This window comes from Patella vulgata, chromosome 8, assembly GCF_932274485.2.
Source record: "Patella vulgata chromosome 8, xgPatVulg1.2, whole genome shotgun sequence".
NCBI classification, from domain to species: Eukaryota; Metazoa; Mollusca; class Gastropoda; family Patellidae; genus Patella; species Patella vulgata.
This window is the reverse complement of record NC_065886.2, coordinates 39,116,093-39,260,271: the sequence shown is the minus strand read 5'-3', so window position 1 is coordinate 39,260,271 and position 144,179 is coordinate 39,116,093. Positions and strand designations below refer to the sequence as shown.

The following is a 144,179-nucleotide window of genomic DNA, read 5'->3' as shown; positions in this document are numbered from 1 at the left end:
TTAAGCTTATAAATAAAAAAAAGCAGAACTGAAATGCCCGAAAAAATTCCCGTTTACAGACGGTAAAACCTGTGGTCAGAGAGCGCTGAAATTTTATATCTTACCGTGTAGTCGCGTCACCAAGAAAGTTTGGAAAATTTGAAGGCCGCCGAAAACGCGTTTTCCTGTTATTCCAGCCCGTGAATGACCGCAATTTCGGTGTGGCCCAATATAGCCTAACTTAGGTGGCTAACTTGAATTTCAAACAACCAATTAATCGTTTAGTACACAGAGCGCCGGTCGTCAGCGAGCGCCGAAATCTCAGAGCTTACCAAGTAGGGGCCCCCCAAGAAAGTTTCGAAATTTGAAGGCCGCAAGCACGTTTTCTTGTTATTCCAGCCCGTGGATACAGCAACTTCAGTGTGGCCCAATATAGCCTATAACTTGGGTGGCTGACCTGAATTGTAAACAACCAATCAATCGTTTAGTCAATGGAGCGCCGGTCGACAGCGAGCGCCGAAATCTCAGAGCTTACCGTGTAGGAGCCTCCCCAAGAAAGTTTGGAAAATTTGAAGGCCGCAAGCGCGTTTTCCTGTTATTCCAGCCGATACAGCATCTTCAGTGTTGCCCAATATAGCCTAACTTGGGTGGCTGACCTGAATTGTAAACAACCAATCAGTCGTTTAGTCCACGGAGCGCCGGTGGTCGTGGGGTATGGGGAGCTCGGCCTTCTAGAGTAAAGTTTGGAAATTTAACCACCGCATATGCGTTTTAGTAGTTTTACTGCTATTCGAGTCCGTGAGCCAAGTAGCTTCAAAGTTATCCAATGGTTTTGCAACCGAAATCCGACTCTATGGCGACCTGAATCCAATCATCCAATCAGACATTGGGGCTGCATTCATAAATAATAATCAATGCCCGCACAAAGCCGTGTGGATCCAGAAAAAATGTTTTAATCCATAGTAAATTTAATACAAATTCGCGGTATTCACTTAAAAGAAGAGTAAAATTAGTGTTTTATTAGAGTGGTTCCAGACAAACTCTTTTAATCCATATAGTCAATTCAGTACAGATTCGCGATATTCAATAAACTTAAAAGTAAAATTAGTGTTTTATTAAACTTCAGGCATTTTATCCTGCCAGCTAGATCATATCATAAATTTTTCCCCAAACGTTAGGGGGCAGCTGCCCATCCCCCCCACCCCCGGGTTCGTACGCCTATGTGGCACAAAACACCACATCATTTACTTTTTACCGTAATCAAAGAGGGCTAGTCATATTAAGTTGGAATGGTGGGCCACAACCAATGCTATAGACTATCCATATCATGTTGTAGTATACACATACACTTTTTTTTTCTTTTACAAATTGCGTGGTTTCTATTACCCACTTGTACATAAGAAGGGTCGCATCGCTTGTCCAACCTTGTGGGTATTCTCCGGGTCCTCCGGTTTCTTCCCACAGCTAAAGGCCCCTACGCAAAAACGAATTATTGAAATACAATGGAACCATGTTAGTCCAGAAATAACCTAGTTTATGTCGAGTGGACGTTAAACCCCATTTCTCTCTCGTCCTATTTTTCTGCACGGACTGGGATAATGAAGACGGGAAAAAACATTACACATTAAAATATATAAATCCAAAATAAAACTTTTATCATTAAAAGTATAGATGCTTTTAACAGTTTGGACAATGTACAATATATATTTTGAATGTATTTCGTAATATTAATACATCTATTCAAAGATGCACATAATAACTGATATGTGACAATAGTTGTGTAAACCTCTTTATATTCTTTCTTTGCTCTCTAAAGAAAGGAGCTATCATACTTAAGATAGAATCGCCCCTCCAATCCCATCTTAACAGAATACAGCAGCAAGTGTAGGTCCTTTATCATGCCCTTTTGTTACCGCGCAGATGATCCCGACTCCGCTAAAGTGGTCTTTCTTTCATTTCGTTTCGCTTCAACGACTTTCTATTCTTTCTATTTCGTCAGTGATGGGGAATCCGCGTCCAGATATGAATCTCTTTCGTCTGATAAAAGGGGGTTTCCTATGAAGACATATTTAAGAAATTGAGTTATTGTAGTTTGTTTGTTGTTGGAGATTTAGTGACGCTTTTGTTGCTATATGTGATTTACTGTTGTGTAAATAATCCAAGGGAATGGCTATAGAACCCTTCAGTAACATATAATTCAATGACTGTTAATATAATGAATATGATACAATCAAATCAATCTCTTAATAAACTACTTCCCTAGGGGATATTTATACCTTTGACTACCTCGTAACAAAAATTATGTTTTATTCGCAATATTCATAGTATTTGTCTTTATCTTTGTTAACACAATAAGAATATTTCAGAGATCTTATTTGTTGTAAATATTCTTAAGTTTTTTTATGCGGTTGTTTTCTAAAGACGTTTTTTCTAAACTACGAGACGTGGCAATTAAATTCAGTATGCTAAATGTAATGAAACCGACATGTGTTAATTTTTATATTGTTTTAAATTTGTGTAAAGACTGCGACACAGTCAAGAAGCTATAAATACATGTATTGCAACAAGAACAACACGCAGCTGTATTCTTGATAAATAAACTCCGCGAATGAAAGAATAAATTTTAAAATAATATTCAATGAAGAAAATGGCGAAATTAATATAATACATTGAAGAACAAACAATCTTTCACTATAACGCGAACTTTTAATATACAGTTTGGACAAAAGTTCGGGAATAATGGAGAAAATAATACAATACATTGACAAACTAAGACACTTTTACAAAACACGAAATTTTAATGTACAATTTGAACAGATTATTGAAGTCCTGGACTAATGGTGTGGTACTATAGACGACTATATTACACTACTACTATAACAATCCCAGGTATTATAAGGTAAAGTTATCAATTAGTATGACAAACGCAACCTGGATTTATACAAACTAACAACTGATAAAAACAACAATTGAACAAACAAAAGTCCACATGCTGTACATCAGCATGTTATTCCTCGTTTTATCTAACCATTATGTTGATCATTGACGTGAACAGACACGGCAACAAAAGCTCCCCTTGTAGAACTCCTGTTTTATTGCAACTATTAAAATCACGGTTTTTACATCGGCCTTTTTAGATGAGCTATTCTAATCCCGAACAATTATCACACTTACTCGACAATTCAGTTCTATCTGAAAAGGGAAGAATTATATTTAATAGTTATTTTTTAATAAAAAGGGAATATATAGCAATTACTAAGCTTCTGGTGAAAATTAAAATTTTAATTGGAGCTAATATGAGCTTACTGGTTAGGGTTCACAACCTTATAAATGCTAGCACAACACTATTTGAAGATTTCACAATTATACTTTACAGGGAGTGTATGTAATCCATACTTTGAAAAACCGAAGGGTGGATTAACAAGGCTTTTTGTAATAACTACTACAGCTGATAGAGGGCTATTAAATTTGTCAGTATTTACACGTACTTTCATTTATACACACGCCCCCCTATTACAAAAGTAGCATACACATCAATATATTATCCTGTTACTCTTTGTTAACGTTGAACATCAATGAATCGTTTATGTACGTGTAAGGTGACTGAGATGCGTCTCAGTTTAATAATATAACAAATCGTTGTATAGATTGAAATCATTAAACACATATAATCTGAGATATGAAATGATTTTACTACACGGTGAAATAAAAGATCTTTATATTTGAATGGTTGCAAATATCAGAGACCTGCTATCCAGATTACTCCGACGTGATGTTTAATAAATGGGCGAGTTTAAGGTAAAATGAAATGGGGTTTAACGTCCCACTTTTCTGCATTATGGAACTACTTCTTACCTTCTACCGCCTCTCTTTCCAATTCAGCGAGGCGGGAGCAACGAATTACATATTTTCTGAAACGTTGGTTTTTCGTTGTTCGGACATTCGTTTAAGGTAGCTTGGTTTAACGTCCAATCCTTCTGCACCGAAATAATGCAATACGAAATTGAAGCTACGTTTTACCCTTTACTACCTTCCTTCCTTATACAACGAAGTGGAAACAACGAATATTATATTTCCTGGTTGTTCGCTTCGTTTCAGTTCGTTCTTGGAGCATTCGTCAATCCGTAAGGAAAGTGATGTCCTGTTCTTTCAGAAACAGTATTTAGCAGGGTGTTTGGTCAGAACAGTGATTTCCCATTTCAGTTTTAAATTCATTTGTGACTAAGCTTTTAATGTTGTATGTGGCATGAGCACATATAATTATAACATGAGCTTAAAGGAGAATTGGGGCTTTGGAAGTGGTCGGTAAAACAAAGTTTTGATTTGAAGTGTTTCAAATATACATTTTTATCCATAGCTGGGATATACAAATGTTTTACTGGTTTTTAAGAAGTTTAAAGAACGCTCGAAAAAAAATGCCTTATTCTAAATAAACATGTAGTTAGGTTTTAGATAATTAAGTGAGTTAGGTTTTAGATAATTAAGTGCTTCTTAGTTAGAATGATACTTCTTTTTTACCCTTGTAACCAAATTATAAACGGATATTAATATTTTGCTGTAGATGTTTTGTATTCTTATTATAATCATATTGTAATCATGGGAATTAAATATTTTAACACACACATATATAGATTCTGTGTATAATAATAATCATAATAATCACGATATATATTATAATTGTAATCGTAAAAATATTATTATGTAAAACAAATATTAATGGTGATAAGGAAGGTGAGTTATCTCATTATCATGCAAAGAATAATAACACCCAATATGCAAGTCTCCTTATTGCATTACAGGTGATAGTTATCGCCCGTTAACACGTTACATTTTCACCTCCTTCTCGTCTTTTTAGATAAGAAATAAAAGGCAGCAACGACGTCTTTTGTTATACCTCCATAACAATATAAGTCGTTATCATTATAACATATTCTTATAACGGGGTCCTCTCTCATTTTTTTTTATCTCCAAATCAGTCTTAACAGTTCACTTGGTTAGTGAGGTTTAGGAGAAAAGAAAACCTTTTTTTGAAAATAGCATTTAATGTAAAAAATGCAGTAATAACTGGGAACATTGTCAGCTTTTTTCACTGTGACAACATTGTTATGGATATTATGGAATAAAATTTGTAAAGATTGATTTAACTAATTCGATGAATTAATAGATTTCCGGGAAAAAATGCCCCCCACCCTCCACAAATTGAAATTTTATTGATATGTTTATTTGGGGGACAAAAAACATAGTGCCACATTTTCGTGTACTATCTTCAATCTTGGGTTGTTAGGTTCATTTAGGCAAGGTGTTAGGGCGACAATTTTATTTCTTTTATAAAAATGAGAGTGTAATTAATTTTAGAAAAGCTTTTTGTTAATTGTCAAACACCCGCCATAGATAGTCAGTGGACCCGAAAATATTATAGTAAAATAAAATGCCCCAAGAACATTTTTATGTCGTTTTTTTTTTTGTTTTTTTTTTTGTTTTTTTTTTCTTGTTTGTTTTTTTTTAAAATTGATTTTACTTAAACAAGCGTAAATAAGCATATTTATAAATATCAGTATGATCTCACTTTATTCAATAATTGCTATTTGGCATAAAGTTTAATTTTTTACATATAAATTTTATATCATTTAGTAATTATTAAATTTTCAAATTAATTTTAAATGTGCGATTATATTCTTATGGAATTTGTCAATTTATACTGAACGTGGCTAATAAGAAACTTAGGAAAGCACCAACATTCAAATGCGAACTGATCAAGATTCATGGCACAAAACAATAATAAAATCTGTTTTAAAAAGAGTCTAGTATAAATTCGGTGGAATTAATTTCTGAGAGGATTATTTGTACCACCCATAAATAAATCTAGAAATAATACATTTTTTAAAAAATTAGTTAAGTTAAATCCTCATAAATTCACCAAATTCGTTATTTATAGTTTTCGATATAGTTTTTCATATGTAAATTTACAAAATCATAGAAAAATAAACAGAAACAAGTGTTTAAATCACATCGGTAACTTGCGATGAAAATTTAAATCCGCTGTTTTTCACCCACCATGTGATGTGGATAGCCTACCGTAACATTCTCACTGTTACATAAAGCACGTTATGAGGTTGATTCACCCACGCGCTGTATAATAATATTAAGAGTACCGTTATGTAGGCAACCGTTGGATAACAAGCTAGAATATTTCAAAGCTTTTCGTTACGTTTAGTGAAATTTTAGTGCAATAGAAAGGGTTTTTTTATAACTTCTTTGAACACCCTATTTAAGAATTTTCTCAAATTTATGAGAGATCACACGCCAAACTGTGTTATTTTGACCCGAAAGAAATATATCTCGTGACTTTTACCGCGTTTTTAGCGTTGCACGTGAATGTACCTCGCTGCATATCGAATAATACCTCGTGAATTAAACAGGACAATCGTCGCTTAATGTCTTTCTTCCTTTTCAATTTCAATCGAAATTCGATCTCATTTTTAAAAGAAATATTTTTTATATATTTTACCAGCTGTGGGACTAGTCTGTTATGCATTTATTTTAAATCTCAAATTAATGAATAAATTTCACATTAGTTAACTGTAGCAAATTCTATTCCACAAGTTCGTCAGAAGTATATTTTAAAACTCTGACTTTTCCTTTGTTTACCTAAATTTTCTCTTAAAAACAACCACTTCAGATAAAAAATACATTAAATACTTAGAAAGAAATATAAAATCTACAAGGTTTTTTTAAAAAACGAATAGTTATTAATCAGAATTGAACGCTTAACGCGTTTTTATTAATTGACAAACATTGGTGCATTCGCTTTTGTTGCAAATTTAAACAATGAACACAAAGAAATAGTGTTGAAATTTCACATAAATCTTATATTTTGTTATTAAAATAAATATTTTTGATGCTAATAAGAAACAGGGAAACGAACGTGGTCAGATTGAATGTACATTGAAACAGGGGGGTCGAAAAAGGACGAATATCCCAACGCTCAAGCTTGCTGCATTCACCAAAGTGAAGCTGCCGGCAATACAATGGGTATTTTTATGTTAATTAAGGCTGTGAGCGGATGTTACGCAGTCAACACGCGCATTGTTCCTCGGGAAGGAAAAGTTTTAAAACTTTTCGCGGCAAATTAGACAAGGACCCCGTACGGTCTAATAAAGTTATATAACTTATTTATTAAGGTAATCAAGTCGGGTTTTTTGGTGTAAAACACTGTCTGCATGGTTAACGGTCGATATTAAGCAGGTTTTATCACATTTTTCCCAACTGCTCCATTTTTATGCCTTTCTAACGGGGACAGCTGGCTGGCGTAAAATTAAAATTTTGTAATTTTCACTCTTGTATCGTTGATAAAACAATGAATGACTATCATTAACAGATGAATTAAGATAAAAATTGATTTGTTATTCATCTATGTGACCTTTTTGAGATTTTCATAAAGAATGGATCATTTATTGTGTTGTCAAAAACGACGGGGCTGCTCAACACGGGTTATCTGTTTTTCTATTATGGTGTAATAATAATTACGTGTGTTTTCATCGCGAATCATCAACCTCTGACATCCAGGTCCACGTTTTAATACGTATAATATGGCTAATTATCCCGTAGGCAGGAACCAATGTTCCAGGTCTTCATGATAACGATAGGGTGCGGGACAAATCACTAGTCGCCTAACAGGGGTCGAGACCTCTTCGACATCTGTTTTTTCTTGGCCAAAAGAAGTTCCCTCTCTTCCAATATTGCCTTGTGAAATGAACCTACTTATTATGAGTTTCAATGTTTGCTAAGATTGGGATGATGGCGGAATAGAGTTATTGTTCCTGAAAAGATTATGAATTATTCATCATGTTATCTGAGTAATCTGCAGCTAGTTTGTAAAATAGTTAAGTGGGGAGAAGACAGCCGTACCTTCATGGCTGCTGCAACATGTCGATTCACAGACGGCACTATATTGTTTTAAAAGCTCCATTCAACCTCCTAGGGGGCAGTCAACTAGTGGAAATCATAGGGCCTTGTCTATTCTTCCTTCTTCACAACTTTTAATCTGCGATCAGAATGAATATTACATCTGTTGGGGCATGAGGTAGCAGCTAAGCAGGTGATTCCAATCAGTTTCTTTCTTTTTTTCTCAAGAAACATTTAGGCACTTGCGTGTATTAAATGCGCGTGCATGAATGGCATGAGACTATGTATACGTCTGCATCCAAGGAGTTATTACGTACAAATTAAGAAAAAGTAGGAGGGGCTAAATTCTAGAGACAAAGATACCATGCCCCTGTCAAATTCGATTCTACACGCTCGTTTAAGATAGTAGAACCGGTGCACGCGCTCCTTAAAACTAACGGGACTTAATAATCACGTGGCCGCTCGCAGACTTGACATTTTCCCCGCCAAAAAAGAGTAGAAATATAAAGCATTGAAATCACACTTCTTCCAGAAACTATACACTTGAATTTCACCCTTTGTCTGCTTTTACAATTAGTTATTCATGTCGATGGTCGATATAGAAAAAAACTTTTTAAAAAACTCTTTAGTGATTAGCTAAATACGGCAGTGGTATTGTCTTGCAACCGATATGAATTTTCACCTTTTTTATCGCGACTTTGAAATATGCCTGATAACTCCCGCCATCTGCCTAGAAAGAGAAAAACAAGGTTTTTAATTGTTTATTATCAAGTACAAGGCTGTGTTAAATTTGCACAAAGTACAAAGAACTTTTTCCAGCAAATTAATGTGGACGATGTAAGGAGCCAGTTAACTAATTACAACTCTTGTTCAAGTTAATACCGAACATTAGAGTCGTGAAAGGCCAAAGTTTAATCTGAAAACTTGACAGAGAATCGGGGGACAATGGGCAAATTATAAAATGCAACCAATCACCTTTTGCTGGGTAAATATGTGTTTTGTGTTCTGTTTAAAGCAGGGTTCTCTATTCCATGTTTTTACATGTGAAATTACAGCTAAAATCTGCTCACAACAAAGGCACCGTCAAGTTTTTCCAGCCTGCACAACTTCCACGATTCTTCAGAAGCATAATTGCTTTGTACATCATTCTCCCTCTCAATAATAGTCAATAATACACAAATACAAACATATTAAATATTTGATCGCCATGATATTGTGTTAACACGTCACCCTAATGGCCCAATTTGTCATTTAACTGTTAACAAAATGCTTGGAAAACAAAACCAGGAGTTGCTTTTTATGACGATTGATTTGCTGGGCTTGAGTAAGAGGCGAGCAGATGATTACTTTCAGAACAAATCGTTGATAGCCTCGTCTCTTTTCTTCACGAGTTCACAAGTTGTCATAAAGTGTCGCAAAGGATGGCCCCTTGTATCTAGAAACAACATGGTCCCCAACCATCTTTGACAACCATGTTTGATCTGTAAGGGTTTGACTGGGTGCTAAAAAGCACGAATCATTGTGACCATCCTTAAAGTCAACATACGTTTCTTGCTAATGACTGGCAATAGATTGTAGATGTTGATAACGATTAGTTGTTATGCTTGGAATAATGTGTGAATTGTGAACTCGAGGTAGTCTTTTTGGTAGACGATAATCAATACCCATCCAAATAGTATAACCCCAACTGCAAGCGGGTGATAATTTTGTCAATAACCTCATATACCCCCATTCGGTAACTTATAGTCAGAATATATTATGTAGTGTGAACATTTTGTGAATACAATACAAAGTTTGTCGTGTCAGCTTAATTTTGCAGTATCATTGCAAATTTCGGTTGTTCAAGCCTGCTCTGGTCAAATTCTCTAAATTCGTTAAACTTAAGATTATCGTAGTTTTAGCTAGAACTAACCTCGTAAAGCTCAGCACTTATAACTAAGCAAGCTGTCCAAAGGCCTTGTCGTTAAAGCCGTCAAAGGTCTGGCTTGCAACATCGTTTAACGTATGTTCCCCCTTATTCAAAGAGTTGCTATCTCCCGATTCTATGATAGTAGCCGGTGGTCAAAACAAATCGGTGAAAACTGATAATCTGATCTTGAGATAATAACTTTATATTACCTCGTAACACTAACCTGAGTTAGCCTTGTGTAGACAATCCCCGTTAAATCTGTCGACACCCTGGGCATCATATTACCTTCTTGAAAACCAGATTACCAGTCCATTGTTAACGGTTAACGAACGGAGTAAGATCACACAATATAGTGATATTTTGACCTGAGCTTCTTTAAACACAGAGCTTTCATTAATGTCAAGACCGTCACCTTTTTAACACTACTGTTTACTCTATAAGAATACTGGAGATACTTAAGGCCTTTGCAGGTGGACGATGGGGGCTATTCTCTAGTCCTCCCCCGGATGTGTAATACTGTATGGATAGTATCTTCTGTTGTACTCCCCCGGCTATAGTACTATATAGATAGTATCGGACCCAAGCTACTAACATGTCATTAACTTACCTAAATACAACACTATCTTTTTAAATTAGATGACATCACTAACAAATTGCAAGACTTGTATCTCGTTTCTTTTAATTAAGACACGTGTTTGACTATTCCTGAATCTGGTGGCTAACTAAAGACGACTGACAATTATAAGTCTTCGGTTTTCAAAGGAACTGATCTTGGAGATGCTATTTAGACATCTGTGTATGTGATGATATTAGTTTATACGTAACGGTTAAATCTCTTTGATTGAAAATAGCGAATTAAAGGGTTAACCTATCAGTTAAGGGATCTGACCAATTTGTAATATGAATTGGGTTTGTAAAACTAGTTCCACCAGCAGCCGGGGATTAAGTGGCCAATTTTCCTGTCTAAAAGATCCTGACATTAAAAAACGGCTTAAACGCCGTTTAAACAGGAAGTCGTATCAAGTGTTCTAGAGTGGGGTTCAGAAAGTGAACCATTTCGTCATCAACCTGTTTCGGTTCAACTTTTCGCGGTTGAGAACTAAATATATCTTATTAATTCAAGTTGCAGAACGTAGATTCCGATTGGTTACGTTGGACAATGTTGAACGTCTCTAAATCTCCAAGAATCCACCACTGAAAGTGTAATTCGAATCATCTGTATCGATGATAACATTCTCCAATACCAAAGCACACTAAACGTAAGGCTGACGGACTATATACACATGTAGCTGTAGATATCCCAGTTGGAAATAACATGTGTACGGTTACTTTGTGATGTACTTTTCATATCAATGTGGTTCTCTAAAAGGTTTGACAGACACTTAAGTCTAGTAAGTTTATGAAATGAGGTTCTGCAACACACCGGTTAATGAAGACGAGCATATGTCATGCAGTGCTACTCTTCGCCGAATTCCAACTGCCAAGGGTTCTTTTACGTACACACCGACGTGTACACCGGACCTCGGGTTTTGTCCATAGGCGTACGGGGAAATTTTTGACTGGGGGGGGGGGGGCGGTGGTGGTTGGTGCCCAAAAAATGTAGTTAGGTTCTTAGTATGTTACATAATAATAATAAATTCGCTGTTAAATTGGACACATTCAAGAACACAATATCTTTTTTTATACAACTTTTACAAAATACAATTGTGTGCCCAAATTCCCCCCCCCCCCCCCATCTCGTACGCCTATGGTTTTGTCCAATCCGAACGACTAGACGCTGTTCCTTGCCAGCCCCCCCACCCCTTCCTAGACCTGCACCACTGATAAGGTAAACCACCCTGGAAAATCCCAAGGAACTGTCTCGGCCAAACTCTGAGCGACCATGGCTCCAGTAAATATTCTATAATGACATACTAACAATTGCTACTTCCCCTAAACATTATCAAGATGATGTTCTGTAAAACAAATTACGACTGGCTCCTGGGTCCATTCACTGTAGTTTGTCGTGTCCACAGGTTTGTCTTATCGGTTTGTTTTGCGTGTAGTGCGGTCATCCTGCACTTACTACTAGGAATTGACCAGCAACATCTACGGGCGTTGTCGGTAGAGTATGCCTATTCTTCCATAGACACATTATACTACTGCACTATTGGGCATCTGTTTTGATAGTTTCTCATTTGGGATGTCTACTTACTATTTAATAAATTTGCCTTATGACAATTTAGTTTATTTCATAATAATCATTATTAATTAAGCACAGTGTGAGACGGTGGTTGCGAGTGTGAAGAGTAGAACTTACTATTTCCAGTATACCTGGTTTCACTTGCCACAACTATGATAATTTTCACCTTTCTGATGAATTCATCCATTGACCCTTTTCTGTTTTTCTCTCTAAAACGTGGGGTTGGATGGCCGAATGGTTAGCGCGTGTGCATTGTATCATAGGGTCTGTCATTGAGTCAACTGGCATGGTTTCGATTCCCCGGTTATATGTGACAAGGAATAGGGTCGCCTGGTCAACCTCGTGGGTTTTCTCCGGGTCCTCCGGTTACCCCCCACTTATAAAGACACCTACGCGCAAGTGAATTATTTAAATAAAATTGAACCGTATGTTAGTCCAGAGGTGACCTAGTCCCCCCCCCCCTCTCTCAAGAGCAATTGCGTATCAGTATAACGCGTGAAAGGAATATTATGTCGAAAAAGTAGTTATTGACTGTCGCACGTGTAAACCATGTGGTTTGTACTAAGCATGGCATTGTCCTCAGATGTAAGGTTATTCAAGTGTCGTTAGGTCATGCGTCCACCTTATTATCTCTTTTCATCTATAAAGAAAACCTCTGTGTTGAGTGTCATTAAGTTTACGAATCTGTATTACACACTTGGTTGAAGATTCATGGTCTGAAGTAATCGGTCATATGTTTCAGACAAGACTTGTTTAACTAGACATGTAGCTTTAAGTACTTGAGATTGACGTTCTTGTTATTAGATCAACTTGTAACAATTGTATTCAAATGTTTACATCTTTTGTAAAAGCATGTGCTGATGTATTGATCTGGATTGAGGTCCAGAACTAAGGCGTGATAAATTAATATGATTAGTGAGACTATTTCAAAATTTATTTTATAATGTGGTATATCATACATACCATTAGGAACCTTCTTGCACAGTTATGCGTGATATGAGGTTTCAGGGTGCAAAAGCTACCGCTTGTAACAGGGGTGTGATCACCTCCGATTCTGTATGTACAACAAGATACAACAGCCCAGTATTTATATTTCTCTCTGCCCCCTGCTCCGAGAAATATCGGCTATGTAGGACATGCTTGAGTCGATTTGTACAATATGTGGCAATGGTTGAGCAATATGATCATTATGAGATAATGAAGATCTGAATTTCCAGATGGGGCGCAAAATCTCTAGAGGGGGTGCGTCATTGCGTCACCTGCATTAGTCCAATTTGGTAAGATATGTGAATTTTATAAATCTTTTATAGTGTATTTTTGTATATATTATATTGATATTTAATTTTAGTCATAGCAACTGACCAATGTCCAAATTGATATCTCACTAATCTTTCAAGTCTTTTAACTGTATGGGGGGGGGGGGGGCTGAATGGTTAGCGTGCGCGCGCTATATCATAAAGTCTGTCATTGAGTCGACTGGCGTGGTTTCGAATCCCCGCTGGTACGTGACAAGGAGTAGGGTCGCCTGTCCAACCTCGTTGGTTTTCTCCGGGTCCTCCGGTTTCCTCCCACTGCTAAAGACCCCTAGGCGCAAGCAAATTATTGAAATAAAATTAAACCATATGTTAGTCCCCAAATGACCTAGTTTGTGTCGAGTGGACGTTAAACCCATTTTTCTCTCTCTCTCTCTCTCTCTCTCTCTCTCTCTTAACTGTGTGGGTTTAAACTTAATGTAACGATGTATATATATATATTACGTAATTATAGTTAACACACCTTCTTGTTTTGTCCATAGCATCTTCTGTATTCTAAGATCTGCTTCTTATATGTAATTTAACATCTTATCAAATATTATTATGTAATTATATTAATCCTAAACTTGTATGTTTCTTATTCTACTGTAATTTTAGTCTGGTGGCCGACTCGCTCTAGCAATACCCATCTCGTTATTTTGACCGTTAACCAGTTTTGGACACTCGTTATGAAAAATACAATTTACATCAGCCTCGAAGTTATCGACTCGTGTATATTTGGTTTTAAGGGCAAGGTAAGGTGAAATGAAATGAAAAAAAATGGGGTTTAACGTCCTACTGTTCTGCTCCGAACTGAGCTAATGAAGACGGCAAGGTAAAGTGACACCATCTTGTTGCAAACTAGTCTCGACACCAACAAGGCTGAACATATTATTTTGTAACATAGTATAGTGGCCCTTGGTTACAAAAGACCAAAATAAACTATATAGCTCACAATACACTATTTCACTGACAATACCCCTTTAAATCCTACACCCGCATGTTATCATGTAAACGAACATTTCAATTTCATCACTTTCTTGTCCAATCGCGGTTACACCTACAGATAAAACAATAAAAGTTGAGGACAGCTATTATCTCTCTATTAATAATTGGATTTTTGAGCTGATTTCCGGTTTCCATGTAGTGTGAGATGTCCGCTTCCTTGCTACCACGCGGTTAGGATTCGCCATTTTTTTTCATGTCTTTAAACGAGCGATACGAGTACTCATTAAACTGACAACGCTTAGTGGTACATTATATCAATATGTAAAGGTTCCGTATACACCACCATGCACACAATTATGCCGTATTCCGTTTAGTAAAAAACGTAAACGTAAACGATTTCTACTTTCGCGTCTGAATGTCTAACGTTCTTGGCCCTCTGCTAATATTTTGAGTATAAATAAGGTGTCTTTTACGTGATTTGGTAATAGTAAAAAATAAATTATTCACGAACTTATTGTCGTAATCAGCACTTCCGTTGAGAGGCAATTCGAGACAGAAAGGTAAATAACGATGCAGTAAATACTTTTTGACTTTTTACAATCACAATTATCGATAAATCAGGTGTTAAATCATAATATTATAGACAATTGGCCACCATTTGCAAGAACTGTCACGTCTTTCAATATCAACATTATGCATATGGAGCGTTCTATAAATTAATGAAAACAGAACTGTCAAAATCTAAGCTATCATGGCTGCCGTTGTCAAGTGTTTCTAATTTTTGGATAGATTATTATTCATTTATGTTAGAATAATAAACATTTTGAGGGTTTGGTATAGAATTTGTTACCTAAATATATTTTTTGTATGGCAAATTCGTTTCTATGGAGTACCATTTGCAACACATCATACCAGTCAAACATTCAGCTGAACATTTCCACATACAGTTGTAAACTATTAGTGTACAATTTAACAAAGATTAAACACTGTGATGAATGTGAATAAATATTGAATAAATGTATTACAAAATGTTTTAATATAAAGCTTAGTAAATACATATGTCCAATGTTTAATTGTCAGTGTACCTTTATGCTGTCAGGCAATAAGTTTATAAGGGTGAATTAAAAAGTCATAAAAATGTTTGCAATGTGTATTCATTAGGCCTATAAAAATAGCTGAAAACAAAAGGAGTTTGAAGGAAACTTTGATGCAGTATTTAGTATTTGCCATCTAGAACCGAAATATTTCATCCAGATAAATGTTTATGATGGTACTCCATACAAAAATTCTGAAAGTAGTCCCTTGAAAAAAATGGAGGATATTGGGAGAAAAAAGTTTGATTATATGGAATTGTTGTGCTAAAACAGAGATAGTTTTCAAATTTGATGTCTTGATGGTTTTAGTGTATATATTCAGGTATCTGTATGAGACTTTGTGATTCCCATCTTGTGTTGTTTATCCTGTAGCTGCGCAGTGCTGAATGGTATATTTGCTTCATATTTTCCAAAGTCATCATTTTTGATTTTAAACCATTTTTTATTGTTCAGTATCATCTTAAGCACATTTAGATACCAAAATACAGGCATTAAGACTGTTGTGAATGATACCACATTTCAGGTGTTGTGACAATTTTTGTCACTTTACCTTGCCCTTAAAGGTTGCCAAATTTATTCTGGGTGTTTGGGGAGAGTGTCTTTTAATGGATTAAAGGTTTCACATATTAACCAACACCCTAAAGAAAATATCTTTCGTCTTCGGGGGTCACGGTGGCTAAGTGGGTAAGACGCTGCCTCGCTAGCCTGAAGGTCGGGCGTTCGAGAAAGTTCATTCAGATTTTCCGGCGTGGTTCCCCCTTGTCAGTGATGCAGAACGGAGGGCCTGATAAGGACAGCTCTCTAGTCATTCGAATGAGACGAAAAACCAAGGCCCCATGTACACATTGGCATGCACTTAAAATATCTCTTGACAGTTGGAATTCGATATAAGAGTAGGCCTTAGTGCCGCAGTCCGGGCAAAATTTCCCTCATAGCACACTGTATGGCGTACGCCAGTCTTCATTAGCCCAGTTCGGAGCAACAGTAGGACGTTAAACCCCATTCATTTCTTTCGTCTCTGATCTGCCTCCTATTCTAGATAATCTAATACCCCTTTCAAATTTGTAAATTGAGCTTGTGATGAATTAGGGGGTCGCAATGACCAATTTCAGTCAAGTTTTTCTCACCCGAGTTCACATAGAATCTTCACTATATGCACGAGCAGTGAATTTAAATGTGAGTTATCTTTCTACATGCATACTGTATTTCACGTGTGATTAAACCGTCTTTTGAATTTGAAGAAATCCCACGGAAATTTGCGAATTCTTAGGGAGATGGGTTTTCCATAGGCTAAGCCTGTTCAAAACAAAGAGTGGGTGTTCAATCTGAAAGGAATACCGACCCGGATTCAGTGCCAAAAAAGCACGCGTTAATTTATATTATGATACGTCCATTAAGTTGGTATTCTTTTTGGTAAAATTGATGCACGGCGTATAAACCCTAAGCTGTCCATTGTCTATAGACATATGTCTTATGTGTCTTTATCCTCTGACCTGGACTGACCCCTGTAAAACATCTTTTACTTTCTTTGTTAACTTGAGTGACGTCTACAAAGTTAATCCGGGCATTCTTTAACTCCCGTGTTTTAACATGACGTCAAGTTACCAACTAGCCGTTGACATCCGGAAGGACATATTCGGGTATTAAAAATTGCGTGTAGGATTTCAGTCGAACCGCCCATTATAACATCCCCAGCATGACCAGTTCACGTCTCATTAGCTTGATTTTACCAAGACACGTGTATGGAAATAAGTTAAAATAAATATGTTTTATGTTAATTCCAAAGCGAAGACACTTGCGCCCATTTGTAAATGAATAATGGGCAAAGAAAAAAAAACAAGGATCAATGAAATGGAGAAAGAGCCACCATTCGCAATATGTTTACAATCAGACGAGTAAATGGGTGAAAGTGTGTGTGTGTGTGTGTGTGTGTGTGGGAGGGGGGGGGGGGGGTGACACCTCAGGATAAAAATAATCGGTCTCAAAATAAGTGCAGTAACTGCAGTCGGTCTCAAAATTATGCATCGGCGACTAGATGTATTAATGAGGTAAACAAACAATTCCAAAATAGAAATACCACCAAGGCAACACTTCTTTTAATATTTGGTTGAAATCCACAAAGACGTCTATGATGAAGCCGCAACATTCGAAAATGAATTTGTTCGTTTAATGTGGACCCGATTAACCTTTTTTGAATAAATCTGAACACGCACCACCCATGCAGCATACCTTGTTAAAATCCAACCAAGTTTTACCGTTTGAAGGGTGTCTACTCTGCTAAAATTGAGAACATTTCGGAAAGAGCCCCTGATCTGCCAAACTTTGATCAGGTGAAGACATCCAAAATGTACAAAATTAACAGAGAACAGACAATGGACAGGGGTTGAGACGCGTGAGGTGGGGCTTTGGCGCACTCAGGCTGTATGAATTCTATCTTTTATATTACTTTGGTGGAAGTGACCGTAAAATACAATCTGATTGGTGGCTAACGTCTGCTTTCACGGGAATGGTATCGCAGTCATCTCTATAACAGACATTTGCTTTAACTTGTATTTTCATTGACCAGAAGTCCCCACTTGGACTTCAGAAGACAAGACTTTGCAGTAGATGATATTCTCGGAGCAAACACCTACAACATATCGCCATGCCTCGGCAGTGTATGTCGAGTTTTACTAGTATTCGTTGCTTAAATACAAAAGCAGAACATATTGAATTTCCACACCATAAAATATCCGAACAGCCACCAATCTTATATCTCTATCTGCATAGGTAAATTACCGGAAATGAAATGGGGATTAACGTCCTACTTTTCTGCTCCATCTGGGCTAATGATGACGAGCATACGTCATGCAGTGTACTATGAGGGAAACAATACAGCCTACACTTATATCGAATTGTGTGCCCACCATCGTGTTCACGGGACCTTGTTTTTTGTCCAATCCGAACGACTAGATGTTTTTCTTGCCATGCCCTCCGTTTTGCAACTCTGAGAAGGGCAAAACAACCCGGAAAATGCCGAGGACTTCCAAGTTAGCAAGCAAGCGTCTTACTTAATGAGTCACCGCGTTTAGCGTAAATTGCCGGAATAAGGATAAAGCTTTGCCAAATAAATCCATTTGCTTTCCAACAATATCTTTTTTATTTCAAGTATACATCAAGCTTAAAGTATACCACGATCTCCACGAATGATGCCGATAAAGCTACGAAAAGTTTACGATATTAGGCACTATTCGTGGCATATTATTGTGTCCCTAAACGGGATTCAGGCCGGTATACATAGTTAATTCCTGGCAGATTTGGGAAATTCATGCCTGTTAGGTACGGTTTCGGCGTCGTTCCACGAATTTCATGGATTACGAATGTCAAAGAATCGAATAAGAAACTGTTGCGGACGATAAGAAAGAACTGTATATATAGCCTACGACAGGTTCACGATACAAAATAAAAACCTTTCGTGGCCGAGCTACAAACTGTTACGAATAATTCGAATGTGTAAGAACCAAATGTGAGTTATTTATGAACTTCAAGAACCGTCAACGATTTTTCTACGAATCGGAAAAAGTTTGGATTCGGCTATTCGGGGCAATACGTGGCATTCAGCGTGAAAACCAAGGGAGATAACTCTCAAGACCATCAATTGGGATCAGACCAGTCCACTTTAACTATTGATCTCAGACTAAAATCCCTCACAAGCGAAGACTCAATAATCTTTATTCTGAAGTTCCCCTTGACAGAGTCACGATTATTTGATAGTATAAACTGTACTTTTTGTCGGTAGTGGTGGCGGAGGTAAAACAGAAATTTTGAAGTCGACTGTCAGATTTCTGCTTGTTTTCAGTACTGGATTCCAGTTTGGTGTCCATAAAATTGTTCTTTGATTAACTTAAGTATTACTCATCACATCTTAAGTCCTGTCGTACGTGGGGAATATACCAGATATCATGCATACCCTGCTTCATGCACTACAGAAGTCACTACTTACATTGGATTTCAAAAGTATGTACTACTGAAAAGACAAAACGTCTATACTGCTGAAAAGACAAAGTCATCAAATAGATTTCATGAGAATAAAAAAATTATCATGTACGGATTTTAGACTTGTCCAAAAAGTTTTCAAATCTGTATTTAAGCGATTTGACTTTGTAAAGTAATTTTATCAGCTTAAATGGCAAGTTCTGGTCTTGACATTTTGAAAAAAGCAAAATAATTAAAATGTCATTTTCAACAATTTATAACGATGACACTTCTATGAGATTACACAGGCGCCATCAAAGATCAAAATGGACGTTTCTTTATTTTAGTCCGAACACATGATTTAATGAAACACGGACCATTCTCCATCAAAAACAATCAGTTCGACTAACATACTATTATTGACTTATTACCACCGCAGCGCACACGTAATAAACAATCCCGCGCGTGCGATACTATCGCAAAGATATCCCGGATGTCTTTTCTGAAGTAATTGTTCTGCGATTTTTGTGTCTTCAGTCGGCCATTGATGTCAATGTCCACAATGACGTTATTAAAAAAACTGCCATATGGTACCTTATAAGGGTAAATGATACACGACCACACGTGCATTAATACACAAACAGCACGTGTAAATCAAGTTAACATTACATCAAGTATTAAACGATGGTATTTGTATGATGGTTATAACATATTTTAACAAATCGTTTAGTTTATAAATTAGGAACCACGGGGGCTCAGTGAGTAAGACGTTAGCGCGCTAACTTGGAGGTCCCTTTGTTCGATTCCGGTGTTAGACGATAAAGTTCATCGGCATGTTTCCCTCTTGTCAGTGGTGCAGGGCTAGGGGCATGGCAAGGAACAATGTATAGTTGTTTGGATGGAACGAAAAACCAAGGTCCCGTGTACACATTGGAGTGCACATAAAAGATCCCGTAGCGCCGCTTTGCGAGCAAAATTTCCCTCATAGCACACTGCGTGGCGTATGCCCGTCTTCATTAGCCCCCTCGGAGCAGAACAGTAGGACCTTAAACCCCGCCTCATTTCATTTCATGCATAAACTTAACATAAACCATAAGATTATTGCACACCCTGATTCTAAACATTGGTTGGAAGGTCACATATTGGGAATTTGTATTGACACATCCGTAGTTTCACAAATCGCAGGACTAATATGACCTTCCCACAAACTATACATCGACGTTTAGCACGAATGATTGTCAGAATAGGGTCAAAAAATAAAACATAAAATAAACCACAATTTATCTTTATGTAATTACAATCGTAAATAAAGGTGCATTTCGCATAAACTATTTAATCTACTTCCATCATTGATGTTAAATATGTCGAAAAAACAGTACCGGATCTAGGGTGTGGGGTTATGGTGGGGGTGGGGGGTAAAGTGGGTTGAGTACATGATCAAAAGTTAAATTGGATGACCGAGAGATTCTAATTTAGATTTGACAATATGAAGGTTTTGACCCCCATTCGGTTCACAATCGGGGTCCCATTTTAGCTCATGGTTGTTGCCTTCGTATTTTGACTTTGGGTCGACCTCTGCTGGTAGACATTTATATGTTCATAGTGCCACCAGTTTGTAAGATCATTCAAACATTAATACGGAAACAATAGGTTTTGGGCTTGCTCAGAAATTCACCCCCCACCCCCCTTCGCCTTCACCTCACCTAATTGACATTTTCTGGTTCCCTCATAACGTTAATCCGGCCCTGCGAAAAGATAATAATAGACTGTCGATTTGTTACATGCAGGTCGGTAGTGAGTAAAAAATAACCTCGGAACCACAACAAAGTTAATAAGTCTATCTTACTGCTGTTTTTTTTGTAGCGGGAGATGGGGGGAGGCAGAGACAGGGGCACCAACAGGTGGTGTGTGTGTGTGGGGGGGGGGTTGATAAAATGTTTTTAAATTTGAAAATATCGCTGTTGTACAAGCTTCCCTATTGTTTTTGAGAAAACAGTTTATTTGTTTATATATATTTATATACGTGAGTCTATGGGCGCAGACGAAACCTCTGCACGCCATTGACTAAAAGCGTTTATCTCGGTGTTAAACGAGCTTCATACCATTTTACCGATCGTGAAAGCGAGAGTGTCTCTTTAATCAACCCGGCGCTACTATCAAACCGAACGGTACGATAACTAGCAGATTGTTCTCTGGTAACTAATAACCTGTCTTCAACACCTAACATACGTTAGGGTTAGGGCAAGAGCTTAGCAAGGGGCCCATCAAGCGAGTAAAATAATTCTAATATTTTTTGTCGTCCCATCTGTTCGAGTTGTCACCGGGGTTGACGTTAGCTCCCTTGTTCTGTTTGTCTTCGCAGCTCGTGTTTTGTTCCTTGACGACGAGTTTCTAAACAATCTTAATTATCAGCTACAAGTGGGGTCCTTCAAAGTCAAGATAATTAACAACATTAAATGTTTCATATCCACTGCCATAAAACGTGTGATTTATTCACGGATTAATGTCGATTTATGTTAAGAATATCACCTCTCTGAAGCTCCCATACTCTTCGAGGGTTAGCGTATGTCTCCCACTTGACAAATATCTGCTTTTCTTCATTTTTGCATAAAAAGATCTGTTACGTGTGCCTCATAAATCTTAGAAACAGTATCCTCGCACTCAACAAAATATTATGACGATTTAAAATAATCATTTATCATTATTTTTTAAAGTGAATTAATGTCACGGTCTTTCAAATGCGATTCAAAATTTGGAATAAATCAAAATAATTTTGAAGGTTGGAATTAACCTTAAATGAATAACTTAATTTCCATGTTTTATACGGTCGTGGTTTTACAAAAAAGAATTCTGGTTTTTTTTTTAAATCTAATTTGATGGTTTTACAAAAAGATTTTGTTTTATTTAAATTTAATTTTAGACGTACAAACTACCCGAAACTAATTTATATCTTAGCATACAGTATACGGAAATATAACAAACATTTGTATGTCTGTATGTCTGTTTAAGGGGTATAAAATGATGGTTTGGAATCGATAGAAAAATGAAGAAATAAGATATGAAAATTGAATATTTTTACTCGCCTAAGTTCATTGATCCTCGCGATTTTGACTCTATTTTAAACTGTAACTTTAAAGATAAAAGTGAGAAAAATAACAACATTCTTGTAAGTGCTGTTGATTGTCAATTGTGAAGACAGTTAATGAAGGTAAAGATGAGAATTAATTGACCTTGATTAATTTGATTGAGAAAATGAAAACCTCAAACTGTTAGCTCTTTAGTATCAAACTGAGCGACAGAACGACAATATGGTCTTTAATAAAATACATATTTTAATAAAATACATATTTTAATAAAATACATATTTTAGTTAAAGAAAATACGTATTTTAGTAAAAATACATATTTTAGTAAAAATACATATTTTAGTAAAAATACATATTTTTTAGTAAAAAAAATACATATTTTAGTAACAAAAATACATATTTTAGTAACAAAATACATATTTTAGTACAAAATACATATTTTAGTAAAAAATACATATTTTAGTAAAAAATACATATTTTAGTTTAAAAAAAATACATTTTAGTAAAAAAATACATATTTTAGTAAAAAAAATACATATTTTAGTAAAAAATACATATTTTAGTAAAAAAATACATATACATATTTTAAAAAGATACATGTTTTAAAAAGATGCATATTTTAAAAAGATACATATTTTAAAAAGATACATATTTTAAAAAGATACATATTTTAAAAAGATACATATTTTAGCCTGGTATTGGTCCTTCTACGTGGTTGTTTTAGTAAGATACATATTTTAATAAGATACATAGTTTAGTAAGAAAGATATTTTAGCCTGGTATTGATCCTTCTACGTGGTTGTATTAGTAAGATACATATTTTAATAAGATACATAGTTTAGTATGATACATATTTTAGCCTGGAATTGGTCCCTCTACGTGGTTGTTTTAGTAAGATATATATTTTAATAAGATACATAGTTTAGTACGATACATAGTTTAGCCTAGTACATAGTTTTAGCAATGACACGAAATAATAATAAAAAAAAAACCGTTTTCTAACGTGTGCAAAGACAGTGTTGTAGAAAGACTAATATCAGGCTAAAATATGTAAAACAATAGAAAAGTAGAACGTTAAACCCCATTTCATTTTATAGTGAACACCTGATGCAATTTCTGGTACATGAGAAGTTTACAGATTCTGTCATTCTTTCATAAAGAATGAGTGAGGTTACCGAGATTCGAGCGAGAAGAGCAGTGAGCATTTCAGAACACCTACACCACACGCACATACACAGTTTTCTAAAATGTTCTAAAAAGAGGAAAATTTAAAAGATACATTTTCCAGCGAACTTGACTAATGGTCAACTTCATATATTTCTTACCAGTGCGGGGAGGCCTGGGTCTGTGGGTCCCGAATGGAGATATTTGCTATGAATTTCTTCTTCTGGCAGTTGTACTTAGTTTGAGCAGTTCCTTTTATAATGCTATGAAGTGACATTTCACTAAAACGATAGATAAATGTTTTGCTTTTCTGGATATTGCTTTCCGGTAAGGAGGGGGGGGGGCGAATGGATAGGACGTGCGCGCTGTATCATAAGGTCTGTCAGTGAGTCAACTGGTGTGGTTTCGATTCCCCGGTTATTGAAATAAAATTGAACCATATGTTAGTCCCGAAATGACCTAGTTTGTGTCGAGTGGACATGAGGGAAATTTTACCCATACATAAGCACTATTTCGAATTCCATCTGTCAATGGTTCTCTTACGTGCACGCCAATGCTACATGGGAATCGATCCTATCCGAACAACTAGTCAGAAATTTGTTTGAGATTTAGGGATCGATTTCTGTAGATTAGGAACATAATTTGAGTAGTTAATCTCACATAATTTTACTAACCATAAATCACGACCATCTCTAAAAGAGATTTTTCACGAAGCAAATTAATAGTCTTTTCATTCTGACTACCATACTACTGTCCACGTCAATGTTACTAACTATAAATCAATACCATCTCCTAAAGAGATTTTTCACGAAGCAAATTAATACTATCTTGTCACCCTGACCGCCATACTAATGTCCACGTCAATGCAATTCCCAAAAAAACTAGGTTATTTCGGAAATGATATCATTTGAAATTAATCACATTTATTTTCTCGCTAAGACTGATAACTTGAAAACGTGACCTGCAAGTGTTACGAAACGTCGTTATTAAATAACAGAGAAGTAGTTATATCCATATATACCTTGTGTTTTGTTTTTTGTTAAAATGATTGATAACCCCCCTGCTAAAATGCTTTATCACACAATAATACATACTACAGCAAAGAATTATATTTATCTATTTGTGCATGTAAGAAAGGATTTGGTGATAAATAAAATCTCCTACTCGTCTTTTTTGATATCAAAACATATCAACACTCGTTGATAAGTAAAAAAATAAACTTACTTTATCAACTTGTGTGAGCCTCGTTTTTTGTTACTTTATCAACTTGTGTTGATATTTTTTGATATCAAAAAAGACTGGTAGGAGATTCTCTATATAAACACAGAATATTATACCCACTTTAACTGTGGTTTCTTTATCCATTTTCCCAACGCCTTTAATACACGACTCTTCACGATATAAAATATAACTCGGAAGTGATGCATCTCAATTATGTATTATAAATGGATATTGAGACTTTTAAAAATTAATAATCCATGTATTCATATAGAGCTTTTAAAAATTACAGAATTAATCCTATTCAAACTCGATAAGAACCCACAACTATGGTATCAAGTTCTCGTCAACTTATCAGCTCATAAACCAATTTGTCAATTTCTTTTGAAAATAGCTGTTGAGCTGTGTATATTATCTGTTTCAAATGCTACATGGAAAATCATCCCTGGAGGTAATAAAAGAAAAATAAAACCCTAATTTAGCCATTATTCACTTCAGTGTTCGACCCTTATAATGCTTTTGTGTTTTTTTATAAGAAAAATATATAGTAGAAAGGGTTTAGCAATGCATGCTTTGTAATATTAAAAGATGGTAATACCGTAATATACCCCCATGGTACATAATCATTGTATGCTTGTATTGTCACCCAAGACTCGCTCATATACCATATCTTCTTTCAAACAAAACATTAGGTCTCCGTCTTTCAAATCATGTCGTGTCTGTTTTCTTTTAAATGTTACTAATACCCATGACAAATGCTTTTAAAATTACCCTGTTTTTTCTGATTTTATATGACATGCAGTCATGGATACAAAATCACGAATGACATTACACCTTATATTTAGTGAGATTAAAAATAACCTAGCCTCCCCTTCCATACCGCAGTCACCTATTGTCCCCCAGCTAGACGTGGTCATAAATATACCAATTACCTTTCACGTGGAAGCTCGGTTTTTGATGACGTTTTCAACACAAATTAGGGGGTAGATCTGATGTATGTTGACCTTAATCCACGTGCCCCGTAATTACACGTGCCTGTGTCAATATGACGTCTCACACGTGCACGCTATTCCAACCAATAAACGAAAAGAATGTAGTTTTAAGTTTATTTCATATTGGCTTATTTGTGATTTGTTTTCATCATTGATGAGAACTACACCGTTTGGTCATCTCATTAGGTCGGTGGATTGTATTTTTTAGCGAGAACAAATTATAGGCTTCGTTTGTTTATTTATTTCAGGGAGATTTTTAGAATGTAAACAACGTTCAACTGATAGTCTTACAGGCCTCGGGCTTTGAGACATTACAAAATTTGAATGATTTACTTTTTGTATTAATCTTTTAATTTTCACTCCACCATAACCTTATAATTTATTCATGTGAATTTGTTTATTATCCGAGTAATTGGTCTATTCATCCAATCACCCTTATAATAAATCTCCTATGCTACACATACAATTACTTTAAATTACAGAGTAAGGTTTATACCCTTGCCCAAGCAATCTATTCTTCACAAAATTATGACCCAGTGAGTATCACACCGGTTAACTAATCAGGAATGACTTTCCAGCGTTGTTTCCCCTAGCGAGGAAAATGCTTCAAGTCATTCTTATGGGACAAAGTTCACAGTATCATCCGTGTACTCGTTGGCGTGCACGCAAAGTAACCCTTGGTGGTTGGAATTTGGTAGAGGGTAGACGGGAACGCCACTGCCTTGACAAATCTTCCCCACAACTGACTGTATGCTGTAAGTTCATTACTTCAGCTCAGCCTTGTTGATGCAGAAAAGCAGGACGGTAAAACCCACTTCCATTTATATAAACTTGGAGAAATCCGTTGTTTTTGTTTGCCTTTTAGTTGTAAGCATTCGTCGTGTTTGTTTTTTATTTTTTTGAGATATGTAAAAGTAGACTACACTATTACTGTATTCACTTCGAATCGAACGATAATCCGAGGTTTGCCCGTGTACTATAGTTGGTGTACACGCCAACTTACCCTTAACAGTTGAAATTCGATGAAGAGTAGGCCGAAACGCCGCTGTCTCGGCAACATTTCCCCGATAGCTCACTGCATGCTCGTTTTCATTTTTGTCCTTATCCAGGTTGATGCTGCGCAGGAGAGCGTTAAACCCCAAGGCGAATCTGGTCAGCAACATGTCTACAATTCTCCATTTTCAGTTCACGCTCCATTGTGTGGGTCATGAATAGAGTGACCCTTAACGCGATCCTTACAAATGTGCTCTTAGTCTGCCCCTATTAACCAGCACGTTCATAAAATCTCGACCCTTTATATCAGAAAATACGAAGAGTTTGTTCAAAATAACGGTAAACCTTTAGCTACAATGGGCATAATAATGTTTCTTTCATTTAAATTCCTTGGTTAAATGATGATTTTATTTTTGTTTTATTTGAATTATTTGTGCGAGTTGTTGGTGATCTTGTAATGTATTTGTAATATTAGATGTTTCCTTTGTTTCATTTCTTTATGCGTCTCCGGGGTTATTTGGGGTTTTCTGGTTTTATTGACTGTATTTTTTTAAGTGTTAAGGGTTGCTTTTTTAATGTTTGTTGTATAAAATCTGTTTATTTTTCGCTTTGTGCTATCACAGTATTTGTGAACTTTTCTTAGCTTCATGGTTTCTGTTTATAATTAAATCATTGTGACTGATGTTCTGTGTTCAGATTAAGTTGTTAATCTTAACAATGTCTGAAATTTCACAACAATTACATTTTTGAATTTTCATTTTTTGTTCACTTGTGTAATTTTGTTAACCACCAACGATGATCAGCGGTTGCAAAATATTGACACTTCCGTTCGTTTTTAATAAAACCATTTATTTTTGCTGGTGGGTGACTTTAACAAAGTATTGACAAATCATTAAGATGTTTAATTCGGTGTTTTGTGGTCAAATCTCTTTGATAATTAAAGTTATTTAACAAGATTTTCAATGAATGGGACTCTCATTGGTTTGTTTTAATGGTGTGTTGGGTCGGCATCTGTTGTAATAATTCATGACAGACTGGCCAACTCGATGATCCGTATCCTTGGAATTTTTTAAAGACTAGGCTTATGATCCTTTACATTCATATTTAATAAGAAAATATATAATTTTCCGACAATATTGGGACATTGCATCTCATTTTATTCTAAACTTTTATGTAATTGTTATAGCTTGAATTCTGAACCTGTCGTTTGTTTAAAAGGGATTTGAAACCCGAACCTTGTGATTTAGTTAATAGTCACCCAAGCCATGTGCCTAAAGTCACTTTACTATTACCTGCGGAAGCTCTGACCTAATGATGAAAAAAAAAATCATCCCCGACCCGACTTCTTTGTCAATTATGCCCCTTCTGCTAAGAAATTGAGACAGAATGCAATTTTTAAATTGAATGTCAAATGTATCCCGACCTCTGCATGGGCTTTATAAGACAATGCATAGGACAGGTGTAAATTTCGCTAATATTGTCTCCAATAGAGGACGTCATTAGTATTTTGTCTAGGGATATCAACTCCCAGTATAATATACAATTATATATTTGACATGTTTTAAAGAAAATCTCGGTTTTTAAAAGATATGTGATTTTGTTTTATAATGTGGTATGTTTTATTTAATATTAATCTGTATTTTAGATTGATATAGATATATCTCATAAACCTCTGTGGCCGGAAGATGTTCCTTTAAATTAAAGATACATTATGGGAGATTAGCTAAAGAGCTGACAGTTCTCACTATGATAGTTAAAAACTATATAATGTAAAGGGAATTTGCTGACAATTTCAGTCAAATTGGCCCACTCTGAACCGAGATTTTAGAGATTGAATTATCGGCCTAGCCTCGATCATCATTACTAAAGTCGGTACGATAAAAAACATAGTCTCGAATATCCATTTCTTGATTAAATTATAAATGGAAGTCGAACAGCAAATCGGAACCTAATCCAATAAACATCACAGGCTAGCGATGACATCGAGAGTGGATTATGGTCTGGATAAGTTAATTAATTTCAGGCCTAAAGAAAGACCTACTATAGGCAGATTTAGCTCTTGCATAATGTATGTTTAAGTTTTCAACTGAATAATGTTATTTAAATGTACATTGTGTGCTGCTACATGAACACTCCTTCTTCTTCTTGTTCTGTATTCATTACGCCATAACAACTAGCGAAACCCTTTGAAGAGGTACGAGACTTCTAATGTCTTCATTCTTATTTCACTAGGAACATTGCTTGTACGTGACAAGGAGTATGGTCGCCTGTCCAACCTCGTGGGCTTTCTCCGTGTTCTCCTGTTTCCTCCCACTGCTAAAGACCCCTACGCACAATCGAATTATTGAATTAAAATTGAATCATATGGTAGTCCCGAAATGACCTAGTTTGTGTCGAGTGGACGTTAGACCCCATTTCTCGCCTTTCTCTCTCATTAGGAACACGCATCCCGTTTCTCGTTATAATTTAACCATATCCATTGTCGAATTTTCATTTCATAATTTAGGGTTTCTTTTGCCGAAAAGATTATTTTGGAACAGAAAAATTCTTCCAACAATGAAATGAAATGGGATTCAACGTCTTACTTTCTGCACTGACCGGGGTAGTGAAAACGGATATATACACCATGCAGTGTGGTATGAGGGAAATTGTGCCCAGAAAGTGGAGATTCCGCCTAGCCTTCGTTGAATTCCAACTACCAGAGGTTCTTTTATGTGCACGGACAACAATTACAATTTATAGTAACATCCCAACGACTAGACACTGTTCCTGGTCATCCCCCCCCCCCCGCCTCAACCCGTCCTATACCAATAAAAATATTAGACCACGCTGAAACCCCCCGAGATTAATTCGACATTCAATGAACCGCTACCTCTACATGAAATGAAATGGGGTTTAACGTCCTACTGTTCTGTTCCGTCTTGGCTAATAAAGACGGGCACGCCATACAGTGTGCTATGAGGGAAAATTTTGCCCGGACAGGTGCACTGTGGCCTACTCTTATATCGAATACGAACTGCCAAGGGATCTTTTACGTGCACGCTTACCTCTACATAAAACAGTGGAAAAGATTTTTATCTCACGAAATAGTTCCCAATTTTGTTCACCATGTCGTACAATCCTGTACCGACGCTAGGACATGCTTTGTTTTAGGGATGTTTTTGACATTGTAAAAGAAACTTCCTTGAGACATCTTGATCTCAAAAGTAGAGGGTCGACAATATATAGGAACGGGGTGATGCACATTGATGCGGAACGAAATACAACAATATAAAGCAAATTATCTGAAGAGCTCTTGAAGAAACTACTGGTCAGTCAGAAGTGGACATGACCTTACAAGGTCAGGCAAGGTCATTCACAAAAGAGTTTCTTGTTATAATGAGGTATCTGAAGCAGTAAAAAGTTACGACTATTAAAAAAGAAACATTTCATCTTAAGGCTTTTTTCTGTACATTTATCATGGTGTCACCTAGATGTGACAATTATAGTTCTGCATGTCAGTAACGGAATACTTTAGAGTTTTATTTCAAGGAGCTGAGAAGAAAACTCGGATGACCTGTCTACTGGTTGGTATATATCTGATTTAAATAGTACCCTCTGCTGGAAGATGGTGTTAACGATTCGAAAATCGCCACTTTCTGAATAAACTGCCCAGTTGACTCACACGTAAAAATAGAAATTTTAGTCTATAAAAATGGCTGAGGCAAGTCGCTAACTCAGTGTCATCCACAGTCTTCTACATTGAAAACACGATTTATTGGTCAATTTAAATCAACATTGATGTTGTTATCTTACCGTGAAAAGGTGGGCTTCTGATATCCAATATTTAAGATAAAATGAACATTTTAATATTGGCACACGAATTGCGTGCCAGAATGCTTTAAACCGCCATTTGTAATGAGGCGACACGATGAACGAGGCTAAACATATCCCATGTAGGAGAATACTACCGGTGTAGACTGGAATAATCAGATGCTAAAGACTACCATTCAACTCTTCGCGTTGTTCGCCGAAGAAATTACATTAAAGACAGAAACGATTGATTGTAAATCAGTTTATATAAATTCATATTACATTATTATATGCCTTGCGATCCATTTGTGTCCATTTGTAAATGCCAAAGAATAGAGATTTAACTCCTTTAAGCACAATCCCCTTCAATTTGTTTAATTTTTCTTATGTAATTTAATATTGAACGCGTTTAATAACATTCAAGGTCGTAAAAAAGTTGACTAGAACTCGAATATTATTATGATGTCAATAAACTACTGTCTACTATTTTTTTTAAAACAAAGTCAAACATAAAGTTATCAGATTTAAATAGAGATTTATATCTGTCTTTGTTCCAATCTCTAACCCGATTCATGCGACGACATTCCCGTTGTCCTTTTGCATATAACACTCGAAACGATCGCGTTGTATAGACTGGATTTTAAACTATGTTTTTATCATATAGAGGAGTCACGGTTGATAAGTGAGTAAGACGCTGGCGCATTGGCCGAGGAAGTTAACTGGGATTTTCCGACGTGGTTTCCCTTGTCAATGGTGCAGGACTGCTGTCTATTCGTTCGGATGTTACGAAAAACCGAGGTCCCGTTTACACGTTGGCGGGCAAAATTTCCCTCATACTCAAAGCACACTGCATGACGTATGTCTGTCTTCATTAGCCCAGTTGAAACAGAACAGTAGGACGTTAAACCCCATTTCATTTATCATATAGAACAGTTCTATTTGTGATTTATCTCACAAATTTTGAGCGAGATATCTCTCTTGTTTGCGCGCCGGCAATCAAATTAAAGAGAACGATATGCGATTTTGATTGGAAGAACATTTTGACCGGTCAAGATTTCAAACAATATACAAATTTATTGCTTTATTAGAATCACATAGATTTTCTCTTAAGTGCACGGGGTAGGGAAATAAGACAAATAGAATTCCTGCTTGGTTGTACGCTTTAGATCTTGAGGTCGGTCATCAATTCAAGTACCTCGTGATTCGAGCCCAGGCAAGAACTTAGACTGTCTGCCTAATCTTCGTGGGTTTTCGCCGAGTTCTCCTTGTTGGCACATAATGAAAGGGGCCTTCGGCTATCATAATTAAATCAAATATTGAAAAAATGCCCTTATACTATATTTCAGACAGCGTTATTGCCTTTTATTTTCATTTTATCATTGGATTTTCTCGTAGAATAATGAACGGGCAACGGAGTGGTCTCCCCTTAAACTGCAAATTGATAATTTATGAAAAGCTTCCAGATATCGGCAAAATGAGGATGGCTCGACATCATACCTCAAATACAGAACTTTACATTTTAGTTGTATGGTTTCAAAATATACAACATTATTTTGACATATATCACGACCCGTAAAGCTGACTCTAACCTGAATAGAATACATCTTCATAATGTCGTTATCCAGACGAAATCAATAATTGTATTAACATTTTAAATACTACCGTCACTCCCACCCCAATCGAAGACAGCCAACTCTCCTCTGTTTTGAAGTTTTATTTTCTGTTTTCAGTTCTTAATATAAATCTTCAACCTAATGCCCATTAATGTACTGTCACCGTTACCGATTAAAATTACTCTTATATCAGGAAGCAATATTCATACGTTTTTTGCTCGTTGTGTCCTTCGGACTGTACCCCTGTATAATTGTTTATTATCTTTTTGTTTAAAGCGTATTTATAACAATCAAATTATAATTAACAAATTTTATTTAACAATTATATACATAATAAACAAAGGATATACAAAATAGTTAACTTCTGTATATAAATGTAAATATTAAGGCACTATATGCTTGAGATTCGTGAAAACATATTACATTAACAATGTGACAAAGATTTACATATATTCCTTACTTTAGTAATACTTTAATGTTTTAAATTACAAATTATTCTAATTCAAATAAAATAAACATAAAATAATTCTAATAACAAAATATAAGAATTCAAACCATAAATGAAACTAAAAAAATAATTTGAATTTCAAACTTTGTTAATGAATAAAATATTGCATCAAAATAATTACTTGTAAAAATTAACCAACATAAAAATATCGGTTTAAATAAAATTCTAGATAATTTTACAAAGAGACAGATTCGTATGAAAAATAAATATAGTTTATATATTTTATTAATCAAGAAGTCTAAACGGGAAAATTACTACATGTAATATATGAATTGAGTTACATGTAGCAATATATGAATATGGGCATATAAACTTTATTTTTTCTTGAAAAGCCTATTTTAAAGTAATATATATATTGAGCAATGAGAGAAGGACTAGAGATTGACTTCCCGTTATCGGGGAAAACTTTGACGTATCACTGTAATAACTGGACAAGCATAATATGAAGTGAAATCATGATTTTAATACTTAATTCGACTAGATGTGTTTCTCTCCTCCTTCCACCGATACAGGCACATTCTGGGAAACTTTCTTATGTCTGTCAATGACACGATCTTTGTTTTGGTCACTCACTGTCAGTAATTCATCTGTGTGCGGTTCAATCCCTCTGTGGCCTGTTGCACGCCGCTGCATAAAAGGTCAATTTAATTTGACCCCCGAATCAATTTGGAATTGTTTAGTCCAGTGAAAATAAAATATTTAAACAGGTTGCTCTGAATGGTCGATGTCCACGTGTATTGTACAGTCCTCGTGCTGCTCACGTGAACAGTCGTGTCCATCATCATCAGTGTCATCACTTACGTCATCGCCTCGATCCGAACAAGACTCGTGCTTCTTTTTGTCTGAGCGCGATCCGCACGTGCGTAAACAGCGACATTCTCGTGGTTCGGTTCCTCCGTCTTTTTTGTATTTGACACGACGATTCTGGAACCAAATTTTGACTTGTTTCTCTGACAGGTTAAGATACGTGGCTATTTCTATTCTTCTGAGGCGCGATAAATACATGCTCGAGTTGAATTCTCTTTCTAACTCTAGAAGCTGTGTACTTGTGAAAGCTGTACGAATTCGTTTACTGCTTGGCAGATCGTCCGAAGGTCCGTTTACATCTAAAATGATAAAATGAAGTCATGAAAAATTATGTGGAGGTGAAGTAGAAAGCGTCTGTAAATATGTGTGGATTTTCGAAATGTCCGAAAAGTTAAAATAAAGCATTCTAAAATTTTGCATTTCAGATTTGTTTCAGTTGTGCGTGTGTAAACCTACACTATTTATATGTTACCTTTACTTTCCAAGCACAATATTGAAAATATTAAAAATGTTGAACTAATATTTCTTTAGCTTCAAAAAATAATTAGCCTTATTAGGTTTTATACTCGTGATTATTGCCAAAGCTTGACGTGTACGTGTGTGTGTATGAAAACAAAAGTCTGAAACAAGCATCAGTCAAAGATAAAGGAACAACGCCATCGAAGATCTTAAAGAAAAATGTTTCATTAAATAAAAATTTGATAACTTACCACTATTAGCCGAGTGAGGTCGTTTGACGTTCACGTGTTCAAAAGATGCTACTGTGGTTGAGGGCTGTAATGCGTGATGCTGAGGATACGTAGACGCAACCAAATCAAAATGATGTGGAAACGGATGAGAGTACGGAGACGTAAGTCCGCCTAAGATCGTCTTCGGAACTGGTCCTAGGGATGAAGTAGTTTTCATAGATGAAACCGTGGATGTGGTAGGTATTACATGCTGATTTGGATGAATGCACAGTGGACAACACAATCCTAGCATCTCAGCTGGGTGGCGTGGATAACATGGAAGTCCGTGACTGCTTGGAAGGTGCTGAAGATGCCTTGATAACATGCTATCTGAAGACGTTGAAGTTGAAGTAGAAAGCGATCCAGAGTCACTTGATCTCGCAGGTTTCTGCACAATTAAAGAATCCACTAAAAATGATCGAGACATTCTTCTTCTGTAGTCACTCAGTAACATTAAAACTTTGTAAATAATAAATTCTCTTTTCAAAAATTTCACCACCAACTAATCTTAAAAAAGTTTCTCTTTTTAAAAAAAAACTGTGGCTTCACAATGATCAGCGCTTCATTCTGAGTTGTAGCGACAACAGTTACAATGTAATGATGTTTAGAGTAAAACTAAATGAATTTGTAGATCATTGGTTTTATACTGATGTCGGTATTGTTCCTTTCTTCACGTGGGTCCAATAATAATTAGGCAGCAATAATAAGGCCATTGATATTCATAGCCCTATTCGCTTCGTTCGTCGACTTTAGTCATGATTTTTCTATTGGTCATTAGCAAGTTCTCATCATCATTCAAATCATTTGTTATTGCCATTACTCTCTTCAAAACGCTCTCGTATTGGTTGATCATCACGTCAATTCGCCAGACGTGCCTTTGCGCAGGCTTAGCACGTGCCCGCACGAGCCAATGAATTCACGCGCGGGGTAGAATATGGAGGTGAAAGTGGCTGTAATGTTTTTTATTGACACTGCTAGCTCATCAGATTCCCATTCATTAAATCGTGTAGAAGTAACTAGTTTTTACTACAATAGAGATGATGAATTTATTAGTCGTAAAGAAAGGTAGCGATAGAATACGGCCTTTCAGTAACATTAAAACGACAGCCAACTTATTAACTGCTGTATTTCCCGCTTCCACTATAAATAAATTATTGATATACTATTTCCTGGATAAATGTATATTTAATTCACATTTAGATATTCAAATCAACAACAACTTCCATATAAAATAAACACTCTATTCTATTGGTAATCAGATATTTAGTTGGAGGTGCTAAATAATACAAAAAACGTATAATCGTATGTTCAATATTAAAACAGATTTGTTAGTTTTAGAATACAATATTAATTTATATGCTGTGAAGTTAGATGTAATAGATGGCGAAACTTTTTTAAAATTTCAAAATGTCGTCAGTAAACCCACGCTCTCCAGATGGATCTGTGTCAGGTGTAATTGTATATGTGTTGTTAGAATAATATTAAATTTCACGTCTGTATGCATGAGTCGATTACGTTGGTTTTTGTTCTTCGCCTTTATACATTATTTTATGATGTAATATTACACATTTTCCAACATTTCATTAACAGTAAGTATGCAATTTGTTAATAAACCGATTGTCGTCCTAATCGACCAAAAATAAAACTGAATTAATCTTCGACTTCAATAAACGACCATGGAATACACGAGCCGACGTTGGGTTTTGTTTTAAACAATACATGTATGTTATTGTGTAAAATTAAATATATTACAACATTTTATTAACTGTAAGTTATTAATTTGTTAATGAAACGATAATCGAACACAAAATAGAACTAAATATGACCTAAACCATGGACTATAATAGACGAGCACACGTTGAGTTTTCTTTTATACATTACCACCTTTATACAATATGTTATTGTGTAATATAAAATATATTACAACATTTTATTAATCTTAAACATGCATTATGCAAGAGCTAAATCTGACTATTGCAGGTCTTTCTTTAGGCCTGAAATGTTTTCTAAAGTATTAATTAGACATTAATTAACTGATCCAGGCCTTAATCAACTCTCGATGGCATCAGATTTCTCCAAAATTAAACAGATTAGAATGGTTCAGCGATACTTTGATTTAATCAAATATGGAGGGCTTCGATCAACCAGTACGGTGGTTGAAATTATTGCACACGTCTGTCAAACCTTCAAAGGCTAATATCTTCGCTTGCAAATAGAGTAATTTGAATGAAATTTTCAAATTATTCATTTTACATCATCTACTTTCGAACTATTATAGCAAGAATGGCTAGTTCTTTATCTAAATCTTACATAATGTACCTTTAAATTTATCATTAGTTAATAAAGCGATTTGTCGATTTGTCATAATCGAACACGAAATAAAACTGAATATGATCTTAGTCTTCAATAAACGATGGAATAAATGAGGCCACGGGAAAAGTTATTTACTCGATGGTATCAAGTGTTTCCTATTGTATCAATACAGACGACAGTTCGTCGTGTACTCAGGTGAACAATATCACAGCACGATACAAACCTACCCTAATAACTCACTTTATTCATGTACATAATAATGCACGTACATGGGAACTAGATACTTCAATATTTCTACCTTGTGAGCTTTTGTTAAATATACTTGACATTCTATTATTATTATACAAAGCATAATAAACACTCGGTATGCACCTCCTTAAACACATCCCGGCGACATGTTAAATACGTGCACAGACCCAGCGGGAACTTATTAAATTATATATTATTGGAGGAAAAAAACGAAGAATTAGACAAAACATTTGTTATAATGAAATAAATATATAAATAGGATGTCGGAAGTGGCTGAAGCTTTAATTGTGTTGGGAGGAATACTAGAGATTTTATTTTCTTTGTTTGTTTTGATCTGGGCAGATCTGCGTCATTAAAAGTTTCTTTATCGTATGGACGTGCGAGTCAAGTCAATCGAAAACTGATTTTTTTTTCTGAATAATTGAACAGATAATTATCTAGTTATAAACGAGAGAAAGGGGGTCGTTATAGTTTGAGCGGTCAGGTACTTTCGAATCCTGACGTGGACAGAGGCGAACGCTCGGGGTTTTTCAAGCCTGACCTTCACGTGTTGCAGCCACGGCGGCTGAGTGAGTAAGACGCTGGATCGCTAGCCTGGAGGTCGCGGGTTCGATCCTGTGTTGACCGATAAAGTTCATCGGGATTTTCCGGTGTGGTTTTCCCTTGTCAGTGGTGCAGGGCAGAGGGCTTGACAAGGGCAGTCGTTTAGTCGTTCGGGCGGAACGAAAAACCGAGGTCCCGTGTACACATTGGCGTGCATGTAAAAGATCCCTTGGCAGTTGGAATTCGATATAAGCACACGGTATGGCGTATGTCCGTCTTACGGAGCAGAACAGTTGGACATTAAGCTAAACCCCATTTCATTTCATTTTCTTCACTTGCCAGGGGAATAAAAACTGTCAAATTGACAGGGAAGATGTCTCTAGTTATCTGGATAGTATGGCAAAACTTAGTCTACACCCGCTTGTGTACATATTAGCATGCACGTAAAAAAACTTTACCGATAGAAATCGAAGAATAATAGATAAAAACGCCACTATCTGGGCACAATTCTGTCGCCTCGCATTACCTAACCATAGAAATAAAAATTTCGACATGTTAATCGCAAAATAGATGATAACTTGTGTTTAAGAGACATTGAAACCCCATTTCATTCAAAACATAGAATATAACTAAAGGCATGCTACAAGGTTATGTTCTTAGTCCACCTCTATTATATTAAGCTTCCTAATCGCTGTTAAATTTTCATCCTAAGCTAGACTGACCCCTCGTCTCCTAGGAAACACTTGTCTACGACATCACCCTAGCTGGAAGCGGGTGTAAATCTTGAAAAAAAAAGAAGAAATCATTGGATATGTTTATTTCATATTTCGACACACGGTTAATAAAGGAATAATTTAAAACAACTATGGTTAATTAATATGCTTTATCGACTTTATCGAAATTTGTGACCATTTCGTTATAATGGGGAAGATTCAGTATTTATTTAATGTTGGAACGTTTTCAAACGGTGCAGTAGTTATTTCCCCCATTTTCACTGAGGTTCTTTCGAAAATTACAATCAAAAGGTGATCATTAATATAACAACTCTAAGTTTAGCATTTAGAGGTCACATATTTTGCAAATTTAGCCATATTCTAATTAAAATACCCTAAACGTATCATACATGTAATTGAATCCAATTATGAAAATTGTCTTGAATTTTGTATATAATCTAAGATGAAATAAAATCATAAATTTTGCTGTTGCATCATGATTCAGTGATGAGATTTTTCCACATTTGGAACCACAGTATCGGAATAAAACAGAAAATCATACGATATTAGTTTCTGCGATATTTAAATTATTTTGATAGAGTGAGAAAGTAACTATTTACTATTAATAGAAAATAACATGTGTCAGTAATAAAACCGTTTTACATGTACATGTACTTGCAAAAGTTAATAGAAGTAACAGAAGTAGAAATATTCCTACATTTACGTATGTACTTGCAAAAGTTAATAGAAGTAACAGAAGTAGAAATATTCCTACATTTACGTATGTACTTGCAAAAGTTAATAGAAGTAACAGAAGTAGAAATATTCCTACATTTACGTATTAAACATTAAACAAAGATGATGCATAAAATAAAAGGTAAAATTAATTAAAGAATAAAACAGGAGGATTAAATAGAAAATACATAAACACAACTTCAAGCAAATGCATAGTTGATTTAAGAAATTGTAAGAATCTCCATGTTAGTTATTTCCATTACGGATTTTTATTCTGGTTTTAATTTTAAAATCGATAATAATCGTGAACCTTAAACGCCGGGTGTAATGTCTAAGATTGTATTGTTTTTGTAATACTAATAGCGATATTTTTAAATAACATATTCTTCTTTTCTTTCTACTTCTTTTGAACAAGGAAGAACACAATATTTGCGCGGAACAAAAAAAAACTATTATCGGCAAGAGAAAACATATTGATCTAGGAACAGTTCTTTAATCTAAACAAATAGTCCTTTATACGATGAATAACAAATTCGTTCAATTCGGAACACTTCAAGGGATCTTGATGTGTAATCAGCTATAAAATCCTGTTACAATTGACTAGCGAGTTCAAGTGTATACGACGCCTTTATATTCCTGTTATATTAGACTTTAAGTCAACATTAATCAATTTACCCATAGAAATTTTAAACGATGCGTGTGCTTTACATGTCATTTATTTGACCTTATTTGTACTTGCTTAATCGATCATTGATCAATCATAATGTTGTCCTTAGCCAATCATTAAATGGTCACTCATTTGTCGCTCTACTGTCATTTTGGTCACGTGCTAACGTCAGGTGTCGCTAAAACACACCAAAAGCTTCCGGTTTTAGCAACAAAACAAGATATAATTTATCGAAGAGCAGAAGTTAATGAGGGGTCAAAATCACCAACTTTCTTGACCCGGAACTGTTTCATCATGTGACCTGTGTCATGGCGACCATTAAGTCATTGATCAAATATTGATGGTTGTTCTTTGTGATTATCGTGGCATCAATTTTCTGCAGATTTGGGGGTTAATTATTTTCGATTTTCCATGCCAAAACTTGATAATTTATCGTTGAATTAATTCACAGTTTTCATTCACCGCTGATTAATTTTACAATCTGTTGTTCGGGGGATGTTTATTTCTTAGTGCGAGCTAGATGTTTCCAAACAATTTAACCTTTAAAGCGTTCGGATGAGTTAGTTAAAAAAAATACACAATTATTTGAATAATAACTATTACCGTATTTGTGACAAAGTAGAGAATATCGATGAATATCGTTTTACTGCAAAACCAAGGCATGGTTTAAAGGTTGCGGTCCACTCGATAAATTGATAAATGAAATGATGTTATATCTTTGTCCAAGAAATGCAGTTTTCTTTTGGAATAAAAAAACAACATTATAAGAATAAAATTATTTGAAGTAAACAGATCGCTTGAACAGATTATAGTCCTTGGGCTTTTTCTTTTAGTTCCTTAAAATTGGTTTTTAAAGATGGTTAATAAATATAATTTGAAAGGACTAGAAGGGTTTTATAAGGCGAGGGCAATCATTTTATTCATTACCTTAGTTTATTCCTCTTATAATCGAGTCTAATATGCAGGCATCTCTTGTTTTTTCTCGAAAAAAGGGGTTTTGAATTAGGGAATAATGTACTTGAGTACAATTTTAAAGAGCTACCGACATTATTTAAGACGGGGCCTGCGGTGATAGCACTGACCCGCATACATTTAGAGCCTTTCTTGACGACACGACATTACGCTTGTTGCTGTATCCTGGGCCGAGGTAGCGACCCGTATCTCGAAATTGACGTGCGACTATTTTAGCTCAATTTGTTTTTGGAGTGCCTTTAGGCATCGAGAATGAATGCACGTGTATAGTAAACCACGTGATAGCGTTTAGTCAAGAGAGTTGCGGGCCCTAGAATATTTGAATTCTTTTAATTATTTTGTACGTAAATTACCAGCACGTTGTTGTGTTAGGTTAAAGTACTTTATGTCAAGTTTAGCTTAACGACTAGGTCAAGTTGTAGGGTCTTTGTGGGCTTCTTTTTGTTTCATGATTCAATTCTTTTTCACACAAAAAAATGAAAATGATTGTGATTACGTTTTCATTTTCATTGTCATATTATTGAAGCCTACTGGGGTTTTATTTTCCTATACTACATAAAATGCTGACCTCTTGACATATTTGGCATAGAACCAGCAATATACAAACGTATATTCATTCATTTTCATTTACCTGTCTCTCTACAAAACAAAATTTCACCCCACCCAAAATTATTTTATCTGACCTGTTTAAATTTCTGGCTTTGATTTTAAAAGGATTCTGAGATTAATGACACGATAGAAGATTTATGAATGATGAAAATTAAGTCATCTAGTTTTTACCTGTATGTAGGCTATAATGTGACCCGTTACGTCATTGGTCAAGTATTTCATTATTCAAGATCACATTTATGATTTCAATTTTTGTATTTGGGCAGGTGCCTCACATAGTGGGAGGGTGGACTGAGGGGTCGGGTTGGGTCAGAGGGGGGGGGGGCATATGCCCCGGGGTGACACTTCTTTGGGGTGGAAAATTATCTAAGTGCATACCAGAAACCCGTTTTGAATAGCAAATGACCGGCCTCCACTTCCGCTAAACCTGTGTAAACCAGTTCATATTTCAGCAAAGAGACGGTAGAATTATGATTTTTCCAAGATATATTATACGGGTTTTCGATCAAAACATAAGTTGATGTACTAAATAGTTATTTAGATGAAGTGTTAAAAGTATAAAAAAAAGTTGTATTTTAAAATTTCTTTAATCATTAAAAGTCAACCCCTGGGGTTGGGGTATAATTTATACGGTAGACCGACGTTTCGACCGCAGATGTTAAACCGGTGGTGCTACTTGGAGCTAATTGATTAGGTTTAGGGTTTTAAAAGCCCTCCTCTTGGCGAACTGTTTCTGACCAAAACGTCGTTCTCCGTTTGCTTTTAGCAAATTATTTTATTAATTTATTCGTAAAAACCTAAAATTGAAAAAAAAAGATAACCATATAATCTCAATATCTCCACTGACCAATTTACTTTTTTCCCCTTTTTTTACGTTTTTTGTTTTCCCTGTGAGTGATCCTCTAGAACCCCAGGTATATCCGCTTTCAAATTAAAAATTATATTCTCACATTTATTCATCGGGTAATTTTTGTCGTTTTTTTTTTATCTTTTTTCTCGGGTCCCACCATCCTAAAAAAAAAGAATTAAACGGTGTCGTCAAAGTTTGAAGAGTTGAAGGGTGAGAGGTCAAGTTGACAATTATATCCGGTGTCAGCGTCTAGTGATGCTATACACCATACATCATTTCTTATATTACACGTCAACAGGCTAAAACATCAATTAACGAAATCAATCCCAGAACTAGTTATTGTAAATATAATCAGTTTTAAGTGGAAGGCGTTGGGAGAAATCATTATAAGGAATATTAATCATGTCACAGATTAGAGGACTTCATGGCAGCGTCTCGAGTTTTGAGTCCAGTCCTTGAACGTTCACTAAAGAAAGTTACGATCGGTATTAAATTTATGATTTATTAAATTCATTTTCGGATGGGAGTTCTGAAACTCGAATTTTAAAACCTCGATGCCCCAAAAGACCGAAAGACAATTATTCTTATTTACAGATGGAAAAAAAATCATTTCTTATTCTTATTTAAATTAAACCAAAATGAGGACATAACCGTGTATTATAGACAGTGATCTAGACGATTATCCCCCCCCCCCCCCCCGAAAAAAAAAGAAGACCAAAAAAGAAAAAAATCCCAACATACGTAATTTGCCCCTCGACATGACGTTTGGATAGAAAATATTTATCGTTCAAGCAGCAACGACGGTGGTATGAAATCGGTAGAAAGTAAGAATCGATCTATTTCAATGATTTGGCAATAACCATGTATTGTGTGGTGTCTGGAATTGTTACGCCTGCCTTTTAATATGGAATATCGTGGCTACCTTGCAATAATTTGTATAAGAGAAAATTAGCAAAACATGTTTTATACATCAAATATAACTGAAGATTTGTGTCATGTTTGTAAGACATTACATAAACTACAGGTTCAATATTTAAGTAACTATACATTATTGAAAAAAAAATGGATTTTATAATTTATTATTAACATTAACATTTGGTTAAAATTATCTACTTGTATAAATAAGATATGGGTATTAAGAAACGAGTTATCAAAAACCCAGTTCTATTGATTATCTCACTAGAAGGACCTCAATACACTGAAAACACCAAGTCTGCGCGTAATATTACCAATCCTATACCATACTGTCTTACCTGACTATTGTACTGTATTATGTTTTGGTTCTATGAGTCTCTGACCAAATCCTTAATAAACAATATCTGTATCAATGATTAGATACAAAAATGAATGGAGGAATTTGAAATTAAAAGCCGTGATAAGAAGTTCCGCTTTAAAATTATCATTAGAATAAGACAAAACATAGTAAATATATTAGAAATGTTCAGTGCATGAATAAAGATTATCTTATATCCTCATTTATTAATGATATATGATTACTCCAACCCTAGCTAATCTTTATTACCTTAACCCTAACCCTACTGTGGCCGTTTTGAAATATATTTGCTGATATCTTCAAGTATTCATTGTTGGAAGTTTGTTAATTGTCTGCCCAATTCGTCTACAAATATCATAACATGATGCATTTTATTCTAGTTTTCTATTAATTAGGATTTTAACAGTGGCATGGCTAATGGACTTTTCTTCTGCTTGTGTATCTTTTCTGTTTATTTTCATTTGCATGTTGGTTATATTTTTAAGTTCTGAGTGCTTTGAACCTTAAACCCCATTTCATTTCATTTGCTTTGGAGATTCGACAGTTGCCTCGCCGTACATGCTACCCAAAATGAATTATATTTCATGATAAAATTACAATTGAACATACTTTAGATATAAATATAGACTATACTAGTTAGTTCACTGTACGATCGGGTTACCCTATTTAACAGATGCTACAGCTTGTAAAAATAATGGATCTAGATTAGAATGTCATCATCAATTGTCAGTAGCCTACGTGTGAGTGTGATATGTGTATCATCACATACTAATTCGACCTATACTAGTAAGTGCATGAGTACCATATTACACATTTCGTCACTTGTTCATCGACCATGTTTGACTGTAGGCCTACGTCTTTTAATGTTGTATATAGGCCTACTGTAGTAGTTTCTACTTGTCCGAGAGTCTGTAACATGTTACATGTTTCGAACGAAAACGGTTATACTCTTGTCAGGTGGGTGGGGGGGTAGACTTGGTGAGACCCTAAATTATATAAATTTTGGAGGTCCCATGTCGGCGATATCACCGTGTTTAAAGCAAATGAATTGAAATGGGTTTAATGTCCTACTGTTCTGCTCCAAACTGGGCTAATGAAGACGGGCATACGCCATACAGTGTGCTATAAGGGATATTTTGCCCGGACAGTGGCACTGCGGCCTACTTATATATCGAATTCAAACTGTTAATGGATCTTTTACGTGCACGCCAATGTGTACTTGTCAGGCCCTCCGTCCACGCCGGAAAATCTAGATGAACTTTCTCGGCCAATGCAGGGATCGAACACCGGACCTCCAGGCTAGTGAGCCAACGTCTTACCTACTTAGCCTCCTTGACCACGAACAATGAATAAAGCTATGAATAACTCTTGCATGTGATACCCCACCCCCTCACCGAAGTCGGAGGCTGGCGTTAAGTCCCAGCTAGTAGTATAAAACGTGTGAATCACCCTAGGTTTGTGCATTCTTATCTGTTGCTAAAGTAAAATGATTTTTTTTCAGTTACTTTTTAAATTTATTTTGTGAACCAAGACACATAGAAAATTCGAGCTTAAACTTAAATACTACTTATATTAATTACATATGAATCCATTTTAAAACAACACAAACCATTTAAATATATGATATATACATATATATATATACATGTACTGGTTTTAGAATGTTACAAAATTGTGTCATTAAAATAAACATTTATACCATTCCAACTTTGTGGAATCTCGGCACCCTTTAAAAAATGGTTGATAGAAATTTATATGGGCTAAACCTACTTGATTTAGGTCCATGTAAAGTATTGAACTGGGATGATCTAATATACTATTTGGTTTATTAATTTGATCTATAATAATTAAATTTTCATTTCAAACCACTTTATGTTTTTACGGTTTTGACTAAAACTGTCGATTACTGAACACCAAATTAGTTATATCTCATAAATGGCTGGGTCTCTGAACCTATAATTCAAATTTTGTTGACATAAATACGCACTGGTCGCAAGCTAATCAAAACATCAAATTTGATTAAATGGGCATTATTATTTTATACCCAATCAAAGAGGGCTACTCATTTTAAAAATGTCATTTACAAAAACTTCGGTAAATCATACTTATTTTAAAATATTCCTTTATTAGCCTTGTGCTGAAAATATAAAATATCTCAGTTGTAAAACCATTAATGTATTTAATAAATAAAGGTGGACTAAGAACTTAACCCTGTGAAATGCCTCTAGATGAGTTAAGTTTTGAATTTAAAAGGGGGTTTAATGCCTATTTAGCACAATATTTCAATCATTTTCAGACAAACGAATTGTAATTTTCAATTCTATGAGGCTTTTCCTCATATTATAGTGACCCTTCCGCTTAATCATGTGTGAACTATTGGACCACCAGAACGGCTAGGCACACACAAATCCCCTAACAGTCCATAGCGGTCGTATCTGCCCATGCTGGGATTCGAGCCACGACATTCTAGTTTAGAATCTAACCTCTCCTCCCTCAATTAAACAAGGAAACTTAAGAAGACAACTTTAGAACCAGAGTTTGTGTATAATTATAATATTTTCATACTTGTTTTATGTTTTGTAGTATAACTAAATAATTATAATCGATACAAACAAAGTAGACCTGGTAAACAAAAATGGCTAAAATAACGAACTTTTTAGTGGGGTTTTCAAAATGAAAACATGCTATTTGAAATGGGGTGGAGATACCCTTAGCCATGCAATATCACATGCTAGCAAAATATATCTAAAGTATAAAAGTCAATAATAAAAGTATTCTTCGTCTTGCTCTCATATACACCGATGATAACCAGGCCATGTTATTTGTAAGAGAATGGACATGATATGACAGAAAGGATAAATTACTGAATGACACAAGTCTCTGTCTTTATCTAATCGAGTATTAAAGGAATCTGAAAGACAAAACCTAGGCTCACAAATCATATTGTAAAAGGTCTTGACACGACGAACAGTGGTCATTTTACTCTGACAGTTAAATCACACTAAGATGTTATCGAGAAGAGGAGATGAAGAAATTACTAGTTAGTTGAAAAGGGAGAAATTGGCGAACAATGGCGTCTTGATTTTATCTCTTCTGCCTCCTGGCCCCTAACTTAACCCCAGTAGGGGATCACTTAAGTTCGATGAGCGGCCCTTACTAGCTCCCTCAGCTAGCCTCTGGTTATCTTTCGGACTTTTAGAAGCGGTCAATCAGCTGTCCGAGAGTTTAAATGGTGGTCTGTTGGTGGTCAGTCTGATTAGACGATCCCGTCCTTATGTTAGAGTTAATATTACATGTCCAGCGTTGGAGTTTTTTGTAACGAGACAAAAATCTCTTCCGGGCATTCAAATAAATTGGTCGACTATTGTAAATATCGACATTAGTAATTGAACATGATAAAAGACAATTTCTATAATTTCTTTCATCAGAAAGTTGAATAATAAAAATAATGGTCATAATTATGATTGTTATTATGATTAGATGATTTCCGTTGCTAACCGCACGTGCTGGGGTCATCATTATATGATTGGTCCACCAACCATTATATTTACCTCATGATGACAGTTGTTCGATTTCATGCCATATCTTGGCACGTGTGTATCTATTTTTTTTAACAAAAACAAATTTTATCCGTTTTGGGGGCAAGATGTGATTGGCACGGACTCCCCTTCTAGAAATCATGTCATTATTATCAACTAGCCACGGGTCATGAAATCTTGAACATCTTGACCATGTGGGCACGTGACCTACTACGTGATATTCCAAATACACGTATATATACTTTATATTTATATGAGATCCATTTAGTTTTGTTTCATTACCTATCCAAACAAATCTAGTACAGCCGGCAGGGTGCTGGAGAAATGAAGTATTTAACGAGGGTCGTCAATTTCGTTACCGGTTTGATCAGGAACAACTGGTTCCCCCTAATAAGTTACAGGGGACACTACGGACTTCCTGGTTAGTGGGGGGGGGTAGATGGCCGAATGATGAGCACGTGCGTGCTGTATCAAAAGGCCTGTCATTGAGTCAACTGGCGTGGTTTCGAATCCCCGGTTGTACGTGACAAGGAGTAGGGACGCCTGTCTAGCCTCGTGGGTTTTCTCCGAGTCCTCCGGTTTCCTCCCACTGCTAAAGACCCCTACGCGCAAGCGAATTATTGAAATAAAATTAAACCATATGTTAGTCCCGAAATGACCTAGTTGTGTCGAGTGGACGTTAAACCCCATCTCTCTCTCTCTCTCTCTCTCTCTCTCTCTCTCTCTCCTGGTTAGTGAGGCAACGCCATGTTCTCCAAAGCACGGCGTCCCTTAAAGAAACTGCTGTATTCTGTTCAGATGGTATTGGAGGGGCGATTCAATCTTAAATATTATAGCTCCTTTCTTTAGAGAGCAAAGAAAGAATATAAAGAGGTTTACACAACTATTGTCACATATCAGTTATTATGTGTATCTTTGACAGATGTATTAATATTACGAAATACATTCAAAATATATATTGTACATTGTCCAAACTGTTAAACGCATTTATACTTTTAATGATAAAAGTTTTATTTTGGATTTATATATTTTAATGTGTAATTTTTTCTCCCTTCTTCATTATCCCAGTCCATGCAGAAAAATAGGACGAGAGAGAAATGGGGTTTAACGTCCACTCGACACAAACTAGATTATTTCTGGACTAACATGGTTCCATTTTATTTCAATAATTCAATGGTATGTAGCTGTGTGTGCAGGGACCCGGAGAAAACTCACGAAGTTGGACAGGTGACCCTACTCTTTGTCACGTACAAGTGGAGAATGTAAACCACGACACTTGGTCAATGACGCGTGTTTGTGAAATCACTACCCCCTGCCTAAACAACACAAACAGATATTTATATTAATAATAAACACTTGGATGACTGAAAAGCTCTCTAACAGAATTTAATTCAGTGAGTAAGACGTTTAGGAGAGAGGTCATATAGGCTATGCCTGTTCCTCCGTCCCTTTCAATTTCAATTCCTGCGTTGACCGAGACAGTTCGTCGGAAATTTCCGACGTGCCCCCCCCCCCTTTTCAGTAGTGCAGGACAGAGGGACTCGCAAGGGACAACGTATAATCCTTCGGACGGGACGAAAAACCAAGGTCCCCTATAAACATTGGCGGTTACGTAAAAGAACCCTTGGCATTTGATATTAGATATAAGAGTGGGCCATAGTGCCGATGTCCGGGCAAAATTTCCCTCATAGCCCACTGTATGGCGTATATCGAAGCAGAACAGTAGGACGTAAAACCCCATTTCATTTCATGTTTTTAAATCACCCGAGTCATATGCACAAGGAACGAGCCAAGCAGCGACACCGATGACTCTTAATAATTATTGGATTAATTAAAAAAAATATATAACATAAGCGAATGTCAATGGTTAATCTATTAAAGTCGCCGATGGAGAGCCGTATAGTTTCAACTACAATCGATAACAGACAGTTTGTTTAAATGATGACAATTATCCAGCTAGTGGTTAAAATATTGGATATTAAAGTAGAACTCGGTCTGATTAAATACATATAACCCAGTTCTTAAAATACAGCCCTATATATGGTCAGTGATCTGGATAATTGCGACTACTTCCAGGGTTAATTTAGCAGTGTTTGCAAAGTACCGTGGTTTCGAGTACCGACCGGCACTGGTACTGACTGACACTAACCGAGATAGAAGAAAAGGTCGAAGAAACGCTGACAACAACAACAACAAAAACGAATATAACAGTACATACTTGAGTGTTATATACTCCTCGCATTTTCGTTTAGGGTCTATAACATCGGCTGAACCTAAGGAATTCCCAGACCAGTACCGGTGCCAACCCTGGAAAAGGTTTTCCGAAGAGTTCCTGTGGTACAGTGGTTCTAATGATAGTCGTTATGTTATTCAATACAATAACTTGGCCTAATTACAGTAAGTATACAGAGAATATAAATAAACAGAAATTCATAACGTAAACAGAATTTCATAAATGTGAGGAGCCACGGTGGTTCAGTGGGTTAGATGTTGGCTCGCTAACATAGAGGTCCCGTAGGCCGCGAAATTTCACCTGGATTTTCCCACCTGGCTAAGGACAACATGAAGTCGTTGGGATGGGACAAAAAAACGAGGCCCCGTGTACACATTGGCGTACACGTAAAAGACCCCTTGGCTATTGGGAATTCGATAATAGATTTATCGTAGCACTGCTGTCCGGGCAAAATTTCTCCCGTAGCAAACTATATAGCGTATGCCCGTCTTCATTAGCCAAGACAGTAGGACGTTAAACCCCATTTCATTTCATAAATGTAGCCTACAATTAATTGTATTGTCCATGAATGAAATACCATCATCCAATCCCAATGTTTTTAAAACAGTTATTCAGATTTCAAAAATCAACAACACAATACCAAGAGAGTCATTAAGGTAAATATAAGTGGTTAAGGTAAAAACTCCAAGAATGTTGTTACATATCCATTTAAATGTTAGATTTCATTGATCAGACTCAAACGAAAGAAAGAAAATAATGGGAAATGAGGGTGACCTACCCAAAACTGAAAGTATAAACCGTATTTCATATCTATACATAACTTTGGAAAACAAACATCATTTATATTGTATCTTTTAGGTGATCTATGTAATGTATTCTTTGAATGGCATTTATCGAATACACGTTGTGCCATTTGGTTTGTTGTCTTATAAATTGAAACATCTCGGATGTACTTGTTGATTGCCATACTAAATGGTTTAGCAAAAATAATTAACGCATTTATTGAATAATATAGGACCAGACACTTCGCCTTGTTTAAAGCCTATATAAAATCTAATTAAATACTAAGAAAAATACTTCGTGATTATGAAAACCGAACCGGCATTAATTTCAAAGAAGAATAATATAGGACTCGGTCTGTTTAAAGCCTATGTGGAATACGTGTTATATCGTAAACAGGGATCAATATTTTGCTGGTTAGTTTTGAAATAGCTTTCACAAATGACGTCTACTCAAATACAAGGAGAATTACACGTGGGTGTGAATACCTGAACAGCGTTAATTTCCAAAGCATATTTAAATTATAAGAAAAAAAATATAAAACCTTCAATCCAGCTATCTTTCATGAAACTAAAAAAAATAACGATAAAAATGTACTCAAACTCCGTGCCTCGCTATATTGAATAAATTTTTTGTGTAAAAAATCTAAAGTATTCTTTAAGCGCAGGAGTCTCACACCTACCACCTAAACACTACAACGTGCCCCCTATTTCACCAACTGCAGTTTTAAAAATATTAAATTAATAGTGAAAAAAAAATATGGTAATATGAATAAGTAATGAGATGTTTGGTTACATATTACAATATCAACCAACATCTCGCTTAAATATTGAAATAATGAAATATAATAAATTCACAAATACAGCTAAATAATATATTTAGTGTTTATGTCACGTGGCGCGTGCTCTTGGCGTTTTGTGACGTTTATCCACCTGTCCATCACCTGTAATATGAAGAGATTTAATTCTAAATTCAAACTGTAAAATAAAAGTAAATAGTGTAAACTAGGTGTTATATTGAATCAACTGTAGATAAAGGTGTACTGCTGATATAAACAATATGTTGTCCTATTAATATTCAGGACCCTTTTTCTTTTATTAAGTTATATTTTTTATTTTTTCCGCCATTTTTCTTCAGATGTTCTCATACTGATCTTTTTGTATTTCTTTTTTTATTTAATTTGAACTTTTGGGTGTTTCTTTTATTACCTGGCCTGTCTCTTTTCAGTTGGTTTTATTTTTGTTTCTTCATATTATTATCGATAGGTTTTGTCAATTAATAAAGCAACATTTCCATATCAGGGATACAAGTGAGTAATAGCAAGTAATAGTCAAATGTACAAATATATTACATGTTTGTAAGTAAGTAATAAAGTAAAGCAAGTAATCATATGCCACCACTCTGGTTGAATCAGGAAATCGTCTATACAACTCGAGCAACGTTACGGTCAACCTCAGCCATCGAACCTAGGCAGTGAAACACATCAAGCAGGGCCGGCGGACACAGTTCTTGATTGGGGGGGGGGGGGGGCGTCCATCCTAGGTCCTTATAAGCGTGGGTCCAGGGGCCGCAATAACCTGGAGAAAAGAGTACTTGCAGCCCAATTATTGGGGGGGGGGGGGGGGTTAAAGTCCCCCCCCCCACTCCGCCGGGCCTGTCAAGTACCAATAAATGATATGAAATGAAAAAGGGGGTGGGGTAATGTCCTGCTGTTCTGCTCCGAGTGCGCTAATGAAGATTGTCATGTGTGCTATAAGGAACATTTTGCCAGAACAGCGACACTACGACCTATTCTCATTCGAATTCCGGGGGATCACGTGGCTAAGTGGGTAAGGCGCTGGCTCGCTAGCCTGGAGGTCGGGTGTTCGATTCCTGCATTGGCCGAGAAAGTTCATCTCGATTTTCCAGCGTGGTTTCCCTTTGTCAGTGATGCAGAACGGAGGGCCTGACAAGGACAGCTGCCTAGTCGTTCGGATGGGACGAAAAACCGAGGTCCCGTGTACACATTGGCGTGCACGTAAATGATCCCTTGGCAGTTGGAATTCGATATAGTAGGCCGTAGCGCCGCTGCCCGGGCAAAATTTCCCTCATAGCACGCCCGAAACTCCCGATGAACTTCTCGGCCAATACAGGTGACGAAAACGGGTCTATCAGCTTAGCGCGACTCCGAAGTACCAATAAATAATATACAGACAGGTGTGACGGGCTATGGTGTGGAGTAAGGGAGATAACTACAGTCATGTTAATCGTTGCCGAAAATTCCTCACTAATGTATAAACTAGATCATACAAAATCAATTAATAAAAACAATATCAAATAAAACCTGTATACTGTAATCTAACCATACAAAAACAATTATTGAACAAAACCCCTAATATGGATATAAATCTCAAATTTCTATTATGTTAATAAAAAGCAGTTTAAATTTCCCTTTTAACGTCTAATGAAATGTAACAAAAGTTATTAAAATTACCGTATGTGAAATAACTTTATTTAACGTCCGCTTCCACCTGAGTGATATCGCCGACAATTTTACCGTTGTATGGCATAGGGGAGGTAACTCCAAATTCAAATATGGATACAGCCCACCAAATATCATCGACTTGACTTTTTATTATCAGCGCCTTACGAAAATATGGTGTAACGATAATCATAATGAGTTTCTAGATATTGATAGATATTTTTGTTATTACACTAGATCAAATAAAAAAAGAAAATTTGGAAGAAATTATACTGGTATCAAAAGTACCAAATGGAACGTAATAGAGTCTAACATCTTACTTTTCTGAATCAACCGGGATTATGACCACAAGCTGTGAATTAATGGAGAATGTAACAATGCAAAGAAGGAAATATTGTGTGTATTCAACAGGAAAGCGAAATAACAACGAAACCCATTTCCTGATTTAATAACACAAATGATATTAATGATATTTTGTGTAAGATGGGTCTTGTGACTATTGACTAGCAGACAGTGGCGGACCTGTATAGTTTATGATGGTATAAAAAAAATCATTTATACATGTATATTCTGTTACTATGAAACATTTCATTTTTAGCTTTTTGTTTGTTTTGGCGATGTTGGTTATGAAATTGATTGTTATGTTTGGGTCCAGATATGAGCCATACATCACCGTAGACACCACGATTTATAAAAGTTTTCTTGGAGGATGAAGCGATAAACAGAGATCACGTGCATACCATTGGTAGCAATAAGAGTAGGTCGTAGCTCCGCGATCTGGACCAAATTACCTTATAGCACACGGCGTGGTGTTTGTCCGTCATTGTTAGTGAGAAATAAAAGGTGTTGTAAGGGAGACAACTCCAAATAATATATTTTCTACGCGGATGCAGACTACCACATATCCTTACACACGCACCTATACAGCGAGGTATGTATCAATGTTCATCAAGAATAAACACAATCCATTCTGATTAAGTAACCATTTTCGATGTATGCAATTATCGTTCTCTATTCAATTCAGGTATGTCTTCTATGCGTTAAACTGAAACATCCATTTATGTACTTTGTGCAGATTATCAATAAAACTAACATCGGAGACTAGTTGTGGCATTAATCACTCTTACTGGGGCATGTATTTGTCAATTTCAGTAAGCTAACAATATTTTGTTGTTGCCTATCCGCATTTGTTATTCGTAGGCTTATTTGTAATTTGAGGCCGCGGTAAGGGCACTGAACTCTTGATTTGGATTTTTCAGGTTGGAATCTTGGCGTGGACAGCGAATAACTTTTGTCATTGTGCAAGCCGGTCCCTACTTGACAGGAGCAGTGAAGCGCCTAGGGGTTTTCGGGGAAAATGAGCTTAGCTGTTCGGGTGTGAGAAGAATCCCTAACAGTTGAAATTTAATGAAGAGCTGGCGGAACCGACGCTTTCCGGGTAGAGATTGCAGAAAAAGAACAGTATTTCAGGCTCAAAATGACTGAAGTATTGTGTTGACGAGACACTAAACTCAATTCCTATTCTATTTATAATCTTTTAGTCATACTGTAGACAAAGCTAGTGCATTGACATATCGATCGCTGTCTCTTATCTTTGACGGGTCGAGTCGGAAACTAATCAAATAAACCACGTTACTAATACCAATATCATTTATTGACATTACCACTAGTTACGGTTATAAATTACCCACTCCTTTACTCCACTCTCCATGACGGAAAGATAGCAAAGTACTGGGTGGAAGGTTGCGACTAAAACTAAACATTTGTTGATTCCTGGTGAAGAGCTCTCAATGTCACGTTTCTTGTTTTATGGCCGCCATATTTTACAAATTTTGGTGACGTATCAACCATTCTAGAACGTTTAAAGGGTCATAAATATGATCAAGTCGTTTGTTGGCCCGACTTTCTGTTTGTCGAAGGCAGCCTGACATGATTATTTTCAACTTAGAGTCCTTTAGACAAGGCAGTGACTTAAGTGAAACAGATAAGATTCTAGCAGTCTATCTTGAGGAAATTTCCCTTAAAGTGACCGCTTCGGGCTTTCGTCTTTAATGATCGATAACACGTAAGGAACTAGTCAGTCATTGCTAGCCTACCAATATTTATTGCTGTCTGATAAGGAAGGTGGACCAATGCTCTAGCCCAAGCTTGTGTGACAGTCAACTTAGTAGGCTATCCCAACCTAAAGGACTTTAGGGTTATCAGTAGGCCCATATGCATCTAGAACAAGTAACATATCTCAACTTCATTACGATCAGCATGGAATGAGTTTCAGAGAGAACTGAAAGGGTCGGGCGGGTGGAACATTATAAGGTCCATGGTGAAACTCAGTTCCGTGGACCTACGTTGGAATTTATTACAAGTCTGCATGTTTGTACATGGTAATACATTTAGTATGACGACAAGGAATTCCCATTAATAGTGTCGAGGGCATAAAGGGCTATAAACACGTCATAAACATGTCATATCCTGTCATCGCTTCCTCATTTCCCGCCATATCTCTCACATGACCTTACGTAATCAGATAATGCTTAAAACGTCACTTCTCATGTACCACGTGACCAGAAATTCTACTGGTATCCATTACCCGACAGTATTACAAGTATACATAGCTAACACTCCTTTACTTTGAAAGATTTTTGTAAAAAAAATAAAAACAAATATTTTACGTAAAGGATTTTATTTCGTAGTTTATTTAACCACTAAAAGAAATAAATATATTTACATTTAAGACGTGATGTCAATAGGTTACTTGGCAAAATGTACAAATTAATATGTTTTTCGCTTTTTATTTCACACGGGGAGGATTTCTTTCTATGTACAGTTTTTATTTACAGCCCTATTATTTGTAATTATTTCAAATAAACGTTATTTCATTAAAAAAAATAAACATTTTGAGCCAATTTGGGTGAAATACGATTCGTATCAAATAAGAAAAGTAATTGATTTAAAATACATTATAAAATCGAAACGAAAACACAACAAAAATAACAAAAAAAAACTTCATTAACAAATCACAGAATCTCATAATGGTCTCTCGTTTTATAAAGTTCAAATTTTGAGTTCTGCTTTATTTGCCCTCACCGACCACGTAGCGCAACGCTTTGGACCGGATAGGTCTTGGGTATAATTCACAATTCGCACATATACACACTACAATATTTTTCACAAACAAGGGTTAATAGGAATGCGGGGGTGAAACCGAATTACCTAAGTCAATAGCCGAAAGTTCACTTTTCACCATCAGCTGTGGGAGAGATGTGGGAGGAGAGAGCACTGGTTGTGGGGAGTGTGACTGTTGATGATGTTGTTGATGATGATAGGAATGTTGTTGTGGTTGTTGTTGATGGTGTTGTTGGATATCTGTATTCATTATATTTGGTAGAGACATGTTTCCACTAGAGGGAGACAATGGTTCGTCGTATTCTAGTTTACCTGGCATGCCACCATCCATATCTTTGCCTTTCTTATTTTGTTTTCTTTCTTTGGCACGACGGTTCTGGAACCAAATTTTAACCTGAAAATTATAAATAAAAACAATGAATGATGATAACTAAGATGACTGACTTTTACATTTATCTAACGGTTATATTCTTCACGGGGGGTTGGATTGTTGAATGGTAAGCGTGCGCGCTCTGTATCATAAAGTCATTGAGTCGACTGGCGTGGTTTCGAATCCCCGGCTGTACGTGACAAGGAGTAGGGTCGCCTGTTCAACCTCGTGGGTTTTCTCCGGGTCCTCCGGTTTCCTCCCACTGCTAAAGACCCCTACGCGCAAGCGAATTATGTAAATACAATTAAACCATATGTTAGTCCCGAAATGACCTAGTTTGTGTCGAGTGGACGTTGAACCCCATTTCTCTCTATATATATATATTCTTCACGGTTGTTATAGTATGTGGTATAGTTTATTGCTCTACAAATAAGTAATTGTTCTTCGATAAGTATATATTATAGTTTATTGCTCAATCAACCCGTGTACACATGGGCGTACACGTAAAACTTCCCTAGCCTAGTCGAAGCAGAAGAGTAAGACGTTAAACCCCATTCCATTTCATTATTGCTCTATTCAGTTACTAAATATTTATAGTATATTTACCTGTCTCTCTGAAAGAGCTAATTGTGCAGCAATCTCAGCTTTACGTCTAATAGTGATATAACGACTATAGTGAAATTCCTTTTCTAATTCTAAACGTTGATGATCAGTATATACAACCCGGTATTTATCCTTGGTACGGGTCTTACCTAAAATTAGAAAAATATAAACATTATATAAACAAAAATACAGATAAGACAATTGCTATAGCCGTGTACGTAAAAGAATTATTGACAGTTTTAATTAGAAATATTTTCAGAGTAACCGTAGCGCCGCTGTCCCGGCAAAATTGCCCTCACAGCACACTGCAAGGCATATGCCCGTCTACATTAGCCAAGTTGACACAGAAAAGTGAGATGTTAAACCACATTTCATTTCATTTACTATTGCTAAATCATTATTTTTTATGAAATTATTTGTCAATTTTCTATGAATTATTAGTTAATTGAGTGAGGTATAATCCGTTTAATAAAACACGTTTTTAGTTTTTAAAAAGAAACGGAAATAATATCCTGCCATTTATATGATTTAAATCTTTATAAGAAAATTTCAGTTGGCAACCAAAGGGAATTTTTATTCAATTAAATAATTTCAATATGAATATATCATGAGTATAGATCTGATATCAAATGTTATTTGACATAATTGTGTTTTTGATGTGATTTGTTCAGTTTTAATTAGTATGATTTAATGAAGAATGTTTAGTTAAAACAAATACCTAGTAAGGTGGGTTCGACCATTAAGAGTTCAACATCAAAGTGAGAAATCCTTTGAGGGCGCCACTACAAGGAATATTGAAACTAGTGATATTTCCTTATTAAATCATGGTATAAAGCAGATAGCCTATTCACTCTACTGCTCGTTAATTTTATCGCCATGATCATATCCATAAGGACGTTCGTATTTTGTAACAAAAATTAAAGTGAATTTGCTTTAAAGTCGCTGATTTTGATTAACGTCTCCCAGTTCTACTAATCACCAATAAGAACCAACAAGAGTGGTCTTGTCAAAAATACCTAAAGTATTGTAAATAAAAAGGGAGCGACAGGGATAAATAGGTTATATTCTACACATCATATTCCTAAATAATTTACAAAGTTATGTACTCTTTTATGTCCTCTTTTCGTTATTTGGTTTTCAGTGGTTAAATTTACGTATTAAAACTTAAGGAATATTCGCTCTGAATTTGTTTATGAATGTCTTGTTATATATGTTCTCTGGATTTATTCATATATAGTAGATAGTAGTATGATCTTGATTAGAGTCCCGTTATATTTTGTTCTATACTGTTTCCTCTGTTCGTTTATCAACGGTTAGTTTTGTATAGTTATTCAAGGATAATCCAGATTAATACTACTTGAGGGTGTTTAATCTTGTTTTAGTAGCTGTTAACTTTGTAACTTGGCGTATTTTAAGCCACTTGAAGATTGAGGATTTTGTTTTAAAGTTTTCACGCGTTGTAATCGGCTCGATTTAAACTCGATTTAGAAAACTTTCTCATGATCAAGCCGTCGAAGAAGGTGACGAAAGAAATATTGTTAGGCGAAAATAATTACAAGTCGGTGCTTTCACTTGACTGCTCACAGCATTGTCTTAGTCCCCCTTTTGTCTCCTAATTTCCCTCTCAATTGTCCCGCCGCAACCTTGCTATGTATTTTTCACACAAGAGGTGTTGTTCCTTAAATATAACCTTCTTAGGGTTTATAGCCCCTTCTCCTCCCTTAGAGATCCCAATTGGACCTTAATGAGAGTTAAACGATGCTGTTCACTAATGATGCCTAACGTCATCCGCTATTGTTCCCCGGTGTCGTAAATGATCTAATAACCCCTTTTATTCCTTTCTTTACCTACCCCTAACAATACTTTTACATACACAAACAACAATATAACTTTATAAGGAATAAATTATAAAGCCTCGCCTTCTTCGTTTCGCTTCCAAACACCCGGTGAGAATTTTTTTCCGACGCGGTTACATCAAACGTTAAGAATCGATCATGACAACGAAACGAATTGTCTTAGAGTACTGGTCATGGATCATTAGGTGACGAAATTTATTTTTACAACCTTATAGAAGAATCAGATTTCAATTTAGGAAACTCGCGGTGACTTTCAAAAAAGATTCGGAGAGCAGTTTTTGCCATTAGTAACCGGGAGGGCGTTTCTCCTCATCTTACAATCCTTCATAAATTTTTCATCAACTTCTTTGAGTTTCAAATTTTCTAAGAACCAAAATGTTTTTGAAGTTTTTGATTAAAAGATGACTTAAGTAATTAGCCTTATGCTCCTTACATGTCCTTTCTTGAACTGTGTGTTATTATATACATCACCATTCTTACTTCTTTTATCAAAATAAAAATGCGCGGGAATTAATTTATTTAAAATTCACATGTTTACACTGACTTTAAAATTGGCGAAATCTATTCTATTTTATTTTTTACAAAACACAGATTACAATTCTATGGAATATAATTATTGCTTATTACTGAGTGACGTTTCGGTTAAGACTCCTCTAGTCTTAATCGATTCAATTACTAAATGCTAGGAAACAATTTATTTTTTCAATGTTGCTGTACAAATTAGTTCTTCAACTTTACATAAAATACAGTTTTTTTTATTTTTATTTAAATTTTTGATACGAAGATTTGTGAATACTGCGGAGAAATTATTTTATATTTTACGATGATGAAGACGATGATCATGTGTTGACCATTATAGTCATAAAGTTAATGATTAGACGATAATTTATTGTTGTGAACTTAATCTTTATCCCGTAAAACCATTCAGCCATGATCCTAGTCAGACCTCCGACAGACATTAACCCTTTAAATACTCAGTCAATGTGGTAATAGTAGGGTTAATCTATGAACCATCACCTAAATTTACTGTGTTTTTTCGCTGAACCCTAAAGAGTTAATCTTGGTGTAGTATTATTTATAAGCCTAAAATAAACAGATCGTTTTTCATCTGTTCTTTTGGAATGTATAACACATGCAGACAACATGGTAGAATAGACTCCAAGTGCGGTTTTGATTTAAGAGATGAAAATGACCTAATTTATACTTTATAAATATTACCGCACAGACCAGTGCATTGCCTGCAATTTCTCAGTAAAATTTTACGAAAATAGAAATGATAATGAAAACCTTTTCGAAAACAAAACGTTTTCGCACCGAAGATAACAAGAAATGTGCTTTTTCGTACGGAGCTCGAAATCAGCATTTTAAAATTACAATATTCGAATACACACCCGTGTTCACTCCTTACTTCGGCAATTGATTTCAATTTCATATTAAACCAAACATATTCTATATGTGTCGACGTAACGGTTTTATTTAGGGAACAGCGCCGTAATCCCTAGTTAATCGGTGACCTATTGTAGGAACGACCCCTTAAAAAAACTTTCCCTCGGAGACACTTAACGACCAATGATCCGCATCCCTTTTTTACCTAATCGAAGAAAGAAAAATAAAGGAGGCGAGATTAATGAATAGAGGCAGAAGAAAAACGTATTGTTCCTTAATGAGGTTTGTATTTAAAGGATCAACATTAGGGTCAAAAGCCCTTGACAAATTTAAGGGTTGGGGTTATTGTCAGGGTAATTTAGCTCTACACCTATCAATGACTATATTTATAAAGAAGTCGTTAACTTAAACACAGCATGCCAACTTTCTACAGAATTAAGACTTTAGGCACCTTTGGGTTTTCATCGTGTCATTTCAAAATATTGATATTTCGCGCCTTTCCATGTCGCCCGACTGTCTGCGCCGGTCTCGAAACGCGACGATTTTTACAATTTTGTTAAGAAAACCAGAAAGCGATTAAACGTAATTAAAGTTTTACGGCTCATTATTTAGTGTAAATATTTTGAAATATATTTGGAGTGTTTTTATGGTGTTGTTTTTTGAGTTCCTAAAAAAAATGTTGGTAAATTTCTTGAGCAAACGTTTTTAAATTTGGAACAGAAAACTGTTCCGCTCAGCTTAAAGCATCGCCTCCTTTTTTCCATTGCACTTTTTGAGTGTTTTTGATTAAGTTTTAGCATTTCGTAAAACTAAAAATCTCTATACTCCATACTAAGAAGTTTATAAATTTGGAAGAGAGAGATTTACTTTTCTTGCTCATTTGCCGCAAATGTGCATATGTTGGGATTTATCAGAATGCGTAAAATGGAACAAATCGAATTGAAACCCTTTCGTATAAAATATGAAACGTTTTCAATCAGAATCGAATGTTTTTATTATTGTGTGATTTTACTACTGACTTGTGAAACAATTTTCTCTTAGTTCTTCAAATTCCTCTGGGTTTATTAGTCAACTCTTATAATCCTGAGAAAATTATCAGAGTTACTGTAAAGCGTCAAAAGTATTTGGCATGTATATGGTAAAGGTTATTAATTCATTAATTTTATGATCCATTCATTAGTTTTACCTTGATGACATCGGGTGGCACGTGAATTGACCAGGTGGGAAAATACAGGTAATTTTACCTACCTGGGGTCAGAGGTTAATTGACTTATATGTGAGTTGATCTTATTACACATAATAAAATTAGTTAGTCATTATAATTACACGATCGTATCCTAGACAGAAAACATTTTATGGGTCGTCAACACCAACAGATTATGTATTGATTCTCATAATCACACGATCCATCTTTTTTAGAACGAACTTGATTTATTGGTGTTTGTTGATTTTGTATCGATTCGCAATAACACGCGTTAATTTATGCTATGCCTATTCATATTTTAAATAAATAAAATTTATTGTTTGTTATATCTTGTTTTAAAATGAAATAGGGTTTAACGTCCTACTTGTCTTCACCGACTGGCTAATGAAGACGTTCTTGTTTTAAGAAATGACAATCTTTATTTATTAATAGAATTTAATTGAATAAGACAAATTCTCATTACTTCCCATCATAATGACATGTATCGACATTATTTCCTTATTACACCAGAAATGCATACATACGTATCAATCTAAATCATTTAAAATATTTTTTTCTATCATTAGAGACAGAGATGGTGCTACCATTAGGTCAGCTAGATTGTCGCTTAGAGAGCAGATTTCTGAGAGTCGATGTACACTGTGCCTTTGGATCATGGTTAATTTATATCTGATATATATTCTTGCAATTAAAAATAAAATGTATCCGTTTCAAGTTATCTAATTCTGTTACTGTTTAGCTTATTGATCAGTGTTTCCTTGTTTGATAATAAATGAGCACTAAGTTATTAAGATAAATTATTTAATTGATATCCCCGCTTTTCTACTACAGAGGAATCTAGGAAGTTCTTGGGGTTAAGAGATTAATTAAAACAACTTTGATAAATGTTGAAGGATAAGCTATATATATGTATATATATTCCCCTTTTTTCCCATTGAAACAAGAAAGATGTAACACTTTTAAAATGTCAAAATATATGGTGTGAATTGAGAAACGCATCTATTTTATATCTCAATACATAATTATGTATAGTCCAATTTTTTAAGGACAATATTTTAAATTATCTGGAATCGGTATTAAATCTTATATAATGGAATCTGTCTCATAATGTTTGGATATTTTATATTGTAATAATAACAACTTACCACTAGCAGGCGGTGCCTGGGCAGGTTTCATCCATTCATAAGGTGCTCTCATGGCCTTGGAGATGCTGGAACCTGAACCATTAGGGCTGTCATCACCAGATGAAGTCAGGGGTGGGGAACCGTTGAGTGGAGAATGCCCTTGTCCCATAACACTCTGAGAATAATCGATACCCATGGTAGTTGCTACTGGGGGTCTGTAGGAGTAGTTGTAAGGCTGTTGGATGGCTGAGGATGTCACTGGCACCATGTAACCTTGGGTCCAGTCTTCTAATCCAGAGTGAGCGGCGCGGGGAGCACTGGCATACATCCCGGCCCACGGGGGTTGCTGGTACGTCGCTTCAGCCATGGAGCTATATTGACTGTAATCGGGGGCATAACCAGGAGCCTGTGCCCCGTAACCAAAATGCGGAAAGTTGAAACTGGTCGGACTCGGTCTCGTAGAAAACACGGAACTGGAGTTCTCATGACAAACAGCCATCTCTGATTCTTAATCTCCGTCTAACTCCAGGAATAATTTCTGCTTAGTAACACAATTGTCTCTCACAATATAAGTCCTATATAACACTAGAAAATCTCGCTTGTATTTTTATCTCTAAAGTTTATATCGTCATTAAAATATATATCACCACGAATTGACAGCACTATCTATAATAAAAACCAGTAATCGAATAATTCGTATAGAATGACGGAATAAGCTGGTTTACATACCTTATGGGCCTGTAGCTCCTCCCACAATCTAGTCACGTGACCAGTTATGACAGTTGGCTCCGCCCCTGTCACATTACAACACGTTAATTGTGACAATATGCAAATTAGTCGGCGATCATCAAAAGGTATGAGCTAAGTAATAAGATACTCTTAGTTGGTTGAAATTACATTTTAATGATTTTGTTAATAAATAGATCTTTTTGTTAAATTCGAGAAAATGATTTAATTATATTTTACTTATTTATTGTTGTGTAAAAACAAATATTTTATTTTCTAAAGCTTTTTATTGTTTTATTTGGTTCGAGATTGTAATTTAGAAACCTTAGCCATCGACAGTTTCTATAGCATTTCGTATATAAATATACGTATATGTATTCTTCATTTTATTTATTAAGTGATTGCCACTTTTAATAATTTCATACAAGAAACATGGCCATTTTAATGTTTTTCGATTAACATTTTTAGTTACTTTTAAAATTTTGAGTTGGTCAACAGATATTAGTTTTGGCGTCTTCATTAACCCAGTCTAGAGTACAACAGTAGAACGCTAAGCCCCATTTCATTTTATTTCTGTTTAAGTGCTATTTTTTTAAATTTCACTGGTTATTTCATGAATTTGTTTCATTAGCATCTATTATTTACCAACTGTTATAAAAAAATTTCAATTGTTCTTGGACATCTCCAGATAAAGGTTTTGATAGAATAGTAATAGGAATGTTCAATATTTTATTAATAGATATAATATTTAGAGAGAATGGACGATTGATGTTGGAGAGTAAACTATTTTAATGTCTTTATGAAAGAAACTGTAAATTGATCTCATATATTTCTTCTCCGTGTAATTTAATCTACGACATTTTGGTCAGTTTCGGTCTCATGTATAATTTGTTTACTATTAATATGTACTTTGTGAAATAAATAATGTGGATATTATTGTGAAAACGTCAATTTTTGGATCAGTTAACTTGCCAATTTTTAAAAAAAAAATATATTAAATAAGTTACCCCGAAAAATTCCCATCGAGTGTCTTAAGAGAAAGTATTCATTATACCATTATACCCGTAATTATAATAATTATTTGAAATGTCTTAAAAAATTAAATAACATAAGATCTAAAAAAATAAAAAAATAAAATAAGATCTAAAAATAATAGAAGGTAAAAAAAGACTTTCCCATGGTACGTTTTCATAGGTGACGACATTATACTTGTAAAACAATGATTGGTCTAGAAGTGCCACATGTATATTATAATAATTACCTGTATAACACACAGGTACCAATATACACAGGTAAATTACAGGTAACAGACTGATTGATTTATTTAACAACTTAACTACGGATCAATATACCCTTAACTGGCACTGATAGTTCGTTTCTACACGAAACAAGGTTAGACAATCATGGCTACTTAATTCTCCATTAATCTAGTCCAGATTATCAAAACACCATCGTGCTTTTTCTAAACACACAGGTATTTTCTGTCCGTGGGAACGGCGAAGTTAGGTGGCAAGTCTAGATTTGTGACATCCTAGCACTGCAGACAGTCGTCTACAAGATATTCCTAATTTGAAAAATAAAATAAAAATTTTAAGATGATAAGTTTAATCTTTAAGAATATTTTTTTAAATACGTTTATATTTCGAAAATTGATTTGCAGACACAAAACTGCTGTAGCTGCATTATTACAACTGGGGTAGCACGGGCCAGGTCTTAGGTCACTAATATTTCTAATATTGACCACTGAAAACACAGTGAATTGATTGAATATCTTTATTATTTCATATTGGCATATTATCAAAATATTGCTGAAAACAAAAGAACACGAGATGGGGTGGGACATTTTTTTTTTCAGAAGGAAATCTCAATGGGTATTTGGTGCTTCGGGAAATATTGGGATCGAAAAGGCACGTGTATATATCTAATGAACACTGCTCATAAACATGTATCATAAACAAAGGTTAATTTTTACACGAAGGATGAAATATAACCGGGCAGTATATAAAAAAGAGTAATAAACTATATCGAGTAAATTAAGGTACAGAGAGAACTGTGAATTTATAACAAGCTGTGATTAAAGCTCAACATCTATATGGTTTTATTTGTGTTATAAAATAATAATTTTTATACTGTGTACATGAAGCCCTGGTCGTTTGTGTATGGAGGGGATTATATATTACTTTCTATCATGGTTGTATTATATAGCTTTATTTCCCTATAATAAACTAAATTTACCGCTTTATATTATACGGCATCAGCCACATTTATTAGACCCAGTTCTTTCCAACTCTATTATTTGTCGTTAGAGTTACAAGATGAACACATCGAGTACTTTTTAAACATGGAAATTAAGATGTGAAATTTATTTTGGATACTGATGGCGTTTGCGAGCGATTAGAATGTTTCTGAATTTTGATGTGAAATATATTTTGGATACGGATGGTGCTTGCAAGCATTTGAAACTATGTTTCTGAAGTTTGGGTAATAATCATATCAAGATGCGGATCTATAGCCTTATATGGATAATATAGTTTTCAAACCCTGAAAATATAATTGAAATGAAATTTTGGTTTATTCAACCGTCGGAATATTGGATACGAAGCCTAAATTAAGATTTTCACGCTCATCATTCTACACTAGTGTAGATATGAATCAGTTTTTATTTTTTGGATTATCATATTGTTTTATGTGTGTTTATGTTTTTCTATGATTGGATATATTGCCACGGATGTTTTATGTGAATAACAAGTATAGACCTTAATACAAAATGGCTGAAAACAAGTCAAAATATGATGGACGTTATTGTCCATAAACATATCTGTAGACAGCATATAATTCTATATTTATGTGTTTTCTTGATTTATCTATGATTGTATACCTACGCTATACATAAAACCCGTAAGTCAATCCTTTCTAAATTTAAGAATAAATCTTTTAAAAAATAATGTTTTAACTACATATATGTATTATTTTACTTTCAGAATTACTACATGTATAAGATATCTAGATATACTATCCCCATAGTATTATATATACAACACCCGTAATTCACTCCTTTCTGAATCTTAAATATAAATCTTAACGAAATAAACGTTTGCACGACACATATTATTTAATTTCAGAATTACTACGATGTTTTGATTTACTATTTACTGATAGTTTTACCTAAATCGCTTTGTGCAATCAACATCGTTTCATTAATCGGACAAGTTAGCACACGGATGAGAGATCGGAGTCTAATACATAATATAATAAAGTAGTGATGAAAACATTAATAATTTAGTGTTAGATGAAAGAAATATAGGACATGGGAAGAATGACTTATCTTGATCGACAACAATGCTTTATTAATAAATATATTAGAAAGCACTGTTCATAATGTAATACTGGAATAAAATTCAAAACTTTCCTAAAACTTGTCAAATCTTTAAATCATTTTTAAATCTTTAATTATATTTTAAGATATATTTAGTTAGGTGAATGTTTTGAATTTTATTTTACTTGTCTGAAATGGCGTTTAATAATTTTTTGGGAATGTCGACGACAATATGATGTACTGTTATTACTAGCTGTAATTTAACGTCCGCTTTCACTGAAGGTGACATCGCTGATAAAATCAGTATTAATGAGTTATTAGCGTGGTTAATAAAAGTTTCAGTAATCAAATTAAGGGAAATGAATATTCCCAGGCTGTCTTATCCAACATGTATATTGTTTTGTATATTGAGGTGTTGAAAAATATAGTTTACTAGTATATCACCGGATTAACTACTGTCTATTTATCCCCTAATCTATGTCAAAAAGGGATTATCTTATGCCGTCAATATGCATTTAATCCTTTCAGTCTCCCTCGATTCGGTGTTTTAACGGTCCTGGGTCCTTTGTGTTTTATTATTTATGTCATTAAGGATAAATACACAATTGTGACACCCCGCCATGTCTGAAGAAAACAGAGAGACAAATTGTACACCCAATGTGTACACTGGTGGCCTCGGTTTTTGTCCCTTTCGAACGACTAGGGCTGGAATTTATATATCGTTAGGATATACAGAAAAATGTTCAATAAATTCTATAAAACATTGTATTAAATTCCATTATGTATAATATTAATTTAAATTTTCTATTTCTCCATTACTTAAAGAGTAAATTGCGTAGCCAAATCTAAACCGCCCAGTACCATCGTCTTTTTTTCTCCAAAATCTGTCATTCGGGATTAAGTCCCCCCCACCTCTTCTTTAATCTAATAATATAATCACTTTATTTTAGTCCCACCAATGTTGTAAATACATAATAATAAAAATAACCTTATAATTATCAGAATTGCTATTCATATTTCAATCATGAGGGAAATAAGAAAGGCATTTTAAGCAAACAGAACAGAATACACATTAAATCTAAACCATAACATCTGAGTACATATAGAGTTTGTTTTAATTTTTTTTTCTTCTTTTTTTAAAATAGTTTATTTACCGATCATATAAATAATCTGGGTAGTTGGTTGAGGTTGAAATTTTACCCCCCCCCCCAAAATCACAAAATTAAATCACATTTACGAATGTCTTTTCCAATCAGTGCCACCTCGGATTATCTCATATCCGTCTCGTCTGTTTGTAGCCAATCGGTCTATTGTTTAATCTATGCCAAACCGGATTATCTGATGTCATCAATGTACATTTAACCCTCTCAGTCTCATCGATTGATAGGATCAGAGATTAACAAGACGTATCTGGTGCTATACTGTCAGACCTACGTCATGTCGACGACAATTTACATAAAGTCTGTCTTCAGCTTTCACTCATGATACCCCACCCCCACCCCAACCCTACATGTTTTATAATTTTGAATCTTGTTTTATTATAATTTCGTATACATATATGTGGTGGTGGGACATTTCCGTGTTTGTTTCTCTTTGTTGTTTTATTTGGTTGGGATTTTTTTTTTTTTAGAACAAGAATGATTTTAAATTTGTATTCAGTATCAACAATTTTTTTTCCAGCCTATAAAGCGTCGCTTGTATTACATTTACATATTGTAAATAAGATTTAGTCCACAAAATTGTGTATTGGATTTAATATTACAAAATTAATACTCTATAACTCAATGAGTTGGAACGATTTTGCGTATTTATCTGTCGATTGTTTTTATCACGGAAACGGACGTTCAATACAGTGATATTTCTAGATTGTCCACAAGCTTTTACAGAATGAGAATCAATATTAATACCGATTTGCATGCCATGTCGTACGAGACAGATGGGGTAGGGTGGAGCGAAAATACGCCCGGTCGCAGCAATTCGGGCAATCATTGCACTTTATCTATTCCACTGAACACCCGTTCTTTAACATTAGGCGGTTAAATTCGAACAAGATTTAAATTGGTGGTTGAAGATATTCGGGCAAAAACGGAGAAATGCGACCCCGTGCCCCCCCCCCACCCTCAGATCACTCCGGAAATCCAATAGTCCTGTAAGCTTTTGTTGTACTTTGTAATAAAAACAAGTGACTATTCATGTTGATATATTTAGAACATTATATAAAAAACAACCACCAAGAGATTTCTCAGTCAGGGGTGTCTTCAATAACCGTTTTATTCGCGCCATTTAACGGTATTATCAAAGATATGGTGTAAACCCCCGACTAGGATAACTGGGGTGTAAGTAGTCATTAATTAACCTGCTGTAAAATGATCATCGTCTTTAACACATATTTAAATATCTACACGTGCTTTCCTTATGTTCAAAAATATTGCTCAATTGTTGGAATCCCCCCCCCCTCCACCGAAAAATAACGCGATCGTTTATTGCGATCTGCAGGATGGTTCGTTTATTGCGATCTGCAGGATGGTATACCTACCACTCCTCCAACGTACCGTGAAAAAAATAATATAGTTCCTAAATATATAAGATCTGGACAGTTTGATATTCAGAATAATTTTGACGGAAACACATTTTGTGTTTTCAGACTTTGTTCCACCACACATTTGTTAGGGAATAATGTCCGTGGGGGAACTGGTGCCTTTACCCTGAGTGGAACCCCTTTTTCAATTTTTATTCGTGAGTATTTTGTTGTTCATTCATGAGTATTTTGGTTTTCATTCATGAGTATTTTGGTTTTCATTCATGAGTATTTTAGGTGTTCATTCATGAGTATTTAGGTGTTCATTCATGAGTATTTAGGTGTTCATTCATGAATACCGTAAAAGAAAAGTATATAAAAACAAACAATGTTTAAAGATTATTTTATTTCGCATAATTCGTGGTTCAAAGAATACGTATAATTGTGTGAATTTGATGAGTTAATACCTAGGTATATTATATTCTCTATATAATATTTTTAATTACTTTAATCTTTCGCCCATCAACTAAGCAAATGAATTAATCAAAATCTTTACCATGACAATCAATTTCTTTTAACATTTATCCATAGTTTAGGGGTTAAAATTTTACTCCTCGATGTGCCAAATAAATAAAATTGAAAAGCTATAGTGTTTTAACTAACCCGTCTTCATTAGCCCAGTCGAAGCAGAAAAGTGGGACAAAAAACCAGTTCAATTAATAAACTAATATACATTTTCCATAAGAAAAAAATATATCTTAAAGTAATGATAAATTTAAATCAGATATCCTGTTTAAATTATTGTTTATAAAAAATATTCGTACATAATACATATTTTTGTATATTATAATTATTTATTTATTTAAGTATTGGGTGGTCAAGTACTGTGCATACATTCTATATGTATTAGTTCTCAATTAATTATATTTGATTGTGGAATTGTTAAACCTCATTTCATATCCTTATTATCCATCTACACTCTTTCTAGAACGTAGGAACATTCGATATTAGTTTACGATAAAAAAAGGGTCAAGCAAAACAAGGTTGAAATGTATTAATTCCAATCTATGTTCGCCCTCTTCACTTGTATTTCTAATTTTAAAGCACAGGTGGAAATCCAATAGAATCTGACCCAGGAGTTTGACATCCGCGCCATAAATACAAAAATAAAACTCATTCAAGCGAGGAAAACAAACTCAAAATAAACCTTCACTTAGTCAATAAAATCATAAATATCTTGTATTTCCACACCAGTAATAAACTATCGGAATTTAACTTAGTAAATACGAAACCCAAAATACAGCCGTCGCGAGTCAATCCGTGTCATAAACCTATAAAATTTCCGATCTTTTGGCCATAACGAAGTGGGAGAATTCGCGACTCGGGCTGTCGATAAGAGAATTATGTTCTCATTTCAGTTGTAAAAATTCCACGAATGTCGTCCATCGTTAAATTATTGTGAATTATTCATGTTTAATTTTAAGGAATGTTGTTATATTGTGAATTATTCGTGTTTAGTTTTAAGGAATTTTGTTTATTAATGTACACGATCTGGTCGTGTAATTATAGGAGATATTTCATTCGCATGTTAAAGACGTGTGCCGATTGTTTAATCCTAGCTTAAATATCTTGTAACAATTTGATTAATAGAATCAATAAATACCGATTAGAAAGTGGGAATATTAACTAAAATAATTAACAATGGTTATTGAATGTGCAGTTAAACTACTCAATACAAAATAGAACAAACAGTACATGGATACATGAAACGAGAAATAAAACAAACTTAATACGGGTCGAATACAAGTCACGCCTATAAAGCTCTAACTTTTCTATAAATATCCACAATTTTTTTTTATAAATTTTCAGATAATTTAAATATTATTAACCAATATTTTGAACTTGTTTTAATTTAAATTCATTAAATATAATATATCAATATCTATTTATGAAATATTTAACTAATTTTTATTATGAGAATAAAAATATATATTCAGATAATTAAACATTTCTCATTGAGTGTAGTTATCTGAATTAATACTTCGCATATTGGGATAATAACACACCAGCACAAAATTTAAATGTAATTTACCGAGGGAAAATATTATCAGCATGGGCGGACATATCCATAATTTCAATCACAAATAGCTTTAGCCTTATTGGATTTGTTAAATTAGCTTTTTTCTTAAAAACAATATCTATGCTTGTCAACAATTCGATATGATGGCTTTTCAATAATATTTCACCAGTTCGGCATTAACATTAAATTTTGATTTAAGAACATTAGTTATTATTTTGGACGAAATATTTAGGTTAATAAATTTTAATCTGAGTAGCTCGGTGACAAACGAAATAATACGAGAATATTGTAAAAGTATATAATAAAAAAATAATATTTGATATAATCTCTTTATGGATACACCAGTTACAATTTTACTCACAGAATACAATTTTATGATGTCTACTATTGAGCGACGTTTCATGCAATGGTAAATATCAACCTACTCGAAACGTCGCTCTTTAATAAACAGTACGTGTATTCCATAGAAGTGTGTACTGTGTATTTCAGTTCAGTTAATAAATTAATATTTTATTCATTGTATTATGTAAACCAAAATATATCATTTTGTCCTCATTTATAAATGTCCGGGCTGGTTTGTGAAACTCTTGAATAACAACACATGGTGGATTTTCAAATATTTTTACGAAACAATTTTGGGATTGGAAAACATGTTACGCATATGAGACCGTAAGCGGATTTAGAAAATAGTATCTTTGATGATTGCGGCCAGCGGTTGCTACGATGATCATGTAGGATGCATCACAGCGTGCGTTTCTAGGTTTGTATTGGGTTAGGCAATGAAGCACGTAGCCCCGTATATTGACAATATTTGATAATATGGACTGTCTCACATCTCATAAAACTCGTCATAAAATAATAAAACCATAAAATGAACTTTAAAAACTGTTCAAGTGTACAACCGACTCCACACTTATTGACACAAGTTCCACTAACACAACACGTGACGGGAACATCGTAAAACTTTTACGACCCTGTCAAAAATATCTTGACCCAAATTGTGACCAGAATTCACTCACTAAAGAGTCCCTATTAAATAATTTGACCGTCTGTTAGGGCAACATACTGGTACTTATTCGACAAATGTTAGAATTGATATATTGGTCAAGATGAGGACACAATTAATTTCAATTATATTTTCAAAAAAGAAAAGATAGGCCAAAGTCGAGTGGCAGGGGAGACACAACAGTACTGATTTTATTGATGTACCATGCTTTTAATTTTAATGAGTTTTTTTGGCAAATGTTTTACATTGAATTCTTCATCAAATTTGATGAAAAAACTACTTATAATTGGACTAGTGTCTGCAATAACCAAATTTATGGAGTCTACTGGAACGGGTTGGCGCAAGGGCTGTCGATCTCCTTTAATAAAGATAATGTGCCATTCAATATTATACAACCTTAACCAGGCAAATATTCCGTTGTAAATCACTAAAAATCCCCCCCCCCCTTAAAAAAAACCATATTCAATTTGTCCAGAAAATGAGTTGTCTTTAAACACAGTTCAACGAAATGAAAAAAAAAATATATAGTCTTGAGAATCCCCGCAGTATAAATGGAATCCGAATTTGACATGTGCATTGGTGAAGCCATTAAAGAGTTTGGACACATGTATACAGAGGAATAGTAAGTTAAAACTCCGATGCCTTGGCAAAATTCACCCCGTCGCATTTAACACGGAATCTTAACCAAAGGAATTAAATAGGAATCAAATTTAGTGTTGATCGTAATTACATTAAGCCTAAACTTCTTGTATCACCTTTGCGGATAAATAAATTGATAATTTCATGTGGGGTGGAGTTCATTTCTTTATTTCAATGGATAAGTAAATTTTCTAAATTTTATTGTGATATCTTTCATAAAATGTTATGTTGGTTTTAAAACCACTCGGCCTACTAGCAATCTACGTTTTCTGATACTCAAGAAATTCTTTGTTCAATCTTGTAATCAATAAATTTAAAAGTAGGAAGCCCGAAGTCATGTTGTATACTTGTTCTATGTTCTGGATCAGTAAGTCGTGTTGATGTTTTTGTGACTCTCCTGGGAAAATTTACCATGAGACGAAACAAGATGTCAAGTCGGAGATTATTATTATGGACTGATAATTAGACAGCTATTAGAGTTGTTGTCTAATTACACTTATCGGATTAAATCAACGAAAACCTATTAGGGATGACTGATCAGGTCGCCGATCGGCGTAGCTCAGAAACCCTGCTGAAGATTTATTCTATTCTTTGAATGGCATCCTGCTGAAGATTAATGATATAAATCTATCTTACTGGTCGGATTATTTTTTTTTTTTTTTCAATCAAAACGTGACTAAATTCAAAAGGTTTTTCTCTGCGTAAATGAAATTGATTCTATAAAATTTTTACTGATCACAAATCGAAATAATAATTCACATTAACCAGATTGACCTTACATTCAGAGAGATGTACCTCCGGTAGTCCGGTTTAAAATGTTTCAAAAACTATTTTACTCTAAAAGCTAAAATTTTGACCCGTTTTATAGTTTAGCCTATTTAATGAACAGAATAGAATATAAATTTATTCCAGTAAGGACAATATAATACAAAAGTATAAAAATATACACAAATATAAACCAAGAGCACTTACAAAATAACAAACAATATAAACCATAGATACAAAATACATACTATATAAATACATAAATACAAAACATGTGTAGCCCACTCATAAAATGAAAGTAGTTAATAAACAATATGCATGTATTTATCAGCAGATAACTCTGAACACATGAGAGAAACCTAGAGTTAATGTTGTTGCTCGATTCATTCATGAGATTTTAGGATTTTTTTCGACAGAGAACCGTATTTTGTCTATTAGTCCGTATTCCTGGCAATAATCAATTTTCAAACTTCCCAATTTCTACCGGTCGAAACGTCATGGCTGTGTCATCAATGCATCATTATGGCGGAAATGATAACAACCATCACGTGAGAAGTAGTTTAGCGTCTGTTTAACGCGTGAACTTCAAACGTCTGCTAAAAGAAAGAATCATTGAGAGATAAATGAGCTAAGTAAAAGTGTTGAGTACATTTCTTTTTATTGTATTAGGTCTCTAACTGTCCCAGTCATTATTCTAAATCTCATCCACTCTACTTCCCGTGGCGTTCTTTTATCACAATGACGTAGATGTGAAATACGTATTGTATTCGCGGTGTCACGTGGTGCAGCAAGCTCCTTTGAAGACGACAGAGTTGTTAACCCACGTGTTACCATAGAAATGTTTCACGCGACATTAAGAATTGGAGAAGGGAATTATATATCTTCTGCCATTTCTCTTTTATGTTTTAACAATCTTAGATTCTATACTTTATGACCTGTTTGTTTGTTTATTGTGTCAAAAATCAACGTCTTAAAAGAATTCTATGTCTACACTTTGATGTCGTAATTTTGTCTAAGCAAGATTGCGGAATGTATTTTAAATGGAGTCGCTGTTTTGTAAAACTGTAAAACGGTCACATTTGGTTTTGTAACTTCTCCTTTTATGTGTTTGGTAATGAACAATCGTTGCTAATTAATCGGTTACAATTTATGTATCATTTACACGCGAGTTTTATGGTTTTAGGTTTTGATGTGAGGAATGGCCTCAGACAAAACACGAGCTTCCAAAAGTTTATGGTCCCGATATTCAAAAACTTTTGATGGATAAATTTCAGAGCTGACTCCCCAATTACGTTCGGGATTTTGTGAATGTGGTAGGCGGACGAGAGCGCTTAAGTAAGATTTTATGTCGTGTGATTAATATGCTAACACCATACGGTGTTGAAATACCGCTCACGTTATATTCTCCCGCCTCTTCTTATTGTGGACAACCGCAACTTGACGAAGCTCGATGGAACTCGTTTTAAAACATTCATAAGGACATAAGGGAGAACCATGTCGACTTCCAAACTTCTGAAATATAGATAGTCGTTCGGCTGGGACGAAAAACAGTGGTCCAGTGTACACATTGACGTGCACGTTAAATAATCCTTGACAGTAGGAATTCGATATAAGAGTAGGCTTTAGCCCCGCTTTCCGGGCAAAATTGAGTTCAGAACTTGCATGTATTCGGTATTTTATTTTAATCCCGTTAGAAGTTTTGAGAAATTACTATCAAATTTGCTCGGTTTTGTTCGTGTGGTATGGGGTGGTGGGTAGGCACTGTGAATTTTTTTTACAGCACCCCCTTAGAACACCCCTCCCCCCTTTGCTCTGAGCTAGTTACGTCCCTGGGTATCCAGCCGTATCCGATTAGATTTCCAACCAGGGTATGTGAGGGGGGGGTCCCTGCCGAAAAAGTGCCGTCCCTCCTGAAATAGTGTCCAGGAAAGAACCTTCAAATATACTCATGTACATTCCCGCGTCAATGTCATGTTATTCCGAAAACGTCCCGTGCTTTCTGAAATAGTGCCCACGTTTCGTTTTTTTTATATACTTTCGATGGTCTAAACTACATGAAGAACGCCAGAGGTCATACGAGCACGACTTTTGACTCTTATGAGGTCAGACATTTGATTAACCCACAGTTCCGTGCACCACACACCAAAAACTCGCCGTAACAGACTGTTTCATTGGCTAATCCCTCACATCATCCAGAACGCGTGTTATTATAACAACTTTTCCAGATTCTAGTGTAGTAAAGACAAGTAAAACGAAAATTTTGAGCTATAAAAACGAAACGAAATAAGATCATATAAACTAAGAGTAGTATTTGATTGATTAATAAAAAAACCATATCGTACACCAAACTGTGTGTTTGCTCCAGAGCAGTTGTTGATTGTATATTATATATATATATATTTAGTGCTGTACTACTTATATCTCTGGGACACAGTGTTGCCGCATTGAAACCTGAGTTGCTGCTAGCCATATCCCAAATCCTCTAATTCTGAGTTGTTCTGCTGTAACTACAAGAAAGAATCAATAATAAAAAGAATAAAGAACCAATGTTCATTTTACACATGGACATTGACGGTAATCATATATAATTCTGATCTCAATTAGTACGTTTTAGAATATACTCCAGTTCCCGATACCTTAACTTTTGTTTTATTATTTCCGGTATTTAGAAAAGAATATAAAATTACAACAAGAAAAACAGGGTGCACAGCCAAAATCTACTAGGATTTCTCTGGCAATTGCTTCAGGAATATGCCAAACCCCCTAACAGCAGACGTACAACCAGAACATCGGTTACAGGTACAGAGGCGTAGCCGTGACATATATATTGGGGGGGGGGGGGGTCTGCAACCCTAAACCCTAACCCTAACCCATTTTTTAAAACCCCTAAAAAATATAAACAAACACCATGTGGCCATGCTGTCTACCAAGACACCGCGTGCAAAAGCATTATGGTTACGTTGCTGGCTGAGCGGGCGATAAATATTTGGTTTAGGCGGTTATGTTTTTGGGTACCTACATAATGCGATTCACTCTGATAAGTGGCAGAAAATAAAATAACAAAATATTACTGACAGGCAAACTAGACACAATTTTACGGAACACAGGTACTTTTCTCTTCACACATGTTTCCAGGGTGTGTTTTATTTTAGCAGTATAAACCATATTGGGATATGTACAGGTTTTATACAGATAGAATCTTAACTAATCCTAATAATTGTTGTAAATAAATAGGGGTTTGGGCCTACTATGTAAATTTTTGGGAGGGTCCAAGTATATTCAGACACCCCCCCCCCCCGAAAAACAATTGGGGGGGGGGGGGGTCGGACCCCCCGGACTCCCCCATGTGTGACGCCCATGTACAGGTAACAATAGAAATCAAAGATTTTTAAGTAATGAATTTTTAAAACTAAGCAGTCGAGTTTCGTCCCTTTTCTCGGCCCTGATTCTAGCTAACACTTGATTATATTCTTTCTGTAATCGCATTATAATATATGTAATTTATATACATGTATATTGATCATAATGTATGTTTATATCATGGTATTCTGTGAGTTAAATCTTGTTTAATTAATCCTACTTACTTATGTCATTGCATTAAGATTCTCACACCACCAGGCGTTAGCTTCAGCATGTAAATTTTTGGTTTTGTCTCCATCCACACCCCGTGATGATATGTTTCCACCCCAAGTTGAACTTTGGACAGTAGGTTTATGTAAAGCGATATTATCGTCAATTGTAATGCGAAATTGTCACAGATTATAATAATTCATTCGTTTCCGAAATAATATTTCCGAAATTCCCGACAAAGAGATATAAGAAAAGAAAGAACCCCGAGTGGACCCAGCGAAATAAATTCATTCGAGCTCTTGATATATACACCAATATAGTTTTTGATTGTACCCTTTCAGATAATAATATAGGTAAATGAAATGAAATGGGGTTTAACGTCCTACTGTTCTGCTCCGAACTGGGCTAATGAAGATGGGCATACGCCATACAATGTGCTATGAGGGAAATTTTGCCCGGACAGCGGCACTACGGCATACTCTTATATCGAATCCAACTGTCAAGGGATCTTTTACCTGCACACCAATGTGTACACGGGACCTCGGTTTTTTGTCCCATCGGAACGACTAGACAGCTTTTCTTGTCAGGCTCTCCGTCCTGCATCACTGACAAAGGGGGAACCACGCCCGAAAATCTGGATGAACTTTCTCGGCCAATGCAAGGATCGAACACCCGACCTTAGTTAACAGTAGTTAAATTTTCCAAATAATCGGTCCACGCCCCGAGCCGTTTTTGAATCGTAATTAAAACCCCCCCAAAACCCGAAAAAAGCTGTAGCGACAGTCCTGATTAGTTGGGTAACCGTGGTATTACAAGAACTCTAAATAAGGATAAATAATGATGAATATGCCATAGAAACTTTATAGAGAAATGACAAATAAAATGATGATGATAATATCGTAAACAGTGCTAATTCGATGAAACGTTTTTATGTTAGTGAATGAATATTTAAAAAATAATCCAATAAAAGAGCCGGGAACTGATCGACCAGAGCGACATGAGAACAAACCTTGCAGTATACCAGAGCAACATGCGAACAAACTTACAGAGTAACAGATACCTGAGCAACATGAGAACAAAACTTACAGTGTAACAGATATCAGAGCAACAGGAGAACAGACCTTACAGTATAACAGATGCCAGAGCTGGGAACAAACCAGAGCGACATGGGAACAAACCTTGCAGTATAACAGATACCAGAGCTGGGAACAGACCAGGGCGACATGGGACATGGGAACAAACCTTGCAGTATAACAGATACCAGAGCGATTTGAGAAGAAACCTTGTAGTATAACAGGTACCAGAGCTGGGAGCAAACCTTACAGTGAGTGTAACAGATACCAGAGTGACTTGAGAAAGATTAGTGATGACAAAACTACTAGAGTTATCTTTGATTGGAAGAGCCACATGAGAAGTGTGGGAGTGGATGGGTGGGTATGGGTGGTACGGTAGCACTAGTGATGATAAAACTTGGCCAGAATTGTTAAAGAAAATTAGTGATTATGGCCGTCTGCAAGGGATAATTAAGTTAGCAAGCTGCACGAGGAAGTGGAACTTAACAAATTCAGAAGTAAATGTTTGGATGCCTACGTCAATATCCGTGGCGTCTGCTCGGTGAATAACTTTGTCGTAAAGATGACACTGAGCTCTTCCTGGATGACAGACGTACGAAACACAGGAATGATTTAGTTGACATGCTAGAGCACACTCTATTGAGCTCTCTAACTGTGACGATGTAGTTGCAACAAATGTAACAACCTTATCATCACCCTCACTTAATTAGAACTAAAGTTATCGTGTTCCAAAGCATCGACCAATCAAATTGCTCATCTCTGTTTACCCTCAGCAGAAAATGCTAATCTTCGAACGCCATCAAGGCATTGACCTCTTAAACACCTGACCTATACCAAGTTTGAACATTCTAGCTCAATTAGAAGGAGGGTTATTGTGTTCCAAAGTCTCGGCCAATCAAATTGCTTATCGCTCTGCTTACCCTGAGCAGAAAATGCTCATCATCGAACTTAGTCAAGGTATTGATGTAATGAAACTATACACCAAGTTTCATCACTCTCACTTAATTGGAACTAAAGTTATCGTGTCCCAAAGCATCAACCAATCAAATTGCTTATCTTTGCTTACCCTAAGCAGAAAATACTTATCTTCACACTCCATCAAGGCATTGACCTAATAAACACCTATACCAAGTTTGAACATTCTAGCTCAATTAGAAGGAGAGTTATTGTGTCCCAAAAAGTGTGATGGACAGACAGACAGAACTGTTCACGTATTTCATCGAAAATAATTGATTAGAAATTGCAATATTGTTTTTAAAAGATAGGTTGCCAGGCAACGAAACATACGCCCACAGCAGCTACTGTAGTACTATGGACTTCTTTATTTGTTGTGTTTCCTCGTGATCGTAAATAATACTACAGCAATAATAGTTCACAACTTTATTGGTAAACTTGAATAACTTTCCAGGTTCCTCGTTCTCAAATAGATAATGGCTTCTTGGAATAGCCTGGTGAAAGTCTAGTTAAAACTCACTTTAACCCTTCAATTTATACCTGTCTCATTTCGGCAGGTCCTTGGTACTTTTCCATTGAAAATACGTAATAAACTTGTTTATTTCCCACCACTAACAGAGATAGATATTACCTTATTTGGTCTAACAACCATAGGTCAATAAACAGCCAGAATTTGATGACTATTTTGACAATGATTATAATTTGACCAAAATATCACTGTTTTTTTTTACATATAACTATACCCACGATCATTAAGTACGTGTGTATAGGTCCAAAATATTAGCGATTTAGCTCCTTTAACTTTAGCCTCTAGAGCGTCCACAAGATTTTTCAAAATGATCAAGGGCCATAAGTCTGTCATTAATTATCGGAAATCGGTAAAAATCAATAGGCTTCTTCTTCTCGTGACCTTAAACACTGAGTATAAATTTAAAGTTAATCGGATATTAACTTTAGCCTCGTGGACGTCGGACGGACGGACAGGGCGACGAAAATATACGACCACATTTCAACGTGGGCGTATAAAAATTGAGTATAAATCACTTTATATTAACATATGCTTTTAGAACCATTTTCGTCTAGAATAGAGCCATACCCTCTTTAAAAACACAAAATACTTTTCTGTAGTTGTTATATGCTCCAACAATAGATACATCTATACTATACCTGACGTCATGATCGTATCACAATATATTATCTCAATTGAATTGCATTTTAATAATTCAGAGATAACAATTATAACCCCCCTGTGATTAATACCCAGGTCACTTCATGTCTAATCAAGTAGAACCATATATGTATAATCAACCTTTAAAATAAAATGAGTACAAGCATCCGTCCTCTTTCAATATAGGGGCTGGGTGGTCAGGTGATATTCACTTTTCATTCAACACATATTCCAGCCACTGATAGATTTATCTATTTTTGGATTAGGGGAAATGAATTCTTTATTGCAAATATCAACATAAATACAGGCCGAGGGTCCTTTTGATATTAACGCATGCCAGCCCGTAACATCCTGGGCCCAGTTTCTCGAAATCTTAGCTAAAGATAAAATCCAAATTTTAGTAGATACTTCAATTTTGATTGGCTAAGCACTAAAATCAACCCAATATTATCCAATCAAATTACTAAAATTTGGATTTTATCTTAGTTAAAATTTCGTGAAACAGGCCCCAGGATTATGCCAACTTTGCAGGAAAATTTGTTTTTTTTTCGCTTGTTCTCTGTCCATCTCTTTCAAAATGTGGGCGTATTTTGCATGACAACCAATTGTTTCCAAACACAAAACACTGGATTTTTTCTCTACAACATACTAGTAATCATATAATTTTACGTTTTATTTCACTTTAAGAAAAGTTGTACATACAAAAAATATGTTTCATATTAAATAATAAATACAGCTAACTGTACACAACAAATATAATCTACAGTACTTAATATAATTTAAAATGGCAACTCTCACAGCCGATAGTTTGGATGACCCCAGCCTTGTTTATCTCGACTATTTCATGTCGACCCTTTTAGTTCGAGGTAACGGGATTCATCTTATATATCAATCGGATTAAAATACAGATCTATATTTCGTTTCGTTTTTTTATACTTTCGATGGCCTACACTACATGAAGATCTGACAGGTTGTACTCGAAGGTCGTGTCAGGGGTCGTACGAGCGGCTTTTGATCGTATGACGTCGGACATTGATTAATCAATCAGCGTTGACATTTCTAGTGGTTTACACACAGTTCCGTGCATGGCACGCCAAGAAGTCGTCGTAACAGACCGTTTCATTGGCTTAACCCTCACTTCAACCAAAACGCCGGTAATATAAGTAAAACGAAATTTTGAACTATAAAAAACGAAACGAAATAGGATCTGTGTTTTTATAAGATTTCTTATATATCTACACATGGTTTAATAAATTACGGATATCTGAATGTTCATGCACTTTGGGGGTGGTGAGATTTATAGAAATAAGAATTTATTGTAGCCAAAATGATATTTGTTGGAATTAGTTACATTAAACTATGCCACAATAGACATTCCTAGACGGACCTTCTTTTAAAAATTTTTTTCAAGAATAATGCCATTGGAATAAAATGTTGGTCAAACATAAAGAAATCTCTGCATCTTACAAAATATATGTTTCCCCACCACAGCAATTAATGTTAATTGAAATGTACAAACGAAATTTTAACATGGCAATTACTTTTCAGTAAAATATAGCCCAAAGCAAGATTTTTTAGCATGGAATTATTCTAAATGGCACTGGATGAACCAAAATACAACCAGAAATTACTGCGACTTTGGTCTAAGGCAAATAAAACAAACGGTGTCCTTTTTAACTATGTCCAGGGGTGTTATTCGTGAATACTAGACTAAAATATCTCCACAATATTTATATTAATTAGCTAAGCCCTTAATTTTGGAGAACACTAGATCTGAGACCGTCTTGCAGATATGACATCATATGTTAAGGTAAGGGTTAAGCTTAGTCCAGGGTTAGGGTTAGGGTTAGCGCTAACCATGTTTACATCTGAAGACTGACGAAATCTTCAGGTGCAGGACCGTGGTGGATCTAGTTTCTCCATAAATTTTAGCTTTTGGCTAATAAAAATATTTTAGTTTAAGTATCAGCTTTTTGAATAAGGCCCATGAGTTAAGTGAGCATCAATGTACATAAATTTAACGGTGTATTTTAATTAAAACAAAGTATGCAAACAATATTAATTAATTAATTAATTTATTATAACTACTGCCTACAATCCTAGTGAACTATGACCTGTGACCTGAGGTTATATGAATAATAAATGAAGTAAATACATAATGAGATATTTGGTGATACAATGATGAACCAACCCACCACAAAAGAATTTCTATCAAAATTTAGCATGCTCCAAAAATATTCTATATTGGTAAAACATTCCAATACAAAATACTAGGTCCAGAGCTGTGTAAAATGATTGAAAAAAATACTAGCGCTCTAATTTACCAGAATTTCCATTAACTTCCTGAAACAATTGTAGGTAATTTAATATATCTGAATCCTGTAACAAAGCTAATGAAGCAAAATTTAGGCCATTAGGATTAGGATGATTATTTGAGCTAAAATTTAAATTGCTACTAATTTTGCCAGATGGAAACCATTCTCAATGTTCTGTATTTCTGTTAGTTGAAGAATAAAATGAGATATCACAGTTGAATAAGAGATTATAATATACAATATTTACTGGTTATAATTATACATAATATACAATACATTACAATATACAACAATTACAAAACATTACAGCCTACAATTATATACATGACAATATCTTCCAAGTGAATGGACAATGGGGGCAATAACATATTGTGAGTTCCATTCCACAGTGGGTTCCATGCATACTTTATGGAGTGGAATCCCTGTCTTTAAAACAGGTGGTTAGCATGGAATCTAAATCACTTTCACCATGTACATGTTTGTGTGACTCTTGTGGGATTTCCTCGATTGTGGGACATCATCATTTTTCATTTAATTTATCAAATTTTTAATAAATAAATAAACTAATACTATAAAGACAGAAATAATTGAGAATTCTTGCATCACTTTCAGATCATTTAGAAAAAATATACTCATCTCTTCATTGTATAGATTTATTTTTAAATAATTCAACAGAAGATAAGAGTAATGCTTATTACATAAACAGTTCTAATTGTCTATGATTAATTTATATCTCTGTTATTTAGGCTATTGATATCATGTGATTAATAACTAAATATAAACATTCTATAATACAGAATTAAATCAAATATAGAATCAAAATGAGATCACTCTTAACAATCATTAGTGCCCACCTTAGGGGTGTGCGAACAGTCCAAATTAAAAAATCGACTTTCTATCAAAAATCCATAAATTTTCTAGCATTAAAAAATTTGACTTATGTCATGGGCGGTCAGAGTTGTAATCATACATGCATAGTGTTGGGTGTGTATATATAATAAACTAATTACATCTTATAACTCTGTTATAAATAACATTGAACTAGTTTAATGTTATACTACTGGACGGATAAAATAACACATTTCGGTTATAAGATATTTTAGTGGCATATTATAATAGTTGAAGATATAAAAACACTAATTATTATACTTTCTACTTCCCCCTTATACACATTGATAATTATTTGTGATTCCCATTATATATTACATCATAATAACAGCCCAAATTCCAATAAACACCCACCAGCAGGGTTTTCTTCCTTAATTTCCATGTACAACAATGAGTGCAGAGGTGAATTACAGTTTTTTGTCCCATCCAAACAACTAGGTGGTTTTCCGTACTACACCACTAACAAAGGGAAAGCAGACTGGAAAATCTTGAGTACCTTTTTTCGGCCAGTATCAGATTTCATGGATTACAATAGGTAAACCAGCCAGATACATCTAGAAATCTCTGTAACAATATGTACCCTCTTTTATTGAATATTTATTAAGGACCAGGACGGTTATAACGTTGAAATACACGGTAAGTTAAATATATTGATGATTGTTGAACAATGAATAGATTAGTCTACTGCATGTAGCAAATAAAATTAACAATTCATATTTAATTGAGCAAAGAAATAAATATTACTGATCAAAGAAAATCAAATACAAAAGTAATTTTACTAATAATTAAATTAAATGAAGGCAGATAAACTGTACTATGTTTGTCTACATGGTTATTTGGTTTTATATCGTAATTAACTAGAGATAAACTAGTTAATAAAATCAAAGGCAATATGAATAAAGAAGGCAACAAAATATAGGGCACTTGTCAATTCTTTCACAAGACTACAAAATACATATAAATACAGGAGTCTTATTCACAAAAACTTTACCCAAAATATTAAAGAATGTAGCATTTCCATTGGTCAGGAGCTAAAATTTGTACTAGGATTTGAACTTTTAACCAATGAAAAGGCCCCATCCTTTAAATACATAAAGCCGCTGGTTTGTTACATTTAGAATTCTGTATTCAAATAATATACAAAATTCTGTGATAATAAAAAATGTATAATGTGTATTTTGCTTTAGTGTATATCTATGTACAGTGCATTACGCCCTATTTCATATCATGTATTGCATATTCCATATAGTCCATGAGTGAAATTTTATCACATTATAAAAACAAACCATTTATATGGAATACAATCACTGATTAATCAAACATACTGTGTATGGGGCAACATTTCAGCAAAAGTTCTGTTATTGTTGGGGGTGGTTGTTGAAAACGTTAAGAAAACACTTGTTGAAGCATCACGCCAATTATTGTATTCCATTTAACAGGTCTTTGTGTTTTTACATTCTACACATGGAACCCATCACAAAGAAAAATTACACTGTGTAAATTCATATTCACAAATTCTACCCATTAACTAGGGTTGGGCAATAATGAAAAAAATAATATTGTGATAGTTAAATTTTGAATACTTGGGCCGAAAATTGTTGGCTTGATGTCAAATTATTGTTGTTAACGTCGCTAGATCCATGATGGAGATTTACCCTAGACCAGCTATTTTTACTGATGAATTTAATTCTATCAATAGAATATCATAGGAGATGATATAGCATATGTATTATCATCAATATTGGGACACGATAATTATCATATCGCGATAATTTGGGGCATCACGATATACAGATTTTTAGATATTTTTAAATTAGTCCAATATACTAAAATCGCCGACGATTTTATCAAGATACATGTATACCGAAAGACCAGTATTTTGCCCAACCCTACCAGTAACATTTTAGATTGTCAAAGTGACATTTTATTACAGAACGTCTTTCAGAGTTGAGAGCAACAGGACCATGTTAATATTAACAGAACACAATTTTTATGGGAAACAATCACTGGTTTTATTCTAATGGCACAACGTTTCGACAAGTATCCTCTTATCGTTATCAAGCACATTGTTTCCCATAAAAATTGTGTTCTGTTATTGTGTACCCCAATCACTAAATGCCACTTAAAGATTATGTTAATATTATATTAGTATTTGTGAATATAGTTCTAGTGATTTAATCTACTTGGGATGTTACGACTCTACAGAAATATTAAACTTCTAAACAGAGGTGAGTTTATTGAAATGAAAATCTAACTTTTAAATTATTAGAATTCACATTAACTCCAACATTCTATAGGTGAAAACAATGAACAAAAATACTGTCCTAAGACAACACAATCACTCTAATTGTTGATTTGGATTTAGCTCAATTTTGCTGAAAATATTTTTGCAATCCGTTTGGCCTCATCTGCTGTTGGTAATTGTCTCCCTTTGGCACTAATTGTCTTTGATTTGTTTTTTGTAGCTAATCTGGCAGCTAATTCTGATGCAGCCTGAGCTTTATTAGCTGATCTTGGTGTCAACTGAAATAAACATTAATTCATTCATTTCGAAACTGATAGAAAAAATATATGTATATATATATAACCAGCCATCTTTATGAAAGACAGTCACAGAGTAGGGGTTTCTAAACTGTTTCAATGGCATTTAGTAATTGAACTCAATATCAGTGATTTTCATGATTAATTATGACCAAATGAAGACAACTAGATGCTAATTCCTTTCCCAGCTCCTTTCCTGCACCACTGACGATCAACAACGGTAGTAAGCCAGTGGCATAGCCACTGAACAACTGTGGCTCCATTAAAGGGACAATAACACTCTTGCTGGCTTGACAGCTCCAGAAAATAAAAAATAGCCTTATTCTAAGTACTAGATGTGTTAGTGTCTTACCTGTTGTGTAAATTATCCATTAAATCCTATTTTACTTGTCCAGAGGGTTCAAAAGTATTTTTAAATCCAAGTCACATTTGAAAAGCTTTACGTCAGGCTTTTCAAATCATCTAGTTGAATTTTTCCAACTTTTTAAATTAGTATCATCAATTAATTGAAATATTGTAAAATAGTACAATTTGTTGACCAGAATAAAGATTGGGACATATTATTCAGTTACAACAACAGTGGTATTGAGCCTTTAAAGATGCATTATGTAAGGTTTAGATAAAGAGCTAATCATTCTAGCTATAAATAGATAATGCAAAATGAAAATATTGAAAATTTCATTCAAACTACTCTATCCTGAGCCAAGTTTTCACTGTTTGTAGTTTTGACAAGATGTATGCATTGTGGTAACCAGGGCACTGGTATATTTAAGACTTAGCCTCACTTTCCCATTTTTAAATTAAATTTTTAAATGACGAACCTTTCTAATCTACTTAAAATCTTGAGTATCCAATGCCATCGAAAGTTGATTATGGTCTGGATAAGTTAATTAATGTCTAATTAATATTTTATATAATATTTAAGGCCCAAAGAAATACCTGCAATAGGCATATTTAACTCTTACATAATGCATATTTAAGTCAAATAATCAATAATTACTTACTTTATCCGATTTTGTAACATAGGTGGCAGCCGATGTTGCCATCTGTAAAGCTTTCATCGACGCCTGTAGTTCTCCCATACCCGGGAAAAAGTTGGGTAGGTTTGATTTTTCCACTAGCGTTGAGTCAAGCATAGAAAATGTCTCTTTCTCATCTTGAGACGATTTTGTTGCAGATTCCAATCCGCTGTCTGTTGTGCGATCACTGTGAACTTCAGTCTGGATAAATCCGTCGATATTTCTTGCTGTAGACATATCACCCAGTCTATGGCTGTTAAGTGGAGATAAATTTCCTGCCAATTTTAAGCTTTCACTGAACTGGAACGGATGAGAATCATCTGATGACATGGAATAAATCAACTGTCGATTCTGACCTTGATTAAAATATGAATCAAGGTCCTCTGTTCTAGAGGTCACGACACCTTCATCATGTGACATATCATGTGACTCTAGGTTCGACCGTGGTGTGCTCTCTGATTGAGGTCTCTCGTCTTTATGTGGATCGGTATGTGTTTGACGGTTCATTGGCTGATGGTCTGTCATGTGATCCACTTTGCGTGACTCTCGACTTTGTGCAGATGACTGTCTTGAGGCTTTAGAGCTGCTGGAATCTGGATGGTGTGTTGTTCCGGAATCCACTGATTCAAGTTCCACTCTCGACAACATGTTTCTAGAGAAGACCCTTTTTTCTGTGCTTGATCCCAAATTGAGAGGTTTCTCAGCCGTTGATGTTAACGTGTCGATTAATTCCACATTGGAGAGAAGATGATTGATTGGTTGATCCGTGTCTGACACTGATTGGATGGTTTCCAATAAATCGTGTTCGTGTTGATCTGTGTGTTCGTTGATCTCATTACCATCATCCGACAACCAGCTATCGATAGTATAAGCACCAGAATACGGCACACGAGAAACAGAATTTTGTGGAGTTTCTTCCGCGTCTCTTTCTTCTCGCAAATATTGTTCATGCGATTGGCTAATATCACTTTTTCTCATATCTATCACAGTATTTGATTGGCCAGTTTCATCACTTGTTTGACCAAAGGTATCAGAGTTTCGACTGGTTAATGGAGCCGATCTGATTGGCCATGACTGAGCTGCTAAGATATCAGCTGGATTCAGATCTTCTTCTGCTTGGTTATTAGCAGATTCTCGGTTCTTGGCATAAAACCCAGAGAAATCATTTGGTGCTCTAGGAGTGATGACCTCCTCTCCATCATCTTCTTCAAATCCGGCACCATCTTCGTCATCCAGCATCTCACGATACCGATGATAACTACCAAACTTCTCCTCCTCCGATTCCTCATCACCACTCTCCCAGCGATCTCCGGCCTTCTTCTCAACAAAGTTGCTATCTTCCCGATGAGAAGTACCTTTCCACGTTTCATTATTTGACTCTGTGAGTGAACTGGAATGAATATTATCCATTTCCGATGGGATATGTGTCTTTGGAATAAAACCTGTACTGTTCTCGGCATCGAAAGTTGTGTCTTGATATCGAGAAGCAAGCGGAGGAAGACCAAACACAGCCTCGTTTTGGTTTAAGACTGGATGAGCATTAATTAAATTATTAAAATTATTCCTGATCGAAGCACATGAAGCCATGTCATCATTAAAGTTATTTGAGGTATTTTGTGGCACAGACGTTGTGAACGTGACAAGGTTTGAAGTTCTTGTTTGATTTGCGTCTTCACTTTTACGACATAGATTATCACCAGAAAATGCACCCGAATCAACAGCACTTTGCGAAGATTCGTTATTTGAATCAATCACAGTATTTGTTACATCATAATGTTCTCGACTATCAACCAATGAGGAGCCAGACTTTGTATTCCGTGAAGTGACGCGAGTCTCTGTTTCCAGAGGTAAACTCTGACTGTCCTGATGATTAAGTCGATGTTTGAAGTTTTCTGTAATAGTGTCAAGATCTTCCAGTTGTTGTCTGTACAAGGGAAAAGATTATATAATTATTATTAAATTTATCTTCGCATACTGTATCGAGGATTAATTAATTGGCAATTAACAACATTTAAATTTTTATTTCTCAGAAAAAGTTATGGTTAAATTTATTATTTTCTGATTTGTACTATTTTGATGTTTTTACATAACATGATTCCATTACTCTATTGCAAGCGAAAATATTAGCCTTTGAAGGTTTGACAAGACGTGTGCAATAATTTCAATCACGGTAAGCTCCTCGATTTTTAGCTTAAATCAAAATATGGCTGAACTTTTCTAATCTATTTAATATCGGAGAAATCTGATGCCAACGAGAGTTGATTATGGCCTGGATAAGTTAATTAATGTCTAATTAATAGTTTAGAAAACATTTAAGGCCTAAAGAAAGACCTGCAATAGGCAAATTTAGCTCTTGCATAATGTATGTTTAAATAGGATGATTATCAATTTTCTTCCATATCAACCAAAACCCATCAGAGATTAATTGCCAAGACTTACCTAAGAGAAGAGAAGAGAAAGGATTTTGAAGAATTTTCGTCAAGTTTTAAAGAGAAGTTTGGATTCCAATGCTGAGTTGTGTTTGTTCTCTGCTGGCTCATCACTGATTGGTCCATTTTAGTTGCTATGCGATGATGTAATTGTTCGTTGATTTGTTGATGATGTCGACGGATTCCCTCTAGGTGGCGCTGTGAAATAATGGAAGACGTATCTGGCGTAGCACTGTTATAGGTTGACGTCCATGCAGTAAATGTTGGGATTGAAGGCACTGAAGAATTAATCTGAAATAAAACAAAACAGATTTATTTAGGAGATAAACACTTCCTGTTTCAAATTTAGAGAGGTTTATTGTCCATTTAACCACGCTTGGATCATTAGAACATGAAACGTGTCAGATTTGTGCAAAAAAAAAACCCACCCAAAAAACAGACTTAACATAATATTTTCTGTTAACTATACTTTCTTAAGATCTACTTTACCAAGTAAATGTTTTTAGGGTTGTTTCTAAGGTAAATTATCTCCCCTTTATTTACAATGCTGAAAATGTTTATTATTATTATTATTATTGTTCGATTTATATAGCGCTTCATTACATGTGAAGTGTTTCTAAGCGCATATCACAAACATATACTTCAAACACACAGAAAACAATCAAAATCAGGAGAACATAATTAAACACAGCTGCCTGTTAGGCGCTATTATTCAAAGGTTTATATCCAACAAATCAACCGGCTAATCTCAATATTGAACTCAGTCGAGAGAGAGAGAGAGAGAGAGAGAGATGGGGTTTAACGTCCACTCGACACACACTAGGTCATTTTGGGACTAATACATGGTTCAATTTTATTTCAACAATTCGCTTGTGCGTAGGGGTCTTTAGCAGTGGGAGGAAACTGGAGGACCCGGAGAAAACACACAACCGGAGAATTGAAACCACACTAATGACAGACCTTATGATACAGTGCGCACATATTAACCATTCGGCCATCATACCCCCGAAAATGTTTATGGAGTATTTATCACATAAAAAAGCTGCAAGCAGCAAAATGTTTAGTCGAGTCTATACGATGGACGATGGAGGAGAATTTTGCTCAGATAGCTACATTTCTGCCTACACTTCATTGAAAATTATCAAGGTCTTTCTATAACTAACAACCTGTGAATGGTTGGACCTTGTTTTTCATTTTATATCCCCATCCAAATGACTAAGCTGTACCCTGATAAGTGTTAACCGAGATTAAAACATTCCGATGTTTATGCATGGATCTCTATAATTTTATTGTACATACCTGTGAGGAGTAGAAAGAAGCATCTGCTATTCGTTGAGGTGAAACTGATGTCTCTGGAGTTATATTGACCTTAAATAAAAAATTAAATTAACAGAATGAGGTCACACTGTCATTTGGCAGCGACGTTTCTTAATTCAAAATTTTTTCAGCTGGACATTTTTTTTTACTCACAATTTCAATTTATTAACCAAAGATTTATTATCAAAAAATTATTCAGTGAATGTGTAGCACATTTTCTTTTATGCACAGGGAAACTATCAACTAACCTTCATCTGACCTTGACATTGACCATTAAAGTCCAGGATGTTATACCAGCCACAGATCTGTAGTAACCCTGACGACAGGGGAGATAAATCAACTGATACAAACCCTAAAACACGATCACTAGATTTATCTGTAATTAAAACAGAGAATAAATATTAGAATGAAGTGAAATGGAACGTTTCACGGACACAATACCTAGATAAATTAATGATTAATTTTAATTTTGTAGGGATACCTTATGTTTACAATGGAGAGAGAATTTCTAATAAGGAAATGAAATGAAATGGGGTTTAACATCCTACTGTTCTGCTCCGAACCTGGCTAATGAGGGAAATTTTGCCCGGACAGCGGCACTACGGCCTACTCTTATATCGAATTCCAACTGTCAAGGGTTCTTTTACGTGCACGCCAATGTGTACACGGGACCTCGGTTTTTCGTCCGCTCCGAACGACTAGAAAGCTGTCCTTGTCAGGCCCTCCGTCCTGCATCACTGACAAGGGAGAACCATGCCGGAAAATCTGGATGAACTTTCTCAACCAATGCGGGGATCGAACACCCGACCTCCAGGCTAACGAGCCAGCGTCTTACCCACTTAGCCACCGTGATCCCTTATAAACATAAGAGACATAATTACACCTTATTATACTTTGTCTACTATACCAAAAATATGAATACAATTACACTGATACTAAACCAAATTAGACTGTTTACCTGGACTTCGAGCTGCTTCTTGTGGCTTATGCCAAACTTTGAAAACCAAATTCTATATAAAAAAAAAAATAATGGAAAATATTCATTATTTAGAAAGATAATTAATAAGACTGAAAATTTTGGAATGAATTCAGAATTTGTCCACCAAGTTTTTCCTGACAACTATACAATATACCTGAACTCTGCATCTGTAATATGGTTTCAGACTCATCTTCACAGATTTCTGAAGAACTAGACAAACTTTTCTTGTCAACCCTGCAGTCACCACCCTCGAAGCCAAGCTTTCGAAATCCTGAAAGTGCTTTTTGGTCAATGCTAAGATTCAAACCTGGGACGTTTTAATTTAGAATCCAGTGTCCAGATGAAGTGAATAGTTTTATTTAACATCAGCTGACACTCGTCGATATCACAGACAAAGAGAGAGAGAAATGGGGTTTAACATCCACTCGACACAAACTAGGTCATTTCGGGACTTACATATGGTTCCATTTTATTTCAATAATTCACTTGCTCGTAGGCATCTTTAGCAGTGAAGGAAACTGGAGGACCAGGAGAAAAACCACGAGGTTGGACAGGCAACCCAACTTCTTGTCACATACAAGCGGGAAATTGAAACCATGCCACTTGACTCAATGACAGACCTTCTGATTCAGCGCACCACACAACCCCAAAAATTAAACACAAATTTACTGTGAAGAATAGGTGTAGAATGTAAATAACTTACACTAGTGTTTTTCTGGAAGAATGTATTTGGTAGACGTGATTGTTTATTGTGATCCCAGACAGGATTAACAGAAGTAGGAACAATATCTGTACAGATAGGTCGACTACCTTCACATGTCTGATATGATACATATGTTGATGGTGCTATCTCTCCAGATCTGTTTAAAATAAAACAAATACATAACCTTAGTGTCATATACTCCATTACTAAACCAACTTATTCATATTATTAAGGAATAGTGGTCTAAAGCCTTCTTGAGTTCTTTGTGTTAACTGAGTTACTTCCCTTGATCAATAAAAGGCTTTGATCCTAGATGGAATTCTGGGATGGAGTGAAATGTAAGATGGCTGTTTTTAATTAGCCTTTCTGATTGTCATAATTAATCCAAGCCATCTTGTGGTCTATACACCCCAATACCACATTAGTTCCTGGAGCACAAATGTTTACATCTTCTCTGAGTATATGACAATGAAAAGGTGGCATGAATGCCTAAGATGCAGGTAAGATCTCATGTTTAATGTCCACTCAACACAAAGTAGGTATTTCGGGACTAACATATGGTAAAGTTTATTTCAACAAATTGCTTGCACATAGGGGTTTTTAGCCAAAAGATTAGGCATGCAACACTACTCCTTGTCACGTACAAATGTGGGATCAAAACCATGCCACTTGACTCAATGGCAGACCTTATAATCTATAGCACATATAGTTTAAGACCCACCTTTCTTAAGACAGCAATAAAGTAGGTCAAAGAGATCTATTACTGTAGTTAAATTGAGATGGTTTATTAATTATCATTATTTTGGCCTTGTAATGTACTCTTGTACAGTAAATCATGTATCGAATTTGGTATTCAAATTGTCTTAAAGTACAATAAATGTGCTCATATTCAATCTAATTATTTTACCTGTCTTTAAGAGTTACAGTAGGTAAATGCATGGCACGTTCAATACTAATATGGACAATAAAACTGTTCTCATCCGTTAGACCATCCTGGTTTACTCTTTTATCTGGACTTGATCCAACACCTGACATTAATTGATGGAAACTATCTTGAGAATCATAGTCCTGATCCGTGTCCAATATTTGTGCATTCATATCTTCTTCATCTGACCCGTTTTGCTGTTAAGAACAAATGTAAGTTTAGTGTTGCAGAGCACATGATTTACAAATATTTTTTTTAAAAATTAGCAAGAGTAACAAAATAAACAATTTACGCCCATAAATTCAGTTATATTTTAACTTTCATTTTTATGAAAATCTAAATTATGAATGTAAAGCAAATCATATTTAGTTAAATCGACAGGTTGTGTTTGATGCAGCTACATACCTGATTAGACTTATGTGGTTGAACTTTAATCTGTACTTGTATACAGCTACCTCCCATATTGTTGGATCCAGGTTTATATAGTGGATAAATACCGCTACAAAAATATACACATAATGCTAATTAAATTCTCTCAATCCCTAGAAAGCTGTCAATAATCATTTTTCTTATTAATAATTAACATAAAATACTCTTAAGATAGAAATTAGATCATTAAAACAAAACAGGTATTGAAATGACTTATTCTTCAGTAACCGATTAACATTTTAAGAAAGAAAAGATGACATTTAGTTTGGAATATTGTGCTTTTAGTCTGTAATATTGTACTTTTAGTTTTGAATAACGTGCTTTTAGTTAAGAAATTTGTGCTTTTAGTTCGGAATATTGTGCTTTTAGTCTGAAATATTGTGCTTTGTGAGTAAGGAATATTGTTGTGCTTTTATTTAAGAATATTGTGCTTTTAGTTTGGACTATTGTGGTTTTAGTCTAGAATATTGTGGTTTTAGTCTAGAATATTGTGCTTTTAGTTTGGAATAATGTGCTTTTAGTTAGAATATTGTGCTTCTAGTTAAGAATATTGTGCGTTTAGTTAAGAATATTGTGCTTTGAGTTAAGAATATTGTTGTGCTTTTAGTTTGGAATAATGTGCTTTTAGTTTGGAATAATGTGCTTTTAGTTTGTAATTTTGTGCTTTTAGTTAAGAATATTGTGCTTTTACAACATTTATTATTTACCTGATTCTGTGATGAGTACGATTATGTTTACATAGTTCACTGAGTTCAACATAGGCTGAACCAATCAGCTTATCTCTCTGTGTTGGTCGTTTTTCCATGCTGTTTTTACGAGAGTAAGTAACCCACACTTGTATTTCTAGTTTCTCTTCTTGTAGATACCTGGTGATACGAAAGATAGAGAAATGTGGTTTAACAGACACTCCTTACAAACTAGGTCATTTCACGACCAACATATTTGTTACATCTCTGCGCCATTCAATAAGGGCTAGACGACACATATGGGCCTTTCAGCTATTAAAAACTTTTTCTCAGCTCTTCATGACCAGAATCAGCAGTTCATGATAGCAACTTGATGAATCTAGCTGGAAACTATAGGGTTGTGCTAGATCGAGTCTACTATAACATTTTGTCCAAGATATCAGATGCCTGTATTGTTTTAAGAGAACATTTTACCCTTTAGATAAGATTTGACATTTTGTTTTGGGAGATGTATTAGATTAGATTCATATTGCAGCCATTAGAAACATATTTACCATTGATATGTAGAAGATTTGGGCAAAATATAATTATGTTGATGTTTAACATTGGTTACTAGGTAACAAGCATCATTGGTTGTCAAGGGAACATTTTTAGATATCACAGCACCTATAAAATACAATTATATATTTTTCAATACAAATTTCTAGAAAATTGACATGGCAACATTAATAGCACTGTCCATCGAAATTATTACACAGATGGATGTCATTTTTTTTCTTATCTGACTGACTAGGCACTTGCCCAGCTCTCCATCCTGCACAAATGCTAAGTTGAAACGAGGTTCGAAAATCCTCAAGAACTTTTGGATTTTATTATATAGAATCTAAATTTTAGATCTGTGCCTTCAAACCTGAATTCGACATGCGTCGTAAAAAATGAATTGGATGTTAATAACACAGTACTTATTAAGAAGTATAGAACAGAGAGATGGAGAGAGAGAGAGAAATGGGGTTCAACGTCCACTCGACACAAACTAGGTTCTTTAGTAGTAGGAGGAAACCGAATGATCCATATAAAACCCATGAGGTTGGACAGACGACCCTACTCCTTGTCATGTACAACCGGGGAATCGAAACTACGCCAGTTGACTCAATGACAGACCTTATGATATAGCGCGCACATGCTAACCATTCGGCCATATCCAACCCCCAAGTATAGAACACATACCTTTATCATAGAATTTATATCTGATATAACATCTAGCATTATGATCTAATGTTGTCTGTCCTGTTACTAGGGCATTCTGTAACGGGAAATAAATCCTCTCAACGTTGATCTTCACCCTCTCAAACTCCTTTCGTAATTCACCTAGAAAAATAACCCGGAATATGCACATAATCATAAAACACACCTAAAGATTTCCTGAGAAATCTGAAGACATAAGTTAAAATACCATTAGTCTTATAACTTTCATGAAATAATAAATTCAAATGAAGAAAAGGATCATGTAAATTTTCTTTTTTTCTTTTTTTTTCTTTATGTCAAGTGAAGAATGATCACCATAGTTTAATTGGATAGAATATTTCTAATATATGAATGAATGAAAACAAAAATGAAAGAAAGAATAGAATAATTGGTCAAATGGTATAAATGAATGAATGAAATAATTGAAATAATTAACTGAATTTATGAACGGAGTAAAATGAACGGAGTAAATGAACAAATGGAATAAATGAACAAATGGAATAAATGAACAAATGGAATAAATGACAAACAACAAATGATTAAAAGGAATAAATGAAAGACTGGAATAAATGAATGAATGAAATATTTAAAAGGAATAAATGAATAAAATTATGCAATGGATAGATGAATGAATGAATGGGAAAAGGGCATGAATAAATAAATAAATGAAAGGAATGAAATATTTACCATCTAGATCCCAGTCAACTTGTTCTAGAGTATTATCAATTGGTGACCACCCAACACTCCGTCCAGCTGATATAACTCGCTCTCTATCATCACGCTGGGCAAATTGTATAGATAACTCTAATCCACCAACAACACGCTTTAATCCCACACACTCGCTAGACTCTGATTGGACTAATTCTTCATCTACATCTTCCTTTGTTGATTTATTCCAACCAATGGTAGGACGGTTAATAGGAAACCAACCAATCAAACCTGAGTAAACAAGGAAGTGAATTAGTTTAACATGAATATAGATACATTTTGATATATTTTAGCACGTGCACAATACTGAAAAGAGTTTAACATCCTACTTTTCTGCAACAACTGGGCTAATGAAGACAAGCAATTGCCAAGCAGTGTGCTATAAGGTAAATTTTTCCCAGGAAGCAGCATTCTTCATTAAATTCCAAATATCACAGTTTTTTGGGTTTTTTTTTTACATGCCTGCTAACGTCTACACAGTACCTAGGTTTTTCATTCCGTCCAAACAACTAGACACTGCTTCTTGCCTGGCGTTTTGATCCATACCACAGGCAAGGGGAAACCAAAGCCTAAATTAAGACCATGGGACCTTCCAGTTAGCGAGCCCGCTCCTTACTCACTGATCTACTGTGGCTCTCTACATATCTCAATATAAGGCAGTATAATAAGGTAGAATTCATCGCAAGTCCGGTGCCAGCATGGATCAGCATAGTGTTACAGTGAAATATTTTACATTTTATTATCAAATTCTATTCAGATATCAAATATAAATTTTAATATCGATGAAATTTTTTAAAAATGACCAACCTGTTTTACGAGCTAGAAGAGGATATAAAGCAACTGTTGTGGTTCCTAATAGAGTATCACACGTCTGTCGACTAGACATAACCTTTCCTGATACTTCATCTGATTGGTCAACTGGATTTTGGCCATCTATAATAAAGGGGAGGTAAGAAAGTTAATTATCCTTGGGTATATATTTAAATTTGTTCATTTCATCTTAATCACATTTCACCATCTCAAAACAGCCAAATTAATTTTGAACAACACACATAGTGAGCACTGTTGGATACACTCTGAGCAATATCATTAACACTAGCTAGGCATTATCATCTTTTATTTAACATGTCATTACTACAATAGGAAAGAAGAAGTTCGCTTTAATGCACTTTTAATCCACTCGACACAAACTAGATCATTTTGGGACTAACACATGGTTCAATTTTATTTCAATTATTCGCTTGTGCGTAGGGGTCTTTAGAAGTTGATAGATGGCCCTACTCCTTTTCATGTACAACCGGGGAATCAAAACCACGCCAGTTGACTCAATGACAGATCTTATGATGCAGCGCGCATACACTAACCATTCGGCTATCCAACCCCACAATAATGAAGGTGATTATCAAGAAAGCTGTGCCATTGAAAGCTGTCGTGAGATACAGCTAGTAACAATACATACACTTTACAATTCCTAGTACTCAAACAAATATTATCTGTATGAAAAGCGAAATTATATCTTACAAGAAGAACCCGGAACTTGATGCCAAACTTCAAACACAGCTTCTGCTGATTCCAATATTTCTGCTAAACTCTTGGCATCTGCTAGTGGCTGGGTGAACAGAAGTGGACAGGGGAAATCCAGATAGTGGGAAAATTCTGGAGCAAATGTTCTGGCTATGGTCTTTGTTAATCTCTCTCCCTGAAATTTAATACATTAACATAACAATAATGGTTTAAGTAATTAAACAAGAAAATCTGAAACAGGCGTTATTGCTGCCATTTTCTCTCAAGAACAAAAATATATTTTCTATTTTTCTTTGTAAACTATTATCATATGGAGTATCAACTATCAAAACTAGAACAATTAAATGGTACAACAATCACTGGTATGTAAAATGCACAAGCATGACATTTTGATAAGTATTAAGCAAAAAAGACCAAGGTTTTAAATACAAAAGCATCAAGATTAGCATAGATAAATCAGGACTGGCATAGACAAATCAAGATTGTCATAGAGAAATCAAGATTGTCATAGAGAAATCAAGATTGTCATAGAGAAATCAAGATTATCACATCATATAGAAATCAAGATTATCACAGCATAGAGAAATCAAGATTATCACATCATAGAGAAATCAAGATTATCACATCATAGATAAATGAAGTTATATACCTGTTGTAAGAATGATAGTTTAATTCTGATATAAGTATTAACACCAACTTCTGCTGGATATTTCATAGATTCATCTAATCTAGCAACATGATCTGCTGCAGCCTGTAAAATATCACAAAATTATAATCATTCACTTTAATGAAAAGAAATGGGGAGTAAAGTCGCAATATTTGAACTCAAACCAAGCCAATGAAGACAGGAATCACTTTAATACAAGACGTTATGAATATGATTTTGCAAATTTGAAATTGATCGTCTTCATCTGGGCTATGATACTTTTAAAATCAAAACAGATGGCATGAATGTGTCCATGATCTATCACTATCCTGCTGTCTCCTGAAGTATTAAATGAAATGATTAGGTGAATACGGGTTTAACATCCTACTTTTCTGCTTCATACGGACTAATAAAGATGGCTGGAGTATTAAGATTTACATCAGTAATTATCAGAGTAGTAGTTGCTGTTGGTTTAACACTTACTTTCACAGTAGTGATGTCACAGACAGGAAGTAAACTTCCTGTTATAAGAAATATAATTTTGAAATCTTCCCATCCGTGTCATATGGCCAAGGAATTGGTTTTCCCTTATTTAGGAAACAAAATGGGCTCAGCTAACCTAGTTCCCTGGTAATGCATCAGAAACTGTTACTCACCTTTAAGCCAGTAGCTTTAATAACACCAACAGCTATACAAACATTAGATGTATTAATACTGGTATTAGTTGTATTTATATTAACATCTTTCTGTAATATACAAACATTACATTTTTGTCACATTTAGTAATAGCCTTGATTTCTTGAGTCCAATGAATATTTTGGGCTGGAGTGATGGAGACTAATCTAGCTACTAGGAAATGATGATTCTAGTTGTTATGACATAGTATCAAAATGTTTGTATAAAATAATAAGATATTATATTTACCTTGATAACCTGTGATTTATAATGTAGTGTTATATCTAACATACCAGACTCTACATACTGAAATATATATATATATATAATATATACAAATAGATATGACTCACCATTGTCCCAATTACTGCACAGGAAACTTAAACTAATAGTTCATTTTTCTTTACATTATTTTATCATGAATTTTATCTGGATTATAGATGTTTAAAATAAAAGGCATGACTGTATATGGGGAAATGAAATGGGGTTTGACTGTATGTTGGAAAATGGGGTTAACATCCCAATTTTCTGCACCAATTCCGTATGTGAGAGGTGGGTGATAATAGTGAAGGTGCTTGACTGGGTTTAACATCCCAATTTTCTGCACCAATTCCGTATGTGAGAGGTGGGTGATAATAGTGAAGGTGCTTGACTGGGTTTAACGTCCCAATTTTCTGCACCAACTTCGTATGTGAGAGGTGGGGGGATAGGGGTAGAGGTGCCAATTTTCTGAACCAACTTTGTATGTGAGAGGTAGGAGGAATAGGGGTGGAGGTGCTTGACTGTATGTGGAAAGGTGCGGTGGGACTACCTTTAACTCTCAATCAATCTTAGTTAAATGACTTGCTAGATCCGATTTCTTGCTCACTTGACATTGTAAGTGTTCAATTAAGAAATATCTGGGAGCTAGACAGAAAACAAGTAGGTTTACTAGAATATGGTAAAGATCTCAACTGTGAGAACTTGTTCTATTAAATATTATTACGGATACAGACTAAAAGTGACCAATAGAATTACTTACAGTGGCTTTAGCTTCTGAATCTGGATCTTTTCCCATGGCAACTTGTGAAAGAGGAAGTGAAAATGTTTGTACAGAGGGTTCTCCTCGTTTCTGCATTGTTACCATAGCACACAGCTTAGCTAATGGTAAAGTAGCCTGAAATATATAATGTTAGACTTGAGATACATTTATTACACCAGTGGTTCTCAACCTTTTTGTGCCAACAGCACACCTTGGAACACATGAAAAAATAGCGGCACACCTGGCTAAATTTATATGGAAAATATCTGAATTTTGCAAAATAAAAACATGGCAAGTCATAGACGGCATAGAACATAGACAGCGACTAGTCATAGACACATAAAATGACTAAAACTAATTAAAGAACTTTACAGTAGACACCAGTGAATACTCAATGGGAATCATATGGTTTTACAATTTTCATAGTGTTCCATTCAAAATTTGGCGGCACACTTAGGAAGATCACAATGGTTGAGAATCACTGTATTACACAATAACACAATTCCTTACATTTGAAACATTACTGAACGATAAAGCTTATATATGTAGATCAAGACTAAATGACAACTAGAAATATATAATACATTATAATACTGACCTTAGCTATGACTTGATCTCGTACATTAGGATGATAATATCGACACCAAACTTCAAACGGTAAACCACCGCTACCCCCACCAGAATTAGCACATGCTTAAAATACAAATACATGTAGCTATTGAATAAACACAAATATAGGAATATAGCATCAAACCAAAAGGTAAGCAATGACATTAGTTTGGCAAGAAGACCAAGACAGTGTCATCCTTATTTGACTGACAGGCCATGAAATTGACCGACTGGAGTATTTACCTGTCAGTCAATTTACATGTCATAAAATAAGAATTTGAACAAACTTAAAATTAAAACACAATAAATACAGTTATATTTACAGTTTTATGTGTAAAAACATCTTAAATATTTTTTAGAAAGTGGCGAGCGTAACATATGAATAACAAACAAACTGACCATGACGTTATCGCCATTATATCACAAATTGAAATCAGTCAATTGATGTGCAGTTGGCCCAAAAATCAGCATGCCAAGCTTGATGTCATTTGTACTTGAATTGGTGGAGTTTTTTTTTTAAGCGTGTCACAACAAGAAAACAAATTCTTGGTTTAAAGATTATAAACTGATTTATTGATAAAATAGTAAGAGCTAACTATGAGAGTAAAATATATTAATAATAGAATACCTGTGAGTAGTTCTCTCTGTACTGGTGTACCTTGTTGTAATGATATACGATGTCTGTTACCATCATTAAATACAGGATCAGGTATACATAACGTCGTACCGGTTCTATATGATCGTAGAGTAGGCGTGGCTAAAATATAACATTTATATCAAGCATAAATAATCAACAGAAACGTAAAAGACAAACCCAAACATAGACATTGTAAGTAATAAATGAAATGAAATGGGGTTTAACTTTCTACTGTTCTGCTCCAACTGGGCTAATGAAGATGTGCATATGCCACACAGTATGCAATGAGGAAATTTCTACGGGGGGAATTTATCGTGACCGCTTACAAGGAGATGTCGCTGAATAGGAGTGGCTGCTCATACAAATTCTACTGTATATGAAATTGCCGGTGGACTGTAAACGTCCATTTTGCTGTAGCGATTCAGACTGACTCCGATTAAGGCTTCACGCCTAACTATGGAGAAACAACACCATTTTAGCCCCGGAATGTCTCATTGACAGTCAATTTGTAGTCCGGAAATATTTGACGAAACGCAATCTAGTTTGTTGTTCTTTTCTGATAAAAACATCTTTAATTTCCGACAACCAAGAAATTATGTGACAGGTGTCAGACCACTTCTCATAGATGGATTGGCACTGGAATATTTCCTAACAAATTGTCTCCCTTTAGTCTCCAGGGTTGAGAAATGCGGTTATCAAAAAAGTAAATTTTGATCAACTTACGATATTTAACACCATCTGTTTCTAGTTGTGTAGGAAAATGATACTGGATGAAACAATCAGCTTCACCCCATATCATATTTTCAAATAACTTTAAATCTTTTATACCCTCGATAGATAATTCAAAACAATGTTCAACTGAAATATAAACCAGATATATAACTCAAAACAATGTTCAACTGAAAATATAAACTAGATAGATAATGCAAAACAATGTTCAACTGAAATTATAAACCAGATAGATAATTCAAAACAATATTCAACTGAAAATATAAACTAGATAGATAATTCAAAACAATGTTCAACTGAAATGTAAACCAGATAGATAATTCAAAACAATATAAACCAGATAGATAATTCAAAACAATGTTTAATATTTAACTGAAAATATAAACCAGATAGATAATTCAAAACAATGTTTAACTGAAATAGTAAAATAGTACAACTGCACAAAAAACTTTTGTCAAATTCTATTTACAATTCCACTCTCCAACTTGCTTTTTTAATAATAAAATATCCTTAACGTTTCTGAGGAGAAATCTGCCTCATTTCTGTTACTAAATTTTGATAAAATAAATGCTAGTTACCTGTATTGACTTGATCTGACTTCATAATGGCTTCTTTACTAAATATATCTTCCCTAAAAGTACAAAAAAAAAAATATATCTTTGGATAAACAACAAAACTCTACACCCAAATAATTTTGAGAACAACCGGGCCATTATTTTTTCTATAGTTCTTGAAAGGGATGCTATTAGATCCTTCCATAAATTCCAAAACTTGTGCTTAAAACAAACATATCACATTAATTGTTCAAGAAGAATCAGTACGATTCTTAACTGTCAAAATGTCAAACAGAAAGTAAACAAACCAAAGAAAGTTGTCTGATTATAATGGAAGTAATTCTAGGAAGGCTGCATTCGGCTAACCTGAATGTTGACACAGGTAATTAAATGGTTCCGTCAAAAGATAAGGGTATTATGATTACCTTTCTAGATGATGGTTTGGTCGTTCAGGTACACTCATTAGATCATTGTCATTCATCTTCTGCCTCTGTAACAATGCTACTTGTTCTGCTGTACCCATTGCTAATAGAACATGAATCTGTCCGAACTGATAACCAGTAAATAGATCTAATACTGGTAAATAATTATCAACAGCTACAACTGGATACTAAAATACACAATTAGTCAATCTTACAAATATAAGTAATTTATTCCCCAAGAGTGTTATGAGGTAGAATACAATAAAGGGGTATCCCAATCTGACAGAGAGAGTGAGTTTAATATCTTCATAATATTTTTGGAATGAATCATTATTTTTCTCCTAGGAATAAAGTGTACTAACCGTGGCTTCTAAATTAAACAATGAGCAAACTGCTACTTAAAGATAAAAACAAAACAAACCTGTGATTTAATTAATGCATTAGCTATTCTTCTTTCTCTGAACGACATAAAAAACTGATGTAAACTTAGTTTAATTATTCCAATAAGCTGTAACATAAAAAAAAGTGTAAATATTACCTGATATACCAATACAACTAAATATGAAATGAAATATGGTTTGCATCAACCAGACTAATGAAGACCGGCATATACTATAGCCCACACTTTTCATTTCCAACTATAGGGAATCATTAATGTGCTTCCGGTGGTACAAATGGGACTTCGGTTTTCCGTTCCTTTCGAACGAGTAAGAGACTATTAGAGTATCAATATTACAATCATCAAGTTATATGAGACACAGTGACTAAAACATCCGACATGCTACTTTGTACCTTCTAGTCTGAACAACAATAGTGAAACAATCAGAATATCATAAATTGCCATGTTTCAAAATATTTGGTTTTTAATGAATTTTGTTTTATAAATTCCATTACACAGTTACAAATACAAATTTTTTTTCCAAATTAACTCAAATTATAAAATCAATAAGAGATGTCATGCCAACCTTGTCATTTTCTGCTGTTGTCTTTTTATCCCAAACTTCAATTACCATAAAATTATTTCTCATTCTCTCCAGTAAAGATGGAGTAATTAACACTGGCGCCACCTATAATCATATAAATGTCTTTCAATATTTCTTAAATACATTTTTATATGACCAGGAAATCAGTGTTATTGTTCTATGTATTATCAGAATTATGGCTACAAATACATTCAGCAAATTGTCTCTCCAAAGCTGGACGTTGAGTCTACAAAGTGTTTAGATGCCTCCCCAATCAATTTTGGGAATTCGTAAAATCCTTACATTCCATACCCTGCATCATCACGGGTATACAGGTCACCCTCCCACCCCCAAATAAATTTAGGGAATTTGTAAGCTCCACACATAGCCTCTTCAGCAATGTATTTTCAGAAATAATCAAGGCAGTATTTTATATATTGATTGTCTCCCGTTAGTCTTCAAGACACCATAAGGTGATAAAATATCTTACCTGTAGAAAATTATAGTTGGGTTGAGTTGTACCCCAACAAACATTAGATGTAACGGCATCATCACACCAAAACATACGACAAACTAAATACGTATTTCGCGTACTTAAATCACGATTACCTGAAAATATAATAATCATATGATGTTACCAATACAGCTGGAAAATATGGCATCCTATTCATGTGTTCATGCACTGATCAATGTAGGCCAAGGGAGAGAGAATTGGGGTTTCACGTCCACTCAACAGAAATTGGCTCAATTTGGTAGTAACCAATGATACAATTCTATTTCAATAATTTGGTACCTCATACGGGTTTAACAGTGGAAGGAAACAAGATGATCTGGTGAAAACCCATGTGGTTTGGCAGGCGACCATATACTCCTTGTCACATGAGTTGAAATCCTGCCATTTGATTCAATGACATACCTTATGATCTAAAGTCCATGCATTAGACCTTACAGCCTCCCAATCAACTGCATCCAAAGGAATTAAAACAATCGGCCACCCAACCCTAGATGCCCAGTTATACATTCCATGCCTTGTTATACTGGCTCGTTTTAATTCCATGATACATCTACTTAGCCCAATGGAAATGATTATTTTGACTCCATTCTATTGACCGTGTTTTAAACAATAAATATCTCACCTGTCTGCTGTTGGTGTAATATAACTGGTCGTTTATTGACTACATGTAGAGGGGGAATTCCCTGTGATGTCATATTACGTCCGTCTGGTATATATAACATCATATTCAATGTTAACGTCTGCAAATAAAAACACTTATTTTAGTTAACTTATTTATAAGAAGCACATTTATAATGTTTTTACATCTTTTCATTTTTTTTAATTTTCAAACTAATTGCAATTTCTGAAACATTTCTTATCTTGAATTAATTTTGAATTCAATAGTATCTGGATTGGCAGTTCTCCCATGAGCACCAATTGAAATATTGTAACATCAGAAAACATTTCAATCGGTGCCTTTCTGCTCCAAGCCACTTATAGGAGAACTGCCAATCCAGATACTTTTGATTGATCTTTTTTAAAGGAGCTAAATCTGTTATCTTTGACACCTAGAAATGTACACAAATTGGTCGCAACGCATATAATAATGTACTATGATTTTGTATATAAACTGATTTACATTCAATCGTTTCTGTTTTTACTGTAATTTCTAATCAATTATCTTCGGCATAGAGTCCAAACCGAATGGCAGTCTTTGGCATCTGGTTATTCCAGTCTACACCAGTATTATTCTCCTGTGGGATATGTTTAGCCTTGTTCATTGGGTTGCTTCATTACAAATGGTGCTTGAAAGCATTCTGGCACACAATTTGTGTATCAATTTTAAAATTTTCATTTTGTCTTAAATATTGGATACCAGAAGCCTATCTTTTCACAATTTAAAAGCTAAGCAATTAAATCCTCACTGCATTTTCATTCCTAAAATTTAATGACACAACATCTTTAATTGTTATGAAATGTGATTAATATTAGACTTGTAACCATATCATTACCTCACATTCACCTAATGGAATGTTTGGATTTCTCAATGGAAGTTGATACACTGCTTGATTTGTATGGTTCTGAGGCTCACTCTGATTGGTTATCTTTTTCTCATCTCTATACTGATTAACAGCTGGTGGGATATTTTGATTGGTCGATGGAATATTTTCTGGAATGTCTTGTTGCATTTGGTTGGACGGTTGGGAGGTTACTATGGTTTCTTTGTTGCGTTCTTCTTAAATGTAATTAATGTAAAATATTGAATGAATTATGTCTTTATCCGGGTTATCATTGTTAATGTTACTATATCAAATATCACCGTATACTGAAATCCCAGATCCTATTTCGTTTTGTTTTTTATAGTTCAAAATTTTGTTTTACTGGTATTTACTACACCAGGATCTGGAAGAGTTGTTACATTACTGACGTTTGGTTGAACTGAGGGATTAGCCAATGAAACAGTCTGTTATGGCGACTTCTTGCCATGCCATGCACAGAACAGTGGGTAAACCACTAGAAACGTCAACGCTGATTGATTAATCAATGTCTGACGTCATAGGGTCAAAAGCAGCTCGTACGACCCCTGACATGACCTTCGAGTACAACTTGTCAAATCGTCATGTCATGTAGGCTATCAAAAGTATAAAAAAAAACAAAATGAAATATATATCTGTATTTTAATCAGATTGATGGAATGTTTATTAATAGCGAATTTTGATTAGGATTCTCCTCGTTTGCCTGAGAATAATAATCACAACATCGCCCTGTAATAAACAGTAATGGTATTTCATAGAATTGTATACATGTATGTATATAAGAATAATAGAACATATTAATATTTAACGTACCTAATTCTCGTTGTTTGATATGATTCGCTAAATCTGATATAATATTGTCTGATGGGACTGGAGGAAGGGGAGGAGGAGTGGGTTGTGGAAGGGGGATTATCTTTGATTTGCCAGATATTTCGGCAATCTTTGTTCTCGCCAAGGCTGTGGCAAAATCTTTATGATCAGAAGCCAGTTCTACGCCTGCCTGAAATATACAATATTAGAAAATATTACCAAACAATTCTAATCGTTGACTTTCATTAAAGGGATTTTCTATCCACTGCAAAGTACAATATTGTGAAAGTTTAATCTGACACAAACTGTGTCATTTCGGTACTAACATATGGTTAAATTTTATTTCAATAAATATTTTACCAGTGGGAGGAAACCGGAGGACACAGGGAAAACCCACGAGGTTATACAGGCGACCCCACTCCTTGTCATGTACAAGAGGTGAATCGAAACCACGCCACTTGTTTCGATGACATGTCTTCTGATCCAAGGCGTACATGTTAACCATTAACCATAATCTATCATCGATATTTTAGATTTGTTTTCTTAATTAAAATGATAAATAATCAATTTCAGTGGATTAAGTCATCAAAAAGTTATCAAAAAAAAAAAAGAAGAAACCTTGACAAGAATAATATCCAACACAAAATCAAGTCACATGACAACCAATTATACACACAAATAGCTACATCAGTATCAAAGATAGTTTGCCAGGCAATAAAACTCACAACCAATAATGGATACATCAGTATGTCGTTTTTAATAAGCCAACTTAGTGAAAATATCTTGTTACCTTTAGATAACCTAATACTGTCCCAGATCCTCGGAAGGATCCGTTAATCTGTGATCCTGTCTTCCCTGTCTCTCGGACTTCCAGACTTTTATTCAGGAACAATCCATCCGATCGGAGAATGCTTTTCAAAGGTAGACCACAACTTCCAATAGGTGTTGGCTAAAATAAAGATTTTGACCGTCAGTCCTAATCAAATTTATAAAATAATAATAGGTGTCGATTAAAATAAAGATAATTCATCAATATGTGTAATTTGCTTTTAATCCTCTCTACATTATCAACATTTTTAAAATAATAACTGATTTGTTTTCAGTGTCTATTTCTTAAGAACTGAGTAATAAAATATTACTCAAAAAGTGTAAATGGTATTTTTGGTAATATGACTATTTCTAAAATAAAATAACACCAGATTTCCTTTTCAAGATCAGGAAATGGATCTGTCCAAGATGAAAATAAGTCTTTTGTACATAAACTGTATAAATAAGGAGAGTGTAACCTAATACATTTATAGCTTAATGCCTATTCCCTATTCAGATACTGTCTAGTCATACAGATGAGATGAAAAACCAATTTCCAGTGTACACATTGGCATGCACGTAAAAGATCCCTTGACAGTTGGAATTTGATAAAAGAGTAGGTCGTAGTGCCGCTGTCCTGGCAAAATTTCCCTCATAGCACACTGTATGGGGTATGCCCATCTTCATTAGCCCAGTTTGGAGCAAAACAGTAGTACGTTAAACCCCATTTCATTTCTTATTCAGATGCAAATCTAAATAAAATATTGTTTTAAAAATAAACATGTAAGTGGCAGTATCATTTTGAAAAAAAAAATGGTTTATGGGCAGTAAAAATTGTGGACATTAAAAAATGTGAGAAGATAAAAGTCTGCAAAGAATTACTTACTGTTTTTTGTCCTGGTTCTCGAGCAAATATTTTAAAGACTAGAGCTGATTTCCACCATTTATCAACGGAAGCTCCATCAAACATGATAGGAAACACAGACCGATGATTGAAAGATACAACTACAAAACATAATGTCAAATATTATATATAGCTTTCAAATAAAACAAAATTCATCTATCAATATACATTTCATGAAATTATGATTCCCTTGGGTTTTTGGTTTTTTTTTTTAGAAATATGGTCCCGGTTGATACAAAATTACTTAAAGAATTACTCAGATTTGTCACTCAATCATAGTCAAGAATTTAATATATTTTACACATTTTGAGTGACAAAATAAAAATACTGATGCCATTTAGAATTCTGCTAGGCCCGAACACAGATGTGGTGAGAGTAGAATCATAACAGAATCAAATGTTCTAGTTATATGGATTGGTCAAGATAATATGTCATGTCCACCGAAATTCTTGTGAATACTCAATTGACAGCTTTCTAGGAATCGAGAGAAGTTAAGTCCAGAAAATTCAATCAAGTATCCCCATATAGATCTTGGCCTTCATCCCTAACAACGAAATCAATAAACCCCCATATTCCTACCTCCATCTTTAATATTCTTTGAAGCAACTCTCATGACCTCCGTTGCCATGGTATTAGGAGAATATTTATCTCTAGATGTAGCTACAACAGGAAACTGATATTCAATAAAATATGTACTGAAAAATATAAACAAATGACATTTAAGCAGAACATGAGAAAAATAAAGCAAAGATACTAAAACCTCAAAATAGCACAGTTTGGTTTAGTGTTGGATTCCATATTAGGCTGGTTCCAGCATTACAACGAACAGTACTAGCATTTCTCTACAAAGGATTAAGTCAGTCAATCAAGGCAGATTAAGTAGTTAATTAAGGTAGGTGTGTATAGACAGTATAACACGATAAATACGTTGATCACTTAATTACCTAATTAATCCAGCCTATTATCAACGATAATCGAGATGAGTAATATACTGAGTATACTGAGTATTGTTAAATAATTTTGGAAAATTGAATATTATTCACCATATCTTGATGTCCGATTGGGCATATTAATAGTCAAAGTTGTAAAAAAAGTGTAGTTTATGTCCGGAATATACGGCGAAATAGCATCCCTGGTCTACAAGACATAAGGGTTCTAGTGTATAAAGAATAGGCCAACAGTGAAACTTGTGTCCTCCACCTTCATCAGAAATTTTTCTTTTAATAAAGCATTGACCAAACAATACACTAAGTTTTATCAATCTCACTAAACTATAATCAAAGTTAAAGTACACCAGGGTGCAAGAAATTAAATTGATTATCTCTGCTTTGCCCAACTACAAAATGCTCATCAAACTTGTGTCAAGAAATTCACCAAATGAGCTTCTACACCAAGTTTAACCATTCTATCTCAATTAGAAGCATAGTTACTGCGTTCCAAAAAATTTGACAGACAGACAGATAAACCATTTCAAAAGTCCCCTGCTTTCTCCGTGTGACAAAAAAGAATGGTAAATTGTTACCTATGTTTTCTAGTTTTTGATGCTGGTCTTGGTGGCTTCCCTGATTTCACAGATTTACTACTCTTCCGACTAACTATAGAACTATTTAATTCATTTAAATCTATACTATCAATAGTAACCCTGGCAACATGTACACGTCCTAATAAGGTCAAACGTTCAACACTCAACCCATCAATAGTTTTCTTCACCACTGGTCCATCTGTAAAAATATCAACATTAAATACAATTTAAATATTTAACTCGACAATAATATTATTAGAAATGAAATGTTGTTTACCATCCTACTTTTCTACATCAACCAGTCCAATGAAGAAGTGTATACACGACATTGTGATACAAGGTAAAGAGTGAGATAGGGAGAAATGGTGTAACATCCACTTGACACAAACTAGGTCATTTCGGGACTAACACATGGGTTTAATTTTATTTCAAAAATTTGCTTGCACCGCAGGGGTCTTTTAGCAGCGGGAGGAAATCAGAGAGAGAAAGAAATGGGGTTTAACGTTCACTCGACACAAACTAGGTCATTTCAGGACTAACACATGGTTCAATTTTATTTCAATAATTCGCTGGCGCGTAGGGGTCTTTAGCAGTGGGAGGAAACCAGAGGACCAGGAGAAAACCCACAAGGTTGGACAGGCGACCCTAATCCTTGTCACGCACACATTAAACCACTAGACCCCCCCACCACACACATGATACAATGTAAATTTTGCCCTATTCGTTACTGAAGTCGAACTGTCAAGGGTTCTTTTATGTGCACACCGACATGCACACGGCTGGACTTTGGTATATATCAAATATCCTAAATTGTGCTATGAGGAAAGTTTTGCCCAGGTAGCAATATCCAACTTTCAGATGATCTTTCACATGACAAAAATGGTAAATATGAAATCTCTGTTTTGTCCAATCCAAATGAGTACATAATTTCACTTGCCAGACTTTCCAACCTGTATTACTGACATGGGCAAACTATAGCACCATACTAACTGAGGCACACAGCCTTCCATTAAATTGAAAACACATACAGGATAAATATATAGTTTACAAGTGAACAAACCTTGAGTTGCATCTTCTAGATCAGAATCCATCATATCAAATGATACCCGCGATGTTTCTGATCTCGGTGTACTTAACATATCACTATCACTAAAATCACTGACACTACTTCCACGACTTCTCGATTTAGAAACCAGTCTTTTCTTACTTCCTCTTCTTTTTAATTTTTTCGTCGTCCCTGTTTTAGATTTTGAACGTGTTGTAGTTGTCTTTTTCTTTGCTGGTTCTGAAACAGGAGCTGTTGATATTGTAGATACTGATGACCTCCTTGACGCTGGTCTCTACAAAAATAAAATTAACAAAAAATAGTTTTCAGTTCTTGCAGGAATGTTTTATAATTTTATGCCACCATAGAAAACATGGAAGAAACCAGTGGGGAAAAATAATAAGCTACTGTGACTGGCTAAACCAACCAAACTAAAGCCAAACAGTCCTGAAAATAGAATTACCATCACACGATGAACGAAGGTAAGGGATGGATATTGAAATGGGCAAAGTCAATCCATCCAGAGAATAAACCCTGTGAAGATATCTTTATGAAATTTTGTACACATATCAACTTAAATAGCATATTTTGCTAATAAGAAGAAATTTTTAAGTTTAATATCTTTTGTGTTTCCATGGAAAGAAATTAGTTTTTAAAATAGAAAGGTGCAAAATTATGTCTTGTCAATTTTATTGCATTGTGCTGCCGATTTACTAAGGGTGGTGTTAGATCATAAGGTCTGTCAATGAATCAAGTGGCGTGGTTTCGATCCAGCATTTGTATGTGACAAGGACTAGGATGTCTGATTGACCTCATGGATTTTCTTCGGTTCCCTTCTACTGCTAAATACCCCTATACCCAGAATCATTGAACTAAAACTGTACCATTTGTTAAACCACATTTCTCTCTCTGTGATTTCCTGACCTTTATTTCATTGTTAAACCAATTTTTAAAATTAATTCACAAAAAACTTACTGCATTACCAGCATCTTTTAATGAAGATACAGAGTTAGACCTGGACCGTGTTCTAGATCCTGATTTTGATCTAGATCTTGATCTTGACCGAGTTCCTGACTTTGTCCGAGATCGCGATCTTGTGGCTCTGATTTCTTCATCTGGACTAAAATCACTTAAGGCACTTCCATCACTTTCCTACAAAATTGATAAAAAAATTTTTAAAGTAATACCCAGACTAACACTTTGGACTTTCAACAAAAAAACACCTCAAAACTTGTTATGGGATAATACTCTTGATTAATTAACATTCTTAAAGATCGTTATTCAACATTCCACAAATACACTGAATCCATATACCAACTTACAGAATATTTATAAAAGAGTTCATTTATAATATCTTGTTCCTGTAGGGGGTCACAGGGATCACTAAGTACTTCCGGGTCACTGGAGAAACTTGACCCTGGACTTCTACCATTTACCATCTGTTGTAACTTCTATAATTAAAAATAAATAGAAATATCTAAACCCATACAAAACAAAGGATGCTTTTTACAATATTTGGACAAGTAGATGGCCACACCAATTTGATTTTTAGTTCTTTAGGATATTTAAGATACATTATGTAAGATTTAGATAAAGAGTTAGCCATTCTTGCTATAATAGGTCAAAAATAGATAATGCAAAATGAATAATTTGGAAAATTCATTCAAATTACTCTATTGCGAGCAAAGATATTAGCCTTTGAAGGTTTGACAAGATGTGTGCAATAATTTCAACCACCGTACTGGTTGTTCGAAGCTAAGTCTCGCTCCTCCATTTTTAAATTAAATCAAGATATGGCTGAACCTTTTTAATCTATTTATAATCGGAGAAATCTGATGCCATCGAGAGCTGATTATAATCTGGATAAGTTAATTAATGTCTAATTAATAATTTAGATAACATTTCAGGCCTAAAGAAAGACCTGCAATAGGCAGATTTAGCTCTTGCCTGATGTATGTTTAATAAATAAATAGCTATTCCACAGATTCTTCTGACCATTACAAACACTTTGAGTAAAGGAGTTAATTTGCCGCAGTCTTGGAAATATATGTTAAAAGAATTTAAATATCTATTATTATTTATTTACCTGGAATTCTTGACTTCCTACATGTGATCCAACAACAAGGTCAACAGTATTGACCCCATCAATGTCAGTAGCTGATGATGTTGAAGCTACAGGGAGTATATTTTTACTGGGCAATATATCTTTAAACAGGTCATTGGAGGAAGATTGTCTTAAATACAAAATGTAATAAATTCTCTTTAAACCTCTCATTGTAATTTAAGGTATTCTTAATGGTTTGCACACTACAATGTTGTGAAAGTAGAATCTCTAAAAGGAACATAGGCCAAAAAATATCTTCAATCCTCACAACATGCGGTATATTTTTCAGACAATATATTAAGTAATGGGTAAAATATTTGGATGAGTCGCTTTTTAATCTAATTGAATCCATTGATATTTTTTGATTAAATGTTAAATAATCAATTTGATTACATTGTGATTAAGTTGTGAAATTTTTTATATTGACTGACAAATACATAATGGAGTTCAGCAAATTTAAAGAATGAATGAATAAAATTTATGGTCCATATATACGCCATATATACAGTATGCTATGAGGAAATTTGACCCACACAGTGATGCTAAGGTCTACTTATATATCGAATTCTAACAGTCAAGGGCTCTACTCTGTGCACGCCAATATGTACATGGGACCTCGTTTTTTTGTTTTTTATCCCATATGAACGACAATGTCAATGTCAGGCCCTCCATCCTAGAGTACTGATAAGGGGTAACCAAGTCGGAAAATCTCATGGAACTTTCTCCGCTAACACCAACAGCGAACCCGAGAACTCCTGGCTTGCGAGACAGCATCTTAATAACCGAGCCACTGTGGTTCCCGCGAATTTCACGATGTTACTAAAATTACACAAAATCAAAGTGCCTTATCGAACATACAACCGAGTGATTACAGAAAACTCACCTTATTTGTATATCTTTGGTATTATTATCTGTAGATGTGGAGTTGGGTAAAGTTGATACAATCATAGCTTCACGTAATTTATTACCACGATTTAATAACACAGATAAAACATCTGATTCACCTTGATGTCCTGTATCTATAATTATACAACCATTTTAATTATTATAACATTACAATATGGCTTCCTTATGTCATATATTATACACAGACTATGTAAAACTGTTAAGGAGCCAAGCTCAAACCTACTTTATATGGAAATGAATGGGGTTTAAATTCTTATCAATGGCCATATGTACAATGCAAGTGGAGTTTCTGCCTACACTTCATTGAATTCCATCCAACATTGGTATTCAAACCCATCCAAACAAGGGCCATAACTCTAGAAGAAATAGACAGAAATTTGTTCATATTCAAGGTTTTTTGTGTCTCAATAGTGTAAAATGAAATGAAATGGGGATTAACACCTAACTGTTCGGCATAGACTGGGCTAATAAGATGGGCATATGCCATACTGTATGCTATGAGGTAAATTTTTCCCGGACAGCGGCATTATCGAATTCCAACAGCCAAGGGATCTTTTATGTGCACGACAATGTGTATACAGGACCTGTTTTTTTTTTAATCCCATCCAAACGACTATACACTGTTCCTTGTAGGGCCCTCTGTCCTTCCCCACCGATAAGGGGAAATCACATTGGAAAATCCAGATAACACAGGAATCGAACCCAAAACCTCCAGGTTAGCGAGCTAACGTCTACTCACTGAGCCAGCATGGCTTCCCCATTAATGTGAAAATTAGAGTGTTCACAAGACATTGTGACAAAGGATCAACCAACGTCTATATATGTCCACATTTCACATCGGTCTATATAGAACAAAAACTGAGAACATACCTCTGACGGAATTAAATCCTGAATCAACACTTTGTACAATGTGTTTAGATGGAGGAGAGAATGTAGAAGTTCTAGTTGTGACAACCTCTCCATTAGCTGTTATAGATACTGTACTACCACTAGATACAGCTGGCATGTCTTTTGTTTTAACCTCTGGTAGGTCATAGTTCAAGGTTTGGCGAAGGTCATCCGCATATCTTAATGATGAACTAGTTTCTCCTCTTCTAGAATCATTATTCTGTAAGTATAGAATGTTAGAACGGTATCAACTATACCAATTTTAAATCTCCAAACCAGATTCTATTAACATTCTATACATATTCCATGCTACTTTGTCTAAATGACACTCTGTATGATTTAAAGCAGACATGTTAAGACCAGTAGGTCAACCAATCCCCCCATTGATCCTTCTCCTTCAAACATACAAAATTTTAACTGAAACCATGCCACTTTAAAACATTTAGAACAAACAGAATGATATGTTACATGCAGAACTAAATGACACACTGTGTAATTAAAGCGATCTCCCCGACACCCGTACCACCACCAAAGTATCTGAGAACTTACAATATGTGAAGCTGGAGATATAAAGAGATCGTCATCAGGTTGTGGTGGCAGATGTGAGTATGGTTCGGGTAAAACACGATGGGGTAACGCTGATTCCTGGGTTGCGTAAGTTTCCATACTAATATCTGTTGTTGGTATTGATCCCATACTGTCATACGATTCTGTCAAATATACATAATACATGTATAATACGATTCTATAGACTATATAGCAATATAATATCATACAGTCATACAATTTTATAAACTATGTAACAATATAAAATCATACTGTCATACGATTTTATAAACTAAATATATATTGCAATATAATACCATATGATTTTATAAACTATGTACACATAGCAATATAATATCATACTGTCATATGATTTTATAAACTATGTACATGTAGCAATATAATATCATACTGTCATACGATTCTATAAAATATATACAAATCATTAAACAAGACATGTAATTCTATTGATAACAAGTAAATTCATATGTAGCAATGTTTAAACTCAGATTACTTTCTTCTATTTTGAGCATTTTATCCTGTTATCATGGAGACTAGAGTCACATCCACATCATTATCAGTTCCATCAGTTGTTATCCTGATAAATTGGAACCAGGTCCAGGTCTGAAAAATTCTGATGTTTCTTATTTCCTGGTTTAACGTCCATTCGACATGAACCAGGTCATTTCGGGACTAAAATATGGTTCAATTTTATTTCATTAATTCTCTTATGCGTAGGGATCTTTATTTGTGGGAGGAAACCGTTGGACCAGACGACCCTACTCCTTATCATGTACAAGCAGGAGAATCGAAACCACGCCAGCCGACTCAATTAAAGAACTTATGATACAATGCGTACCCACTAACCATTTGACTATTCCCCCCCCCCCCCCAAGTCACTCTAGTAGTTGTATTTTTGCTCTTACCACACATCTATTGTTCAATACTTCAACGTAAGCTAATCTCGGGGTTTTCTATAGTTTTGTCTCCTCAGAGTTTGTTTTCAATTATAAATCACCCAAAAAAATCGGAAAAACTTTGACAACTTTAATAGAAAGAAATATCAGACCTAATAGTTACATGTATTTCTTAAATTTTATAAAATGATTTGAATAAGGCTAGGAACTTACCCATTAATGGCTCTAACATTATTGATACTTTTAACTCTGCTATTTGATCATCATTTGGTGAGAAAACAGGATAAATACTGAAAACAGAACAAATAATAAATTATTATATAATAGAGTAGTGTTTCCCTTCCTGAGATCCATGGACCACTTACAAATGTAGTGGTCAGCAAAAACATTTAGGTGGTTAGTGAAGTCAATGGATGTGGGGAGGGGGGTCTGTGACAACCAGATACTGAATACAATTTAGTGTGAAACTATTGGTATACGGACAATGAATTTCAAAAGCTGACATGCAGACGTTACGGGCCTCAGAGATTTGTAACAATGTCCCAAGGGGTCCACCAGTTGGAAATCACTAAATTTTAAGTTTTCCAAAACTGAAATTAAACAAATGAACTCCAAAAACTTCTGGTATATATTCTTTGTAAAGACATTCTGTATGATGCTAAAGTATTCCTCAATTCTTTTCATGTAAAAGATAAGTAAAGAGTTCATTTTAACCAGATCGTAAATTACTTGGTACAGGTACTTGTATACATGTATTTGACAATACCATATCTAACACTGACAACTGACACTGAAGATAACTTGTACTGACCCATGTATCGATCTCAGATTTGATAACAATCCTATCTCAGATATTTCAGCTACTCCTACTGGTACGGCCATAGGACTGGTCAGCACCTCTAGTGTCATACATCCCATATCATTGAGGTATGATGTAAACTGCTTTAACCCTGATCTCACAGGATATCTGGCTGTTGTACAGTAATTACCTCGACCATTTTGAAAAACATCCACAGGCCTAAAAGATAGAATTGAATATCAGTAATTAAGCTACTTTCTCAGTCAAATTTTCAGATTCATCACTGAGTTTGACAGGTATAAGGTCCCTATAAATGGTGACAAAATAATTTGAAAAATAAGATTAGATAAGACATATATGTAAATTTACACAGTATTCAGTAATTCATTAGCTTCATATTCAAGTGCCAGAACTGATACAGCCCAAGCTTTATCCAGAATGAAAGCCAACCACAATTCAATAACTTGCTAATATGACCTAATGAATCTGAAAATTACATTTAAAACATAATAAATCCAATAACGTTGCAACTAATTTCCAAAAGCCGTGAATTTTAAGTTTTGGAAATGAAATGAAATGGGGTTTAACGTCCTACTGTTCTGCTCCGACTGAGCTAATGAAGACAGGCATACGCCATACAGTGTCCCATGAGGGAAAGTTTGCCCAGGTAGTGGCACTATGGCGCCTACTCTCATATCGAATTCCAACTGCCAAAGGGATCTTTTACGTGCATGGGACCTCGGTTTTTCATCCCATCTGAATGACTAGACAGTTGTCCTTGTCAGGCCCTTTGTCCTGCACCACTAACAAGGGGAAACCACGTCGGAAAATCCCGATGAACCTTCTCGGCCAATGCCAGAATCGAACACCCGACCTCCAGGCTAGCGAGCCAGCATCTTATCCACTTAGCCACCGTGGCTCCTGTTTAAGTTTTGAAATTTTCATGAAGGCCATAAACTTACTTAAATACAGCTCCTTCCCCTGACTCACCCCACCATTTTATACGGACTTGAGTAATTTCAGGGGGTTGGAGTATATTACGGTTCCAGATAACTTCTTCAACAGAAACTTTACAGAAACATCGAAGCTGGCCATCAACTTGTGGTGGCAGACTAGTATGAACTTTGACATCTTCAGCTGACCAAGACTCTCCTGAAATATTCATGTGTCATATATATATGTATGTATGTATGATGCAACTAAAGTTCACTGTGTTTTATGTGCAGACAATAAAAAATACAAAATTCATCACAGCAGTATTGGTGACAGACCAGCATCATATCTGAAGATGATACCGAAATCTTATGACTGTTTTGATAGGAATGGTTAATTCTTCAAGCCACTTTAAAGATGGTGACAGAGGAACCTTCAGGGCTTGTTACAGATCTTTGTTTGATTAACATTCTTGATAACGGTACAGTAAAAATTCAAAAGAATGACAATTATTTGTGAATAGTGCAAAAAAGAGAGATGACCATTTGAAATTACAAGAACAGCATAGATTAGCTACCAGAATGTGCCAAACACGCCAGCTGGGCTACCATCAGTAATTTTGATCGAGGAATCAACCCAATTGTTCACTGTACATGTACATTCTATACGACTAATCTGATGGTTATGGTTTCTTGTTATATAGATTCCACAGAATCAACAATAAGCTGCACTTATTGTTGCATATATTTTCTAATTCATTTGGTGCATACTTTATTTGCAGAATTCTTATGCTTATTATATGGTTATAGATCTATTCGAACAAGTTCGCCATCAATCAATCATATGCGATGTCACTTAGTCTAATTAGGCCTAATACTTATTATAGGTCTAGTCATAGCCTATTCAGATTGTTATTTTTGTTAATTCCATCATTTTGGGTAAACTTATATCTTTATTAAAGGAATTTTAAACAATAATATTGTTCAAATGTCTGTGTTGCAATATTTCATCGAAAATTCTATTAGGCTAGATCTAATAAAATCTGAATGTCATTTTATGGCCGAATGTCAATGGGGATTCAACATTGTAACATTGTTGACATGCACAAACATGGTTTTCGGCACTTTTCCAAATAGAGAGGGTACATACCACGCTTATTTGAGGTCTTGGCAACTTTTCCTTTTTTCTTGGGCATGTTTATAACAAATCCAACATTTTTACACTTTTAAATCAATTAAATTAAGTTTGTATTTTACACATTTCATTGAAAATACTGTGTTACCATCCAAACATTCGTCCAAACTTGTCCGCCATTTTCTGATGTCTCGTTTCATTGAGATTATTTAAAAAATGATAAATTCCGGATATTCTATATGAACATGTACGTTTTTGTTCAAATTACAGTGATTTATAATATACATTGAGCTTATTATGTTAAAAAAACAAATATTTGTTAGAAATTTATATTAATCACGTGACAATTCACCTGTCACGTGACAGGAACAAGATGTCTGCTTTTGAGAAAGATTTGTTGAAGAAAAAATTTGGTTTACCTTCTAAACCCCCTGTTGGGCCAAGGTAGTGATTTTATGCCCTAATTTTTTAACATTTTTGATATAGCATTGACCACAACGTAAAATGATAAAGCAACGCTTTACAGGGAGCCAACTGATAGAATAACACCCCGGTTTATTATTATTGTCTCGAAGACCTTCTTTTATTAAGTTCTAGGCCTAGTCCATTTCTTTTGTCTTGAGTTGAATCATTTGTTTGTGACAGTTCCAGTGTGCCATTCAGCACATATCATACAGATAGATACCTAGATGTATATTTTTGACAGATTTATATCCAATTTGAAAAGGTTTAATAAAGGAAGCGAATCAACTGAACTGTGATCTTAAAGTTAAAGGAGCTAAGTCTCTTCTATTAGTTCTAACTCAATATTTTCCATAATATTCGAAATTAAAAACACGAATTAGAATTCAATATTGATCAATTCCAATCAATATTAATGTTGTAATCTTGCCATGAAACTATAGGATCCAAATATCCAATATATACGACACAATTAACATTTTATAATCAGTACAAGAGTCGTGTACCCTATGGTTTTGGGTGCCATTTTGTAATGAACAAATATAAACATATCCTACAACACAATGAAGAAGTAATAAATTAAAAAACATGTAGAATGCACTAAGCTGGCGTAAACGACTGCTGTTCAGTTTGAACTGTTCACGTATTTCACCGAACATAATTGTTTCACCGAACATAATTGATTAGAAATTACAATATGTTTTTCAAAAATTGAATATAAATCACTTTACGCATGTTACATTAATCGATGTCCCAAGCCGTATTATATGGTGTACAGGTCTCTATTTTATCAGTACTGTGAAATAGCCATTTTTACTCCAAACAATAATAATCACAAACATACGTTGGAATGTCAAGCACATTACCAGAATTAAAAGTTTCCGGTCAAATTCAGCCAATCATGAGGTCGATTTTTGAAACGGAAGTAAGGGAGTGACATCCCTTTGTGAAAGTTAAAATAGCATTGACATATGACCATTTCCGTGAGAAATTTCCTCCCGTGCTGGAGATCGGGAGAAAGGTCGTAAATCTGTGAGTCTCACGGAAAAAACAGGTTAGTTGACACCTCTGCATTAATATGTGCTTTTAGAACCATTTTTGTCTATTTTAAGGTTTTAAAAAATAGAGCCATACACACTTTAAAGCTCAGTTGATCCTTAGGTATCTTCTTTGATTGGCATTTAGTAATTGAACATATTAACACAAGGTACAATTTTATGGATACAAAATTACTGAGTTTAATACTAAGCGACAATTTGACGAGGATACTCTCGTCTTTATCAAGCAAATGATAGAGACATATGTGAATAGTAGACAAATATATACAGAATATGCAGCAAAAATAACAATCAATTACAATTAGAACTTAACACCTTTGATTAAGGGGCCAATTACAACTAAACCAACACTGCAGAAACTCTTCAAGGCTTAAAAGACGAGACTATCCTCGTCGAAATGTTGCTTAGTATTAAACTCAGTAATTGTGTATCCATAAAATTGTACCTTGTGTTGATCCTTAGATAAATTGATACATCACAGACTTTGTAGATCTTTGCCATTCAGTAAAAATATAAGTGTCATGATTACTTTAAACCAGTTTGGCCCAATTATTGGGGATGTTCGAATTTAGCAAATTTGCCAATCCATTGCTGAGATAGAGATATTTTAAGATAAAAGACATGTTATAGCCAGCCTACATGTATAGCAGACACTAGTAGTAGTATATATATATAGTAATGCAATAGCTCATCATCTCTTGTATATTTTACTTTGAATATAATGTTATATAAAATTAATCACATTTAATTTCTTTGTAAAAGTTCTAAGGCTTCTAATTTAAATGTGATTAATTAAAAGTTCTCGCACAAATCTTTTTTTTGTAGATATGTGTCATGTCAATCCCAATGAGTGATGTGATGTGAGTAGACAAGATTTGTTCCATAATCAAACACGATAAACATGGAAAACACATCACTTAGTTTTTTGTATAACAAAATGATCCTGTAAACATATTTTATTTATTTTGCTTCTTATTGTGAACAATATTCAAATGGGAACACATCAATAACAACACATTTGTACACTTATGGATGTTTAATCTGTAATCAACGGTACAAAGTCAGAGGGGTCAAAACCAAAAGTACGACACAGATATCAGTAGCACGTGCGTCCTCCACGGGCTCTTATGCATGCTGTGCAGCGACGTCGCATGGAATTTATCAATGTTTAAAAGAAGGCCTGGGGCAAATTGTTGGACAAGAGCAGCTTCTAAAGCAGCAATGGTGTGCATCTGTGGGCTCTGATACAGACGGCGTCCAACCCAGACATGTTCTATCGGTGCCATGTCCGGAGACATGGCTGGCCAGTCCAAGACATTGATGTTGTTAGCAGCCAGGTAGTCCATACTAAAACGGGCGGTATGCGGACGTGCATTATCCTGTTGGAAGTGCTGAAGGTGTGGGTGCGCTTGAAACATCGGAACAACAATTGGTTGCAAGACATCATCACGGTAGGCTACAGCATTAACGCGACCCCTGCAAATGTGTAGGGCGGTCCGGTGATGAAATGTGAAGCCTCCCCACATCATTACATTTCCCCCACCCCATCGATTTGTTTCGAAGACGCAGCGGTCTGCAAGACGTTCCCTAAGACATCTCCACACATGTTGACGGCCATCAGAGTGATAAAGATGAAAGCGACTCTCATCACTGAAGAGCACACTTTGCCAGTCTACTTATGTCCATGTCTGGTGTCCTTGAGCCCATATCAAACGCCGCTGACGGTGATGATCCCTGAGGATAGCTCCAACATAAGGTCGTCGTGCACGGAGTCCTACTTCTCTTAGACAACGTCTTACGGTGTTGGCACACACTGGTCCTTGTCTTCCGACGACTGCTGCACCTGTTCGAGTTGCTGGGCGGAATCTGTCACGCAGATGAGTGACCTGGATGTAGCGGCCTTGAGCCTGGGTTGTAACGCGTTGTGGACCAGGACGTTGACGGTCACGTGTTGATCCAGTAACTCGAACACGTTCCACCAACCTCACAATAGTGGACTGATGACAATTGAAGTGTCTGGCAGTAGCACGTGTAGACATGCCAGCCCTGGACATTCCCATGGCTTCATTCCGTTGATTTTCAGTAAGTCTCAGCATCTCTAGCTCGATTCCTTCACATGTCCAACAACAAATTACGACAGATTGACGTTTCACAGTTCATGTACTGCACATTAAGTTGAAAACATGCTTTTAAAGGGCCCACACACAATGCTGCACATGAATATTGGGTTTTTCATGTGCATCTCCTGCAATTTTTTTTGTGCACACAGGCCGATATTTTTTGGGTTTGGGAGCATTGTGTGAAACAATAGTTCATAGTATTGCATAATATTATACATACAACACCACCTAGTAATAAAATATTTGGGAAAAAAAGTGATGCGTTTTCCATGGCGCTCAGTATATATTATGTACATTGCGATTTTATATACCACATGATATTTGATTGTCACTATTTGTATGATTAAAAGAATTGAATTACAGGTCCTCTTCTGAATCTTATCTTGATGATGGCAAATATTGAATTAATATTTAACTCTTTTTCCTTTCAGTGCAAATCAAAGTAGGAGAACTCAGATAAAGAAAAGAGATTATACACCTGTTTATTGGGATAAATATTTTGAATCTAAGCATGATGTTAAAACAGATAAAAATGATGTATCCTTTTATCAAAATTCTTAACTGTTCTATCCAGGTGTGAACTTGAAGCCGGTACATGAATTAAATTGAAAATTTTCGGCAGGTGTACCTATTTATCGTTATATTTTGTGGTAATCATATATATATATCAGCCAATTCAGAATACATTCGACATAACAAATTACCAAGAATTTTATTTGTTGAAGTCTGGTTATGTTGAAGGGAATTAGAGCTTATAATTACCCTATTTCCTACCAGGACCTCTTTTGACCCAATTGTGACAGGTTCGTTTCAAAATGGATTGCGAACCCTGGTCCTGCTGACAAGTTTACCTATCCATTAGTTTCAATGAATTTACCAATGAGCATACAATACACCTTGCAGTATGCCTTGAAAGTCACATTTAGTTAGGGCAAACCAATCTGATATTTTAATTTTTAAAATTATATTTTTTACCCCCAAAGAAATTTGAAGCAAAATTTTAATAGGTGATTTCAGAGAACTGAAATTAAAAGTGGTGTGGCCTTATATTTGGAGAATAACCTTTGTGATGAGAAATCAAATTGTGCCTTGCCCTGTTGCCAAAGTATTTCTTTGTTTACAGAATTTCTTTTGTGGAATTTATATGTGTAAATGCACATTTGTATATTCCTAAATATATGGTAGATATTTAGAGTTTATGAATGTGGTACGACAGGACCCGTTCTTGTGTTTCTACATGGTGGAGGATTTTCAGGATTATCATGGGCACTTTTATCAGTAAGTAATCATTCTGTTTTAGAGATGAATAGATTGTATTCCTTCCTTACACAAAGAAGGCCTACATTTGAAAAAGGCACAGCTTATGAAGCAGTTGAATCATGTGTTATGGTGAGACTATAATGTCTCAAAATCTGAAACAAACTTTATCGTCAAGTAAGCCAGGAAATAAGTCACCGGTCACTGACAATGTCCTAAGCAAATACTGGCTTTGACATGTACAATTGATCTGGTGCCTGTCATATTATTCATTACAGATTTGTCTTCTTTCTTTGTTTTTATTAATCTTTTTAATATAAATGTTATTGTTTGGATTTATAGATATTTGTTCTATGTTGTAATCTTGTAGGGTAGGCTTACTCTTCCAAGAGCATTTTGACACCATGTGTCACTGTACTGAACTGTACTCATCTGTAAAAGAGATGATAAAATATTGCATATTCATGTAGTTGGCTGTCATCTTGAAATTTGGTTTATTCCTGTACTTGGTTGGGTGTATTTGGTCGTTGTGATGGACGAAGAACTATGTCCCTTATTTGACTGACATTCTGTCTTCACATACCTCTATGTGTTACTGTCTATTGTACATTTGAATTTTTATTTAAAAAAACTGAACTGATGTTATATATCTGTAGTATCTGATCTGATGTTATATATTTGCAGTCAGTATTATCTGATCTGATGTTATAAATTTATAGTCAGTAAATCTGAACTGATGTTATATATTCATAATCAGTAGTATCTGACCTGATGTTATATTTATTTGTAGTCAGTAGTATCTGATCTGATGTTATATATTTTAGTCGGTAGTATCTGATCTGGTTACCTGTAGATGTGCCGCTATAGATTTACGTGGTCATGGTAAGTTCTCAACTTTTAATAATCAAACATCAAATATGTTGTGGTCCTATTCCTACAGTTGGCCGCTCTCCATTGTCTGTTACAATTTTTAATCAGCATGGTAATTTCGAAAATAAGAAATTTAGACACATTACCCCAAATGCGATTTAATGATTATAAAAAAAAAAAATTACTTTCAACGGTATAAAAAAATTATAATTAACGTTTCTTCTTCTTTTTGAACAGGTGACAGTTCGACATCCAATGACAGTGACTTAAGTGCAGATACAATGGCTAAGTAAGAATTAAATTGCTTGAAAATTACAAGAGAATCGTTGTAGAAACCAATGAAATTCAATAATTGTCTTCTCGTGATGATGTTAATGTGTTCAATGACTAAATGTTGTTTCAACATTAAATTCACAAGCAATCAGAATTATATTATGCAGATAAAGAAAAAAGTAAATATTTTAACAGATACATGTTGTTATCTTACAGTGATGTTGGTGATGTTGTTAAAAGTTTATATGGTGAAGATCTTCCTCCAATCATTTTAATAGGTCACAGGTCAGTCAAATATACCAACTTTATTTTTAATTAGAACTCTTTGTAAATGGAGAATAACAAACAGCAGCCCTTTCTATTATACTTTTTGGTGTCAGCCATCTTGAATGATGTCACAAGAAAGTTCCTCAGGATTTTCCAGCCTAGTTTTTCCTTGTCAGTGCAGGATGGTACAGGATGGTGGGCCTAGCAAGGAAAAGTGTTTTGTTGTTCAGATAGTAGAGATCCTATGTTTACCATTGGCAGCACATTAAAAACCTCTTAACAATTTGAAATCCAAATTATAGTAGGTCTGATTATTACAGTCCTGGCAAAATATCCTTCATAGCATACTGCATGGGTTCATTTGCCTTGGTACATAAAAGTAAGACATTAAACCTCATGTCTTTCATTTCATTTCGGATATTGTATTTTAGATATGTTTTATATTAAACACTATATGGGAGCATCTATAGCTGTTTGACATTGTATATGATGTATGTTTTTTTATTAAACACTATGGCAGGATCTATAGCTGTTTGATATACCGTATGTTTTATATTAAACAGTATGGCAGGATCTATAGCTGTTTGATATTGTATATGATGTACCGTATGTTTTTTATTAAACACTATGGCAGGATCTATAGCTGTTTGATATTGTATATGATGTACCGTATGTTTTTTATTAAACACTATATGGAAGGTCTATAGCTGTTGGATATTGTATTTAATGTATGTTTTTTATTAAACACTATGGCAGGATCTATAGCTGTTTGATATTGTATATGATGTACCGTATGTTTTTTATTAAACACTATATGGAAGGATCTATAGCTGTTGGATATTGTATATAATAATGTATGTTTTATATTAAACACTATGGAAGGATCTATAGCTGTTTGATATTGTATTTTATATATGTTTTATATTAAACACTATGGGAGCATCTATAGCTGTTTGATATTGTATATGATGTATGTTTATATATTAAACACTATGGCAGGATATATAGCTGTTTAATATTGTATTTAATGTATGTTTTATATTAAACAGTATGGGAGGATCTATAGCTGTAAATGTAGCTGATAAACATCTAATCCCATCTTTAATTGGTTTATGTGTTATAGACGTTGTTGAAGGTTTGTTCCATTCTGCGTTTCTTATTTGTTTTGAAATTTCAATGTCATAGCGAGGGCACAGTTCTGCCATTCACAAAAACGGATGCAGTTTGAACAGAACCGTGATGGATCGAACGTTTCAGCTATGATGATTGAACAAGATATTATCATATTCCATTGGTGTACGTATTTTTGTGTTTGCTTGACACCATTTTGGATTGTAAAAATTATATTCTGTAACACTGCATTGAACATCCTTTCAGTTTTCACTGTTATAGGGGGGCACGGTTATAAAAATATGTCACTTTGCTCATTGTACATTAAAAATACCTTGATGGAATTAATTGGTTACCAAAATTATTGCATGAAATAATTGTGACTAAATGCTCATGGATAATGTTTAATTATAATTATATTTTTAGGTTCAGCAATGGATGCTTTTGGATAATGTTAAATTATATTTTCAGGTTCAGCAATGGATGCTTTATCGGGCATGCAGAGTTTTTTACGTGGTCGACCAAAAATGTTTCAATCATTAGACAATGTTATTGAATGGGCGTAAGTAAATAGAATAATTTTATATAATTGTCTTTGTTAATGTTAGCTGAGTAAGCCATACTGACTCAGTGTGTATATAACTAGCAGTAGCTCACTAACCATGAGTTTCCAGAAGCAATCACTCCTTTTGTCAGAAAGGTTCCTCTGGATGTTTTAGTCTGGTTTCCAAGTGTTACAATGTCTAGTAGTTTGGATGGGACGAAAAACCAAGGTACACCTGTATACTTATTGGCATAAATACAAAAAAGTTTGTGATAGTTGGAGTTTGATGAAGAGTGGGCCGAAATGCTGCTGTCCAGTGTCAAAGTTTCCCAGCATAGCACACAGCATGAGCTCGGTTGCTGCAGACAGAAGGGTGAGCTCTGTTATTAACGACTTAGAATGGTAAAGATAATTTAGCAAATAGTTGCTGCATTGTATTTAACCATTTACAGTGTGATAGACAAGCGATTAATGAAGATTTTGCTATGTTTTTAATTTCCTAGAGTAAGAAGCGGACAGATCCGTAATGTTGATTCTGCCAGAGTATCAATGGTGGGACAGGTTAAAAGGTGAGAAAAATATTAAATAATTCATGAGAAAAATGATATGATCTCCATCTGTTGTCTGTGTGTACTTAAATTGAAAATGTTTTGAATTTCAGAATTCAAAGCAATTATTAAGGCCTTTAAACAACCTGAATTTTAGGTTGTTCAAAAAAACATAAATTCTTCGTAATATCCTCACTTTCCTTCAGTGGTTCTGTAAAATTTGTATATAACCGGCATGGGATATACTGTCTTGTTGAATATACACTCTAACAGGGAGCTACTGTGGCTCTGGTTCGATACTGGTGTTTCCAGTCGCATTTCCCCTTTTTTGTGGTGCAAGGTTTTTATGTTGGAAATCAAAATAAGAGTAAACTGTTGCAAATATGTCTTGACAAACAGTTCCACTTATTGCCGTATAGATTGTAAATTTAACACTAAATTATTATTTTATTAGGGTAGACAATGATGAAACCGCCTCGGCAGAATTAGAACATGAACATGAACATGATCATGATCTTCAGACGCCATCATTACCTACAGATACCATAGAAGAAGAGCCAGATGAGATAGCTACACCCAGCAGCCAATCAACTTCCTCTAAGGGAAACAACCCAGATTTTAAAATACCTACTTCATCAGTAAGTTGGTCATTTTTCCTTCTTGTTGGCTTCAAAAACAGAATCGGTCCGACAATTTTTTTTAACACTATGAGGAAACTTGAGAGTCAATCCGGACGTCCCAAATTGACAGAATTGCAATTGAGTGGTGCAGAATTGAGTCCTGTCACAGTTCAGTCAGTCCCGATAACAGTAGTGGTGTGAGTAGAATCGTGATGTAACTAAACACAACAAATATGTTTCAGCTATCATGGTTACATGAGATATTTTTTTATGCATGTGTTGTAGCACAAAATCCCCATTTTCACAATTTTGGGATTGGGGAAATTCAATTCCGTGACGTTCAATATATACAGCTTTCACTTTAAAATTTAAAAGCAATTGTTTTCAAATTTTAGATTTCAAAACCATATGGCCCCTGTACAAAAAATTCTAGGGCTCATTGATGGTGTTAGTCTAGGCTGCACAAATAAGTAACTCATTTCATGATGTTATCCTCTGATTATAATGTTATTTCCAGAATTGTAAAAATCAGTACACATGGAGAATAGATTTAGCTAATACAGATATGTATTGGAAAGGTATGGCAATTTGATTCATGGTCAACAGCAAGGGTTCTCTTCTAAAATTATGATTTTATTATTCAAATGTTCCAAGTCATGCTATTCGAATATACAATTCAACTAAAATGATATATTTTTGGACTGTTTTTATGCATTTTAAGATTTCTAGATAATGTAAATCTATCAAAATTCTATCTTTGATCTTTTTGTTTATTTTTAACATTAGTGAATATTATTAAATAAATATTAGTCATATTTCATCCGAGACAAAAAACAGATAAAATTCCATTAATTTTAACTGACATTGTATATCAGATACTAACCATGTGAATCTTGTCTATTTTTAGATTGGTTTCAAGGTCTGTCACAGAAATTTTTATCGTGTGAAGTACCAAAGATGTTAATATTAGCAGGTAATATATTGGCAAAGTTGATAAGAATCATAATCGTATATATTCATCCCCACAAGTACAATACTTATAAAAAAAATCATTTAAGATTCTCTCTGACTGGTTGATTCAGTAAAATCCACCTTAATTAGATGACATACATGTATCTATTTGTACCTAAAAAAAAAAGAAAAACAATTTCTTGTCCATGATAATCCTTTTTACAACCTTAAATGTAATTGATGGGAATTTGGGTAAAGCAGCAATGAATTTAAGATTGTGTCAAAATTCAGAAGTAGAAGCAATGCAATGCATGAATTTCATTTAACTTAAAATTGGTTTAAACAATTTTTATTTGCAATGTTTACAGTTTTTATAGCTGAATTACAGTATGAGATAGGATACAAAAACAAGCATAAAGATGCTTATAAATATTGCTTCAATTACAGGTGTAGATAGATTAGATAAAGATTTAACTATAGGTCAGATGCAAGGTATAGTACACTGTATATAATTTGTGGTTTATAATTGAGGAAGTCTAGAGTTGGCAGCAGAACTCAGGTGAAAAGGCAGCTATATCCATTTTCCACTGCATGCCATTTCTTTGGTGGGGGGATGGGATGAATCTAGAAATTTGTAATTTTGATTATTGATTCTTTATGTCACAAAGGGAAAAGATGCAATTTACTTATTATTTATATTAATTCTTTTTATACTCCTATTACCATGCCCAAGCATCCTCTGTCTCTGTTAAAATCAAGGGTCACCCATTATTATCCAGGGTCTTCAATAAAAATTCATGACCTCAACCCCTACTCTGAAATCGATAGTTTTAAAATGTATTATTATTACAGGTACATTTTTTATAGCGCATATACTTTCATGACTTAGTATTGTATGATTATTTTCAGGTAAATTCCAGATGCAAGTTTTACCACAATGTGGTCATGCTGTACATGAAGATAACCCTGATAAGGTGAGTAAACTTAATATTGAATCCTTTGCAAACAACAATATTATGAAAGTTGAATAGCTAAAATGAATATCAGTTCAAAAATGGTTCAATTCTAAATAATATTTACATAAATACAGTGGATTTAAAAATTCACAAAATATGATGTATTGAAAATTTTACAACTTTACTTCTGCCATTCTCTGCAGATGATATAAACAAGTGTCGAGTTAAATCTTTTGATGGGCCTTTTTGTTATCCAACTGAATCTTAGCTGGGATATTATATACCAAGTTTAAAGATACATTCCCATGTACAAACTAAGTGATTTGATGATGTATTTGGACTAAAAACATATTCAAACTAATTAATCTATCAAAATTTTGCTTCAGATCCTTCTCAAAACACTTTTTTTGCAAGGGAATACCCCTACTATAAGAAATCTATTATAAGAAGTCATGTTTGTGTCACGTGACTTAGCTGACATATTACCTAGCAACAGGTGCGAAGCCAGAGGAGAATTCATTGCATACACAAGACGATATTGTCTTTAATCACTATCCATAAATCATAAATATCGAAGCCTAATTAAATTATCAGATTACCCACTGCCCACTTCTTCTTCCCTGGTTTTTATCTTAGAATGTGTTGTAGGTTTAGCTTTTATCAAGTTTATCAACATATACATCAAGCGCTCAATCTCCGCGTGCTACCTTCGACGTGATGCGAGCAGACATTCCTAATCGTCGGGCTGCCGATTAGGAAACCCTTACATTTTTGTCCTGTATGCGCTCCATGGTTGATTTTAAGGGAATCCAGTATTTTTCTAGTAAAATTGGATATTTCTACTTCCCATATATACCAAAATCATCATACTTTTATTGGAAATAACCGCCCGATAAATACTTTTCTGGGAAAGTATCTCTAAATATTCAATTTGACTAATTTGAGTACATATTTTTCCAACATGGTTACAAATGATCTTAGTCACAGACGCAAAAAAATATCAACAATTTTAGCATAATTCGACTTAGACTTATTAAACTTCTTAAATGACACTAAAACTGAAAGTTAAAATATCTGAGCGATAGCTACGCAAATTTATCTCAAACTTTGCAAACAATAATATTTGCAGATCCCTGGTTGCAACTGTATAGTGAAATCACATCAAATGGCTGAAGAATTTTTACTAACCAGTGAGGATAGTAGAAACTAATAATTCCTCTTTAAAGAAATTTTTAAATGGAAAAATGTTTTTTATTTCTAGGTAGCTGAAGTATTAGCCACATTTATGATTCGTCAAAAAGTTGCCGAACCAACTGCTAATTTCCAGCCGTAGGTATTTTGATGTTACTATTTTGAGAAATTGTCCGGTTTAAAGTACTTGAGAACTGTTGAATAATTCAGGTATACTCCACAGATACTGTATTAGAGGAATCTTTTTATTTTTATTGGGAGCCATGTTGGCTCAATGGGTATAAGAAGTAGGCTCACTAACCAGGAGGTTTCGTGTTTGATCCCTGCGTTTGCCGAGAAAGTTCATCAGGATTTTCCGGGGGGTGGTTCCTCCATGTCAGTGGTGCAGGACCGAAGACCTGGCAAGGGGCAATGTATAGTTGTGGCAGTTGGAATTCGATATAAGAGTAGCTGTTAACCCTTATTTACTACTACTAGAAAAATTGGACATTAAGCCCCATTCTATTTGTTTACTTTTCTCTTTAACTTTCTGAGGAGTAGCAGTGGCTCAGTAAGAAAGGCGTTGACTTGCTAACCTGGAGGTGTCGTGTTCTATCCTGGTTTGGCCAAGAAAGTTTATTGAGATTCGCCCTTGTCAGTAGTGCAGGACACAGGGCCTTGCAAGGGACAACATATAGTCATCTGGATGGAACGAAAAACTGAGGTCCCATGTACACATTGGCATGCACGTAAAAGAAACTTGGCAGTATGAATTGGATTTTAAAATAGGTCGTATTGTCATTGTCTGGGCAAATTTTCCCTCATAGCACACTGTATAGCGTGTGCCCGTCTTCATTAGCCCAGTCAGAGCAGAATAGTAGATTATTAAACCCCATTTCATTATTTTAACTTTCTATTTGATTTTCAGAATGTTTCCTGCCTGTTAAGAAGAAAAACAAAAATAATCAGAATATCCGGCCTATGATAATCAATTGAAAACATCGTCATCGTAGAGAAAGTTTTTTTTCATTTTTAACTGCTGTTAAAAGGAGATCTTGAAGTTGATTAGTTGATGTATAAGCATACATCAAGAAATGAATGTAAACGTTTTATGTGTTTATCAAATTAATAGAATCACATTTATAAATTATGGACGTTTAAATTATAGACTGTAGAAATGGTCATTATTTTGTTTATGTAGTTAGTACAGTATGAAATATGACTACCCAGGCTTTAGCTATATAGATTATTATGTTATTGTGTTTTGATCGTCTTTTGACGGATTTAAAATGCTGTTAAAACTGTCATAATGTGAAAGTGAAACTATAAAAGGAATATCAGTCCAAAAATTGTAAAATTTAATTCGGTATTTACAAATATATGATAAGTGAAAATTTCCCGAAATTCAGCATCTTCTGTGGACGATATTAAGAAGACAGCACCACCTATAAGTATTGGTTAAAATCTTTGGATGGGCCCCCTTTCTAATCCAATTTAATCCAAGCCAGAAAATGATTGTTAATTAAATGATATTTGAATAGATTTTAGCATGGCTTTTTGGGTGGGGGGTCCCTTCTGCCATGGAACAATTAGATGACCTATGTTCAAATGAAGGTAATGAAAATAAAATACCTCAATTTAATTTAAGCTAGAATGTAGAAATATTGCTGGTATTTTGGTCTGACAATGAAGTCGGCTGATCCTAATCTGTCATGGAACAATTAGATGACCTATGTTCAAATGAAGGTAATGAAAATAAAATACCTCAATTTAATTTAAGCTAGAATGTAGAAATATTGCTGGTATTTTGGTCTGACAATGAAGTCGGCTGATCCTAATCTGTCATCTTTGATAACTAAAGGGAGATAATCTCATTTACCATGGTTCTTTGGGACTCGGCAAAACTGGAACCCCTGCCATAAAATCCTGATTGCTCTTACAATTATCTGTTGATAAAGTCAGATACATCACAGTCAGATGGCCAGAGATCATCTAGATTCTACCGATTCCATATGAACCGTGGATCTGAACAAATATTGTCATGAATGTATTTTTCGAGAACAAGCTTTGTTGTAAGAAACAAATAAATGTAAATTGTACATAATAAATAATTTTATGTCAAGACTACTTTTCAGAAGGCATTTTTTCTAGAGGGGAGTTGGGCCACTGAGTCACGGTTTCGATCCCAAGTCTGTACAAGAGAAGGATTAGGGTTCCCTGCCGAACATCGTAGGTTTTCTCCGGCTCATCGGATTTCCTCCAATTGCTAAAGATGTCTATGTACAAGACCTAAACATTTCTTGGTACTCTAAAATAGTCAGAACTGTGGGTGGGACTTAAAGGTCACTAGTACCCCCGTATTTATATGAAAATGGGGTTTTGACTAAGAACAAACTTCAAGTGTAAAATTTAATAAATTTGCAAGCACAAGTGAAAGAGTTTTTTTTATTGATAACCTGTTGCAAATTAAATTAAAGATACATTATGGGAGATTCGATAACGAGTTAACAGTTCTCACTATAATAGTTAAAAACTAGATAATGTAAAGGCAATTTGCTGAAAATTTCATTCAAATTGATCCACTATTAACCGAGAACTAAGCGAATGATATTTCTGGCTAGCCTTAATCATCATTACTAAAGTCAGTACGATAAACAGCATAGTCTCGATCATCCATTTAATCGTGTAGAAAAGTTATGCAATAAATCGGCTCATAATCCAGTAAAGATTGCAGGCTAGCGATGCCATCTACAGTTGATTATGATCTGGATAGGTTAATTAATGTCTAATTAATAATTTAGATAATATTTCAGGCCTAAAGAAAGACCTGCAATAGACAGATTTAGCTCTTGCATAATGTATGTTTAAAGCTGAACTCCAGTTACAAAAATACCGAAATAATTAAATAAAAAAAATTAACGCCCCCAAGCCGCCATATTGTTTCCAATCTGTGAAATAAATATGGCAGACATGGAGGCTTATGACCTGTATAGGTTAGCTGATCTCACTTCCAGTTTGTTTTTTGTCAGCCAGCTGTACACATCCGGTGTTATTCTCTACACACGCTTCACTTATTGCTCTATAGTTTGTGTAGGTGATTTGTTTTGGTTGAAAATTTCAGGTTGGGGTAAGCCATCTTTTTGCATCTTTTGTTTTAGAGTAAAGCGTAGGCTATATAGTAGTAGACGCAGTTCATATAATTATTTACAGGCTTACCTGATCAGACATTTTGCAATCTTCAATAGATCAATCAGTGAAGCGTGTGTAGAGAGTATGGCGGCTTGGGGGCGTTAACTTTTTTTTATTTAATTATTTTGGTATTTTTGTAACCAGAGTTCAGCTTTAATATGAACTTTTAGACAAGTTACATTATGGGTATGCTCGACTCTCGAAATGATGAAATTGTAATCAAGCGACATGAAATCAAGCTACCACCCTTTTTTATTAACAAATCTCAATTACAATGTACCATAACAAATTAAAATATTATTCAGTGGTTCAATAGAAGAATCTTTTCTTTTAACTTCCCCCTATAGTATTAAGTGAGCTTGCTCTGTCCCTCCAGTAAAGAAATTCTTCACATAAGCAAATCTAAATTCCCACCATCTATACTACCTATATATGAAGCAGTAAAAAAATATAAATTGATTACCAGTCCAGACAAAAGGAAATGCATAAGCACTTTGGGTTGTTGACCTGATGGCCTTAAAGAGGAAGAAAGCACAGATAGAGCCACTCATCTGAATAAATGGATGGAAAACAACTGTATTTAAAGAAATATATTTTATTTTGTCAGAAGCACTATTATAGTATTAAAAATATGTTTTATTAAGGAATAAATAAATTCTATGGTGACCGAGATATCAACTTACAAATATACATGTATGTACAGATGAAATTTTAGTAAACAAAATAAATTTCCCTACATCATTATCATATCTTTTAATAATGATGCTGAGTATATTAAAAGATAGGTTGCCAGGCAATGAAACATATACGCCCACAGCCACTCAGTTGTCCGGGCAGTCAACAAGAGTTGTCGCATATTTTTTCTTTTGTCAGTAATGAGACATTTATAATACAGTAAAATCTTATTAAGAAGAGTAACAGCTCATTAACTAATTATCAGAAAATCATTAGAATTTGTTTGGCTTATATTTTATATAAGTTCTGACTCATGCTAACATTTAGTATACAAAACATTTAATATAAGTGATCAAAAATCATTGAAAATCAATATATTTCTTCATATCAAGACCTTAAACTGTTGAAAATCAATAAGATTCTTCACCTTGTGACCTTTGACACTGTGTATAAATTTAAAGTCAATCGGATCTTAACTTTTGCGTCTAGAGCATCCACACGATATTTCAAAGTGATTCCAAGTCATACATGTAACTTTGGCAGAAATTATCGGAAATCGTTGAAAATCAATAGGATTCTTCGTCTTGTGACCTTTAAACCTGTAAAGCCAACCGAATATTAACTTTCTAGGGCACCCACAAGATATTTCAAAGTCCTTAAGGGCCATAACTCTGGCAATAATTATCAGAAATCGTTGAAATTTAGTAAGCTTCTTCATCTCATGACCTTAAACAAATTACTATGTGTACAAATTTAACTTCAGCCTCAAGCAATTGTGGACGCCAGACCGACGGACGGGGATGACAACAATATACGACCACATTTCAATGTGGGTGTAAAAAAAAAAGAAAACTAAACAAACAACACTAATATGTCTAAAACAATAAACACAGCTTCATGGATAACTAGCAACTTAATAATAGTGTAGTGTTTCAACAAGTATTCTTGTGTCATCATTAAATAAAAGGTAAACAATAATATGGAGCAAAAAGGTGGGAGTGAAAATATTTTAGACTATCAATAAAACAAGGACTTAATCCAACCAAGTAAGAAATTAAAGAATATGGTTTTGACTATTTGTCGCCTGTGACATAATTTTAATACACATTTTTGAGTAGTTATCATATAAATCAGTAGTACTGCCACACTTACACAACTTCTCAGAACAATAAAACTTAAATTAGATGATAAAGCTAATCAGTGTTGTTGATAACATAATATTTTATGTACATATAATTTTGGAACAGTGTCTTGAGTAGCCTAATAAATAATGGGTTGCATTCATTTATATCAATCACATTCATTTCAATACACATTTGTATATCAATCACATTTAGCTTACATTCATTTCAATACACATTGATATCAATCACATTCAGCTCACATTTATTTCAATACACATTTCTACGACTTATCTATCACATTCAGCTCACATTCATTTCAATACACATTTACTTACATTTATCACACTCTTACTTATTGTATATTCCTGTTTTACATCACTAATTGTCAAAATGTGGCTGTGGAAATTTTGCAAACATTAAGGCCTGTGAACATCTTTGAGCAAAATGAGACTCTAGGATTGGTGCTCGAGTTAGTAAAGCGTATGACCACAGATATTTCAATCCACACATTAAATAATTTAAAGATGCATTATGTAAGAGCTAAATCTTGCAGGTCTTTATTTTCACTAAATTTTATATAAACTATTATTTAGGCATTTACTTTACATGACAAGCCCATAATCAACTCACTACACCATTGGATGGCAGAGATTTAAATGGATTTGAACACCCGCTAGATTTTAAAATTTATTGATAATGTTACGATAATGAACAATCTAGGCTATGTCTTCTAACACTCAGAATAAAGCAACTTGAATGAAATTTTCACTATATTCATTTTTCATTATCTATTTTTTAACTATTGTAAGCAAGAATGGCCAGCTCTTTATCTAAATCCTACATAATGCATCTTTTATGTCGAGTTTTATTTAATTCTCTTGATATTGGACAGAGTAATCTCAACAGTGAACTTATCTTGACAAAAATCCAGCAAAGTTTCTTTCCTCACAACTTTATTCCATCTATAACTTGGTCCCCAGTACCCATATATAGCTGCTTCTACAAACTGATTCACGGCTGGACGATCGGAATCTGTTGCTAACGACAACATGAAAGACATTTTATATAAACCGAGAGATTTTAATCCAACATCAATAAACAGTGATGAATTACTGTCTCTCCCTACCTCTACCATCAAACCAAGATCATTTACCTTTTGTACCTTTCTGGCACATTTCTTTTCCACGTCTTGCAAATCAAATTCAAATTTCAAGCTTCTCTCATTTTCATTTAAGATTATTTCTCCAAGTTTTGTGGGTAAAACATCCTCTGTTCCAATTCCTAGAAGTTTTGGTAAAGGTTCACCGTAAATCGAGTCTTTCAAATTTGAGTTCTTTGTTTTCTCCTCTGATTCCCACGACTTTGCCATGTTTTTCTTGTCATCCGTTGCTTTGTCACCAGATTCTTTATCTCCTCCTGCTGAGAACTCAACATTAGAACTTAGATCAGAGGTGGGTCCATTAGAAGTTGTCTGCCCTTGTATAGATGCTGATCTTGCTGATGGATGGCAACTAACTTCAAGGGGTACATTTTTGCTTGTAAGTTGGGTTTTATTTTTAGGATCAGTAGCTGAAATGACCCTTACCTGAGCTTCATCAGATGGTACACTTACAGTTGAATCAGTTGCTGCCTCCCTATCAGATGATTGTATGGAGAGTGCTCCATTTTGTTCGACCGGCTGTAAATTATCCTTATTCTTGAAACGGAAATCACTCTGCTTTCTCCTCGAACGTAATCTTCGACCTTGCGATACAGACAAAGTTCTATAAAGTTCTTTAAAACTGTATGCGGTATCATGATCAGCTGGCACTTCTTGTGAAAGTTTCAATGAATTTAAATCTCTTTGGACACAGACATCAACAGTACCAACTTGACCTATATCAACTTTTGAGCAAGTTTCTTTCACAGCCAATGATCCAAGTTGTGTGGATAAAGAAACATCATCATGATCATCTTCTATTATCTCTTGAGGTTGGACAAAAGTAGATTCCTTTGTTATTTTGCCTACTATCTGAGTCAGTCTCTCCTCACTGAATCGTCCTTTCTTAAACTGGGGGATTTTTTCAGACCAATTAGTTTTTCTGTCACAATGGTAACTTTCAACCATTGATTGTAATTTAACCAAAGGGGTCACATCTAACATTTCAACCACACGTCCCTTATCTAAAATATCTGCTACTTTTTCTGCAATCTGTTTCAAGACCTTGACTGAATTGTTCATGTCTTTCAGCATTTGACCCACATGTTTATGCCAGGCAGAAGAAGAATTGCGGATGTTCTCTTTTAATTTTAGGCCATGAAGTTCAGCAGCTGCACAAACACTTTTGACATGTCTATCTACCTTATCACACTCCAAATCCGTGGAAAATGTCACACGTTGTCTCTCAGAAAACAAGAAATTTGACAATTTTTCAGCCTTCGAGATTCTTTTACTCAGATTGTCTTTAATTTCTTCCAACTCTGTTTTTGCGTCGACTGCCACATCTTCGATATATTCTCCTGTATGACCCTTATGATCAACTACGAAACATTTAAAACAAACTGCCAAGTAACAGTCCCGACAATAATACTCAATTTCCAATTTATGGTGGCTACAAACAGCAGTCTTGCTTACGTCTTCCACAGGTTTCTCCTCAATATAGAAGTTGGTTGAAAATTCTTTGACTCCACCATTCGGCACCCGTATACTCTTCCGACACAATGGACAGGGAAATCTATTATACTGTGCACGGCGAATGACATAATCATATAGACACGACTCGCAGAAAGTGTGGAAACAATCAATAATCTTTGGTTTCGTGAAATGGTTCAAGCAAATGCTGCAATTTATTTTCTCTTCCTTTCTCTCTGCCATTTTGTTGAATTAAATTTTCAGTTAGGGTTACAGACCCTTTAATAATTGTTCTATAAAGTACACATACATGTACCATAAGCACTGTTGCAGATTTTAAAAGATGACCCTGAAAAAGAATTAAATAACCATTTAAACAACAGAGATTTATGTGCAACTCCTAACTATATTTTACAAGTTGGTCAAGTACAATGTAAGTTTGGAAAGGAAATAAAATCGGGTTTAACATCCTACTTTTCTGCACAACTGTTTTTTGAACACTAACCACTGATACCACTTCCCCATTGGGATCTTGACAGCTTGAACAAACTCTTAATGAGAAAATCCATATGTAACAATAATGATTGGAGTTTTCATATTAATTTCATTATTTAGCCTTTTTGTATTTCTCATTATTTTTATATGCTATTTAAAGGGCATATAGCTGTAATCTTAGGAACCTTAAAATAGTCAAACATGGGTCTAAAATATGAGTCCATATATAAGTGATTTACATTCAGTTTTTGAAGATAATATATCAATTAGCCTTTTTTGTATTTCTCATATATGTCATTTAAAGGGTGTATTGCTCTATTCTTTGGAACCTTTAGTCGACCATTGGTCTAAACACACACATAATATGAGTGTATATAGTGATTTACATTCAGTTTTTTTAGATTGTGTTCGGTGAAATCGGTTTACACTAACAGTCCAAATTCAGTGCCAATTATTAGCAACTGCTTAGTTCATTTTGCATGATTTTTTTTTTATTATTATTTTGACATATTTGTGAATCAGCCATTTATAATAACTTCCTACGGTCTTCTTTGTTTATTACAAATGGCACTCAAAACTATTATGTCACAGAGTACACCAATCTCCCAAACAGAGTTGTCTTCCTTTGCAGTCCAAAGTATCGAATGCTGGATAGCGAGACTTGTGTGGAGAGTGAGAGTACACAACATTGTGTACAGATTTTAAAACCTTCATTGTGTTTTAAATATTGGATATTGGGGTAAGATAACAACATCAATATTGATTGAAATATTGAATTCTAATTTGTTTTTCTAATTACAAACATTTAGCACATTTAAAGATACATTCCCGTGTACAAACTGGGTGATTTAATGGTATATATGGACTAAAAACATATTCAAACTAATTAATTTGTCATAATTTTGCTTCAAATCCTTCTCAAACATTGTAATTGCGAAGGAATGCCCTGCTATAAAAATTTGATCAAACCCGGTCATGTTTACGTCACGTGACTTACCTCTCTTGGAAGTCAGAGGAGAATTCATTGCGTACATACATGTACATGTAAGACGATGTTGTCTTTAATCGCTTACTATTTATTACAAATATTGAATCCTAATTAAATTATTGGATTATCCACTACCTGCTTCTTTTCCTGTCATTTTTATCTCAGAAAGTGTTGTACGTCTAACTCTTCATGAAGTTTATCAACTTGTACATCAAGCGCTCAATGTTCGCGTGTGACCTTTGACATCACGCATGCAGAAATTCCTAATCGTCGGGCTGTATACGCTCCATGAGTGGTTTTCGGGGAATCCAGTATTTTTCTAGTAAGATTTAAGATTGGATATATCTACTTTCCATATATACCAAAATTGACATACTTTTATTGGAAATAACCACCCGATAAATACTTTCTGGGAACCCATCTTTAAAGTCTTTTTGTTTGACTATAAGCCCTTGGTACTAGATTCACAAGGTTTTTGGAAAAGGGCTAGGTAACTCTGAAAGCGAAGGTCATAGAATGCTGAATATATAAGACCCCAAGGCTTCACACCAAATTTGAAAAGAATATCAGAAAAGGGGATTACTTAGGAATGGAAATCTGAATATATGTCCTCTCAAGACCGTAACGCTTTATACTAAATTTGAAATAAATATGGTTAAGATAGGTTGCCAGACAACAAAACATATGCCCACTGCAGGTAAGTCATCTGACCAGTCCACAAGGTTTTCACATATTCTTTCTTTTGTTGGTAATGAAAGACACTAAAAACAGCTCGTTAAGTAATTAATTAGGATTTGTTTAGCGACTAGTTTTGCCCCTTTAGTCTCTAGGGCATCAAGATTTTTTAAAGTGATCAAGGGCCATACCTCTGACGGCAGTAAGTATCAGAAATTGTTGACAATCAATAAGTTTCTTTGTTGCATGACCTTGAACACTGTGTATAAATTTCAAGTCAACCGGACAACCCTGAACATTTCAATTTAAAGTCAATCGGATATCCACAAGATTTTAGATTAAGTGATAAAGACCATAACTCTGGCAGTAATTATCAGAAATCAATAAGTTTCTTCGTCTCATGAATTTTAACTCTGTGTTTGAATTTAAAGGCAATCAGATTATTATAACTTTGGCCTCTAGAACGTCCACAAGCAATTGTGAAAAACTTCCAATCAATAGAAACAGGTAACACAAACCAATTACATACAGAGAGAGAGAAATGGGGTTTAATATCCACTCGACACAAACTAGATCAATTCGGGACTAACATATGGTTCAATTTTATTTCCATAATTCGCTTGTGTGTAGGTGTCTTTAGCAGTGGGAGGCAACCGGAGGACTCAGAGAAAACCCACGAGGTTGGATAGGCGACCCTACTCCTTGCCACGTACAACCAGGGAATCGAAACCACGCCAGTTGACTCAATGGCAGACTTTATGATACAGCGCGCACGTGCTAACCATTCAGCCATCCAACCCTGCCAAACCAATTACAGGTGGTTTGATGGGATCAATCAAGTCAAAATGATGCATCTGATATTAATATAAATTGATATACAATAATTAATAGAATAAAATATGCAAAAGAACATCATTTTATTTACTTTTCTCAGGGATGAAGAATCCGATACAAACATCGCTGAAGAAGTCAGTATTATTCCTGTGGAAACGTTTGATAAAACGATGGGGTTTTTTTGATACCAGTAATTTTTTATTGTACACAAGTAATTGTGGACACCAGACTAACTGACCGGGGTGACGACAATATATGACTACATTTCAAAGCGGGTGTACATAAAATTTTTTATCATAAGCAGCATTCAGTAGGCCCTACAACATTTTTGACCACCGATAGCCATCAATTACAATCCCACATCCCAGAATCACTAGACTGTTTCTCATTCAGTTATCATACGATTGTGTAGATGAAATTTCACATTATACTTAAAGTAGGTAACTCAGTGTCATCCAAAGTCTTGGACATTGAAAACACGAATTATTTGTCAATTTAAATCAACATTGATGTTGTAATCGTACCAGGAAAAGATGGGTTTCTGATATACAATATAGTAGTACTAATGGTAAAATGTTTATTTTGTCTTTTAAATATACACTAATAGTACACGAATCGCATACCATAATGTGTTTCAGTGCCATTTGTAACAAGGGACTCTAAGAACCAGGCTATATATTCCACAAGTCATGCCAAACGGTATGTCAGATATTCTGATAGATCTGGAGAACAGGCGTAATAAATACTATCGGTGTAGACTGGAATAACAAGACGCTATAGAGATTGCCATTTGATTTTGCAGAACATAACTGATTTGAAATTAGAGTAAAAATGGAAAAAATTGAATGTAAATCAGATTATATATAATACATTCATATTACATTATCATATGCGTTGCGACCCATTTGTGTCAATTGTAACAATGAGACTAGACATATTCCACAGGTGGTGTTGAACGATGATGCTATATTCTTATCTGGAGAGCATGCACAATAAATAGTACTATCAGGGTAGACTGGAATAACCAGATGCTACAGATTGCCATTTGATTGAGACTTCTGGCGTATTCCCCCAAACATCACATTTACTGTCACTGATTTGAAATTAGAGTAAAACAGAAACGATTCAATGTAAATCAGTTTAATTTATTATTGTCAATTTCTAGGTCCCAATATTAGCGATTTAGCTCCTTTAATATGTTTGCTACTGTACATTAATGTCTCATTGCATTTGGAAATGTAGTATTTGAAATTTTACTTTCACTTTCATTTTGTCTGACCGATTGGCTTACCGGTAGCCTGTAAGTTAACACCCATTCCAAGAAAAAGGATCCATAACATTACAACAAACAAGCACTCAGTGTTTACTCAACATATTTGTAGTAAATACTCAATCGATTGAAATTCGAACTCGGATCAGAATAGTTGAATGGATTCAAAAAAGTCTCCGTTCGTTTAGATCGTTGTTTCTTGACGTTTCTTTTTTGAACTTTGATTTTGAAGTCAAGAACGGACAGCATTTATAACCGATTGATATGCCTCCTACGAAATACATTTAGCTTTAATTTTGGATAATATTGTTAGAATGTGTCTGAATTCAAAAAAAATATATATACTATAGATCTACCTTTTAAAAAAGCTAAAAAACCTTCTTCCAAACTACATAATCCGGACGACTTTTCTGTTGATAGTTTTATTATCACGTGACAGTATAGTTTTACTTCCTTCCTTTCCTGAAGAACGATGCGGGAAATTTAAAGGACATTCATTACAGAACGCAAAAAATGAACATATTGTATTTTGGGATAACTTATTCTCTGGAAAAATTATAACCGGAGTTTTTTTTGTTTTCTTAATTTTTTGGCTTGTTTATTTTTTTATTTTTTATGGGGGGGGGGGGGGGCGGTGGATTTCTTTCTTAATTTTTCAACAATATTCTTTTCTCACGTGCCCGTTCAGCCACCCTTTTTTAATATAAATATTACTGTGACGTCACAGCGGCATATCAGACGTCGCATTTCTTCCAAAATTAGTCCATTTATGCACGTTAACAGTAGAAACGAATGCTGATGTAGAGAAGAGGGTATCCCCATTATGGGTTCATAATAATAATAATAAAAACTTTATTTAATGAGGTAACGTATTTAGTTTGCAAAAAAACTAATCTTCCATAGGTCCCTCCTAAGCTACAAAGACATATTAGGCCTACATGTAATATCAGGATAAATTTAAAATCATTAGAAATGCAATAGCAGTTTAAAGTGGGAAGTTTGATAAGTCACTCCCAAACTCCCAAACTACAAAACATATACATTATACAAGTAGAATATAGAAAGAACACTATAATTACACACAAAATAAAATAAAAGGCAGTTGCAATTTAAAAATAATAAGTATGTCATCAGTTGAATATTATGGTTCCTTCAGTGTGCAAAATAAATGACTTTTCAGTGTTATAATAAGGTAGAAGGGGGCTTAAAGTATATATAAATA

The 144,179-nt window shown here is 34.8% G+C and overlaps 5 protein-coding genes across 7 annotated transcripts; 1 reads left to right on the top strand and 4 right to left on the bottom strand.

Annotated features, from left to right (window-relative positions):
* Nucleotides 1–32,503: 32,503 nt before the first annotated feature.
* LOC126830436 (GS homeobox 1-like) lies at nt 32,504–34,590 on the bottom strand. The gene is given in 3 exon segments (XM_050560824.1): nt 32,504–32,518; nt 33,430–33,791; nt 34,257–34,590. Coding segments are annotated over 3 exon segments (711 nt in total).
* Nucleotides 34,591–54,763: 20,173 nt separating this feature from the next.
* LOC126829754 (homeobox protein CHOX-CAD) lies at nt 54,764–62,450 on the bottom strand. Its single transcript, XM_050559869.2, has 3 exons — nt 61,788–62,450; nt 56,200–56,345; nt 54,764–55,617 (listed from the first exon to the last, which is right to left on the bottom strand). The coding sequence occupies exons 1-3, from the start codon at nt 62,263–62,265 to the stop codon at nt 55,279–55,281; spliced, it is 963 nt and encodes a 320-aa protein (XP_050415826.1). The 5' UTR covers nt 62,266–62,450; the 3' UTR covers nt 54,764–55,278.
* A 17,789-nt stretch (nt 62,451–80,239) lies between these two features.
* Nucleotides 80,240–119,056, bottom strand: LOC126829770 (C2 domain-containing protein 3). Its single transcript, XM_056102948.1, has 45 exons — nt 118,906–119,056; nt 117,786–117,975; nt 116,836–117,042; nt 116,238–116,314; nt 115,111–115,271; nt 114,544–114,781; nt 113,651–113,786; nt 112,750–112,897; nt 111,986–112,114; nt 111,639–111,815; nt 110,679–110,958; nt 109,619–109,817; nt 108,676–108,791; nt 108,079–108,197; nt 107,176–107,334; nt 106,389–106,575; nt 105,552–105,775; nt 104,681–104,798; nt 104,035–104,153; nt 103,548–103,649; nt 103,004–103,090; nt 102,586–102,770; nt 102,185–102,237; nt 101,601–101,735; nt 100,869–100,997; nt 100,230–100,324; nt 99,632–99,766; nt 98,860–98,916; nt 98,592–98,681; nt 97,939–98,040; nt 97,287–97,464; nt 96,573–96,698; nt 95,745–95,996; nt 95,040–95,180; nt 94,367–94,478; nt 93,834–93,992; nt 93,103–93,196; nt 92,680–92,894; nt 91,773–91,929; nt 91,049–91,100; nt 90,339–90,466; nt 90,073–90,141; nt 88,784–89,064; nt 86,330–88,268; nt 80,240–85,307 (listed from the first exon to the last, which is right to left on the bottom strand). Exons 1-45 carry the CDS (start codon nt 118,949–118,951, stop codon nt 85,146–85,148), a joined length of 8,265 nt encoding a protein of 2,754 aa, XP_055958923.1. The 5' UTR covers nt 118,952–119,056; the 3' UTR covers nt 80,240–85,145.
* A 192-nt stretch (nt 119,057–119,248) lies between these two features.
* LOC126830319 (protein phosphatase methylesterase 1) lies at nt 119,249–133,590 on the top strand. 3 transcript variants are annotated; one of them, XR_007683796.2, is made up of 16 exons: nt 119,249–119,334; nt 122,962–123,067; nt 123,716–123,808; nt 124,612–124,669; nt 124,895–124,946; nt 125,147–125,215; nt 126,247–126,332; nt 126,779–126,869; nt 127,355–127,420; nt 127,854–128,037; nt 128,537–128,597; nt 128,927–128,992; nt 129,418–129,462; nt 129,880–129,944; nt 131,188–131,327; nt 132,025–133,590. XR_007683796.2 is itself a non-coding variant. In XM_050560691.2 (16 exons), exons 1-16 carry the CDS (start codon nt 119,264–119,266, stop codon nt 132,041–132,043), a joined length of 1,200 nt encoding a protein of 399 aa, XP_050416648.1. In that variant the 5' UTR covers nt 119,249–119,263; the 3' UTR covers nt 132,044–133,590. The 3 variants fall into 3 exon arrangements, 2 of the variants coding, with proteins under 2 accessions (XP_050416648.1, XP_050416649.1); XM_050560691.2 differs by having other exon boundaries at nt 131,188–131,255; XM_050560692.2 differs by having other exon boundaries at nt 131,188–131,259.
* Nucleotides 133,591–134,864: 1,274 nt separating this feature from the next.
* On the bottom strand, nt 134,865–143,390 carry LOC126830314 (uncharacterized). The gene is made up of 2 exons (XM_050560681.1): nt 143,314–143,390; nt 134,865–139,044 (listed from the first exon to the last, which is right to left on the bottom strand). Exon 2 carries the CDS (start codon nt 138,936–138,938, stop codon nt 136,950–136,952), a length of 1,989 nt encoding a protein of 662 aa, XP_050416638.1. The 5' UTR covers nt 138,939–139,044; nt 143,314–143,390; the 3' UTR covers nt 134,865–136,949.
* Nucleotides 143,391–144,179: the final 789 nt, after the last annotated feature.

Excerpts from the sequence above, each read along its gene's own strand:
- LOC126829754 (XM_050559869.2), bottom strand. The coding sequence starts at position 62,265 with ATGGCTGTTTGTCATGAGAACTCCAGTTCCGTGTTTTCTACGAGACCG. Across the intron at positions 56,346-61,787 it reads CCAGGCACCGCCTGCTAGTG|GTAAGACCCGTACCAAGGAT; the intron begins GTAAGTTGTTAT and ends TTCTAATTTTAG. Across the intron at positions 55,618-56,199 it reads TAGCTCTTTCAGAGAGACAG|GTTAAAATTTGGTTCCAGAA; the intron begins GTAAATATACTA and ends TATAATTTTCAG.
- LOC126829770 (XM_056102948.1), bottom strand. The coding sequence starts at position 118,951 with ATGCCCAAGAAAAAAGGAAAAGTTGCCAAGACCTCAAATAAGCGTG. Across the intron at positions 108,792-109,618 it reads TCAAAAACTAGAAAACATAG|TACATATTTTATTGAATATC; the intron begins GTAACAATTTAC and ends TATATTTTTCAG. Across the intron at positions 90,142-90,338 it reads AATGTCAAGGTCAGATGAAG|GTCAATATAACTCCAGAGAC; the intron begins GTTAGTTGATAG and ends TTTTTATTTAAG.
- LOC126830314 (XM_050560681.1), bottom strand. The coding sequence starts at position 138,938 with ATGGCAGAGAGAAAGGAAGAGAAAATAAATTGCAGCATTTGCTTGAAC.
- LOC126830319 (XM_050560691.2), top strand. The coding sequence starts at position 119,264 with ATGTCTGCTTTTGAGAAAGATTTGTTGAAGAAAAAATTTGGTTTACCT. Across the intron at positions 119,335-122,961 it reads AAACCCCCTGTTGGGCCAAG|TGCAAATCAAAGTAGGAGAA; the intron begins GTAGTGATTTTA and ends TTTTCCTTTCAG. Across the intron at positions 126,333-126,778 it reads TGTTATAGACGTTGTTGAAG|GTTCAGCAATGGATGCTTTA; the intron begins GTTTGTTCCATT and ends TTATATTTTCAG.